Source organism: Carica papaya, chromosome 1 (assembly GCF_054855325.1).
Source record: "Carica papaya isolate Zhongbai chromosome 1, ASM5485532v1, whole genome shotgun sequence".
Taxonomy (NCBI): Eukaryota; Viridiplantae; Streptophyta; class Magnoliopsida; order Brassicales; family Caricaceae; genus Carica; species Carica papaya.
In genome coordinates, this window is record NC_142309.1 from 20,501,588 (window position 1) to 20,645,766 (window position 144,179).

Below are 144,179 nucleotides of genomic sequence, written 5' to 3' on the forward strand. Positions count from 1 at the left end.
GATTCCCGTTTGATGTGATTTTTCCACTGTTGTGATCACCGTTTCCTTCTCTATAAGTTGACATAAGCAAAACACCCAACCGCAACGTGAGTCGGAGGAGTTGCCGCACCGGAGCGCCCCACCACCAGTAAGTTTCAATTTTCTACTTTTTTTTGCCCATCGAGGGTCCTAAGTGTGTTTTCTCGTAGGAACCGATGCAAGTTTGGCTGAATTCGGCCGAAAACAGTCGAAAACAGCCAACTCGAGATGGGTCGCTGGAGCACGGCGGGGCCGCTGTGCCGAATTTCTGAAATTTACTGAGTAGGCGCTGAGACCATTTTTAGGTTTATTTGGGACATTTGTAGGTACCGTAAGCACGTTCCAGTTCCTGAAAGAAAATTCAGGGAAGCTAGGGACCGCCCGTAGGTGCAGTAACCGTTTAGTTTTCGGCGTCGAATCAGGTAAAGACCCCTCACCCTATTTCCTATCATAGATGTGAATTTTGAATAAATAATAATATGGTCTTTTGTACAAGTTAGATAAATATGCATAATTAATTACAGATTTTTAAGGGAGCCCGAAATCGGATATTGTTCTCTGTTGATTCCTGTTGATTTATTTTATAGTTTAAAGACATGATGATATCTAGTTTAGGATTTTAAATGCATGTATTACTGTCTTACTTGACCACTGTGTGATTTTGGGATTTAAGATATGATTGTATTACTGGGTGCATGTTCATTGTTTGTGTGATTGTGTCTAATTTTGTAACGGAGATTAAGGAGAAACAAGAAAGGGATGTGATCAAATAAACAAATAAGATGACAGTCTCACTAGATATCCTGAGAGATAGTGGGCGGATCAGGTTCATAGGAAACTCTACCGTAAACGTTGTCTCATACCGGACGTGGTATGGTGACTTGGTAATTTGGCGCTCATACCGGACATGGTATGGGGACGACCCGCTTCACCCTCATACCGGACGGGGTATTGAGGTTTAATGTCTTGGCACTCATTTCGAACGGGGTATGGGGACGACTTTGGAATTAAGATTGTAAGGAAAATGGTTCACGTGTAGCGGGGACACCCCTATGGATCCCCATGAATACTAGTAAGCTGGTGAAACGAGAAACAGTGATGATTAGTTATTGTTACTGAATATGAATTTATGATATATTCTATGTTACTGATTGTGCATGAAGTTATGATCGGTATGATGTTATTGTCTTTATAGGTTTTTTTCATAGATTTCCCAATAGTAAGAAAAAGGGTACATGTTTTTACTTTTAATGAATATATTGGTTTAAATTTAGTGCTCCATTGGTTGTTTTTGGTTTTCTACCAACCTTTACTTCTGTGCCGGTGATATAGTGTGATGTCCTTAGTGGGCTAGTGTAGCTCACCATTTATTTAACCATTTAAGATCAGGAGGACCTGGTTCCCGAGCCAAATCTGCAAGAAAGCTGCGAGTAGATGTTAGATAATTTATAGTTTTCTTTATTTTTCCAATTTCTCGTATTTCTTTCAGAGAATTTATTCCGTGATGTTTATTTAGTACTTTTAAGTTATCGTGTAAGGGATATTAACCTTAACTTTTATTTCGTTTCCGCACTCAAGTTATTATATGCATTTCCTTTTAAATTTCTGGGACCGTTATAACATGTATTTAACATTCTACAGTATTTTTTTTTCTTTCAAATACTTTCTTATTAGTTATAATTATTACTTATCCAAAGCCAAAATTATTTAATATTTAATTTTCATTCAAATGTGAAGATAAAAGTGAGAATAGTTTGATTTATATTAAACTTTTATAATTAATTTTTTTATAATAAATAATTAAAAATTAAAAATATAACATGAAGAAATGAGAAACTACTTATAAACTTGTTGAGTATTGATCTATTAGATATATTAGTTTGAAAAAATTAAGTAGGTTTAATATACTTTGATAAACTTAAAGTTATCGTAAAAGACAAACCAATCATTATTATTTTTATTTAAAACAACGTTTAAAAAACTTATTTAAGTATTCACATAAAATTTTTGGAAAATAACCAAAATTGAAAAAGACAACGAATAATTATGACGGAGTAAGTTTGATTGGCCAAAGTTTTTTTCCAATTTCTACCAATGTCCTTTCATTTTATTTAAACTGTTTGGTCCTTTGTATATTTCTCATTGCATGTAATTTGAAAAAAAATTGTTCTTAGGATGATTTCATTATATGTAATTAGTTTATTGAAGATTTAAACACCACATAAATCTTAAACAAATATTTAATTTATTAAAAAATGTAAATACATTTTTAACAATTAATATAAATTTTTATTTTTTATTTTTTTTTTTTTAAAACATCACCATTTAAGAATAGTAAAAAAAAAAAAACGAATATGCAATTTATCCCATTCTATATCCATATTGTTAAATTATATTTATTATTCGTACTTACTCAAATACTGAAAATGAGTAAACAATTATATTTTTATATTTGTCATAGGAGCAATTGTTATTAATAATTATTTACTTCATTGTGACAAATAATAATTTAAATTTTAGTTAATTTTTATAAAATATTTATTTTTCTAAGCATAAAAAAATAGGCAAAATATTATTCAAAAGTAATTAACCAAAAAAAACTTAATTTATATTTTTATTCGATTTATTTATAACTAAATATAATTAAATAAATATTTATATTGTTTTAAACCAGGCTTGACTGAATTAGACTAAACGGAACCTGATTGGTCCATTTAACTTGCTCAATTTAACCCGCTTATTATGGGCGTTAGGGCACAGGAAGAATCCAGAAGTTCTCCAGTGAAATTCCTAATTTACCCTTTTCATTTCTTTCACTTCCACTCTGTCGCCTGCCACATAATTTTGCCGTCCGACTGCTTACCCCACTCTTAATTTCGAACCATTTCGCGAAACACTAATCTTACCAGCGAAGAATTGGAAATCTTGGTGCTTCCCTATCGGCGGTACTGAAAGGGTATGGGTGCAGAGAGAGGAACGAGGGGGAACGTGTCAGACACGGAAGACGACGACGAGATGGACGAGGAACCTGGGGAGGTGATCGAATCAGCTCCCCCTCTCGAGGTCGGCCAAGAGAGAGAGCTCGGTAATTCTGGGATTAAAAAGAAGCTCCTGAAGCGCGGCCGTGGCTGGGAGACCCCCGAATTTGGCGACGAGGTTGCTGGTACCGACATTTAAACTCGCTTATATACACAGCACGGAACACATGCGAATACAAACGAAAGAATTCACTGCGATATATATAGTACTCATTTTTGTATGAATATGAAGCTATTTTCTGCTTTTCGAACTTCTGGGTTTACTGTGAAATTGAAGAAAAATGATTAATTGATTAACTTGGTGCAGTTCATTATGTGGGTACTTTGCTTGACGGGACTAAGTTCGGTTCCACGGGAGAGAGAGATGAGCCGTTGACTTTGAAGCTTGGTCGAGGTGAGTTTTGTTTGGGGTTTTGGAGAGGGTGCGGTTAATTAGCGTTTGGTTTTGTTTAAATGGCTTCGATAGGTTTGTCGCTAATTGATAGGTGAGGTGGTGACTGGACTGGATAATGGGATTGTTACCATGAAAAGAGGGGAATGTGCAGTGTTCACATTGCCTCCTGAGTTGGCTTATGGAGTTGATGGTGGTAACAAAGTGCCTCCCAATGCCATTGTTCAGTTCGAGGTTGAACTTGTTTCGTGGATCACTGTGGTGGATGTTTGTAAAGATGGTGGAATTATCAAGAAGATTATAGCGAAGGGAGAGACGAATGAGCAGCCTAGTAATCTGGATGAAGTTCTCGGTAAACCTCTTTTTGCGCCACGTTTAATTATTATTTTCTTTTTCCTGTTCATTTTCTGAAGTTGGCTACACTATCATTGATGGTTGTGTAACAGCGTCGATAAACATTTCCCGTGCTATCTGCAGTGAGGTACGAAGCGAGGCTTGTTGATGGCACTATTGTTGCAAAAACACCAGAGGGAGGAACCGAGTTTTATGTAAAGGATGGTACCTAGCGTGGCATGAACTATTTCTTATGATACTTATGTGGGTGGCTTTGAACTTTATAATATTTAAGATACTTGTGTATCTATGACACGTGTGTACTTTTTCAGGCCATCTATGTCCTGCTTTGCCGAAAGCAATTTTGACCATGAGAAGAGGAGAGAAAGTCAAATTATTTGTTCAACCTCAGTGTATGTGTTTGAATACTTTTTAAAACTGCTGCATTGGATATTCATTTTCTCTCATCTTTCTGTTAGTTTTAGCAAGTTTGGACAATAATTTTATGATAGAAATAATCTGTCCACTCATCTTCCCTTGTTATTAGTTCATGATAGAGTTAGTAGAGTAGAAAGGCCTTAGATGCTTTGTATATGATGTATTAGAGGGTATTTAGCTGTGCTTATTGGGTGCCAAGCACCATGTTCAACTCTACCTGGGTGTTACTACTCAATAAACATCTTCCAGCTGGAAAACAAATAAAAACCTCTTTGTAAATTTTGTTTCTATTGAGTTACGGTTCTGTTCTTTTCTCTTCTCTTTTTTTAATTCATCTGGGGGAAATGTTTGGTTACTCATTTACCTTCACATATTTATTATTTGTCAAATATATTTTTGTTGTAATGACATCTTTAATCAAACACGAATTGTTTGTTCTTTAGAATCAGCACTTAAATGCTTTAGGCACATTTACTTCATCATTCTCAAAGGTGGTTCTAACCAGTTCGTGGCAATGATTCTGCAAACAGGAGTCTTAACATACATCCCTTCTTCATGCTTCTATTTCTAGTTTGGTACTAAATTTATTCTAATATAGGAATAGACATTTTTGAAGTCATTTTATGTTTCAATTATTTCTTTTCTTTTTACCTTGTGAAATTATTTAAAAATGCAGATGCTTTTGGAAATGAGGGGAGGGACTCTAGTAACGGGATCCATGAAGTTCCCTCCAATTCTGTGCTGAATATTGATTTGGAGCTGGTGTCCTTCAAGCCTGTTATTGATGTTACTGGTGATTCCAAGGTTATTAAGAAAATTCTGAAAGAGGGGGAAGGTAGTGTGGTTGCAAATGATGGTGCAACAGTAACTAGTAAGTATCTTTTTATTTAGGTCGAAGTTTGGGGCAATGTTGTCCAAATCACTTCATATTGAATAAGTTTTAAGGATCAAGTTTGGCATAAGATATTCTGTACTATAGTCTGGGGAAAGTTATATTTGATAGATCCTGTTGACTGAGGCCAAATATGTTGATGAAATTTCTCATATTGTAAAACTCTCAACTTTGCAGTTAGCTATACTGCTAAGCTAGAAGATGGTACTCTATTTGAAAAGAAAGGAGTTGATGGAGAGCAGCCTTTACAGTTTGTTACTGATGAAGGTTAGTTCATCCTTAATTTCATTCATAAGATCATTGGAGAGGAAAGTCACTTAGTTGCATTTTTCCCACTTCTAGAACAAGTGATTGCTGGTTTAGACCGAGCTGCAGCTACAATGAAGAAGGGGGAGAAGGCAATATTAACCATAAATCCTGAATATGGTTTCGGAAGTACTGAGGTGCAGCGTGAGCGTGCTGCTGTCCCATCACATTCAAACTTAGTCTATGAAGTTGAAATGCTAAACTTTATCAAGGTAAAGATTATAGGTATCATAAGGTAGATATTTGGCACAGTGTTTGTTCCAAACCATCCACCTTTAGAATAGGTGGTTTTCTGAGTGTTAACCTAAATACTTAGTCTCTGAGTGCACTGTTCTAACTTTTCCTATAAAATTCTTCGCACATCGTCCATAAATGTTACTAGCTATTCATTTTTGTTGGAAATTCCTTAATGTTCTGTCTTAGAAATAGGAAATTAATCTTTCCTTAAAAGATGTGATACTGGTTGGGGAATTCCACTAATATGGAGAAGATAAACTCATGCTAGTAATGCTTTTTTGAAAATAAATTTTAAAATCATATTCATTTTATGTTATTTCCATTTAACAATGGGAAATTACAAATGCTGCACATGCTAAGTGATCCTGCTATTGTTTTGAAAGATAATGCCTGAAGTTGGTCTTATTATGATTATTTATTTCATGAAAAGGAGAAAACACATTGGGAGATAAATAATCAGGAGAAAATTGAGGCTGCTGGGAGAATTAAAGAAGAAGGAAACCTGCTTTTTAAAAGTGAGAAGTATCAGCGAGCAGTGAAGAAATATGATAAGGTAACTCAGTTTAGTTCAGCATTTAACTTGATTCGAACTGTGTGTACAGTTATTGACTGGAATTTAGCTTTTGTGCATCAAGATACCATCAAGTTAGGGATTGATGCGTAGTTTGGAATCAAAGCTGAATTGAGTTATGTCGTGTATCCTTAGGCTGCTGACTATGTTAGTGAAGATGGCTCATTTGGGGATGACGAATTGAAGCAAGTAAAAGCTTTACGAGTATCCTGCTGGTTGAATGGTGCAGCTTGTAGTCTCAAACTGAAGGACTTCAGAGAAGCAATTAAATTATGTTCAAGGGTGAGACACCAAAGTTTACACATTTGACAAGGCCAGTATAATCAAGTAAAAACTAAGTCAAACAAACAAAAAGGTTATAATGGTTTTGTTTTTCGGTTAATTTGGTTAATATGAGAATCCTGCTTTTTGACTCTTGATAGATCACAAAGGAACCTACTTCCTGGACCTCCAACATATATATCTGCCTATTCGGGAGTATTTCTCTTTAATAGATTGTTTATTCTTCCAACTTTTTATCTTGTAGGTGCTGGATATTGAGTTCTACAATGTGAAAGCTTTATATAGGCGGGCACAGGCGTATATGGAAACTTCAGATTTGGTTTCTGCAGAATTGGATATCAAGAAAGCTCTTGAGGCTGATCCTCAAAACAGGCAAGGGACTCGAGAGGGACTAATCAGGCTGCGTTGTGAATTGATACAGGAATGCCTTATAGTTATATCATTATTGTTCCTTTTACAGGGAGGTGAAGTCAATCCAGAGGACATTGAAACAACTTCAAGCTGAGAGCAACAAGAGAGATGCCAAGCTGTATAGAAATATGTTTGCATGTCTGACAAAAGATTCATCCCAGGAGTTGAAGGCGAGTCATCTTGTTTTTTCTTTGATTGTGGTTCTAACATTAGAAACCTTGAAAGAAAGGTCCAAGAAGTCTAGTGCTTAGAGTTAATGTCTTTAAGCTGTACCATGTTTGGAAAATTTAAGATATCTCCATCATTAGATACTAACTATGTTCTGTAAATGAGGTTTCTGATTCATGGTGATGCTTCTTGTGGTCGGGCAGAAATTGAAGATTGAGAAAGGTGAGGATGAAAAGAGAGTAGAAGAGTCCGGGACGGAGATGGAAACAGAAGACTGCTGCTAATTTGTTGAAGGGAATCTAACAATGGTGAATAGGATCTTAACTCCTGTTTAAAACATTTATATATGTTCACCAAACATGTATAGCTAATTATCTATACATTGTTACACACCCAAAGTATCTCAGCAATAAAAGGGTGAGTAGCAGTTGTGGTAGACTCAGTCAGCAAGTAGTTAAAGCCATTATTCGATTTTCAGCAAGCGGTTGAAGTCATTATCCTATTTTCTAATTTCATGATCTTGTTCCATTATCCTTAATGCCTAAAAGTAGGAATTAGCAGTTGTATTTTTATTGTATTTAAACTTTTCTTAAGCAGCAATGAAGGTGGCAATTATTGAATATAAAATCTTGTGATTTATTTTCACCCGAAGAAAATTTCTTTACTAATTTTCTTTGGTTTTTGAAAGAGAACTATCAATTAGTATTAGAGTCATGACAACAAACAAAAAAGGAATTGAAAACTTGGAAGCCAGTTTGAGAGAGTTGCAAGATAGCTTGAGTTGGATGGAGGTGGGGTTCGCCCACAAGTTCCAGCAGATTGAAGACACCCTCAAGTTGTTAGCCAACACATTACTAGTAAACTGCAAAGGCTCCAGCAGCAACACGTCGAACTGGTCTGGCTAGACGTGGCCATTCCGTGATGACAGCGCCGAAAGAACTGATGGGAGACTTATCATCCTTGGTTATCATCCTTGGCTACTTGGTACCTGAACTTCATGAGCTTAAGATTCTTTCTGAATTTCAGATGATTGAAAGCCAGCTAACTAATGCTGGTTGTAGAGCATCTTGCAGAAGTAGATTTTTTTTTCCGTTCTCAACCTGGAGATATTGCTCATCATAGGCAACTGTAGTTGGTGAATGCCCCAAGTCCATTCAGAATTGCTAGCAAGGGAGATCTTCAAGCATCAAAATCAGTTTCAACCTTGTTCTCTCCATTGTCACAATCTTCTAAGTCGTCATCGTCTGAATCTCCAACTTCAGTATTGGTTTCCCCATCAAATTCACTAGTGTCCTCTCCATCACCATCTCCTTCGGAGTTTCCATTATCTGCTCCAGTAGCATCTACTTTCAGCTTATTTCTGAGTCCATCACCCTCACCTGCAGAAATAATAGCTCCAGCCTTAGTAGCTCCTGCATATGGAATGTTTCTTGCCTCTCCACGTCCACAATCACATGTGGATCCTATTCCTTCCCCTGCTTCAACTCCAAGCAAAGTAGCCAAGAGTTCAAATTCAAAGTATCAGCTGTTTCTGATTATGGCTGTTGCTTTGGGTAGTACTTTGCTCATTTTAATCTCAGTCATTGGAGTTATCTGTTTAAAAAGTAATAAAGTGGTTACTGTAAAACCTTGGGCCACAGGTCTAAGTGGGCAGCTGCAAAAAGCATTTGTAATAGGTGTCCCGAAGCTCAAGCGATCAGAACCTGAATCAGCTTGTGAAGATTTCAGTAACATAATTGGAAGTTCCTCATATGGTACAATTTATAAAGGGACTTTATCTAGTGGGGTTGAGATAGCTATAACATTTGCTACAATCAAATCTTGTGCTGACTAGTAAAAGAATTTGGGAGCACAATTCAGACTGAAGATTGATACACTGTCGAGAATGAACCATAAGAACTTTGTGGGCCTTATTGGCTATTATGAAGAAAATGAGCCTTTCACAAGAATGATGGTTTTTGAGTATGCTCCCAATGGAACACTTTTTGAGCATTTGCATATACAAGAAGCAGAGCACTTAGATTGGGGAATGCGACTAGGAATTGCAATGGGCATGGCATACTGCCTCGAGTATATGCACCAGCTGACTCCACCTATTACCCACAAGAACCTGCAATCTTCCTCTGTATATCTGACTGAAGATTATGCAGCCAAGATATTAGACTTCAGCTTTTGGAATGACAAAGCTGCGGCAAATACAAGGTCAGCTAACATGGAGCTTTTAGAATCTCCAACAGCAGATTCTGCAAGTAATGTTTACAGCTTTGGGGTCATTTTGTTTGAAATTATAACAAGTAGGATCCCATATTCAATAGACAAAGGATCTCACGCAGACTGGGCATCAGACTACTTGAAGAAGGAGTAGCCCTTGCAAGAAATAGTTGATTCAACTCTAAAATTTTACGAAGGGGACGAGGAAAAAAAAGAGATTAGGAAAAACGAGCCAGAGAGAACAACATCAAATGTCGTCGTCTTCTTATATTCATTTCTACAATTACAAAAAAAAAAAAAAAAAAAAAAAATCGACTATCTGAACCTTAAGGATAAGGTTCGTAAAATAGGGGGAGGTAATGTTACACACCCAAAATATCTCAGCAGTAAAAGGGTGAGTAGCAGTTGTGGTAGACTCAGTCAACAAGTAGTTGAAGCCATTATCCCATTTTTAGAAATCAATTGAAGCCATTATCCTATTTTCTAGTTTCATGATCTTGTTCCATTGTCCTTATTGCTTAAAAGTAGGAATTAGCAGTTGTATTTTTCTTGTATTTAAACTTTTCCTGAGCAGCAATGAAAGTGACAATTATTGAATATAAAATTTTGTGGTTTATTCTCGCCCAAAAAATTTTTTTTGTACTAATTTTATTTGCCTTTTGACTGGGACCAATCATATATCAATTGGATACAAGGGTATTCATGAAACTTGCATACCCATAATATCAAATATAGAAGGGAACATGGACATTGGTAAAAACTTGTGTATCGGAACTGTTTCCAGCTCTTTTATCTGTTTGTTCTTTTCTCAAAATATTCATATGTAAAAGGAATTTTAGGTATTGATGCTCATGGATACAAATTCATATTTATCTCACAGATATTTAGATAGATGTATGAATTTAGAAATTATATATACCTCTATAATTCTTACGTAAAAGTAAAATAAAAATTAACTTATATAATTATTAAACGGAAAAATAAACATTAAATGTAACACCCGGTTTCGGAATTTGGTCCGAAAACCATTTGAACATTCAAAAATATATGTAAAATTTATTTTTAAATTAATTTACTTTAATTTTTGTTGAATTTATAGAAAAAATAGGTTATGAATGAAATTAGAAATAATTTTGAGAAAAATGGGTGAAATTTAGGTTCGGGAGTATTTTTGAAAGAAAAATTAGAAATAAGGGGTTAGAGTGCAAATAGAAAAAATTGTGTCACGTAAGACTGCCCACCAATCAGCAACCTTGACGAACCGTAGCACGTTGTGTGGTGAGGCGCGCTGGCATCGGTGCCACGCAGGATGCCATGCGGGCGATCTGCGTGCCCTGCGATCAGACGGTCCATGATCGCTCCCGCGTGCGTGGACGACCCAGATTTGTTCTCCCTTAAAGCACGATCAGACGATCAAGATCGAATTGCAATAAACGGTCCATATTCATTTTCTCATTTGGCGCGATCGGATGAGCGAGATCGATCGTGATGAACGACCCAGATCAAAATAGGATGGATATAAATACCTCGCATCACACGGGAACCCAAACCTTAGCTGCCAGCCCTCGTCGGAGAAGAAAAACTAGACGCCGAAGAAGAAGGTCGATCGCCGACTGCTAAAAAAAGTTAAAAAATATTTCCTACCCACTTGAAATTTGATTTTGAGCACCCTCATGACCAAATCGGAGCAAAATGGACGACGGGTGAGCTGAAAACCGCGGGCGAAGCCGTTGCGGTCAAAGTCCCAAAACCCCTCTGATGAACTCATTCCCGATTCCCATTTCACGTGATTTTTCAATCATTGTGTTCACCATATTTTTCTGTGCAGGTTGATAGAAAAAAGAATCTTAGCCGCGAAGGAGAATCGACGGAGCCGCTGCACTCGGAGGTCACCTCGTTGGTAGGTTTGATTTTTTGTGATTTTCTGACCAATTGAGGCCCCTAACATGTTTGTTTACAGGGATACGACCAAAACTGCCTAAGAATCAGCCAAAACTGACCAAAAATAGCTAAAATCGGCTAGGGAGAGGCAAACTTCCCCCGTGGGCTGCAGAGCCGGTGTCGGAGCACAGCAGCAGCACCGTGCCGGAACCCTAAAATTGGCCGGAATGAGTTTTGAACACCGATTTTAGATTTCTATGGTATTTTTAGGTACGTGACAAGTATTTTGGTTTCCGCAGAAAAAATTCAGAAAACTCGATATCTGTTAGGAAGCATAGTAGATAAGGCGGCGTCCCGAAACACCGATCCGTGTAAGGATCCTTCACCCTATTCTCCGTTACGGCAAATTTGAGCTTAATAATTAATAATTGTGTGTTTTTATGAAAATTTTGAGAACTCTAAAAATAATTACATGTCACTAGTGGAGGCAGAACCGGTTAGTTTACGATTATTTTGATTTTCTATTTATTTTTGTGTACTGCCTATATTTGTTTACTATTAAACTGTGCATAATTGAATTGATAGTTTTTAGGGTTTTCTTGGTTATTTAGTTCCTCCTACATTGTTTATCGGTATTTTGGTTATTGGTTATTTGGATATGCTAGACTATATCGTTTGTTTAAGTGATATGTGAATATAAAATGAGCTATTGGTATTGTGTGATTGATTGTTATATTGATAAAAATTTATATATGAAAGACTTATTGGGTATTCGGGAAAGGACGGACAGACTCGGTATATAGGGAACCCTATTGTGAATGTTACCTCAGTTGGACGAGGTTGAAAAATCATTTTCCAGTAAGGTTTGTGAGATATGATTCACTCTCATATCAGACGAGGTATCGAGGTGGTGGAATGTTTGACACCAACTACCAGACGTGATATAGGGACGACCGGTTAATTATTAAATTAGATATTGGGTTCACGAGTAGGAGGATATTCCTATGGATCCCTAAGGGTTCTGGTAAGTGGGTAAAATGAAAAGTGATCGTATCTTGTTATCTTATATGTGATAATAAAAAGTGTATGGATATGAGTTTTCATAGGTTATCTTTGGAAAAACTAATTACGTAAATACGAAAAAATAGTTTCTTTATAGTAAATGAATTCACATTAAATTAAGGACTTCATTAGTTATTTTTATAATTTTTACCAATATTCAATTTTTCGTATTTGTGATTAGTATGATATTCTTACTGAACTAGTGTAACTCATTCTTTTATTAACTATTTTAGATCAAGAAGACCAGGATCCAGATCCCAATCAACAAGAGGGTTGTGAATAGTTCACCACCCGGACTCCCTTCAAAACTAGTGAAGGTAGTCATAGGATGCTCAGTTATTTATTTTTCATTTATTTCCTTAATTTTTATTTATTCTTTTAGAAGAGACATTCTCGTAGTCTTATTGGGAATTCTAAAATTATTGTGTGAAGAATGTAAATCCTAACATTATTATTTCGCTTTCACATTTAATTTATGACTTTATTTCTATTTAAATTTTGTGCTTCTACATTAAAAGATTTAAAACTTCTATTAATGGACAACTAAAATTTTTTATATTTTTATTTGAAAAAATTGATTTGTAAGTTCAAATAATTTGAGTTTTTTATTATTAAGTAAAAAATATTTGTTAAAATTGTAATACCTAGGTCTGGAATTTGGCCCGAAATTAATTTTAATATTCTAAAATATATAAAAAATTTATTTTTAAAATTAATTTATTTTAATTTAATGTTGAATTATGGAAAAAAATAGGTTAGGGATGAAATTGAAAATAATTTTAGAAAAAAGGAGTAAAAATTTGTGTTCGAATGGTGTTTTTGAAAGAAAAATTAAAAACTGGGGGTCAAAGTGCAAATATAAAAAATTTGACTACGTAGGACCGCTAGGTCAGCAGCCTCGATGAATTGGAGTGCCTCGCATGGCAAGGCACATTGACTCAGTGCCACGGGGGAGGCCACATTGGCGATCCACATGCCCCGCGATTAGATGGCTCAAGAATGATACTACGTGTGTGGACGGTCCGAATTCGTTTTTCCCTTAGGCACAATCGAACGGTCGAGATCAAACGCAATGAACGGTTCAGATTCGTTTTCTCTTTAGGTGTGATCGAACGGTCAAGATCAAACGCGATAAATGACCCAAAGTAACGCGAGATGGGTATAAATATTTCGCATCATATTGAACTCGAACCCTAGCCACTAGTCTCCCACCGAAGAAGGGAGCCAACTACCAACCATCATCGCACTGGAGCCATCTTCGACCATTAAAAAAGGTAAAAAAATTTCTACCCTCTCAGAATTCAATTTCAAGTACTCTTGTGGCCATATCAGAGCAAAACGAATGACAGGTGAGTCAGAAACTGTGAGCAAAAATCTGAAACCTCTTCCGATGAGCCTCTTTCCGTTTTCTGTTTCGTGCAATTTTTACACCGTTGTGTTCACCGTTCTGTTTTCTACAGGTTGACCAAAGAAAAAATTTCAGTCGCGAAGGTGAGACAACAGAGATGCCGCACCAAAAAATCCTACCATTGGTATGTTTTCGTTTTCTGATTTTTTTTATCAACCGAGGTTCCCTAACGTATTTTTTTGTAGGAATATGTATAAAGTCAGCCGAAATCGGCCAAAACTGGTCGAAAACGGCTAGGTTAAGGCAAACTGTGGTTGTAGGCAGTGGTGCCATTACTAGAGCATGGCGGTACCGCTGTGCCAAAATCCCAAAATATGCCAGAAAAGATTTTTAACACTGATTTTGAGTTTTTCTGGATATGTTTAGGTATGTGAAGTGTGTTTTAATCTACGCAGGAAAATTCAGGAAACTCGAAGACTGCCAATAGTCGTAGTAGAAAGTTCGGTATTTCGGACACCGATTCGGATAAGAATCCCTCACCATATTCTGTGTTATGGAATTGAAACTTAATAATCAATAATATTGTATTTTGTGAAATTTAAAAAACTTTAAGAATAATTACTGGTCACTAATGGAGCCGGAACTGGTTACTTATTTATTTGTCCTGTTTAACTGATTATTTAATTTTATAGCTTTAAATACATAATAATATATTGGAATGGTTAAATAATTTAGTTGTGCTTTCTTGATGCATATATCAATTGTCTTGCATGATTTACGGTTGATTTGTGAAATTGGAATTAATATGCAAATGGAAAATTGTTTGGTTATGTGAATTAATAAATGGTTGTCTTACTGGATATCATGAGAGATGATGGACGGATCGGGAACATAGGGAATCCTACTGTGAACGCTACCTTATACCAGATAAGATATCAAAGGATGGTATTTTTGGCACTTATACCGAATGAGGTATAGGGACGACTCGATTCACCCTCATACTGGACGAAATATCGAGGGGTAGTATTTTTGGTGCTCATATCGGATGGGGTATGGAGACGGCCGATTAGTTGACAAGTTTAGATATTAGGTTCACGCGTAGTGAGACATCCCTATGGACCCTCAGGGATACCAGCAAGCAAAATTAAAAGGAAAAATTGTTGTTTTTGTTCGCTTGAATATGAGACCATAATGTTATTTGAGTTATTGTCTCTATAGGTTGATTTTGAAAATCTCACAACGGTAAGTATACAAAAAATGATTTTCCTTATGATAAATGAATTTACTTAAATTAATAGCTCAATTGCTTATTTTTATAATTTTTACCAACCTTCAGTTTCTGTATCGGTGAGTAGTGTGATATTTTTATTGGGTTAGTGTAGCTCACCCCCTCCCCTATTAACCATGTAATGCCCAATTTAATTTAATGAAAATAAAATTAATTTATAAGTTTAATATTTTAATATTTTAATTTTAATTTAGTGTAAAAATGAAGATAATTTGGTGGACGATGAAATTAGAAACAATTTTAGAAAAAAAGGTGAAAATTTGGGTTATGGGGATATTTTTGAAAGAAAAATAAGAAACTGGGGGTTAAAATACAATTTAAAAAAGTTGTGCCACGTAAGATGCTCGGTCAACAGCCTGACAGACCAGAACGCGACACATGACAACGGATGCTGACGCGGTGCCACGTGGGAGGCCACGTGGGCGATCTGCATGCCTGCGATCGGACGACCCAGATTTGTCCTCGCGCGCACAGACAGCTTGGATATGTTCCTTCCCCAAATGCGATCGGACATTCACATTTAAATACGATTAACGGTCCAGATCCACTTTCTATTTAAACACAATCGGACGTCTTAAATTAGATTGCGATGAACGACACAGATTCACTTCCTATTTAATCACGATCGGATGATTCAGATCAAACGCAATCGACGACCTAGATTAAATGAGGATGGATATAAATAACTCTCTTCACACCAAACCCTAACCCTAGCTGCTAAACCTCCCATCAGAAAAGAAGACCCAACCGCCAAGAAGGAAGCCGCTGCCACCCGTTGCCGCGCTGAAGCCCTTTCCGACCTCCAAAAGAGGTAAAAAATTTCTCATTTGCTCAGAATTCAATTTTCAACACCCCCATGAAAAAATTGGAGTAAAAGAATCGACAGATTGGCTTAAAATTGAGGGCAAAGTTCGGCGCAGCCGTTGCAGGAAATTACAAAAACTACCTCCGACGAGACCTTTTTCGATTCCTGTTCTGCGTAATTTTTCTACCATTTTGATCATCGTTTCCTTCTCTATAGGTTGATCAGAGCAAAATACCCAACTACAAAGTGAGTCGACGGAGCCGCCGCACCAGAGAGCCCTGCTGCTAGTGAGTTTCGATTTTTTAATTTTTTTGGGCCAACCGAGGCTCTTTAACGTATTTTCTTGCAGGGATTGATGCAAAACCGGTCGAATTCGATTGAAAACAACCGAAAATAGCCAACCTGAGGAGGACCACCGTTGCAGCGTTTTAATCCCCAAAGAAAAATTCAGAAAACTGGGGATTGCTAGTAGGCACAGTCAACAACTTAACTTTTTGGGTATCAAATCACTCACTATATTCTCTATTATGGAATTGAAGTCCAATTAATAATAATACAGTAAATTATGCAATTTAGAAAATATTCAGAATTAATTACGGGTTACTAATGGAGCTAGAATTGAAAATAATTCATTGCTGATTTTATTGATTTATTTTACGGTTTAAATGCATGATAGTATTTTTTTGATCGATTTTATAGTTTTTAATGCATGTATTGTTTGTTTTGTATAGTTACGGTTGAATTGGGGAACTGGAGGTTAAAGGTAGATGAAAAATTGTGTAATTAAGTTAATGGATAAAACGACAGCTTCACTGGATATCTTGGAAGATGGTGGACGGACCGGGTCCATTTGGAAATCTAGCCGTGAACGTTGTCTTATACCGGACGGGGTATCGAGACTTAGTAATTTAGCGCTCATGTTGAACGGGGTATGGGGACGGCCAGTTTCAATCTCGTATCGGACGGGGTATTGAGGTTTAGTAATTTGACGCCCATACCGAACGAGGTATGGGGACGACCTGTTAATTGAGAATATTAGAGGAAATCACGCGTAGAGCGGACATCCCTGTGGACCCCTATGGATACCAGCAGGCTGATGAAAATGGATAATTATTGTTTTGATTAATTGAACATGGAATTATAATATGTGCATGTTATCGATTGAATATGAAATCATGATAAATGTTATACTATTGTCTCTATAGGTTATTTTTGTAAATCTCGCTATGGTAAGTGGACGGTAAATGATTTTATTATTGATAAATGAATTTTCTTAATTAAGTGCTTCATTAGTTATTTTTTATTTTTCTACCAACTTTTATTTTTGTGTGGGTGAGTAGCGTGATATTTTTACTGGACTAGTGTAACTCATTTTTTATTCAATCATTTCAGATCAAGAGGACTAGGATCCGAAGCTCGATCCACAAGAGGGCTGCGAGTAGGATGCCAATTTTATTTTATTTTCCATTTGTTTCCTTAATTTTTTGTATTTCCTTCAAAAAAGTAATCCCTGTATCACTATTTGGTACTTTAAGTCGTTGTGTAAGGAATGTAAACCCTAACTAATTATTTCGCTTTCGCACTTAATTTATGATTTATTTCCTTTGAAATTCTGGGTTCGTTACAGTTGGTATCAGAGCCGCATTTCTCGAACCAATTCCTTACACAAAATCCTTAGGAAACACAAAAAATAATGAATTATCACTTAACAATTCCTTGTGAAATGTAGGTACAGATAGATGAGGAGAGGAAGACCCCCACTAAACCGAGCAGCCTAGGAGGGTTCGCTTAGAAGGGATATCGACCGGTTATCTAAGATGCTGGAGAGACTTATTGCTGCCCAGCATGCCCAGGAGAAAAGGAGGGAGCTACCTGACCTTCCCCCGCTGCCACATGTTGAGCCACCCCTGCAGCGAGAGGATCCCGAGCCACTCCGGTATGACCCTGTTCCTCTACAATATCACCTGATACCGCTACAGTATGATTCGGTGCCTCAACCACAGCACCACCCGACACCACCACAGTATGGTCTGGTGCCTCAATCACATCACTCGGCATCACCGTAGTACAATCCGGTGCCTTCACCATATCATCCAGTACCACCGCAGGGCCACCCAGTCCATCCTCAGTGCAGTCCAGTCCCTCTTCCACGAGATCCAGCTTGTCCCATGATGGACCCAGGCTACATTGAGAGGTATAAAAGACTAAATCCATCAGGCTACATTGAGAGGTATAAAAGACTAAATCCATCTACTTTTGCAGGGGTATCCTCATTTGAAGAGGTCGAGTACTGGTTAGCTGAGATAGAGAAGGCCTTCATGACACTTGGGGTGACTCCCAAATAGCAAGTCATACTTGCTACGTACTTGCTGGTGGGAGAAACAGGCTGCTGGTAGCAACTCAAGCAGGCCACCCTGCCTTTCTCAGTCACTTGGGAACAGCTCCTGACGGCCTTTCATGCAGAGTACCTTCCTGAGCATCTCCAACATCTGAAGGAGATGGAGTTTGCACACTTGGTCTAGGGGAACATGATTGTATCATAATATACTCACAAGTTCTTAGAGTTGGGCTGGTATTCCCCGAAGAGTATCAGGATGAAGGCAAGAAGGTTTGAGTGTGGACCTCCGTCCTGAGTCAGACAGCACTTGTTTGTGCTCGAGCTCAGCACTTATTCGACTGTCCTGGCCAAGGCACAGTTGGTGGAGAGGAACCTCCACGCATTCCCTTCAGCAGTAGGAAACCTTAGGTTGTTGGCTTCACACCGCAGACCAGCCCCTACTGCACCTGTTGAACAGAACAAGAGACATAGGCTGATGATTCAGGCTCCTCCTTAGGTTCCAGTAGCAGAGTGCGGTAAGATCTGTCAGCACTATGGTAAGAATCATGAAGACCGACTCTGTTATTGTCTCAAGTTGACCTGCTACATATGCGGTAGTGCCCAACATTATGTAAGGGAGTGCCTGAGGAACCAGAACTAGGCCAGATCTCCTATTTAGAACAGAGCTTAGAGCCTCACTCAGCAGGATATAGAAGCCAACCTAGACATGGTATAGGATACGTACACTATCTGTAACCATCCTGCTCATGTTTTGATTGATACTGATACATTGCATTCGTTTATTTCACATGTTTTTGCATCAAAATTAAATGTATTATCTGAAAAACTTGATTCTGTATTGTTTGTATCTACTCTTGGGAGTAGAACACTACTGGAGGAAGTTGTATACAGAGCCTATGTCATAGATATAGCAGATAGAAAATTGAGTGTGAACTTAATAGAGATTGACACAAGGGACTTTGATGTAATCTTAGGAATAAACTAGTTAGCGGCATATCACGCCACCATAGATTATTTTAGCAATAAGGTTGTATTTAACCCTCCTAATGAGGAATCATTTACAAATTTATAAAATTCTCTAGCATTTGTTTCTCTCATGGTAAATTCTCTTATTATCAAGTACTTTAACCCAACTGTTTTCTCTACTAGGCGAACCCAAGAAAGAAATTTGTATTCATGAGATTCTAGTAGTTCGAGACTTTCTAAATGTGTTTTCGGATTAACTACCTGAACTGCTAGTGGATAGAGTATTCACTATAGACCTTTAGCCAGACATCCAGCTTATTTCAGTTGCTTCTTACCGCATGAGTCGTGTTGAGATGGAGGAACTGAGGAAACAGATCACTAAATTACAAGACAGTGGATTCATCTGACATAGTGTGTCCCCTTGGGGGTGCCAGAATCATATTTGCAAGAAAAGGAGATGGGACGTTGAGGTTATGTATTGACTATAGAAATCTGAATAGGATCACGATCAAGAACAAGTACCCCCTCCCAAGGATCGATGACCTCTTTGATTAGTTGTAGGGTGCCTAGGTCTTCTTCAAGATAGACCTGCGTTCATGTTACCATCGGGTATCAGAGCAGAAGACATTCCCAAAACAATCTTTCGAACAAGGTATGGATACTATGAGTTTTTAGTCATGCCGTTTGGACTAACCACGCTCCAGCCATCTTCATGGACTTGATGAATAAGGTTTTCATACAATTCCTGGATCAGTTTGTCATTGTATTCATCGATGATATCTTGGTTTATTCAAAAAACAGAGAGGAACACACTCACCATCTAAATTAGGTTTTGTAGGTTCTTAGAGAGAAGAAGTTGTATGCGAAGTTGAGTAAATATAGATTCTAGCTTGAGCATACTACCTTCCTAGGACACATCATATCAAATAATAGAGTGTCAGTAAACTCTAAAAAAGTTGAAGCAGTGCTCAGATGGAAAAATTTGACTTCGGTTAAGAAGATCTGTAGTTTTTTGGGGATGACAGGTTATTAGTGTAGGTTTGTGGAAAGGTTTTCTAGTCTAGCTACTCCTCTGACTCGGCTCATAAAGAAGAACGTCAAGTTTGAGTGGAATGAGGATGGTTGATGAACATGGCTTTCAGAAAATTCCTAGATCAGTTTGTCATTGTGTTCGTTGATGATATCTTGATTTATTCAAAAAGAAGAGAGGAACACACTCACCATCTGACTCAGGTTTTACAGGTTCTTAAAGAAAAAAAGCTGTATGCGAAGTTGAGTAAGTGTGGGTTCTGGTTTAAGTAGACTACCTTCCTAGGACACATCATATCAAAGGATGGAGTGTCAGTAAACCCTAAAAAAGTTGATGCAGTGCTCGAATGGAAAAATTGACCCCGGGTAAGGAGATCCGTAGTTTTCTGGGAATGACAGGTTATTACCGCAAGTTTGTGAAAGAATTTTCTAGTGTAGCTGCTCCTCTGACTCGGCTCACAAAGAAGAACGTCAAGTTTGAGTGGAATGAGGACTGTGAAAGAAGTTTTTCAGAACTAAAGAGACGATTAACTACCACACCGGTGTTGGCATTGTCGAGCGGATTGAGTGGACATACAGTTTACAGTGATGCCTCCTACCTAGGGTTGGGTTGTGTTTTAATGCAGCATGGGAAGGTCATAGTCTATGGGTCTAGACAGTTGAAGAGTCACGAGAAAAACTACCCTACCTATGACTTAGAACTTGCCGCAATCATCCACGCTTTGAAGACTTGGTGCCATTATTTGTATAAGGAGACCTTTCAGATCTTTACCGATCATAAGAGCTTGAAACACATATTCACTCAAAAGAATCTCAACATGCATTAGAGAAGGTGAATTGAACTTCTCAAGGACTATGATTACGACATCTTGTATCACCCGGGTAAGAGCAATGTGGTAGCCGATGCGCTCAGCAAGAAAAGTGTAGGTACATTAGCTCATTTGATGGTTTCAGAATGCAGGCAGATAGGGGCCGCACAACAGGTACAACTTTAGGACCTGAAGAGAGTCACAAGTTTGGGCCACCTGACTGTCTAACCTGAGTTAATCCAGAGAATAAAGAAAGCTCAGTCCGCTGATTCCACCCTAGCAGCACTCAAGAAAGATGTAGAACAGGGAGTTAACTCAGAATTTCGTGTCTCTGCCGACGAGCTGCTCAGGTTTCAGGACATAGTGTGTGTTCCAGGTGACAGTGAGTTTGAAAAGGGACATGACATAGGCTCATAGTTCAAAGTTTGCCATGCATCTTGGAAGCACTAAGATGTATCAAAGTATACAACCCTAATTTTGGTGAAATGGGATGAAAAGAGATGTAATTGACTTTGTTTCTAAGTGTTTGGTATGTTAGCAAGTTAAGGTAGAGCATCAATGTCCAGGTGGGCTACTTCAGCTATCACCAATTTTGGAGTGAAAGTGGGAACATATCACCATGGATTTCATGACAGGATTGCATAGGGCACGCTTAGGACATGATGCCATTTGGGTAATTGTTTGCCAGCTAACCAAATCTTTCCACTTCTTCGCCATCAGAATGACCGATCCCTTGGACAATTTAGCAAGAATGTATATTCGGGAGATAGTCAGATTATATGGAGTGCTAGTGACAGTAGTGTCTGATAGGGACCCCAGGTTTACTTTTCGATTTTGGTCCAGTTTTCAGTAAGTCATGAGAAGAAAAGTGTCCCTTAGTACTACATTCCACCCTTAGACCGATGGACAATCAAAAAGGACGATCTGCACACTTGAGGATATGCTCCTAGCTTGTGTTCTTGACTTCAGAGGCCATTAGAATGACCATCTACCTCTGATAGAGTTCACCTATAACAACAGTTACCAAACAAGTATTGGCATGGCTCCGTATGAGGCGTTGTATGGCTGCCCATGCAGATCACTGATATGTTAAGAAGAAGTGGGTGATAGGAAACTGTTCGGCCCAGATCTCGTAGAGGAGATTACAGCTAAAATAGTTAAGATCAAGAATAACATTCAGACAGCTCAGAGTAGACAGAAGAGTTATGCAGACACCCAAACGAGGAATTTAGAATATAAAAAAGGTGTCAGGTATTCCTTAAGGTCACTCATTTCAAGAGAATCAGTAGATTTGGCAAGGAGAGAAACTAAATCCCCAGTTTATTGGGCCATTTGAAATCTTAGACAAAATTAGTACCACCACCTACAGACTGGCATTACTTCCAGAACTTTACAGACTCCATAATGTGTTTCATGTGTCCATGCTACGCAAGTACAACCCGGACTCCTCTCATGTCTTGGCCCATGAGCCTCTTCCACTCTAGGAGGATCTCTCATACGAGGAAGTAATAGTCGGTATTGTGGACCGAAAGAGCGGATTACTCCGCAACCGGGAAATTTCCTTTGTTAATGTCATATGACAGAATCACATACCGAGAGAGGCCATATGGGAGCTAGAATAAGATTTCTGAGCTCAATATCCCCAATTGTTTGATTGAGAGTGAGAGAGACAAATTTGAGGGATCAAATTTCTTTTAGGGGGGAGGGGAGAGTGTTAATGCCCAATTTAATTTAATAAAAATTAAAATAATTTAAAATTGCAATTTTTTTAATTTTTAATTTTAATTTAGTGTAAAAATGAAGAAAATTTGATGGAGCATGAAATTTGAAACAATTTTGCAAAAAAATGTAAAAATTTGGGTTCTAGGTGTATTTTTGAAAGAAAAATCGAAAACTGATGGTTAAAATACAATTTTAAAAAGTTGTGCCACGTAGTATGCCCGGTCAGCAACATCGATGAACCAGAACGCGATGCGTGGCAATGGATGCTGACGCGGCGCCAGCAGGAGGCCACACAGGCGATCCGCGTGCTCACGATTGAACGGTCCAAATCTGTCCCCACGTGCACGGACGACCCGGATGCAACCTCCCCAAACACAATCGGACGGTCAGATTTAAATGCAATCAACGGTTCAAATCTACTTTTTATTTAAACGCGATCAGACTGTCCAGATCAAATGCGATGGACGGTCTAGATTAAATAGGGACAGATATAAATAACCCTCTTCACACCAAACCCAAACCCTAACCGCCAGAACCTCCCCTCAGCTGGAGAAGAAGACCCAACCGTCGGGAAGGAAGTTGCCGCCATGCCAAAGCTTTTTCCAACAATCAAAAGAGGTAAAAAAAATTTCTTTTGCTCGGAATTCAATTTTAAACACCCCCATGGCCGAATTAGAGCAATAGGACCAGCGGATTGGCCGAAAACTGCGGGCAAAGCCCAGCGCCGCCACCGCGGGGAATTATAAAAATCACCTCTGATGAAGCCCTTCCTGATTTCCATTACGCATAATTTTTTCATCATTTTGATCACCGTTTCCTTCTCTACTGGTTGACCGGAGAAAAATACCCAACCGCAAAGTGAGCCGGTGGAGTCGTCGCACTAGAGAGCCCCGCCACCAGTGAGTTTCGGTTTTTTAATTTTTTTCTGCCAACTGAGGCCCCTTAACGTGTTTTCTCGCTAGGATTGATGCAAAACCGGCAAAATTCGGTTGAAAACAGTCGAAAACAGCCAACCCGAGGCGGACAGCATGTGCCAGAATTTTGGAATTGGCCAAAAAAGGGGTCCTGACACTGTTTTTGGATTTTTTAGGATATTTGTAGGCACTTTTAGCGTATTTTGATCCAAAAAAAAAATTCAGGGAACCCGGGGACCGCCAATAGGCGTAGTTAACAGTTTAGTTTTTCGGACATCAAATTGAGTAAGAATTCCTCACTGTATTCTCTGTTATGGAATTGAAGTTCAATTAACAATAATACGGTAAATTATGCAATGTAGGAAATATTCATAATTAATTACGAGTTACTAATGGAGCTAGAACCGGAAACCATTCATTGTTAATTCTGTTGATTTATTTTATGGTTTAAATACATGATAGTATTTGTTTGATCGATTTTATAGTTTTGAATGCATTTATTGTTTGTTTTATATGGTTACGGTTGAATTGGGGAACTGGAGGTTAAAGGTAAATGAAAAATTTTGTGATTAAGTGAATGGATGAAATGACAGTCTCACTGGATATTCTGGGAGATGGTGGACGGACCGGGTCCATTTGGGAACCCTATTATAAACATTGTCTCATACCAGACAGGGTATCGAGACTTGGTAATTTGGTGTTCACACCGAACGGGGTATGCGGACGGCCCGTTTTACCCTCATACCCGATGGGGTATTGAGATTTAGTAATTTGGCGCCCGTACGGGACGAGGTATGGGGACGACCTGTTAATTGAGAATGTTAAAGGAAATGGTTCACGCGTAGTGGAGACATCCCTATGAACCCCCATAGATACCAGCAGGCTGATGAAAAGAGACAATTGTTGTTTTGATTAATTGAACATGGAATTAATATGTGCATGTTATCGATTGAATATGAAATTATGATAAGTGTTATACTATTGTCTCTATAGGTTGTTTTTGTGAATCTTGCTATGGTAAGTGGACGTTAAATGATTTTATTATTGATAAATAAATTTTCTTAATTAAGTACTCCTTTAGTTTTTTTTTATTTTTCTACCAACCTTCATTTCTGTGTCGGTGAGTAGCGTGATATTCTTAATGAGCTAGTGTAATTAATTCCTTATTTAACCATTTCAGATCAAGAGGACCAGGATCCAGAGCCTGATCCACAAGAGGGCTGTGAGTAGGATGCCAATTTTATTTATTTTCCGTTTGTTTCCTTAATTTTTTGTATTTTCCTCGAAAGAGTAATCCCCGTAGCACTATTTGGTATTTTAAGTCATTGTGTAAGGAATGTAAACCCTAACTAATTATTTCACTTCCGCACTTAATTTATGATTTATTTCCTTTGAAATTCTGGGGTCGTTACAAACTATTTCATATCAAGAAGATCAAGATCAAGATGATCAGCAGGAGAGCTGTGAGTAGGTGTCCCTCCGGATCCTATCAAGAGCTAGTGAAGGTTAACCTCCCTACAATATTTGTTTACTATTTTCATATGTTATTATTATTTTTTTATGTACCGCAGTGAAAGGGAAATTTCTGTAGCCCTATTGGGCATGCTAATTTATGTGTAAGGAATGTAAACCATAATGTTATTATACGCTTCCGCATTTAATTTATGATTTTGTTTCTCTTTAAGTTCTGGGTCTTTACAGTTGATATCAGAGCTGTGTTTCTCAAAATTATTCCTTACACAAAGACCTAAGAAAACACCTAAAAAAATGAATTATTGCTCAACCATTCCTTATGAAATACAGGTACAGATAAATGAAGAGAGGAAGACCCCCACTAAACCAAACAGCCCGGGATGGTTCACTTCGAGAGGATGTTGACCGACTATTTGAAATGTTAAAGAGACTCATCGTTGCCTAGCAGGCCCGAGAGGAAAAGAGGGAGCTACCTGGCCCTCACCCGCTGCCATAATTTAAGCCACCCTTATAGGGGGAGGATCTTGAGCCACCCCGGTACAACCCTGCTTCTCTACAATACCATCCGACACCACCACAGTATAGTCCGGTGCCCCACTACATCACTCGACACCATTATAATACCATCTGATGCCTCCACCGTATCATCCTGTACCACCACAGGGCCATCCGATCCCTCCTCAGCACAATCCAGTTCCTCTTCTACGGGACTCAGTTCCACCCATGATGGACTCAGACTACATTGAGAGGTACAAAAGAATAAACCTATCTACTTTTGCGGGGGCATCCTTTTTTGAAGAGGTTGAGTACTGGTAAGCTGAGACAGAGAAAGCTTTCCTGACTCTTGGGGTGGTTCTAGAACAAAATACTTGCTACCTACATGCTGGTGGAGAGGCAAGTCACTGGTGGCAGCTCAAGCAGGCCACCCTGCCCGTTTCAGTCACTTTAGAACAGTTTCTGATGACCTTCAATGTAGAGTACCTCCTAGAACACCTCCGACATCTGAAAAAAATGGAATTTGCACACCTAGTCCAAGGTGATATGACTGTGTCAGAGTATTTCTGAAAGATCCTAGAGTTGGGCCGATATTCCCCTGAGAGCATGATAGATGAAGGTAGAAAGGCAAGAAAGTTCGAGTGGGGTCTCCGTCATGAGATTAGATAACAACTATATGTGTTTGAGCTCAGTACTTACTCAGCCGTTCTGGCCAAGTCACAACTAGTAGAGAGGAACCTTCGTATTTTTCCTCAAGCAGTGGAGAACCTCAGGCCCCCGATTTCACACCGTAGACCAGCACCCACTGCACCTGTTCAGCAGAACAAGAGACCTAAGCCAGTGACTCAGGCTCCTCCTCAGATTCCGGTAATAGAACACGGTAGAACTTGCCAGCACTGTGGCAAGGATCATGGGACCAACCCTGCTATTACTTCAACAATATTTGCCATATATGTGTGTGTCCAGCACTACACGAAAGAGTGCCCGAGGAATCAGAAGCAGATTAGACCTGCTATTTAGGACAGAGCTTACAACCTCACTCAGCAAGATGAAGAAGCCAACCTAGATGTGATACAAGGTACGTACACTATCTATAATCATCTTGCATATGTTTTAATTAATACTAGTGTCTCACATTCATTTGTTTCACATGCTTTTACACTAAAATTGAATGTATTACCTAAAAGACTTGATTCTGTATTATTTGTATATACTCTTGCGAGTAGGACATTACTATGGGAGGTTATATATAGAGCTTGTATCATAGATATAGTAGATAAAAAAATGAGTGTGGATCAAATAGAGATTGACACGGGAGACTTTGATGTAATCTTAGGTATAAATTAGCTAGTGGCGTATCACGGCACCGTAGATTATTCTCACAAGAAACTTGTATTCAACCCTCCTAATAAAGAGTCATTTAAAAATTAATAAAATTTTTAAACATTATTTCCTCATGGCAATTTTTCTATTAAAAAGTGCTTTAACTCAGTTGTTTTCTCTAATTAGGCAACATAAGAAAGAAATTTGCATTCGAGAGATTCTGATAGTCCAAGACTTTTCGGATGTGTTTTCTGATGAACTACTCAGACTGCCAATAGATAGAGAAGTTAAATTTACCATAGATCTTTAGTCAGACACCCAACCTGTCTTGGTTGTCCCTCACCACATGAGCCGTGTTGAGATGGAAGAGTTGAGAAAACATATCAATGAATTGTAGGATAGTGGGTTCATCCGACATAGTCTGTCCCCTTGGAGTCACATTTGCAAAGAAAGGGGATGAGACATTAAGGTTATATATTAACTACAGGGGACTGAACATGGTCACGATCAAGAATAAGTACCCCCTCCCCAAGATCGATGACCTTTTTGATCAGTTGCAGGGTGCTCAGGTCTTCTCCAAAATAGACATGCGTTCAAGTTACCATCAGGTAAAGATCAAGACAGAGGACATTTCTAAGACAGCTTTTTGAACTAAGTACGAACACTATGAGTTCCTGGTAATGTCATTTGGACTAACCAATACATCAACCATCTTTATGGACTTGATGAATAAGGTTTTCAGATAATTTCTAGATCAATTTTTCATTATATTTATCGATGATATCCTGTTATATTCAAAAAGCAGAAAGGAACATGCTCGCTATCTGATTCAGGTTTTGCAGGTTCTCAGAGAAAAGAAGTTGTATGCAAAGTTGAGTAAGTGTGGATTTTGACTCGAGTAGATTACCTTTATAGGGCACATCATATCAAGGGATGGAGTGTCAGTAAACTTTGAAAAAGTTGAGACAATGCTTGGTTGAGAGAATTTGACATCGGTCAAGGAAATTCGTAGCTTCCCAGGAATGACAAGTTATTACTTTTAGGTTTAAAGAAGGATTTTCTAGCCTACCTGCTCATTTGACTAGACTCTCAAAAAAGAACGTCAAGTTTGAGTGGAACGAGAACTGAGAAAAGAGATTTTAAGAACTAAAGAAGTGGTTGACTACTGCACATATGTTGGCATTGCCGAGTGGGACAGGTGGATACACAGTTTATAGTGATGCCTTCTACCTGGGGTTGGTTTGTGTTCTAACATAGCATGGGAAGGTCATAGCCTATGGGTCCAGGCAGTTGAAGAGTCATGAGAAAAACTATCCCACCAACGACTTGAAACTTGTTGTGATTATTCATGCCTTGAAGACTTGGCGCCATTATTTGTATAGGGAGACTTTTCATATCTATACCGACCATAAGAGCTTTAAACACATATTCACTCAAAAAGATCTCAACATGCGTCAGAAACGATGGATTGAACTCATCAAGGACTACGATTGCAACATTTTGTATCACTCGGGTAAGGGCAATGTGGTAGCCGACACACTGAGCAGAAATAGTGCAAGTATGTTACCTCACCTAATGGTTTCAAAATGCAGGGTAATAAGGGTAGCACAACATATACAACTTCAGAACCTGAAGAGAGTTACATGCTTGACCCACTTGACTATTTAACCTGAGTTGATCCAGAAAATAAAATAAGCTCAATTCGCTGATTCCACCCTAGCAGCTCTTAGGAAAGATGCAGAACATGGAGTAAATTCAGAATTTCAAGTCTTTGCTGATGGATTGCTCAAATTTCAGGACAAGATGTGTGTTCCATGTGACAGTGAGCTGAAAATGGACATCATGACAGAGGCTAATAGCTCAAAGTTTGCCGTGCATCTCGGAAGCACTAAAATGTATCAAAGTATGCAACTTTGATTTTAGTGAAATGAGATAAAAAAAGAGGTAGCCGACTTTGTTTCCAAGTGTCTAGTGTGTCAGCAGGTTAAGACAGAGCATTACTTGAAAACGACTTTTCTGCTCAGAAACGAAATGTTCCAAATGTTCCTATAAATTCTTGCTCGCATTGGACCATTTGTATCTATATGCATTAGGATCCCAATTTATGGATCTCTCGGTTCGAGAAAGAAAAATAAGAGGATCGAACCATTTCTTCTGACTTTTTTTCAAATTCGATAAATGTTGGTTGATCGTATATTTCATTATATTTCTATGATTCAGAGTATCATTTCCTATTTGATCCCTTTGAATTCCATATTCGAAGTTGCAATCGGATCTATTCATTAAAAAAATCGATTCAATACATTTCTTATGTACCCATAGGTGTTATATTGGATTTGAATCAGATTTCGGATCAATCTATATTGATTGACTGCCTCCATTATGTTGTTGCTAGCAAATATCACTTTTTTTGGTTTTGGATCTTCTAAATCATTCCCGCAGGAGATCAAACACTCAAGCGGCCTACTTCAGCCATTACCGATTCCAGAGTGGAAGTAAAAACACATCACAATAGATTTCGTGACAGGATTGCCTAGGGCACGCTTAGGACATGATGCCATTTAGGTAATTGTTGATCGGCTCACCAGTTCTTCTCATTTTTTGGTCATCAAGATGATCGACCCCTTCGACAAGTTAACAAAAATATATATCCGATAGATAGTCAGGTTACATGGAGTGACAGTAATAGTAGTTCTGAAATTTCACTCTATTTTATTATATACGCTTAGCGAAAAGAATGTTTTTTGATACACCTAGGACATGGATTCTATATGAACCAATGGATCGTAACAAGTCGTTACTACTAGCAATGACTTCCTCTTTCATTACTTCATCCTTTCTATATCCCTCTCCTTTGTTCTCAGTTACTCATCAAATGGCACTCAGTTCATATCTTTAAGTTCGATCATTGAGAAAAAATGGTCTGATTCTAATAATGGAAAAGGTGGGGCTTTAGCCTTTTCTACTATCAGAATCGGAATGTAGCCTTGAAGGGCGAGGCCACCCCTCTCGGGGTGGGGAAGGGATAGTGGGTATGCGGGCTCCCTCACTTTCCAGTTTAGTGATCATAGTGACAGTAGTATCCGACAGGGACTCCAGGTTCACTTCTCGGTTCTGGTCTAGTTTTCAGCAAGCTATGGGAACGAAACTGTCTCTTGGTACCGCATTCCACTCTCAGACCGATGGCAATCAGAAAAGACGATCTGCATACTGGAGGATATGCTCCTATTTTGTATTCTTGATTTTGGGGGGCCATTGGGATGATCATTTATCTTTAATTGAGTTCGCCTATAATAACAGTTACCACGTAAGTATCGACATGGCTCCGTACGAGGCATTATATAACTGCTCATGCAGATCACTGATCTGTTAGGAAGTGGTAGGTGATAGAAATTTGTTCGGCCCCAGATCTTGTGGAGGAGACTACAATAAAAATAGTTAAGATCAGGAAGAACATCCAGACAGCTCAGAGTAGGCAGAAGAGTTATATGGACACCCGGAGGAGGGATTTGGAATTTAAGAAAGGTGATCGAGTATTCATCAAGGTCACCCATTTAAAGAGAATCAGTAGGTTTGGTAAGAAAGAGAAACTAAATCCCCCAGTTTATTAGGCCATTTGGGATCTTAGACAGAATTGGTACCACCGCTTACAGACTCGCACTACTTCTAGAACTATTCAGAGTTCATAATATGTTGCATGTTTTCATACTATGCAAGTACAATTCGGACTCCTCTCATATTTTAGCCCACGAGTCCCTTTCACTCCATGAGAATTTATCCTATGAGGAGGTACCAGTGAGCACTGTAGATCGAAAGAGCAGAGTACTCCGTAATCGAAAAATTCTCTTCCTTAAGGTCCTATGGCAGAATCACACACATAGAGAGGCCACATGGGAGATAAAATCAGATTTTAGAGCCCAGAATCCCCAACTGTTTGATTAAGTGAGAGGGAGATAAATTTGAGGGACCAAATTTCTTTCAAAGGAGAGAGAGTTGTAATACTTGGTCCCGAAATTTAGTTCGGGATTAATTTTAACATTCTAAAATGTATAAAAAAATTTATTTTTAAAATTATTTTATTTTAATTTAATGTGCAATTATGGAAAAAATAGGTTATGGATTAAATGAAAAATAAGTTTGAGAAAAAGAGGTAAAAAGTTGGGTTCGGGAGGTGTTTTTGAAAAAAAAATAAAAAACTGAGGGTTAGAGTGCAAATAAAAAATTTGGCCACGTAGAATTGCCTAGTCAGCAACCTCGATAAATCGGAATGAGGCGCATGGCAAGGCATGCTGACTCAGTACCACGCGAGAGGCCACGCTGGCGATCTGTATGCCCCGTGATTGGACGGCCTAGGAGCAATCACGCATGCATGGACGGTCCGGATCCGTTTCACTCTTAGGCGCGATCGGATGGTCGAGATCAAATGCAATGAACAACCCAAATTCATTTTCTCCTTAGGCGTGATCGAACGATCGAGATCAAACTCGATGAACGATCCAGATTAATGCGAGATGGGTGTAAATATTTTGCATCACACTGAACCCGAATCTTAGCCGCCAACCTCCCATCAGAGAAAAAGAACCAGTCGTCGGAAAAAGGAGCCGACTGTCGACCGTCGCCACACTGGAACCACCTCTGACTGCTAAAAAAGGTAAAAATTATCTTACCTGCTCGAAATTTAATTTCAAGCACCCCTATGTCCATATCAGAACAAAACAAATGGCGGATGAGCCAGAGACTGTGGGCAAAGTCCGACGGAATCGTCGCAGGCAAAAACCCGCAACCTCCTTCGATGAGTCCTTTTCCGTTTCCTATTTCGTGCGATTTTTTCATTGTTATGTTCATTATTCTTTTTTCTAGAGGTTGACCGAAGAAAAAATTCTAGCCACGAAGGTGAATTGGCGGAGCTGCCGCACTCAGAAAACTCCACCACTGGTAGGTTTCCGTTTTTTTAACTTTTTGGGCTAATCGAGGTTCCCTAACGTATTTTTTCGCAGGGATATGTATAAAGTCGGCGAAAACCGGCCAAAACTGACCGAAAATTATCAAGCTAAGGCAAACCGTTGCTGTAGGCAATGGTACTGTTGCCAAAGCACAACGGTGATGTCGTGTCGGAATCCTGAAATTGGCTGAAAAGAATTTTTAACATCAATTTTAGATTTTTGAGGTATTTTTAGGTATGTGAAGCGTATTTTAATCTTCCCAAAAAAATTCAGAAAACCTGGGGACCACCAGTAGGCATAGTAGAAAGTTCGATATTTCAGACGCCGATTCAAGTAAGAATCCGTTACCCTATTACCTGTTTTGGAATTGAAGCTTAATAATTAATAATATGATATTTGTGAATTTTAAAAAACTTTAAGAATAATTACAGGTCACTAATGGAGCCAGAACCAGTTAGTTATTTATTTGTCCTGTTTAACTAATTATTTAATTTTACAGCTTTAAATACATGATAATATATTAGAATGGTTAAATAATTTAGTTGTACTTCTTTGATGCATATATCGGTTGTCTTGCATGATTTACGGTTGATTTGTGAAATTGAAATTAATATGCAAATAAAAAATTACTTGGTTATGTAAATTAATAAATGATTATCTTACTGGATATTCTGGGAGATGGTGAATGGATTGGGTAGATAAGGAACCCTACTATGAATGCTATCTCATACCGGATGGGGTACCGATGGATGATATTTTTGGCGCTCATACTGGATGGGGTGTGGGGACGACCTGATTTACCATCGTACCGGACAGGATATCGAGAAATGCTATTTTTGGCGCTCATACCGGATGGGATATATGAACGGCCGATTAGTTGACAAGTTTAGATATTAGGTTCACGCGTAGTGAGACATCTATATGGACCACCAGGGATACAATAAGCAAAATAAAAATAAAAAGTTGTTATTCTTACTCACTTGAATATAAGATCATAATGTTATTTGAGTTATTGTTTATATCGGTTGATTTTGAAAATCTCGCAACGGTCAATATGCAAAAAATAGTTTTTCTTATGATAAATGAATTTACTTAAATTAAGAGCTCAATTGGTTCTTTTTATGATTTTTACGAACTTTTAGTTTCTGTATCGTTGAGTAATGTGATATTCTTATTGGGTTAGTATAGCTCACCCCCTCCCCTCTTAACCATATTAGATAAAAAATATCAGAATTCAGATCCTGATAAGCAGGAAGGCTGTGAGTAGGTATCCCCCCCCAGATTCTATCAAGAGTTAGTAGAGATTTACCTTTTCTACAATATTTATTTACTATTTTTATATGTTGTTAAATTTTTTTTTTATGGATCGCTGTGAAATGAATATTTCTGTGACCTTATTGGGCATGATAATTTATGTGTAAGGAATGTAAACTCTAACGTTATTATACGCTTCCGTATTTAATTTATGACTTTGTTTCCTTTTAAATTCTAGATCTTTAAAAAAATTATTAATAATCAAAGAAAAAGAAAATTTATGCATTGTTAGTCCAATCATAGTTGATATTAATAAAACTATAAATTAAAATTTTTGATTAATTTATAAATTACAAAAAAAAATTATAGATAAATTATAAGAAAGTTTTAGATTTTGGCTCTAATTATAATTAAATTAATAATTGAATTCTTATATTTTCATATTCAAATTAGTCTAATAAATTAATCCTAAATATTGACAATTATAAATAATCTTTTAAATTGAAAAATGATAAAATTTTATGAAAAATAAAACACAAAAAAAATGAAAAGAAATTTAAGCAAAATGGAGGTAATGTTTGATTAGTCAAGTTCCTAATATTTCAAACTATCTCAATTTTTTTTTGGGGGTTAAAATTCCTCAATGGTTTCCAAATTTTATATTTTTCTCTTATAAATGAGTTTTATTTATAAGTTTCCTTCAACATATTAATAGTAATTTTAGTATTATTACTACATTAAAAAAATGAAAGAAGTTGTAATATTGAACTTTAATGTTTTTAAAATAATTGGATAAATTATTAAATCATTTCTTTAAATTTAGGTATCATTGAAATTTAATATTTGTTGGGTTAAGAGTTGATTCTTAATGTTTTCATTTTTTTTAAATATTTAATTTCATTTCATTTTTAAATTTAAATAATTAACTTATATTTACATATTTTAAAAAATAATAACATTAACTAGTTAAATAAATAAATGAATAAATAAAAAATAAATGTAATGCTATTATTAATTTATTAATTAATTAAAGTAATTCTTTTAATATGTCAAGATATTATATAATTATTTTAATTTTTATGTTAAAAAATAGATTTTTTAAAATAAATAAAAATATCAGAAACTATATTGTAAAAAATATTAAAATTAAAAAATTAAAGTGGTATGTAAAAAAATATCATAATTAGTAAATTTTTTTTAACAATTATGATATTATTTACCCAAATTCAAAAAAACAAATTAAACTATAAACACTTAGAAGTTATTTAAATATAAAATTATAAAAAAATTAAATTAATCTGGTAATTTCAAACAAGTTCTTACCCATCAAATTGTCATATGCTGGAACAAGTTCAGTGATAACATTGTCTGCCCATTAACCCTAACTTACAATCGTTCTCCCGCGCGCCGCAGCAACTCGTTTGTCTCTTCTTCTCGGCTCTCCTTCCTCTCTTGGGTACACCTGATGAGTAACTCGGCGACGGCAGCTCCTCCTCAACCGTCGAAGGTGAGCCAGCAAACAGTGGAAAAAGCCATTAACGCACTCCTCAAATGGAGAGATTCAAAATCCAAGACTCAAAAGCCTCAACTCCTAGAGCAAGACGATTTCATCAATCTAATAGTTACCCTTAAGAAAATCCCTCAGAAAGGTCGCACTAATCCCCATAAAATCCTCCTCCCTCATCCCTTTATCAATCCCATTGAAGACGCGCCCGAGTTCTGCCTCATCATCGATGATCGCTCCAAGTCTCGGGTTTCAAAAGATGTCGCCACTAAGAAAATCAAAGCCGAAAATATACCGATAAGCAAAGTCCTCAAGCTTTCGAAGTTAATGACTGATTATCGTCCCTTCGAAGCTAAAAGGAAGCTTTGCGACTCTTATGATGTTTTCTTTGCAGACAAGGGAGTGATTCCGCTTTTGCCTAGGTTATTGGGGAAGCAATTTTTCAAGAAGAAGAAGATTCCTTTGCCTGTCGATTTGAAGCATAAGAACTGGAAGGAGCAGATTGACAGGGCTTGCTCGTCTTGTCTCTTGTACTTGAGGACTGGTACTTGCTCAGTAGTCAAGGTAGGGAAGGTCTCTATGGGAGCCAAGGACGTAATGGAAAATGTCATGGCAGCCATCAATGGGATTGCGGAGATTGTGCCCAGCAAATGGGGTAATATCCGATCTTTTCATTTGAAGCTGCTTGAGAGCCTCGCCTTGCCGATTTATCAGACTGTGCCTGATTTGAGGCTGAAGATTGAGGTTCCTACTAAAGAGGAAAGCAAACAAGGGGAAACTGCTAAAGAGACCTTGAAGGATGATGATAAGATGGATGACAGTTTATCCAACAAGATGCTAAAGAAGAAAGGGAGGATACACGAGATTCGATATATGGATAGTAATATATCTGAGATACCCGATGAAGATGAATTCGGGGATGAAGGTGAAGCTACTGAAAATGATGCAATGGATAGTGCTGAAACCAAGGCTAAGAGGAGGAAGGGAGATAAAGTGAAAAATGCGAAACCGTTGAAGAAGATGGCTAAAGTGAAGAAAGGGGATGAAGATGAAGGACTGGAGCAAAAGAAGAAAGTTGAAAGGGGAAGCGATTCTGGTGGGAAGGAGAAAAAGAAGAAGGTAAGTAAGAACTTGATTGGCAACACGAGAAGTAAGAAGAGGCTGGCAACAGAATAGTTTCTTATACTTTGCTAGGTTGCTGAAACTTATGGGAGAGGGTTTTAAGAGTGACTTCACCGCTTGTTGGGCATTTGATTTATCAAATACGTTTCGTTTGTCCTATAGCGGATTTTGTTATCTGGTTTTGATTTAGGTTGTGGTTATTGCAATCTATGTTTTGATCCATTTTACTATTTCTTGAAGTATGTTAAAATTATTAGCTAATGGCATTGCAGAATATATGATATTGTTTGCAATTAGACGCTACTTTCAGCATTAAGCTTTGATGCTTCCCCCTAAATTTTATGTTAACTGTTTAGGTTTAGACGCTACTTTCAGCATTAAGCTTTGATGCTTCCCCCTTAATTTTATGTTAACTGTTTAGGTTCATAGACTGAACAACAGAAACAGAGCTTTAAATTCTCAAACTTTGTATCTGGTTCAAAATTTTGGTCAGGTCCATATACTCTTCCAAAGGAATAAAGAAAGTGACATTGGTTCCTTTTATGGTTTTCTGCCGGCAGTAGTACTATTCCTACACACTTTTAGTAGTAGTATGTAATATGGTGGTTGTCAAACTTCTCTGATAGAAGTCTTTTCATTTGTTCCTTTGTATAGTTGATCAATCTCTCTGCAGTCTGTTATTTACTCTAGCACATTATTCTCAGTTTCCTCTCCTCTGAAACATATAAATTCAAATAGGGAAAGTTTGGCGCTTTCTCTGTGATTTGATAGAGCTGATGGAAAATCCAAAGGAAAAAACTGAAGAGATTAGTACAATATATGCTTTATCTTCCTGTCAGTTTAAGAGGATTATGACTTCTACATGTTGGAAATAAGCCTTTGTTTGTCATTTTTTTATGACAATTCTCCATCCAACCAAACACTGGAAAAAATTATAACTAAAGCGAACTCTTAAAAATATTTTTTCATGACTATTTTTTTCCCCTCCATTTTCTTTCTTTGGTTAGCACTGTACTCGTAACTCTTATCATAGACTTAAGAGCTTATGCCCTTTTTTCCCTTAAGAACCCCATTTCTAGAAATAAATGCCTATGTTGAACCAGGATTTCTGTAAACTAAATTTGGTTAATTTTGAAATCCCTTTCCTTTCTGGGGCTAGACGCATCTCATAGTCTTGTGAGTGTGGCTTCTCATTGATTTGAGCGGATATAGCAATCCACCCTGAAGCATATGGTTCTTTTTTTATAGTTGACCTTTAACTTGTTTATTGCCCTTGCTTGGTTATAACCAACAGAATGTCACATTCTTGTTTAAAGTTTGCCAAACATTTTGTTTGGTTCCATACAGGGAGTTGTTGGTTCATGAATATATAAGTTGTTGCACGTATGGATACCCTTTCTTGGCATTAGTTAGATTGAATCCCGAGTCTTTGCACACATCACAGAAGACTTTGCTAGGTTAGCTCACACAAGATGCTACTAGTTGTATGTTTACTGAAGAAGCTATGTGCAGATGAAGATATAAATCACCCAGCATGTTTACCTTGGTGTAAATGAAAGAACTAACTAAAATCTCAACTGTAGCCTATGAGATGAGTTCTTGCAAGATCCGGCTCCTATGTTTATACTGGCATGGTCAGATCCACAACGCCCAACCATGGCTTTCTGCAATCTGTTCTAATCCCGTATTATACACTATGAGTGGGGATACAGGAAATTGGATATAAATTGGCTAACAAAGGTTCCCATTGCATCATTGCAAATCCATTAGAAATCTATGGAGAGAGAAAGAGAGAGTGGGAGCTTTTATTTTTTGGCTGAAGAGAACTGCTAATTAGAGATCAAGAATTAAGAATTAGAATAAGGCTAATTGCAAATTTTCTTTTGGGTTGGTCATATTCAAATAAATTTATGTGACAATTTTAGTACTTGTTTGATTTTTTGCTACTTTACAAAATCATTAGTTTCCTAGAATTTTATATAATAAATTGTTAATTTTCTTTTAATTATAATTGGTTTAACTTTAGACTTTCATGTGTATGTTTCTATAAGTCTAGGTATGTTAAATGTATTCTAGAAAACTAACAATATTATATAAAATGAATAATTTGTCAAACTATATGTTAAATTATAAAAAAATATCACAAAACTAAATTTGAATATATGAAATAGAATTGTAATTTATTCAAAATAATTGTGGGAATCAATGGAGATAGAGACAAACCCTGGGAAGGCAGATTGGAAACCACAATGCAAACACATCAATATGTACCCATGAATTTATTGGGATATGATACTCAATTTTTTCCTTTGTATACATAAGGGGTTGTTTTGTGTTTCTGAGTTTTGAATACCGGTTAATTATTTATATACTAATTCACTCGTTACACGAAAGAGTAGCAAGACAGTATGATAGAAAACATGTACAATTGATTGCTCTATTACTATATTAAATTGCACAAATAACGCCATTGAAGGAAATATGTTGATTAATTGAATGCAATTCAGTCAATGTGGGTATTTTGCTTGATGGGACGAAGTTTGAAGTGGAGAAGAATTATAGAAATACTCTACTTTTGTTCTTGAAAGCATTAATCTTATTTTAGATTTATATTCTTAAATAGGTTGGTAGTTTAGTACTATTTTAATTGTATTTCTAATAGTTCTGATTAATATTCCAGATTGGTTATGATTTGCTTTCATGTTAAGATTTGTATTAGTTAGTCCAGCATTAGATTGTATTTTATGTAATCATTATTGTGATACGTTTTGTTTAAGAACATTGTAAATATGTATGTAAGCCTTATGGATTGTAGATTAGACTATCAATGTAAAGAATAATTTTTTTCTTTCTCAATGGATGCCAAGAGTTTGTATCTTCTTGATGGATTCTAGTAAATTCCTAGTGGATTCTATGTTATTTGTCTAACTTTGAAGGTATAAGTGCTCCTTCATAAGCTTGATTGAACAAGACCAAACGAATTTATCTGTGTTTCTGTTGTGCATCAAAGTTAATTCCATCAGAGAAATAGAGGAATGCTTGTCTTTTAAGCTTGTTCAAGGTGAGTTTGCTGGGTTTTTCTTTAACTGGGAAATGGGGTGGTATATTTGTGTTTCGTTTTGTTTAAATGGTTCTTGATGGGTTTGACAGGCGAAGTGGTGACTAAACTAGGATGATGGAATTACAACCATGAAAAGTAAGGGAATGTGCAGTGTTTGCATTGAGTCCCAATTTTGCTTATGGTGCTTAAGGTGATAATAGAGTGTCTTCCGATTCCTTATTTGGTTCGAAGTTGAACTTGTCTCTTAGGTAAATGTGGTGGATACGTAAAGATGGTGAAATGACCAAGAATTATGTAGAAGGGAGGTAGGAGGGAGCAGCCTGTTGATCTGGATGAAGTTCTTGGTAGACCTCTTTTGTTTGCTTAATTATTGTTTCTTTTCTGTTCAGCATCTAAAGTTGGCTCCACTACCATTAATGTTTTCACGGCAGCATAGGTAAAAATTTTCCACGCCTTTTGCAGTTTGGTATGAAGTGAGGCTTGATAGTGGTACTCTTGTTGCAAATATGTCAGGGGTCGAGGAACTGAGTTCTAAGTAAAGGGTGGTATATACTGTGGCATGATCAATTTCTTATGATACTTAGATGAGTTTTCATTTCTTGGCATTTAGGAATTATATATCTTGTCAGGTTCTCCATGTCCCACTGCTGCTTTAAATGACTATCACCTCTCTCTTATCTTTCTTTCAATTCTGCCAATTATTGGCACCAAAGAATTATTGATTTCACTGATTTTGTCATGTTGTTGGTTCGTGATACTGTTAATAGGTTAGAAAGACCACGTATGTTTTCTATATGATGTTTATTTCGTAAGAACTATTTGTGACTCCATAGAGACAAATGAATTGCAAGAACTTGTATATGTGATCAGTTTACTTCAAATTCTAAAATATTTTGACAAAGACTTGAAATGAATTAATCACAAGTAACGAGTCTTACAATTCATCTGTGCAAGTGGAGACCGGAGAACTTAGAGAGTGTTTGGATTTGTTTATTAGGTTCAAAGCCCCATATATATATATATATATATATATTTTACAATAAATATATTTATTCAAACATGTAACAGTTTATTTTTCTAAATCAGCACTTTAGATGCATTAAACTACTTACAGCAGCTAGTGCTTAAACATTCTCAAACATGGCAATCTTGATGTACATTAATACTTTTCTTTCTAAAATTACCCTAATAGAGGAATACATATATATATATATATATACACACACACACATCTTTGAAATGATTTTTTGTAGTCAGGATATAATTTGGTAAAGTTGAAGATGATTCTATATTTGAAAAAGACAAGAGCGGTCAACCAAGTCCTACTCATGGTCCAATAATTCTAATGCATTGATTAGAGATTAGTGCTGTGACCTTTCGTCATCCGGACACGATAAGCATCTCAACAAGTGAGAATTATTTAATCCACAGCATCTTTTTTTTAATTAAATTTTTACTTAAAGATTAATTGCATTTAATTTTTTTAAATAATTAATAGTATAAATTCCTACATTTAATGATAACAGTAAAAGTATAAAATTATTCGTTTATGTTAAAATTTTATTTTTGCATTTATAATTCTTTTGATGCCATTATACTCTATAAAAAATTTATTTTAATTATTTTTCGTTAAATTTCAGACTTGGTTATATTTTCCTAATCAATGGAAACGCGTAACTGGAGAGGGGGAGACAATGGCGTGGTTACTCCTTTTTCTGCTCTTTCACGGCTGCTCCTGTCTTGTTTTCTCTCATCCCACCCTCCAGTTTCTTCCCGGCTTCACTGGACCTCTGCCTTTTCAACTCGAAACGGGGTCAGTACAGTTGACACACACACACGCGCGCGCACATACACACACAGCTTACCGTCTTAAGAATAGATCTGCAAATGTAAAAGCAATTACAAAATATACATACATACATACATACACACGCAGTTTATGATTTTAAGAATTTATCTGCAAATTTAAAACCAATTACGACCTATATCTATATATATGTATATATATGCATATGATGTGTTGTTGTTGTCAGTTATGTAGGCGTGGATGAGAATGAGATTGTGCAGCTGTTCTACTACTTCATCAAGTCCGAGAGAAATTTCAGGGAAGATCCCCTCATGCTTTGGTTAACGGGTGGCCCCGGCTGCTCCGCCATTTCTTCTCTCGCTTTCGAGATTGGTAACTCAAATTCCTCCTTAAATTTTTCTTTTTAACTGTGAATCAGCAGTGAGTTTTTCGGTGTTTAAATTTTAAATTAGGGTTATAACTTCACCTCATCAATCTTATTTGGTTTTACTGCAGTTCAAAATTTTGTTAATTACATGATCAGTAATTATCTAATTTATTAGTAATTTTACTTTATTTATTAATTAAATGTTTTAGGTCCGTTGAGTTTCAAGGCGGTGGAGTATAATGGGAGCTTGCCTACATTGTTGTTAAATCCATATTCATGGACAAAGGTATTTACATTAATAATTCTATACATACATACATATATATATATATGTTATTCACCATAAATTGGAAGTATGAATGCTGATCATCAGGTGATAGTTTAATTAGGGTTGCTGATTCTCCACTTATAATTTGGAGGGTTGTGCTCAATTTTCAGGTGGCCAGCATCATATTTGTGGATTCACCTGTTGGCACTGGATTTTCCTACTCAAAAACCCCTCCTGCTTCTCCACCAAGTGATTTCGGACAAGTTGACCGTATCAACCAGTTTCTTAAGAAGGTTTAACTCCTATATATATATATATATTTACATATGTAATATAATTAGTAACTTGTAAATTATTGACATAATATGATTAGTTCCTTCCAAATGGGTAATGCTTTGGTTGTTCTTTTTTTTAGATTCGATACTCCGAGAGATGAACTGTGCACCCTCCTTTATCATATGATAATTGATTAAAAAAAAAAATAAGCTTACCTGTAAAATCTATCTATAAACCCATGTAACAAAAATATTTATACATCTACGCATCATATCAACAACATTGCTGATTATTTTGTTATACATATTGATTAAAAATTTCTCTTTCTTGTTGGCATTTATTTGAAGTGGCTGATAATTCATCCAGAATTTCTATTGAATCCATTATATATTGGTGGGTCTTCCTACTCTGGCATTCCTCTGCCTGCTCTTGTTCAACAAATCTCAAACGGTAATGAAACTTCATTATATTCAACACTTTAATTACTAGATAGAAATTTGTTAAATTAACTTCTGCTTTCTATTATTAGCTCTAAGCAAGATTATCTTACTGGCTAATTGTTATCTTTGCAGAGAATGAACAAGGCATCAAACCTCTAAGGAATCTTCAGGTTCTTATACATTTTTTTTAATAGCTAGGAACAAGTAGGATTAATTCTTTCAGAATAATTATTGTGTTGAAAGTTGAATTGATTAGGTGTGAATAAGTAGAGGATTAATTCTTTCAGGGATATGTACTTGGAAGCCCTATGACAGACTTGACTTCTTTTCGCAAATTCAGATTCTTATTTGCTCATGGGATGGGACTTATATCCGATGAAATCTATGAGGTAAATAATTTCTTCACGGTTACACACTTCATTTAACCAAGTATTTTTATGAATCATATACTTTTACATTAATAAATTACTAATTACAAATCATTAATATTTTTGCTTAAATTTAAAATGATATATACATTTATTTTAACTTTTAATAAATAAAAAAAATATGTAGAAGAAAACAAAAGATTGAATGGGTCACTAAACAAATTTAAAATATTAAACTGAAGGTAGACTAGAATCACTGGTATTGAAATTATAGTTTATTATAGCATCTAGATTAAATAAAGAGGAAAAGAGAAAAAAAACAAAAAAAGAATTGGTTTAATTTTTATTTATACAAGTACAATCTCCATAGGCATGGAAGTCCAACTGTGAAGGAGGGAATCCCAGCAACAAAGAATGTACAAGAGCTGTTGAAGCCTATGAAATGGTAAGCAAATTCCTAAGGACACCAAGAGTTATACATGCATGAATTATTATTTTAAGGACACAAATTTTTGTTGTTTCTGCATAGATGAATTTAATAAGCAAGTTTGTTATATCTGGGTTCCAATATAATTCTTTTATACATTTTCTTTTTCCAGTGCACATCAGAGCTATATGAGAATTATATTTTGGCACCTTCTTGTGATTTTGCTTCCCCAAAGCCACAACAGAGTTTTAGTGAAAGAAGATCTCTGACTTCTCATTATTTTCATGACTCCCAATTATCAGTTCCAACACTTGGCTGCCCCGTAAATATTTCTTTCTTCTTATTTATTCATTCATTCATTTTTTTTTAATATTTGCGTGAAAAATTTAATTAGGAATATTTAACAGTTAATAGGTTATAAATATGTATATACTCATTTTCCTTAATTCCTTTTTTTTTTTTTCTCTTTTAACTTGTCTTGGGTGTATGTATAGACTTACGGATATTTGCTGGCTGATTATTGGGCTAATGACTATAGCGTTCGCCAAGCACTCCATATACACGAGGTATTTACAAAGTTGTACTATATATATATATTATATTTGGAGTTAAAAATATAAATAATTTTATAAATATAAATTAAAGTATAATGAAAAAATTTTTAATGATAAGTAATTGAGAAATTAGAGGAATAATCTATTATAATTGAATTGATTGCAGGGAAGTATAGAGAAATGGCGGCGATGCAACAAAAATATGCCTTATATTAGAGATATTCAAAACAGTATTCCTTACCATGCAAACCTCAGCGTTAAGGGCTACCGTTCTTTAATTTACAAGTAAAAAACAAAGTTACCAGATGGATCTACTTTAATTATCACATGAGTATATTATATTTATTATGTCATATATTCTTTGGTGTATATATATTTATAGATATATTTATATTATCTTGTTAATTATATTTTCTAATTGAATTATGAATTAACAACAGTGGAGATCATGACTTGACGATGCCATTCTTGGGAACTCAGGCGTGGATACGATCTCTAAATTACTCCATTGTTGATGACTGGAGGCCATGGATGCTAAGTGGTCAAGTTGCAGGGTGATTAATCCTTTAACTTCAGATTATTTGTCTACTAATTTCCAACGTTCTATAATTTTTTTTCTTAACATATATATAGTGAGCTCCCTAAGAAAGTTTAGTTTGATATATAGGTACACAAGGACTTACTCTAATAAAATGACATTCGCCACCATAAAGGTAAGAAAATTTAACAGTTGACCCATTTAATAAATATTTTTTAAAAATTATATAGCGAGCTCCATCTATTTTAAATTATTTAATGTGGAAAATTATAGTTTCTGTTTTTATACATGTTATTTATTTTATATAATACGGGTGTGTATGAAAATATGCGTGATACATAGTTTTGTTGGAAATATAACTAATTTAAGTAGAAAATGTATAACTTCAATTTATACGTGCCTATAGATACATACAGAGTATGAATATGTATGACCGTACACGTGTGTGCATATATATATATATGCAGTTGGTGCATATATTATAGAGATTGAAGCGTATATATACGCAAATTAATAAATTTAAAAAATATTTTCATATACTGCATTATGACTGCCAGTTTTTATTTATTTATTTTTTTTAGTTTTGTTTTTCATTCCTGTGAGTCGTGGCAGGGTGGAGGACACACAACTATGTTCAGACCTGAAGAGAGCTCAGTTATGTTTAAAAGGTGGATAAGTGGAGAACCTCTCTGATAACCTTTCAAAATCATGATACATCTCATTCTCAATCACAGTATTCTGTATATATATTTTGTATATGTTTATACATGTATGACAAGGCCTGAACAGTCCAATACTAACCGTCCAAACACTGGATGTGATTTTTAAAAACATGATGCGACCAACTTTTCTTAAATCTTGATGAAACATTATTCTAGTGAAGAAATTTGACTTTAAAAGAGCACATTAACTTCTCTATAATTAAGAAAGTTTCCTAACTCTAACTTAGGTGTATGAGATTTTGCCTCAAATTGGGAGAAAATCTAAGTAATTAATACTGGAATAAAAAGAATTTAAGTGGCCAAGATAAATATAGCCCTCAAGTTGACAGTCAGAATTTTACAAACACTGGTAATGTATTTGAAAGAATTTAAGCCATCAACATAATAATATGTCTTGAGCTTCCTAACAGAGTTTAATTGGATGTATAGGGACGCATGACTTACTGAGACAAATTATATTTGCCACCAAAGCGAACAAAAACAATAATAGAACAATCATTTATGCTTTATCATAAATATTTTGTCCAAACCAATAAATTAATGAGCCTGTAAACTGATACAATCCTCCTCTTTAGAGTGAACAGATAGAAAACAGATGTCTGCTTCCGGTATCAAAAGCCACACTGCTATTTGCAACAATCATGCATGAATTGAGCACAAGGGTGTTTACCTAATATCAATTGCAGCAAGATATCTTTGGCTGAACTTCATTGGGGCATCTTCTTTCTTTCCCCATCTTCACACCAAAGATGCATGGATTTAGTACAAGGGTGTCCTTACACTTTCGAGTATGTATACTGCAGGCTGAGTAATATTTCTTTTCATTATAGTTTTTATCTCTCATCTCATGGAAACCCTTTTCGCATTGCTTAGAGGGGTATTTTAGTGATAGATTCTATAAGAACCAGAAGATCCTATTTGGTCAAATATCTAAAGATAAATTCCTATATTCCTTTCATTACAGTATTCGAGTAAGTTCACTGTGAGTAAACAAAATCTGAGTTATGCATGGAATCTTCTACTTATCGTGCAAGTCCTTTTTCGGAAGTAAATCAGGTCTCCTGAATCTGAACTTGAATCTTATGCCTGCATCCAAAGAATGATTTCAGGCCATTACATTATTTAATTAAAAATAAAAAGTTAAACAAATTATCCACTCAAATTTATTAAGATGATTGTAAAAATAGAATCAAATTTAAAATTTACAAGTAAAAAAGAAAATCAGATGCTGATATAGTCACACATGAGTGCAGACCATCTAATGGCCCAGTTGGTAATCCTCAAAAGCTTCCATAAAACCATGATGTGATCACTCTTTTCTTAAAATGAAGTGGCAATAGGCTACAAGCTTTAACTAACTAATCTCTTGGAGTGTAACTGTAGGAGTTTTCACCCGATATTTTGAGCCGTATCAATGATCTCTAGAATCAATCTGTTACCTCAAACCCGTTACCCCAACCCTACAAACACAGATGCAAGAGAAATATTCCTTTCTCATGATGTGACTGAAAGCACAAAGAATGACGCCCTTACCACTTAGCTATCACTGTGGTCATGATGTGATTACTTGAATGAAAATGGTTCAGGGTACAAGTTCAAGATAATTGCACAAATTCCCAAATGATTTAATAAAAAAATATCAAAGGGACAAGAATACAGGATAATGTACAATGAAATTCTATCTATAGACTGGGAAATCAAAAATAGTGCGAGAACAAAAAAAAAAGGAAAAAAAGAAAAAGAAATAATAAACTTTACCACTGGAATTCCTCGATACAAACTTCAGCAACTCATCAATAATTATAACCTATGGCAAAAAAAGGAAATACTTCGGTTCAGATGCAAGGTCGTATAAGATGAGGTTATTTGGCCATGCAGACCAAATAGATGATGAATTATTAAGAGAAAAGATGCCATCCCTAACAGTTATTTATTTATTTATTCCTTTATTTACGAGAAAAAATGCAATCACTACCTATAATCATGCCCTAGTTCCATGCACACTAGAGATTGCAATAAGTTTTAAGGTCTTCATCTTGTAGTACATACTTTTGAAGAAGGATTTTCCAAAGATACAGCTTGAAAATGTACTCCATATAATGCTAGCATTACATAATCCTACCATGGGAATTTTTCCCGAGTCATATTGATCATATGCATGTTATTTCTTGTTCAAAGTTGGCATTAATTAGCATCAAAATGATCTTGGAAGATTGAAATCCTACAATGTAAAGTTTAGCCTTCATTTGGTATATGAAATATTTTTAGTATTTATTATATATATTTATTAAAAAAATAACTTTATTGAGGAGAGAAGTAATGTATAAAACAAGAGAGCATAAGATATTCCTCACCCCAAAAAAGGAAACAAGAAAAACAAAAACTAAAATAGAAAACCTTAAAGACAAATAGAAATCCAATCCTTGTAAGACATAGATAACGGCAACCCCTTGAAAAAACCGTGAGCATTAGCCCAAAGCCAACAGAGGATACTAACAATTACATGTATGTATGCATGAATACTTACATGCATATAACATTAGAAGAAAAGCAGGCGTGACAAGATGAAAATATATATCTTCTTCGGAAATAATGAAAAAATTCAAAATTAGTTCTATAGAAATTTTATTTAAACTAAATATCACGCATACACATATTATCAGATTTTCACGCAAAATTTACAAATATATATGAATTTAGGAAATGAAAACTAAAAAAATACTTTCATATCCTAAATGGGCTCCTTGTTTCTTAAATTTCAGTTTTCTGCTTTCTAACAACTAAACATGATTTTTACCAGTTTCTTTTTTTTTAACTCTGGAAAATTTCCCAAAAACACTCTGATTTCCCACAACCCAAGGCTTAGTTTCTTAACATATAGCAAAAATATACTAACATACACATGAATTTAGATATGTTGGGAAGTGTACTTGTATCGAAAGTAGAGTACCTGTAATCTTTATAATTAATTAGGTTTCCTTATATGGTTGCTAGGAACTTGTATACATAGATCTTAATACTCAATAAACTATATGATTATTCATTTTTTCACATGGTATCAAAATATTAGATTAAAAACCCTATTCGATCTTCGTTGTTGAACTACAAAAAAGTTATAGAGAGGTGAGGCGTCTTCATAGTTCGCCACCCTAGACCAGTCGCAGCCACCAACCACCACCAGCAGTCAAACTGGCCTTCATCGCCAGCACTAGAATCCTCCAGTAGCACGCATTTCTGTCTATCTGCACGACCACCATCTGTCTCACACTGTCTAGCTCTCTGCTGCTGCTCCTAGCCACTGCATCTGCCAATTGAACGCTTGCCCTCTGCTGTGCCAGCCTCTGCCCATCCAGTTGCCCGTGTCTATGTGCAAAGCCACCAGCAGCGCAACTTTCTCCACCTGCGCCTGAATTCCTCTAGCCAGCCACCACCAGTCTGGTAAGCTCAAAAATTTTCTGAAGAATATCGAAGGGTACGCCTCAATCTACCGGGAGCAACACAAAATTAACGGCAAATTTTAACCAATTCAGGCTGTCTATCGTTTCAATAGCAAGGATTACCTGAGTTGGTCACAATAAATTTTCAATGGTCGATAACAAAGCTAAGCCAGTATCCTAGGCATTGGACCAAAACCAAGAGATCTCACTTTTGACGCTTGAGATGAGGAAGATTCTATAATTATGGCTTGACACTGGAACTTTGTGGCACCAGAGATCAATAAGCCAGTTGTGTCTGTCCAAAGGATATTTGGAATTTAATCCTAGAGATCTATTCCAAGGAGAAAGATGCAATGCAGATGTGTGATGTGACCATTCAATCTTGGTAACTAAACAAGGTAACAAGACAATCACAAGGTATTTCAACTTTTCGAGAGGCGTATGGCAGGAGCTTGATCAGTACCATAATATCACCATAAAAAGCAAAAAGGACAAAATCACTTTAAAAAAATTGTTGAAAAGGATAGAGTTTACCAATTTATGGCAGCTCTCAATAAGAAATATGATCAAGTACAAGTCCAGATTCTAGGGAAAGAAGAGATGTCACCTCGCAATGAAGTAATATCCTTAATCAATGAAGTAATATCCTTAATTCTACATAACTTAAAGCTCCACCATGGTACATGAAAGTTCCAAGCCTCAACCTCACAATGAAGTAATATCCTTAATCCTGCATAACTTAAAGCTCCACCATGGTACATGAAGGTTCCAAGCCTCAACCTCGCAATGAAGTAATATCCTTAATCCTGCATAACTTAAAGCTCCACCATGGTACATGAAGGTTCCAAGCCTCAACCTCGCAATGAAGTAATATCCTTAGTCCTGCACAACTTAAAGCTCCACCATGGTACATGAAGGTTCCAAGCCTCAACCTCGCAATGAAGTAATATCCTTAGTCCTGCATAACTTAAAAGCTCCACCATGGTACGTGAAGGTTCCAAGCTTCAACAATTAGGAAAGGAACTAAATTACAGTGAGACTTCTGCTGCTGGTGGGGAAAAAGGGAAATCTTCTGGTGTAGCTTATGCAAGAAAACAAGGGACACCAAAGAATATGTTGGAAGCTCCATGAGAAGCTGACTGCCTCAAGCAATGACTGGGGATACAAGAAAAACCATGAACATGCACATGTAACTCAAGAGGAAAAGAACATAGAGACCTATGGTTTCAAGGCAGAAGTAGAACTACTGTGAACCCAACTTAAGCAACTTGAAAAACCTAAATGTACAGGTTTCACAGAAAACTCAAGTATGTTTCCTATTTCTCATGGTTTAAAATATCTCAGATAAATTCCTTGCATTGTCACGGACATTGAACTCAGGAGCTGTTGACCATATGAAAAACTACCCTAAATTGTTTTACACTAATGTTCCATGTCCCAGCAATAGGAAGATTGGCACTGCTGATGATTCACTAATTATAGTAGCAGAAATTGGCATAAAAAAACTTAATCCCCACCTCGCTCTTTGAAATGTTCTTCATACACCCAAATTGTGTACAAATCTTATTTTAGTAACCAAATTATTTTTTACCTTAATTGCAAAGTGGTTTTTTCTCATTCTCTTTGTGAACTTCAGGACCAAATTCGGGAAAGATAACTAGACATGCTAAGGCTAAGACGAATTATATTTCCTAGATACACCTAACATACTCAACATTGTTATCTCTACCACCATATTAGACAAGCTGTGGTTGTTTAGGACTTCCTTCATTTTCCACATTTAAGGCTATGTTTTCCTATTTATTTTCTAATTACAATAATGAAAATTTACACTGCAATATATGGGAACTTGCTAAGTACCAATGTGTAACTTTTAGTCCTAATAATAAAAAATTTCCTTTTAATTGATTCATAGTAATGCTTGAGATTCCTTTAATATTCCTAACATATCTAGGACATGGCGGTTTGTTTTCTTGATTAATGATTGTACTCAAGTTACCTAATTTTTTATATTAAAATCTAAAACTGAACTCAGTCATACTATTCTCCAGTTTTATACTATGATTAAAACCCAATTTAATGCCAAAATTAAATGTTTTATAACTGATAGCACCCAAGATTACTTTAACCACACCTTAACCACCACCTTTTAAAAATAATGAATTATTCATGAGTCTTCCTGCGTATATACTTCATAATAAAATGGAGTCACAAAACGAAAAAATAGTCATTTGCTTATTACTTCACGTGCCTTCTTATTTCAAAACCATATACTTTGAGACTATTGATGGAACTATTGACTGATAAAAGACAAGATCAGTGACTAAACAATATATCTAAACATGCAGAATTGACTATCAGAAGACCTTTACACATGTTCCAAAGATGAATATGGTACGTATCCTATTACCCTAATTGCTAACTTTAATTGGCAGTTGCAACAGTTCGATGTGAAGAGTGCAATGCTACATTGGGAACTGGAAGAGGAAATTTGTATAGAGATTCCTCCTGGGTTTGTTAAAGGAGGAGAGAAAAATAAAATATGAAAGCTCAAAAAGGCATTATATGGACTTAAATAGTCTCCCCAGCCATTGTTTGAGAGTTTTGTTAGATTAATGCTATCCATGAGCTACAAACAGAGTCAGAGAGATCATACTTTATTCATCGAGCACTCGGAGATAGGAGCCTTACTAGTGTACGTAGATGATATAATTGTTAGAGGAAATTATGAAGAGGAGAAGAAGATCCTCAAGCAATGCCTACCTAAAAAATTTGAGATTAAAGAGTTGAAAAAATTAAAATAGTTTCTCGGGATAAAAATGACCCATTCAAACTCAAAATATTTATATCTTAATAAAAATATATTCTAAATCACTTGAAGGAAATTGACAAAAATGTAAACCTATTGATACATCGATAGACCCCAATCATATATTGGACTAGCAGAGAAAGACCACAAGGTGGAGAAGGAAATGTATCAGAGGCTAGCGGAAAAATTAATATAATTGTCATATACAAGACTAAACATTGCATACACAGTAGGTACAGTGAGTCGATCTATGCATAAGCCCACAAAAGCACATTTGCAAACTGCCTATAAGATATTCTAGTATAGAAGGGCACTCTAGGAAAGGGAATTACGTTCAACAAAAATAATAGATTGCTTCTTGAAGCATATATGTACCTTGATCATTCAGGTTTATTAGTCGACATAAGATCTACATCTAGATAATGCACATTCCTTGAAGAAGTAAGAAGTAGAAGGTAGTATTTTGATCCAATATTGAGTCAAAGTTTAGGGCTATGACTAAAGGATTGTGTGAGCTCATTGAGATAGACCTATGAAACTCTATTGTCATAATAAGTTAGCAATTAACATTGCTCATAACCTTGTACACATGATAGGACAAAATATATTAAATTTAATCGATACTTTATCAAGGAGAAGGTCAATAGTAGATTGATATGAACAATATAAATATCTAGTATTTTACAACTTGCAGATGTATTGACCAAAAGCTTGAATAATTCCCACTTTCAGATTATCATTGGCAAGTTAGAAATGGATAATTTCTATTCACCAACTTGAGGGGGAGTGTTGGGAAGTGTATTTGTGTGGAAAGTGGGATAATGAATATATTAGTAATATACCCCTAGAAATCTTTGTAATTAATTGAGTTTTTCTGTATGATTGCTAAGTACTTATATATATAGATCCCTAATACTCACTAAAATATACAACAATTCATTTTTCCACAGTATATAGAATAACCACTTAAAAAAATGGCTAACTTAGGTCATCCAAAATAAAAGCATATTCAATGATGATATGTGAAAATATACATATACCTACCACTGAATAATCCAACAACTAAAATTCTGCAAAACTGGGGCGACAATGTGGATGGGGTTTAGGCATAGCTAAGGATCAGCAATAAGGAGGTAAAATATAAACATATTGGAAAGAGGAATCTTAGTCGTGTGGCTCCTTTTATTGTCAATGTATTGCAAGAAACCAAGCCAGTTTAGCAAAGTAGTTCCTAGCAAAATATTTTGCACTGATACTAACATGGTTAGAGGCAAAAGAAAAATGCAGCATATACCAAGGTTAAGGAGTTTCAGCTAATATTCCATCTGAACATAACTTAATCAAGAGCTTACAAACTAAGATGAAGATATGGCACTTACTGGAAAGGAAAGATACAAGACAACTGTCCACTCAGCCCAAGACAAAGGTGTTACCTGCAAAAAAAAAAAAAAAACATTGCGTGTGATAAAACTAATTCCTTACAAAAGAATGGAAATGACAACTTATTTATGAGAAGAAATAACCATTTGACAGTGAATTTTGAAAAAGAAAACAACTTACAGAAAAGAGAACAGCTAGTGGATGCACATACAATATCAGTATGTGAAGGAGCATTGTCAGGATAATTGAAGCAACAAGCCATGGATTACTCCAAGGAGGGATGACACTGGAAATTAAGCAGAGTGATAGAGCATTATGGCAGCATTTTTCGTTAAATCTAACCAACACCAAGCATAACAACATCTTGCAAAAGAAAAAAATATCAAAACAATGCTGCCTTCTTCATATCATATCATATTCCAATTTCTCAGAGAATTGTCAATACATACTGATCTGAAAAGATAATGAATCTATGGAGATTAATAGAACAGGTTATAAATAAAGTTGGTTAAATTTTTATCATGGGTTTTGCAATGAAAAGTCTAGCAAGTTATCTGAATTCTTGCTAAACCTTCTGCCTTGACGACCAATTTTTAGTCACTAGTAAGGGCTACTTTAGATATCCATCTAGTTTAGGAAACTCAAAACCTTTCTGAAATTCTCCTCAAATTTATACAGATCAGCATCTAAACTTCTATGGGAATGAACTTAGACTATTCCCGAGGAATAGACTTCCCTATGTTGAAAAGAAGCTACTTAACAATCTCAAGGAAAAGAAATTATTGCATTTAGAAACTGAAACCAACTCCACCATCAATATGAAAACAAAACAATTACATCAGAAACTAACTTGAAGTACCTATAACTTAATCAAATAAACAGGAAAAATTGGGTTCCATTGGCACAAAAACATTTTCTTTCATTTTCTAATTCATGCTTCTATGCATAAAAAGCATGTATGATCTGTCTTAATATGTTATTAAATTAAAGACAGAAAGTTTTGAACAAATTGTAAGGTAAAAAGAATGTATTATTGGATAAAAAGTTTTCTAGAAATTCTTAAATGCAACTTTGTATTCTTCTCATATTCATCCTACCTTTTCAATCCATTTTCTAAACAGTATTTCATTTCTAACCACCACACTTTTTATGTTTAAATATAAATAAATTTAGGGAATGAAACTAGATGTTCTTGTGAATAAAATGAAATCTTAATCTCTTTGGTCCCCTTTCCTTTTTTGGCTGCATCACCATCTCTTGCACATTAACCAACTAAATAGCAAAACCATGTTTTTTGGACAGAAAGAATATCACTACAAAAGAAGCTGCCCATATAGAGAGGATGGCAGAACATAAATCAAAAAGTCTAAAAGGTTCCTCGGTTCCTCATCAACTAAATGGGACACCTTGAAAACCAACTACTCAGGGTATGGACCAGTGATCTCTAATTCAACCAAAAGAAGAGCAACTGCACCTAAAAACACTCTTGTTCCTCTCTCCCCAAATAGCCCAAAAGATGGAGATATGAACATGACAAAGGAGGTTTTTTCTCTAGATGTGCATGCTCCAATATCTGACCAGACCCAAACTTCACCATCAACTAAACATGAAGCAACTCATTGCAAATTGAGGATACCTCAAAAAATAATTCCGCAACCTTCTAACTCCAGAGAGCAACAAAAGGAACCATCAGATGGTCAATCCTTGCAAAGGCACATAGGGCATCTGCCAACAAGTTTCCCCATTTCCCTTAAGTTGTATATAGTGAGAATTCTGCCACGTCACTTGTCAGAATTCTTTTTTTTTTCAAAAGGCATTTTGGGTTTTGCCTAGCTTTTCCAAATCTTGTTCCAGGAGAATCTGGCTACCACTTCGTTCTGGCAGCAAATATGCATATAAGTTGACTACACTAAAAATCTCCCTCCTTTAGATAAGGCCAAGCAGGACTACCCCCAGAGGAGTCAATCCAGCACTTGGATAATAGGGCCATCAGATCCAAAAACTCATCAATCTCCCCATCATAATCCACTAAATTAGCAATGAGTATTATGGGGATACTTGTAATGGAGTATCCTTAATCTGTTGGCCCATAATATTTAGCTCGTGGCTGGGTTCACAATTGAGCTGCAAGGGATTTTCTCTAAGATATAAATGATACCAGTGGGATTTTTCTAAGTTTATGCTTTTGGGGTAGTTGGTCAGTCAACCAATTATTGACATCATTAATTGTCCAGCAAAACTTTACGTAGATTGTCAACCAAAAACTACTACTATTTTCTGGACGTCCATCAGTGCTAGGATCAACACTACAGCGAAAATATGTTTTGATAAAATGAGAGTTCATTACGAATAAACCATGGTGACCAAAGGCAAGACTAGAAAGAAGAATCAAGGGCAAAAAATATGGTCAACCTTATCAAATCTATAGTCTTCCATGCCGTAAGATATGTAATCTCTTCAACAATCAGGTAAGGAACAGCATGTAATCAGTAGTAACTAATTAAGTCATATAAGCTACAAAATTCAAATCAAATCAATGAATAATAAGTTTCGGCTTTCACAGTTAGATTAAGTTACAATAATAATAAGGAAACAAGTCACACTTACAGAACAGATTGATTTTCACTAAGGTTGTTCAGAGCATTAAACATCTCAACAACAACAAGTACAGTCATTGACATAGTAGATGGATGCAGGTCCTCAAATACACTGCAAGGATAAGTTGTCTCCCTTGTTGAGCAGGTGTCAAACCTCATCTGAAATGGATCATAAGTTCCCAATAAGCTTGAAGTGCATATGGAACAGGTCTTAATAGAAAGAAAATTTCAGAGAGGGAGAGAGTGAGAGAACATCCATTTGTCTCACATCAAAGTGATTTACTAGCTACTGTGTATCATGATAATTGAATGGCTTAATTACAATATATCAATAATCCTTTCACATAATAGTTGAACAGCTTAGTTACATTTTTGGTTCCTAATTTTTTGTCTTCTTTTTGGGACTTCAAAAACTTCATGCACTGTTTAGTTGTAGAAAACTGTTTGAGTTTTTATTTTCAAAATCTATGCATATATCCAGAGACACCATAGTTTTTTAAAATGAGACAATGTTCGAAAAATGATTTTATGAAAGCACAATATGAGTTTGAAAATAAATTTGTATTCTTCTCAAACACATTCTAGATTTTAACTGTCATCTTCAAATCTTGTTTTAACCTTCAACTAGACATACTTTTACTCACAAGAAATATGAACTTAAATAATTAAGATTCAAAATAATTGTCTACAACAATTTTTCCGATCAATTTCTCCTTCCATCGCCTATTTCTATTTAAGCCTAATGGAAAGGATATGTGACTAAGATGTGGGATTCTCATAATTGAAGATTCATAGGTGGAACTGTCTTATCAGGCATGTTAAAGCACTTCATCAACAAATTTAATTTTCACCAAGATTAGCTGATGTGAGCATGGACGGTTTGGACTCTTCAAAAAACCAACTAAACCGAGGAGACCGCGGCTTGGACCATCCAAGCCTTGGAAGTCACGGTTTGAGCTGTTCTATGGTAGATCAAAGTGTTTTGAGCAACAAACAATGGCCACATAGAGAGAAGCAAAATTTGGAAGCCTCATATGATGGACTTGGAACATATGGAAGAAATAATCTAATTAAGTGGACCAAGTCCAAGAACATGGACCAATAAACTTAAAGAAGATTTTCAAATTATATTACAGAATGGATCCATGAAAGAATGTGATGTGAGCAAAGAAAGGGAAAACTCCCATAGGATTTTCTTTCCTAATCCCTCAGGAAATCTTTTTTCTTAAGATAGAGAATCGGCTAAGGAAGAAAATTAATCATAAATCATAAGTTTGTTTGAGAAAAGAGGAAAACTTCTTAAATGCCAAATCTTGCAAAAAATGAAAACATATTTAAACATATTTAAAAAAGTTTATACAAAAGAAGATCATATCTATCATATTTTAATTGTAATTCTCTTAATTTTACTAGTTTTCCTATTTTATTTTAAATTTAATTTCCTATAAAAATTTTTCATTAAATTAAGAGATTATTTTCCTTATTATTCACAAAACCTATAATATAAATAATTCATCAATTTCTACTTATAATAATTTAAATTTGAAAATAATAAAATTATAAAGTTTTAATTTTCAACTAGTGAATTTTTCGTCAATCTTCTTGTTGGGTAGGAATTGATTTAATTTATTAAGATAATTGCTTGTGCCATTTTATCAATCCCTCTTGAATTGATTTCAATTATCAAAGTTTCATCTTATGGTGTTTAATCAATTCAAGTCATCATTTTAATTATCTTGATTTTTACTCCCTTGTTGAGTGTGGGTTAAGTAAGGAAGGTTTATTTAGGGTTTCGAATTTCTAGTTGCTGATGTATATGAGGGGTTTTGGATTGCGTTATTGATCCCAGGTTTCACATTAAAAGGGGTCTTGAGCTACACTTGAAAGGCCTGAAAAGAGGGAAAACCAAATCCATCAAGTCAAGAGAGGGAATGTACGACAACACAAATTTCCTCTTAAGAAAATCCCTCCCATTGGTGAGAAATTGCTTTCCCTCTCCATATTTTTCTTAAATGACAAAGAAAACTAAGATCAAGAAATTTTGAGAATCCATCAAGAGAGAATCAAGATCATATCTTTTCAAGTTTCCTAACCAAAATCATATCTTTACAAATAAGAAAACCAACATAAAAAACATTTATCACAAGATCTTTATAGGTTCAAGGGAGATTATTGACAGATTAAGAGAAATTAAGGATGTTCCTATTTTTTCTAAGCATGGCCGGATATCATTCAATAAAAGAATGAAATTATTCTCTTTAATTCAAGAGATCTTCTTTAATTCGAGAGATTTTCGAGAGATCTTCAAAAGATCTTCTTTAATTCAAGAGATCTTTACATGATTGACCACATCTCAATAAAATTTGTAACAAATATTCTTTAGTGCGAGATAGACAATCATATCTCCATTAGTAGTTCTTATTTTATTTAATGTATAATTAGAGAGATTATTTTCCTAAATAAATATTTATAATCAATCAGAGAGATTATTTTCCATTATATTTCTCTTAACCTATAACTATAAATAGGCCCCAAGAATTAGTTGTAAATTATTCAAGATTCAAATTTGAAGTCAATAAAACACAAAGCTTCTAACTTTTCAAGTGGTGAGTTGTCTTCGACCTTTCTTGTTAGAGAATTATTGTCCACATATCAAGATAACTTGTGACGTTTTCATTCAATCTTTTTCCTTAAATTGATTTTTTCCAATTGATTTCAACTCATCAAGATTTCCTTTATGGAGTTATAATCAATTCATTTATCTCGATTACCTTAGTTCCAATTATAGGTTGATTGTGAATTAAGTAGGGACAGTTTATTTAGAAATTAAGCTTTCGGTGCTAATTTTGTATGTGTGGGTTTTGGATTACATCGTTGATACTGAGTTCCGCATCATTAGCAATGTAGATGCTTATTAACATGCTAAGTATTTTAAGACATTTGATCCAAATCATCAATTTTTGATGACATCTCCTAAATGTTATCCACAAATTTCTGTTCTAACTTCATAAAAATTAGTAATAAAATTGAAGGAAAAAAAAGGAAAAGTTGAGACTTCAGTTTTAAGGTTATAATATCAAATTAAAAAAGAGGAAATCAAGAACAAAAATGTAACTACACTAGTTTAATATAAAACTTACCAATTCACTATATGGTAGTTTAGGACCTGTATCAGAGTAAACAAACCACCATATAAAGCCAGCAACAGTGGCAAGGCCAACGTATGCTGCAAACAATATTCAAAGCAAAAAGCTATTGATCAGAATTTGCATGATACTACTAAGTGAATTATAGTAACTTCTTTCCCTGAGAGGAAAAGGTCATAATATCCTCTATGTGCCATTGAAAGATTTCCTAAAGTTAGCAATTACCCATTTAGGAATACATAATTGGGCGTTTATAGCTCCTTCCTAATTTCAATGTATTGTTTCAAAACTTGCAAGAAATGGTAACTGAATCAATTAGTATAAAAGCATGTGACTAATATGGGACTGTTTGATAGTATATTATCAATATATAATCTCACAGAAAGAAGTCTAAGATGATCAGATGAAGCTGATCAGAGGTCTGATTTGAACAGTAGCATAAGATGACACAAGAAAATAGGCAGAAGGAAATTAGGCTAGCGTGCAGTAGCATAAGATGACAAAAGAAAACAGGCAAAAGGAAATTAGGTTAGCGTGACTAACTCAAATCACAAGTCACAGAAGACCAAATATTTGTAGAAAGCATGTAAGATTTCACCACAACTCACAATACTGCAAGCACCTCAGTTTGCAATTCGAAACCTTACTTCAGAAAATCTCTTGCAAGAGAAAACAAACTATCGCATGTGTTAAGCAGTTAATACACATATGATTATCAAAACTATGTCATGGAATTTGCAAATACCTCCAACTACCAAATAACGAAAAAACAACCAACCAGAGACCACAGCTTCGCCAACCTGCAAATGAAATTAAAGGAACGGAAGATGAGAAACAGGACTGTTTTACAACTGTATAAGATACACACCTATATAATAAATCTCAGAGTACGGTGAGGGTTATATCTATGTTCCTTGTGAATAAAACATTTTTCACTATTTAAGAAAAGTATACATGTCATAGAAGTTCATATTTTGAAAAACAGGTGCTCCTTTCTCAGGCTACCTACACCCTGCAGTTCCCACTAGCAAAGTGCATGATCCCACTTTAGGAAGATTAATTTTCCATTTCAATGAAAGCCACCCGTTTCCCCCTTCCCACTCCCAATAAAAGGGGAAAAAAAAAAGGAAACCCTACAAACAAAAATGGACATAGTTCTGATCTCAAATTGCCAAACCCTATAAGTAATGAGGAAAACTACCTTACGAGGTTTAGATTTCATCACATCAGTATCTTGCTTATTAAACCCAATAGCAGTGGCAGGCAATCCATCAGTAACCAAGTTCACCCAGAGAAGCTGGACCTGCAATATTAAGTGAAAGCCCAAAAAGAGAGAAAAATTATAGTTCCTTCCAGTCATATAACAGATAATTTCACTATTTTTTTTTTATAAACAAAAGTAAGAGCAGTATTAATATCAAAAGGTGCTAAGGGAGCACCCCCCATGTACAAAATTTACATCTCGACTAACATATCTACAGTATTACCTAAATCGTCAAAACAATCAAGGTTACGCCCTAAAATATAAGAACCAAAATAGTTAAACCAGTTATTCTTGATGATGTTAAAATCATATTCGACTCCTTCAAAAACCCGTTTGTTTCTTTCCTTCCAGATGACCCAAAATATAGTAAGAGAAATGAGTCTGGTGAACTTATTGCTGCTGCTTAGACCCTCCCAAGCCATCAATTCCAAGTTAACATTTTCAGACATTACCCAAGAGACCCCCAGCAGCCCTAGGATCATGTTCTAGAGATTCTGAGTAGTGAGGCATTTCAAAAGGAGGTGATTACAAGTTTCCAAGTCTTACTTACAAAGGATGCATCTATTAACAATAGTGTGGCCTCTTTTCATCAAATTATCAAGTGTGAGTATCTTCTCCTTTGCAGCCTCCCAAGCAAAGAATGATTTCTTTGGAGGAGCACCAGATTTCCATATTATCTTGGATGGAAAAGTTCTTTGAATATTCTGTTTTTGACCGTCCAGAAAGCAATGCAGCAAATTGACAGAAAATAATCCATTATTTTTGAGGTTCCAAATTAATCTGTCATCCCTATTAGTAAGAGTAATGCTGGTCAATGTAAGAAGTAGAGATTCATAATCTTCCAGCTCTGCTCCCAATCATTACGATTTCTCGCGACCGGGACATTCCAAGAAACTTGGCAGGCCAAACCAGCAACGTCCCAAACAGATGCATGCTTGTTCTTAGCGATAGCGTAGGTATGAGGAAATCTGTCTTTGAATTTTTCAGTTCCGCACCAAATTTTGTCCCAAAAACGAATTTTTTGTCCATTTCCAATAGACCACTTAGAACAATGAAAAACAGCATCATTCAAATTAATTATGTTCTTCTACATACTAATACCATAGTTGCTGTTCTGAATGTGTGAAAGATCATGAGGATTGCCTTTAGACCATTTGCAGTTGATAACCAATTTCCATAAACTGTTGTTCTCATTCCAAAATCTCAAAATCCATTTACCAAGCAAGGCCTTGTTTAATTTAGTCAAGGATCTCAACCCCAATCCACCTTCCCTCAAAGGTTTTTTAACATCCGACCACTTAACCAGATGATATTTCTTCTTGTTTTCACTGTCACCCATAGAAAATTGCATTGGATGGCTTTCAATTTTTTGGCAACATTTATGCGAATATTAATAACAGATAGTAAATAGGCAGATTTGAGAGAGTGCTCTTTATGAGTGTTAATCTACCTCATTTAGACAGAAATTTCTTCTTCCAAGCGGCTAATATGTTGTTGCACGTTTCAATCACCGGTTCCCAGCATCTTTTGTCGTTTTTCTTGATTCCCAAAGGTACACCCAGGTAGGTAATGGGAAGGGTCAATTTTTTACAACTAAGAATATCACATAATGTATTTCCAGTATTGCAGCAACCCAGCTCAACAAATTCTGATTTGTGTAGATTAATTTTTAATCCTGACACAGCCTGGAAGCATATCAGAATGCATTTGAGAAATATTAAATGACTTGTGTTAGGTTGACAGAATATGAGCGTGACATCCACGAAGCAAAGGTGGGAAATTTCAATGTATCATTGATATTCTTGGGCTAAGCTTTTTTTGGGATCATAACAAGAAAGGTTGAATTGAGAGAGCGAACAAATTTTCCATGAGCATGAAAATCTTTGAAAAAATCAAGTATGTCCGATTTAATGACCTGCCAAAAGGTTTGTAAAAATTTAATGTCGAATCCATCCGGGCCTGGGGCCTTATCCCCATCACAATTTTTCAAACATAACCAAATCTCTTCCTTGGAGAATTCCTCCTCCAGTTGATTTTTCTGCACCTCACCAAGACTGTTGAAGAAAAGATTGTCAAGTTTGGGCCTGTAACTGGTACTCACCTTATACAGTTTCCGAAAATGTGATTTTGCGCCCTCTCTAAAAGTCTCATTACCCTTGATGCACTTGCCTTCCATATTGAGTTCTTCAACATAATTCACTCTTCTTCTATGATAAGCTAATATATGAAAGTATTTAGAGTTCTTATCTCCATTTTGCGCCACTTTTCTCTTCATTTTTATTTTCAGGAGGTAGCTTCCATTTGTAGTTTCTTGGCTAAATCAGCTTTCAGGTGACATTTCCTCTCTCTTTCCAGAATAGTCAAATTACCAATTTCTTCTTCCCTGTCCAGGACATCAATTTCGGAAATAAGATTTGTTATGCTCTCTTCTTTTCTCCCTGTATCTCTGGCCCAATTTTTAATTTCCTACTTTAGGATTGTTAGCTTGACAACAATTCTGTAGCTGATGGAACCCAACTATTTGTTGTCAAGTCTAAATGATACAGGGCCCCATTTGACACCATCCATAGTCAGAGAGATTGGGAAATGATCTAAAATAGGTCTTGAGAGTACATTTTGATTGACACCTGATAATTTCAGGAGCAGCTCGGATGATAGAAGGAATCTATCAATTCTAGAGAAAGATGGTTGGCTTCTTTGATTACTCTTAAGTCCATCTTCCACCCTTAAGAGACAAATCATTTAAATCAAGTTTGTCAAGTAAAGCCCTGAAATCATCAATATCATTATAGGAGTAGTTGTTGTCAGATATTTCAGAGCTCCTCAAAACCATGTTTAAGTCCCCGCCCACAATGTCCTTGACCCCCAATTGTTTTTGACGTTAAATAATTCCTCTTCAAGTTGAAAACGTTCCATTGAGTTGCCTCTGCAATACACTCCAGATAAATACCAAGTATTGCTATTTTTGTTAGAAAATAGACAGGAAAGAATTACTTCACCTGTAAAGACATTCTGACATTGAACTCTGTTCGTTGTCTACATAATTAGAGTACCTCCAGTGGAGTCTTTAGCAGGGAGAAAATTCGAGCCAATGTCGGCCATTTTCCACAAGCTGCGAATAGTTTTTTTAGAGATCACCTCCATTTTTGTTTCTTGAAGGTATATGATGGTAGGCTTCCATCTATTTAGGCACCCTTTGATTATAATTTTTTTTTGTGGTCGTTAAGACCTCTAACATTCCAAGAAATAATTTTATTAGTCATTTGGGTTGAATGAAAACGACCTCTGATTCCTTGGATTTTTTGCTGCAACCCTCATAATTGATTGATGTCTATAAACGTTTTAGCTCTCTGGATCCACTTTCTGCCTATTTCTTTTTGCTAGTATGCAGGAGTATAGACTCGCTTTTGCAGATTTCTGGCTTCTTCTCCAACTCAATGAATAAGTTTGTAGCTTCCATTTCATAACCAAAAAAGAAGCCCCAACATGTTAACTGATGTAAAAAATATTTTGTGTAATCCAATCAGAGAATAGTTGAGGATCGTACTTATGTTTATCTTTCAAAAGAGTATCGATAGACTCGATAACATCGGACAGAACTCTGTCAACCTGAATCTTCAAACTTGCTTGTTAGGCTTTCAGTTTCGGAATGATGCACCACCAATTTGTAGCCCGCACCAGAAAGTAGCTCTTCTTCGAGACTCATAACGGAGCTGCATGAAATTTGTTGAGAACCAGACCAGGAGTTTGAGCAAAAGACATTAGCTGCCATGTCTCGATAGGGGATTCTAGGGCTCGAATTTGCAAGACCGAATTCTCATATTTCGTTTGTGGCTCTGATATAATGATTGAATTTGGATTCGGGTTTGGGTGCGGATCCTTTTTCTTTTCTCTCCAAGCCCACTTAACTTTTTGGTGCCATTCTAGTCAGGCTAGACTTCGATTTGTTCATGTTGCTTGGGTCTGCCTCGTTAGTCCATTTCTTTTTTTCAGTCCAAGTGAATCTGGGCTCCTTAGGATGGCGGGTCTTCTTATGAGTTGAAGTGACCCTCTTTTGTATCTATTTCCCGCTTTTTCTTTTCTATTTTTGAATTTCAAAAAATCGGGTTTTTGGGATTCCGGGTCGGGCCGGGCCGGGTCGGGTACAGTTGTCATCACCTACTTAGGGTTAGCATTGGGGGATTCCAGAGCTTCTGCGTATGATTTCTTCTCTTCCAACGGAATGATGAAGCGGTAGGTGTGCTTGTAGTTCGACAGCTTAAAGATATGTGAGAGGATTCAGATTGTATCTGATGAGACCAGAAAACAAGAGAGAGATGATCTAATTGTTTCAAAAAATAAATAAGTTCTTTAGAGGTGTATCAGTGAGTTCAAAAATGACTTTCATAATGCGCCACCATCCCCTGCCTCAAAACCATCGGGGATAAAAATTCTTTTAATAGAAAATTCTCTTTCTTTCGATAATACAAGATTTCTGCTCTGTCTGTTCCAAACCAAAGCTAGGAAGAGATGACGATGTTGTCCTTTAATATTTCTGCCCCACGAATCTTTGCCTCTGTTTCAGTAGAAATCACTTAGGTTTTCAATCATCCATTCAACTTCTTTTTTGTTGAGAGTGATAGAAATTCTATTTCCTCTTCTGTTTTCGTAGATTCTCATATCGTCAAGCTTCTTTTCATCGCAAATGATGTCGAAAGATTTTCTCCCGTTAATGATGAAGCGTTTGCTATTTTCAGGGAGCATTGTGGGAAGATGGAGGTATCGGTCGACCTCCCAGCCGACCCACTCGGTCGGAGGCCTGCGAGAACGTGTTAATATGGGCTTGTAAAGTAGAAAGAGAGGAGATAGTAGATAGTAGATAGTAGAGAGTAGAAGGTTGAAAAAGATTGAGAAAGTAGAGAGGATTTTTAGAGAGAGAAATTTTTAAAGAGAGAGAAATAAGAGTCTTGATACTCCTGTTAACAGATAATTTCACTATGAATTTATGATAAAGAAAATGATGAATCATGTAAGGTAAAAACATGAGTTCACAAACAGACATAAATTATGCACACATTATTACTTACATCAAGCTCATTTCAAAAAATAAACAGAATCCTTTTAGCATAAACGACTACTTTACTGGATGAAGAGCTAATAGTTCAGACTAACTCACAGGAGCAAGAGTATCTGGTATTCCAAGCACAGCTGCCACAAAAATACAAACTACTTCACCAATATTTGAAGAGATCATGTATCTAATAAATTGCTTTGTGTTATTATATATAGCCCGTCCTTCTGCAACAGCCTGTCCAAAGTTATAACTGTTCAACATGGGGAATAGCACATAATTTTGATAAGAATTCTATTGAAGTATACATGCAAATACAGATTATGTACAACGAAAATCTATTTTCTTTGTACAAGATATGTACAAAAGAGAGGGAAGAGAGTTGGTGACAGATAGAGACTTCTTCACAGGACTTTATCCACAAACTTCTGAAAATAGAAGAAGTACAAAACAACTTAATGGAGAAAAAGTAGCATACCGCAACAATTGAAGCAAAGTTGTCGTCCGCCAAAACCATATCTGATGCACTCTGGAATTGAAGAAAAAAATGAAATGTGAATATGAAAAATAAAAACTGATGCAGTGATTTAATGAAAATTAACACAATTGCACCCTTAAAAATTTACACAAATCTCCAAAGTTGCACACCACTTATTAGGCACGCAGCATGCTCTTCATTATCAGTGATATTAGAAATTCGGACTCAAGAAGTCTAGAAGACTATCAAAATAAGAGAACGAGGTGAAATAATACAAAATGGGAAAAAGAACAAAGAGAAAGGTGGAGAGAGAGATAAGAAATGTATTGTGCTTGTGAATTTAATTGACTAACCAAGCACACTATACATGCATTTGAATAGGTAAGATCTCATGAATCAATTAGTGAATACCTTTGCTACAGCTGTTCCCGATCCCATGGCAATTCCTATATTTGCCTTCTTTAAAGCTGGTGCATCATTTACACCATCACCCGTCATTGCAACCTAAATAGATATATTGACAGGGACCAAGAATGAAATTCTGACAGCTTGCAAGTATCATTGAAGTGAAATCATTATTAAGACAATAAAGGTTCATAAATGATAATGATTTTATAGAAGAAATTACAAAAAAAACAAGGTAAGGCATCCTTGACAAGAACAAACAAAACCAGAAAACAAGAAAAGATAAATAGAAATGGCTCAACATAGAATGACCTGCCAGTTCCTTTGAATACTAGATAAAAGCATATTCCTGAAAAATCTGTGCCTTAATCCACAAAAAAGCCAAAAACACAACCCCATCAGAAAATAAGTATATAGTATCGTTCGCTTTTATTAGAGATTATGGCATTGAGCTCTAACTTAAACTCAACGCCCAGAAAACAGAGCACATGCCATAAAGTTTTGAGCTCCTTCCTCCTCACCCACTCCCTCAAATTCATGTTGGAAGATTATGTTGGAAGAATCTTCCAACATAGAGGTCACATGTCTCCAATGACTACAAGAAAGATGAGACCATAACCTCCCAAGATACCACAAGAACAAATGGTTGTTGAAAATTAAGAAATATTGCCAAAAGAGTGCATAGTCCAAAGGCAACAATCTGTTCTGGACACAGGCCAAAAAGTTTCATACATGATAAGTAATATCGATAAATCCGGTGCCTCTCTATCATTAAGGACAAAAAAAGTTAGAGTTCCACGAAAATTGAGAACCTTGCTACATTATAAAAGAAGGTATAGGATTATAACAACACAGATAATCTATAAAGGCGCTGGAACAAGGAGGAGAAAAGAGAATCTCCCAACCAAGGATCCTCCCAGAATAGGAAACAGGATCCGTCCCCCATGCTTGAACAAAGTAAAGTACAAAACAAGGATACATCTACAAGATGAATTTCTCAGGGATCCAGTGAGTCCTAACTCCATCTTCTGTATGCCACCATTCCAGTGAAGGACACTTTTGCTCTTTATGACCTAGTGCATAAAGCCAAAAGTTCCAAGAGAAATGCAACAATCATTCACCTACTTTAGAAATAATTTTTTAGACCAGATTCCAAAGACCCTAACCCTCTTCCCCATTTGGCTTATAACAAAATGTCCCATGTAAACAAATGATCTTTATCATCTCCAGTTGTACCAAGCCCAGAAAAATCCCTTAAAAATTTTCTCAATTTTATCTTCTACTCCTAGGATTCTAAACAAGGAGATAAGTGGTACATACTCAATAAGCAAGCCTGGACAGCAGAAGAATACTCAAACCTTCATCATATCAAAACCTATCACCTGTGCACTCATTCTGACCCATCATCTAAATGGCAGTAAGTACCCTATTAAGCACCAGCTACCTTTTTTTCTACACTGAAAAGAGTTTTTTCCAGAAGAACACAGAAAAGCCAGTTGATAACAAAAGAATACCGATAAAAGAATTCAACCCACTCTAAAGACCTTTTCCATCAAGAAATTTTCAAAAAAGGCTCACTTAATCTTTCAAATACTTGTTTAACGTGCCACTTAAGCACCACACGTTCAAAATTACATTTCAAACTATTAGACCTGTTGTCTATAAGAGTCACATCAGGCATCTGTCACCTGCTATAAAGGCACTTTAATTAACTGAAACAGTACCATCAGAGACCTGGTTCTAGGGGAGGGTTTCCTGGCAGTCAAGAACCTCATTCAAGGCATTCCAGTGACAGACACACATTAAACAGACATTTTAAGCATAATATGTCAGCTAGAAGAACCTCACCAGCCGAGCAAAACCGCTTAGTAATTATCCATGCAAGAAAAGAATAGATATTTCTTTTTTTCAAATATGGATTTTCCTTAATGCATGCAAAACCATTTTTTTATATCTATACTTGAAAATATACGTTCCATAGTATTAATATAGTTTTACTGAATGAATCTATTATTCCCAAGGCAACATGGGGAAACCCCATGTACCTAGAAAGGTGCAGAAATTAAAGGCTAAAGAAAATGTCTAGAGCTACCACTTCATTCTGGTTCTGCAAGGCCTCAACCAGCATCATTTTGTGAGATGGTTCCACCCTGACCAAGTTGAGAAATCATGTAAGTCAACCAATATAATGCATAAGCAACAATTCTAGAACTTGGAGAGTAAAAGAGATAACCTAAGTATACCTTGTGAAGAGCGCCATCTGTTGCAACGCTATTGTTCGTTGCAATGCTGGAAGTTCTTCGAATTCAGATGCAGTGTAGGAATGACCAGAAAAATCAACTAGGTGATCAAAAGCACCTATCTTACGACAAAGTGATTCAGCTGTGGACTGAAGTTGTTTCATATCAGAAAAGAAAGCTTTAAATGACAGCCAATTGTTACTCAAACAGAACAGAAGGTAATTGTATCAAATTATACTTACCTTATTATCCCCAGTAACAACTATAACACGTATCCCAGCAGTCATGCATGAAAGCATAGCATTTCTCACTTCCTCTCTCGGTGGATCAAGCATTCCAACCTTTCAAAGTAACAAAGGAAAAAAAACTGATATCAGACCAGGAAGGACAAATAAGGGCTAAAAATAATGCTTAAAATGACAAGGTGTAACTGTTAAATGTTATAAATTGAATAAACTGACTATATCAAGATTCCAGAATTAATTACATCTAAATATCACATGAGAAAAAAAATCCTGATTCTTAATCAAATTTTTAACATACATATAAGAAAATTTTTTAACAGAAGATAAACTTTAGCCCTGATCCCACTTTATATTTGTGGACCGTTTGGAAGAAAGAACCTAAGAGCCTCTGAAAAGTTTCTTCCTACTGAAAAGGGTCAGGAACTCTGGTTGGAAATCTATTTTTTGGGGCTAATAGTAATAAGGCCAAAGAAGGGGACCTTTCAGACCTTATAAAGATGTTGAATTGTATATAATTAATTAGCTTCTACTATGTTCTCTACATGACAGGCAAACCCCGGAAAAACATAGGAAATACTCAATTTAATCCCCAAAGTATGACAAATGTTAGATTTCAGCTCTAAATATTTTTTTGGTTACAAAACAATCCCCAAACTTTTTTCTTGTCTTTAAAGTAGTGACTCCATTAATTTTGCACCAAAAAGGAAAAAACAACTTGTTTGGAGAGCCCAAAAAAAGCTAATGTCTTATGACTTGGAGGAAAAAAAAAAAGAAAAAAGAAAAAACAGAATCAGTTGAAATTATAGAAAAAAGATACGATCCTAATTATTCATTTCCTTCAATATCCATCACTAAGCCCTGATGACTTAAAAATAACATCTCTAGTCATTCAAAAAGGAATTGAAGCTTCCTTCTTCTCCATCACATTCTTCAAGCAAAAATAAACCTAAAAAACAAAAGAAAGTGATGGACTATGGTAAAGACCCTTGGCCACCTCTGCTGCATCGCTGTTCTCCATCACCACCTGCCCTGCATGACTCGTATAGTCACCACTAAGCACATGACCTTGTGTTCTAATAATTCTAGGATTCCAAAAAGGCGTCAAATCTCCTTGTTCTCCATCACATCCTTCATTATAAATAAATTTTTAAAAAAATGAAGAAATTGATGGAATAAGATAACTCTCAGCTACCTCCATGGTGTCTTTGGTCTCCATCACCATCTGTTCCGCTGCACTCACATGGTCACTAGCAAGCACCTGACCCTCTATTTTCACAATCATCTCTAATTTTCAGAAAACAAAGAATTGCAGAGAAGATAAGGAGAAAACCCAGTAATTTCAATCCTCAAATTTTCTCATCATGCCCTCCATGACTTGCATGTGGTTCTGATAAAGGGATGAAGGTGATGTTTCTACTCTCAAGGATTCATGCCCTAATTCAGTCTAATTTTTTGCCCTTAAAAGCTATACTCTTTGAAATCTACCCTTAGCCATAAGCAATTATTTTTGGGTTCGAAATAATGCACAAGCTGGTTCCGGTTTTTCCATCCATTTTAAATGGACTCAGTACTTTTGAGACAAAGAAGAAAGTTCGGGGCTGTTTTGTAGTGACAAAAAGAACATTTAGGACTGAAGTATAAAATCGGAGACTAAATTAAATATTTGCTCAAAAATATACAAAACAAAGCCCCTAGCAGGTTTGGGAATTAACCGATAACTCCTTCAAGAGAGGGATAATGCGTACACGAACGGATTTATAAAGATTTATTAGGATCTTAAAATATAAAGTATCAAATTTATAACATTTAAAATAGAAGAATATCATCCTACCAAGAGAAAGAAAAGCAAAAACACAAAAAAGAAAAAATAAAGGGGAAATATCAATAAAGAATAGTCTCCCAATTCTTTTGCATGATTGACAAAGGCAATGTCCAAAACAATATTTGTCGGATAAAAATGCAAGTTAAAGATCCCACCACTACATTCCAACCACAAAATCTACAGCCAGTAAAAAGGGCACACCTCCATAAAGTTTTATGCTCCTTCGTAAAACCCCTCAAATAGGCTAAGCAGAAAATCTGAAATTTTGGAGAACAAACCAGCACTCCCCAAACAAACATTCCAATGCCACAAACTATCTGACAATGGAAAAAAATTGGAAAACAATTGGCTATTGTTTGTTCAAAGCCTAAGAACATATCACACATACTACGGAAATATCTCTATCTACTTGCCCCACATGCAACAAATTAATGATAATAATCCTATCAACAGAGTCCAAGTAGACATCAACTTCTGAAGAAACTTTCAACTCCATAGCAAACACCAAAACGCCTGCAACTGATGTTGCCTGTGCAGATCCAGAAGGCGAAAAGAGTAAACAGGAGAAAGAATACCAATCCAAGATAAACAAGGACCTCGCTGAATAACAAAGGAGGCAATAGAATGATGTTGATGTGAAGCAAACCTATAAAGGTGAGGAAATAAAGTAGAAAAAGAAACTTTCTCAAACACAAACCTCCTAAAGTAGGAGATAACCATCCCCCGCCCTCAATGGAAGCGAAGGAAGAAAAGAAGAGTAAATTGAGACAAGAATTTCCATGGGTTTTTGTGAGTCATGTCAACCCCATCTCTGCTATCCTACTCATTCTGATGAAGACGTACATGATTCTAATCACCCTCTGGTACAAAGCCAGATGCTCTAGAGGAAAATCCCACAAGAAATTCATTCACGATGACCTAAGAGGGTGCTACCAGGTATAATGGATTTATACACGAGGAAGATAAAATACCTATGATGATCCTTGAATCATCACCATCACCTGACCCAGAACTGAAGTTCTTGCAGCCGTATTGCAAACACCAAATTTGTTGATTTCGATGGCAATTTCACAACTATATAGTAAAAACCAGAGCAGCTTTGTGCACAAAATCTAGCATTTCATACACACAATAAATAAGCTAACCAGTAGTTTTTGAAAAGAAAGCATACCAACCCAATAAATGTAAGGTCTTTCTCCTCATCAGAGGAAAGAGTCTGTTGACCCCTAGGCATCTGCTTCAAGGCTAGAGCTAGGCATCTCAATGTTTGCTTTCCTGCAAGACTGACCAATAACACGGTGTTACATAAAAAAAATGAAGACCTGACATTGACATCAAGTCCAACTCGTAACATGCTGTAACATAGCAATGCAAAAAACTGTAAAATTAAGACAGACATCAAATTACAGAACTAGACAGGGCAAAAAATGACATAATGCAAATAGCAGGATAGGTGGGCTTACCAGACTGTGCAACCCACATACAGGAAAAATAAAACAAATGGGGAGAATCTGAACTGTAAAATACAGGGCAGATCAAATGAAAATACAGGGAACCACCAGAAATGCTTTCAAAAGATCACAAGTATAAGATAAAGCACCAAAATTAATTGACTCGAAAAACACTAAGTGGGTAAAATAGATGACAATTCTCAACCATAAAAGGTTGATAGTCAAGCAGACTTCAAGGAAAAAATTGTTCTGCAGTCATCTAGATTAATCAAGGCAGAGTGAAGAAAAACATAAACCAGAAGAAAACGTTTTAACATCAATTTGGAATTCAACACTTTCTCTTAGTATAGAGAGTATAAAAATAAATAAACTTAAATGAGATCCTCATATTCATGAAAATACATACATATAGATATATATGCTGTCTAACCTGCGGAACCTTGACTCCACCTCAGAGCGGACTGTATCAGTCAGTGGAACAGTGGAACCATCATTATTGCAGAGGATATTAGTGCATCTAGTTATGATGCTCTCAGGAGCACCTTTTGAAAACATAATATCCGTCTGCTTATGACTACAAAGGACACTCATCATTTTGCGATCACGAGAAAATTCCAACGTAAAAACCTGCAAAGCATTAATTTCAAGCTGGGTAGACAGACAACTAGCTAGAAGTTACTGTCAAAGATGCAAGTATTATTTGCAATTAGACTCTGGTTTACACAGCTGGAAGCTTTACATATAACTAGCAGTCCCTCCGTGAAGAGAAGGAACAAATGACAAAGCAGAATCCTTTAGTAAGAAAAGAAGCAGAAATATTACTCATTTCACTTCAAAATCAATAAATTCTTCTCATTGCCATAGTTAATGGCACTTCAAGGAACAAATGACAAAGCAGAATCCTTTTGGTAAGAAAAGAAGCAGAAATATTACTCATTTCACTTCAAAATCAACAAATTCATTTCACTACCACAGTTAATGGTACTTCAGGAGAATCAATTTTTTAATATCATCATGGTATGAGGTGTAATTTGTTACTTCCATAACCCAGTTGGATAGTAATGCTGCTATCATTGTTTCGATATCACCGAAGGAATTCCATATTGATAGAAAGTAAGGATGTCTAAAATAATTGATTTTAATATACTTTCTGCATATGTAAGTTAAGATTAATTACTTAGAAGATTTCAAAAAATTCTGCGCTCCCTGAGCCAGATGAATATGATGAAGTCAAGAAGGAACAATTTTAGAGACTGGTCCATCTACAGCTCACTTGGGAGATTTCCACAGTGCAGCCATGTCATCATGCTACTAGTTCATTTTATTCGAGTCCTTAGAAATAACTGAAGCTTTTAATGTATCAAATTTCAAAGCAGTTCAGTAAATTCACTATTTGCAGGGCAGAGTCTCTGATATGGGTTACAAATTTTGATCTATTTAGATTTTTAAGACATATCCTTAAAAATGGTTTAGTTTAAAGTGTCAAAAACCTTTCAGTTCGCCATTTCTTACTCCTATTTCTGTAGGGAAAATAAAAACCATTCAGTAAAACATAGATCAGCTTCTGAAAGCCAACCTTTCTAAATTGATTCTCCCAGTAGTGATTACAGTAAGATGCCCGCTCGTGCTTGCTAAGCATGTTTAGAGCAGAAGGCATAGAATCAAAACCAGGTAGCCCAACCTGAAAAGAAAGTGATAGCCAAGTAAGTCGACACCTTAAGACAAACTATTGTTTATAAAAAGCATGCAAAAAAGACATAAAGGAGAGAACCAGGAAGTAAACTAATCAGTCACCTGCTAATGAGTAACTAATTTTATTCTTAAAAAGAATAAATAAGTCTGGTTGAAGTTATAAGAAGAAGAAAAAGTATGTCTTCAACTTGAATTCATTTTAGAACAACTGAGGGACTTAGCTGTTCATCTAAAAGAGTACTTCAATGTTGAAGGACAGAATCGAAATATTGACAGGGATGCAAGGAAATAGTATCTAAAGTATATTTCGATAGGAATAGTATTTTCCAGCCTCGGACTCAGTTTTGGTAGGGATGAGAAGAAAACCCACAGGTCTTTTAGGTTAATGAGGCAAGTAGAGAATACATTATGGCTCTCTGAAGAAACCGTGATGGGCCAATACGTGAGGTGGCCCTAGATACTTTTTTTGTGATGGGCTCAATGCTTGGAGGCATTGAAAGGCACTTTATTTGCTGCATAAGCTTGGTGGAAAATTTTGGGGAGCCAAAAAGCAGGAGATACAGGCCGATTGTCTTTCTCCCAAGGGCTGATCATAGCACTCTTAATGAGAGTAGAAGTGTTGCAGTATGCCAGCGGTATGCCAGCAAATTAATCTTGAGGGAGATGAAAGTGGAGATCCATCCATGAGGCCAGAAGTATCTTAGGTAGGGGAAACTAGTAACAGACAGCTGGTTTCTGTACATTAACATTTCAAAATTCTGAATATTTTTGAAACTGAGTCAAAACAATTTTGAGAAAACAATTTATAAAATCCTTCAAAAGCAATAGCTTTTCATAATATTTTTATGCAAGGCATCGTGGTGCTATCTCATCATATAAGTAATCAAGGTGCATAAGTGCAGTGCAGAATTTATGCTAGAAGGAAGAAATAAACATAACCTTTTCCGCAAGAACACGGAGGGCAACTTCAGTTGATTCCCCGATTTTTTCATACATACACTTGTCTGGATTATACTGTAAAACAGACTCATTGCAAAGGGCTGAACATATTGCTAAGTGAAGAAGGCAAGGCGACTGAGCAGGGAATTCGAGCTGCAAAATAATCATATATTGTGGACAGCATGCAAAATGGAAAACCTAAAACATGCATATGCTACCCACTACATGCATAAAGCAACATGTCAATTAATTACAAAAACAGTGTGCACATTGCTAGGCTAGCTCTTAATGACAAGTAAGCACCATCATGATACAAATTGGAAATCATGTTAAAGCTTACCTGCATCCCACTGCTGTCAAAAATGGTGCCTTCTGGTGCATATGTTGTCCCACCAACACTATATTCACCAATCACAGGACCACGTTCTATAGAATGAACAACACATATCTAAAGAAACAGAGAAAAAGATGTCAAATGCCATTTGTAAAGTTATCATAAAGGTTGTAAATTGATCACTGAGGATATTTAAATTATTTTAACTTCAGATATTTAAATGATATTAACCTCCAGTAACTGAAATTTAAACTAATAGGTTGCAATATTGACTTGGATCTAATAATAATCATTTTTGTCATGAGATACATGGAAGAGCTGCAGTCCACACAGGTAAGTAAACTTTCTTAGGTAATCCAATCTACCAAGCACAAAGCATTTCGAACTTAAATGAGCAACCTATGATTTAACTCTTCAAATTTTAAAACTAAACATCCCATACTTTTAGCACCAAAGCAAAAAAAAGATCGACGGAAACATAACTGTGTGGAGTTAATGTTGCACAACCCACCATGCTTACGGAAACTTCCCTCATAAACTTGTAAAAATGATGTAAAAAGTAATACAATGATGTAATGTCATACAATACAGTATCTGAGATGACAACCTTTGAAACAGACATCATATTAGTTGTCAGAGTTCCTGTCTTGTCACTGCAAATCACTGTAGTACAACCTAAAGTCTCCACTGATGGCAAAGAACGTACAATAGCATTCAGCCGTGCCATTCGCTTCGTTCCTAGAGCCAAACATCTACAATGAGGAAGCATTAGAACATTAAGTATGAATGTATCAAGATCAGTACCATTTCCGCAGTTAACGCTACATTGTACCATCATAAATTTTGAAAAAAAGAAAAAAAATCACTTATATAAACAGACTTCAGCACACATATTTAGGTCCAAAAGACTTTGAGATTATGATTATGATGTATTTGACACAGTTCCCCATATCATAATCTTTTTCTACCAAGAACATCAAAGAGACACGGTTCCCCACAAGCTAATAGAATAGAGATATATAGGCACCTGCACTCTATGTTAGAGAGCATCCACTCTTTCAAAAAATAATCACAAGCATCTACTGCACACCATGATCATTCATATACAGCACAGTAACTCAAAGCACTTACGTGGTTACAACAGCTGGAAGCCCTTCAGGAATTGCTGCAACGGCAAGAGCAACTGCAATCTAGGACAGGGAAAACCAAGTGGTTTTCGAGTTACAACAACAGAAAACAAATAAGTGGTTGTATATTGAGCAATCAACTTAGTTCCAGTTCATAAACAATGCCTTCAAACTCACAGCACAAATGCAACATAACATAGAAGTTATGATTTAGAAGTTAACAAAGTCAATCATGGAAGATCGTGTTTCAAGAATAAGAACTCAACAAGATGCCAAAAAGAAAAACTCTCAAAGAAGACAAACTTTTGTTACACAAAAAGTAATTACAGAAACCTCAAACAGATCTAATTCTTAAAGCTGAGATATAATTCCTCCAGGGTTATTTACCTTGAAGTAGTGAATTGCACCTTGCAAAAAACCGCCATGAGAAGGGTCACGGAAATGACCGATATTTACCACCCATACCAGAACACAAATCCCCGCAATAACCTGAAAACATACCAAAAGATTCCATTAGAGTATTTCTAATATAATCTCTTCCTATATATAGTTCTTATTCTTAGTTTTGTATTTGTATCATAAGTCTTGTTATAAATATTACACACTATTTCTTCAGCATATAGTAAAAGCAATACCACAGTAATATTTCTTTTTAGCTTTTCTTCTACATGGTATCAAGGCAATATGTCAAAGTAATAGTAGTTGTCAATCAATTCATGGATGTGCCTTGAATTAGTCATCAGGCAGCAATTGTGCCTGGTAGATCAATATTATGAGCTCTAATAAACCAATGAAGCAGCTAGTACTTTGATTAGTATTTTAAATAGTTCCAATAACATACCAAAAGAAGGAAGATTCAGTTATCTGTTTAATTTTTTATCAGTTTTATTTTTGAAGTTAAATGTTCACTTGTTGAGGAATAGGATGATTTCTTTTAAAGCCCAATTCTATTCGTCCAACACAATCCTAGGATGAAAACCATAAAAAAGATTATAGTCTAGAGTCCTTCTCACCTATTCATTTTCCGAATAAATGAAAACGTAAATTTTAGCTCCAGTCCTCTAATGTCTTTTTTTCCTTGTCAGTATCAGTTCATAATAAATCAACACTATGGGCTTTAATCAAATAAAACAGCATGTAGTACTTTCACTAGTATTTTGAACAGTTACAAGGACAAATCAACCGATAGACGATTATCTGTTTAATTTTTTTTTTATCATTTTACGTCCAAGTTTTGTTTTACATTAAACTGTTCAATTATGTCACTTTCTTTATAATTTTCTAGAAGAAGTTATCGGGTTTGTCTAGGCAGCTATTTCTACCTTACATAACCCACTGTTATGTAGCCCATATAAGTATTAGGGGCAGAAATAATTTTACTAAGTTCTCGAGTACTTCTCTATCTCGAGGAGATCATTGGATTCTTAACAAGCATAAGTCATTCTAGTCAACATATGGCAGAAAAAGAAGGAAGTTGCTGCAATCATATTCTACAAATCCTCTTTCTAGCTTCTCAATTTCTAAATCAAAACAAAAATCTAAAATATGGAACCACAGCCTGCTTTTATGGCTGATCTAAGATCTGTCAGCAATAACTTGAGACATTTATCAAATGGTATCAGGAGGACCAGGCACAGTAATATCTTGAGTGGGAGCAAGACTGCGGAAAGCAACGAGAACTAATAACAAAGTTGAAAGAATTTTCCATAATTTTTCAAACACAACAAGAGAAAGCAATGTTAACAGGGGAAGATGGGACTGGCAACTAGAAACTAGATAGTGAAATCATCAGGCTGGTGCAAGTCTTGTGGTAGCCAATATCCAACAATCACTTATCACACTGGGATGCACATTCCAACAATGTTGGTGGATATTGATCGACACTTCAATCTCCAATAATTATCAGCTGCATTTACTAAAAACTTTGGTACCAGTACCAATTATGAAATTCTGCAAGAGTTCAAAGGAAACATGAAAATTATTGCAGCACTAAAAGGCAGGTTGGTTGCAGAAATTATTCTAGCCCTGCAGAAGGAAAAAGAAACTATTGTGAGAGGTTGCAGCCTTCCTAGTACCCTGACATCTGATATATTTGGGAAATCTCAACACCCAAAGGTTCGTTACAACTGTCATTCAATCAGCTGCTCACAGAAAACTCTAGATTTGGATAACATGTCTATCCTGCAGATGATTTTTGGAGGTTTTATTTGCCAAGTGTATTTTTGAGACAGAGAGTGACATGATGAGCTTTAATGAAATAAAATAGTAGCAAGTACTTTCAATAGTAATTTAACAGTTATAAGGATAGATCCACAAGCGGAAGATTCAATTATCTGTTTAGTTTTCTAATTAATTTATTTTCAGTTTTATTTTTAAACTTAAACGTTTGATTATTTTTCTTTCTTCTTAATCTTTCTACTTGGATTTGGGTTGGCAATTGTTTCTACTTTATGGTCCTGTAACTTACTGTTACGTAACCTCATATTAATGGAAGCATAAAATGGTCAGCAGAGAATAATTTCAGAAAGCTTTTTACTACTGTTCTAACTCAAAGAGATCCTTAGGTTCTTGCTTAACAAGCTCAAATCATTTTAGTAAACATGAGGCAGAAAGGAATCATATTCTATAATCTCCTTCCTAATTTCTCGATTTCCAAACCCATAACAAGATCCAAAAGCAGGGATTATAAGAATCAAGCTAGTTTTTTAAGCTCATTTAGGTCATTAGGAATTTTAAGAATCGTCTTTACCCTGCTTCTTGAAATCAAAGCAAGAGTAAGGATGACAAACTAACAGGAATATTTTAGAGGAAAAAAGTGAGAGATAGAGAGAGAGTGAGTGAGTTTCTGCTTCTGTCGGCTGCCAGCCGGCTATTGGGCCGCCATGACGCCCCAGAGTGGCAGAAAGTTTCTCTCAATTGATAACAAAATGTTCGACCTAGTGAGCGAGGGGAAAAGGCTCGACAGGATATAGATTTATGAGAATAGACAGGGTTTCCAAATATCGATATTGCTTCAAAAACAATAGGTAGTGTGGTTCCTTAATGCCTCGGAAAACTTTTACTGGAAGAAGGGGGAAGGCCTGTGGGCTAAACACTACTTAGGGAGACACCGGGAGCTGTGGATTTTTTTTTACAGTAATAGGAGGGGTATTTGGTCTTTTCATAACTGTGGGGAAAAAATGCGAGGATATTCATTCCAGATGGTTTTCAAGGCAGAGGATGGTGGCTATTCATGGTGGTGGCTTTTGAATTGGCAGAATGTAAGGTTATTAACCCTAAGAGCAAAGAGAAGACGGAGGAGAAAGAGAAAGGGGATAGACAAATGGAACAAAGACAGGTCAAACCGTGGAACGCTTCTTTTAAATGTCCCCATTGCAAAAAAGACATTCAGCTTCGGTGGAGGTTGGTGGGGGTTGATCTTATGCAGCGGCGCTGAATTCCAGAGGGAGATCCGTGAATTGGGTAGCACAGACCAGATTCGTGAGGGATGCAGTCGAATCAGGCATAAAGTTTGACTGGGAATACAAGGAAACTGCACTGGAGGACGGAGCTCGAGGGGAGTGAAAAAGTTAGGCCCAACCTGAGCCAACCTTCAAGGGCCCAGTGGGCAGCGAAGATACACCCCAGAAGAGAAAGGAAAATAGATCATGGAATCTGAAAAATTAGAGAATGACAAAGACAAACCCAACACCGGAATGTTTAGGCCTAAAGGGAGAAGCCCGACTAAAAAATATGGATGGAGGCCTGTTGGGAGTTTCCCGACCCGTGGGGAGACTTTGAGTGTAAAAACGGGTTGCAATATAAACCCTAAAGGAGGGGAGATAGAAGAAGAAGAGGAAGAGGAATCACACAAAGTGGTCGATGGGGAAGGGAAATTTGTGTATTTTGAGGAAAGGAAGGAGGAGGATTTGGAGATGGCGGGTTTGCTTGACGAAGGAGGCGAAGAGTTGTTCTACGATCTCAGTGACAGTGAATTTGGGGAGGAGAGGAAGAATAGCGAAGTGGTAGAAGAGAAAGCTGATGCAGCTTATTTTGGAGGCCTAGCAATGGTTGTGTATGAGGAAGAGGTACAGACGATCATTTTGGGTGTGGACCATGTTGGCAATCGGTGCCTCAGCCTGAGTTTGCAAGGAGATGAACGGGAGACAGTGGATGATGGCAGAACTTCGATCTGGGTTCTATAGAATGTTCAAAAATTCAGTAAAATTATGGGAGTCTCATTGGAAGGCGTGAAAGAACAGGTATACTCCTTTTTCTCTGAAATCCATCGTAGACGTGCTGCTAATAGAAAATGGGGGAAAACAGGGCTAAAGAGTAAGAAGAAAACTTGTGATGGAACTCCCGGAGAGTTGAAGAGATTGGAATCCCTCATAAATTATAATGGCAGGAGGAAGGAGGACAGGGATTTGGGGGTGAGAGAAAGCTTACATTTTATATGATTGGAAAAACAGTTTCCTGGAATGTGAGAGGTATCAACGATTTGAATAAATGTACTGTCATCGAGGGTTATCTGGGGAGATGGAAGTCTGACTTGGTCTACTTGCAGGAATCTAAATTGGATAGATGTGATGAGGGGATTCTAAGGAGCCTATGGAAGAGAAAGAATGTGGGATGGCATGTTATCCCGGTGAAGGGGTCTGCTGGTGGGTTAATTCTGATGTGGAATGAAGAGAGGGTCCAAAGTCTGGATGTTTTGAGTGGTGAGGCTACCTTATCTTGCCTTGCACAAGAACTGCAAGGGAGGGGTATAGTGGGTATATACTGGTGTTTATTATCGTGGTAATAAAGAGGAGAGGGAGGTTTTGTGGAGGGAGCTCAGAGAGTGTAAACGGAAATGGGGCATAAATTGGGTGGTAGGAGGGGATTTTAACATGGTAATAAGAAGGGAGGAAAGAAATGGTGTTTCCTTCTCAGTATCTGGCGCTCAGGAGTTCAGAGAGGTTATAGAAGGTCTGGAGTTGGCTGATTTGCCACTGGTTGGTGATCCGTGGAAATGGACAAACCAAAGAAGCAGTCCCTCATGCTCCCGGATATACTTTTCATTTCACCTAGTTTCCACTTGCAGTTTGTAGGTGTTTGCCAAAAACTGCTTCAACGGCCTATATCAGATCATTTCCTGATCTGCCTCAAAGTGGATGGTATTCAGTGGGGCGATTCCTTTCAGGTTAGACAATTATTGGTTGGAGGATGAAAGATTTCGGCTCTTTGTGGAAGAGAAATGGAAAAATCATTATGTTCAAGGGACGGCTAGTTTCAGACGGGCTTACAAACTGAAATATCTGAAAAATGAAATAAAGGTCTGGGCAAAGGAGGAAATGAAGAAGAAAGGTGAAGAGCTGAACAAAATGATGAGTGAGCTGGGGGAACTTGGTCTGAAGGAAGGGAGGGTCGGGTTAACAAATGAGGAGAGGATTAGGAGGGATGACTTAAAGCTAAAAATAGCTAGCTCATTACAGACTGAGGAGAAGGAGTGGAAACAAAAATTGAAGGAGAAGTAGTTGAAGGAGGGAGACCGAAATACTAAATATTTCCAAGCTCTGGCTAGCCACCATTGGAGGAGCAACTTTGTGGATGAATTGTGGGTGGATGAGGTGAGACATCGGGGTAACGACAGCTTGAGGGAAGCTGCCCGATCTTATTTCTCCGGGCTTTATGAGGAAGAGTTGAAGGTGAGACCGAGATTGGATGGTTTGGATTTTGGGAGAATTTCCAAAGCTGGCAGCCAGATGATTGAAGCAGAATTCTCCTGAGAAAGAAGTGCATGAATGTTTGAGAAGTTGCAATGGAGATAAAGCGTCGCAGCTGAATGGTTTTAATATGAAGTTTCTCCAAGTATTTTGGCATGTCATCAAGGACATTGTCATTGAGGTATTTAGAGAGATGCACGAGAATGGTAAATTTGTTAGATCTTTGAATTCAACTTTTCTTGTACTCATTGCCAAGAAGAAGGGAACTAAAAATGTATGAGATTTTCGCCTTATAAGCATAGTTGGCGGCATTTACAAGCTCATTGCTAAGGTATTAGCTAGTAGACTCTCTAATGTTCAGGGGGAGGTAATTGGGAAGTGTCAACATGCATTTATAGGTGGTAGACAAATCCAAGATGCAATTTTGATGGCTAATGAAATTGTGGACGACCTGGTGGCCCAGAAAAAAAAAATAATTGTTGTGTAAACTTGATATGGAGAAGACATATGATCATGTATGTTGGGATTATGTAAATTATTTGCTGGGGAGAATGAGTTTTTGACAAAAATGGAGAGTGTGGAACCACACTTGCATAACTTCCACATCATTTGCTGTTTTAATCAACGGAGGCCCATCAAAGTTTTCACAGCTTCTAGAGGCCTTAGACAGAGGAATCCTCTCTCCCCACTCCTTTTAATTGTTGTGATAGAAGTTCTAAATGGTCTGATGAATAGGGCTAAAGAACTCCAGCTCTTGAGAGGGGTTTATGTGGGCAGCAGTAGGAATTCCATTGAGGTCTCTCACCTCTTTTCTGCTGATGACACTTTATTGTTCTGACTACCAGAAAAACAATATCTGCTTCACGTAAGATGCATTCTCCGATGTTTTGAGGGTATCTCTGGACTTCACATCAACCTTAATAAAACTGAAATGGTCAGAATTGGGGGTAAAAGAGATGAACATGATCTGGCCTGGGTTATGAGGTGTCAACCAGCCAATCTTCCTATCAAATATCTTGGTGTTCCTTTCGGGGAAAATTCAAAGATCAAGAAACTTGGAAACCTGTGGTTGAGATATTTGAAAAAATGTTAACAGGTTGGAAAAGAAATTGTGTCAAAGGGTGGGAGGCACACTTTAATCAAAAGCACCTTTGCAAACCTCCCTATATATTTCCTTTCCACTTTGACAATCCCTGCCAAGTTGCAAGAAGATTGGAAGTCATACATTACCGTTTTCTTTGGGGAGATGAGGAAGGGAGAAGAAGATATTATGTGATGAAATGAGATGAACTTAAAAGGTCTTATAAAAAGGGCGGCCTGGGTATTAGATCATTGGTGGAAATGAATGAGGCACTTCAACGGAAATGGTTGGGGAGATTTTTGAAGGAAGATGGAAGGCTTTGGAGGAGAATTATTGAGGTGGGATGGGGTGGCTTGGAGATGTGCGATGAAGCCAGACAGATTAGTAGGGGCCATGGGGTAGGTTTGTGGAAGAAAATATTAATGGGATGACCTAGATTTAAAGAATGTACTACATGGAGGTTGGGTAGAGGTGATAAAATAAGATTTTGGTTGGATGAATGGATGGAGGGGGACTGTCTGGGCAGTCGGTTTCCACGTATCTTCGTAATAGCTCAATCCAGGAATCTGATTATTGAGAAGGCGTATGCAGGAGCTAATGGGAGTACTATCTGGATCATTAATATTAACAAAAACTTAAATGATTGGGAAGTGAGAGAATATGAAGAATTGTTACGGCTTCTTTCTAAAACACAAATCACTATGGAGCTGGATCAACTCCTGTGGAAGCTAAATCGAAAGGGGGATTTATCTGTTAAATCCTTCTATAGGCATATTGTTTGAGAGGATCCTGATGATACATATATGTTTCCTGAAAATTAGATCTGGAAAGCGAAGGTGCGACCTAAAATTGTTTTCTTTTTCATGTGGGAGGCCAATAGAGAACGCATTTTGACTATTGACAAATTGATTACTAGAAGTCATATGCTGGTTAATTGGTATTAGTTGTGTAAGCATGCTGCGGAATCATGCAATCACATCCTCTCTTGGCGCTCGGTTGTCTATGACTTGTGGTGTATGATTTATGGTTTAATCAGAATCAACTGGGTGATGCTGATTCTATAAAAGAAGAGATTTGGGAGTGGAGTGTGTTTGATACCAAGAATAAATACATAAAATTAATATCATTGAGTATTTTTTGGGTCAATTTGAAGAAAAGGAATCTAAGAGCTTTTGAAAGTAAAGAGGTTGGGACTTATAGGTTGAGAGATAAATGGTACAATTATTTTGGATCTTTTATGTTGGGGCATGACATTATTAGGGATGAAGATTTTAGGAATATCACTGACATCCCAACACACTTGTAAATTTTTTATAAATGAACGGTACCTCCTTGGTACTTTGTTACTTTACACTTTTTATTTCAAAAAACAAAGTAAGAATGACAAATTCAATACTTTTCTTAATATGTAAGACTGGAGAACCAAGGCAGAATATGAAACCACCTTTGCCAAGAACGTACCAAACTCGTCCAGCTTCCTTTTCAAGGGTGTCACTTCCTGCAACAGTTGTAGATTCAAAAATAAGAATGCATAACTGCCACTAACACGTGCAAGACCACAATTCAATTGAAATTTTCCCCCATTCCATCACGACTTTTTTAAATTCACACGTAACATAGATACAGGGATCCCCTCCAAACCAATAACAGAAAATTTTCATGGACAAGACCCTGCATCACTATATATACACTATTCCTGGGAGACCACAATCACATAGAAATTGGGTTAAATCCACATACATTTGGAATAAAACTTTTTAAACAAGTTTTTTTATCCCAATAAAGCAACTTTTTAGGCCAATTTCTAGAAGATAATTTAATAATAAAATAGAATTCAGGATAAGGATTGAAAACAATTTGATCCAAGAGCAGGGGAACAAGAGATTCAGAAATGAGAATCAACAGCACTTACATCATCTGCTCGCAACATAGAATCACGTATACTTCCCATGGCAGTGTTAGAACCAACTCCAATAACAACAGCTCTTGCCCTACCTGCAACCACCACAGTTCCCTGGCAATCAAAAATTGATGAAACGTGTTCAGTGTTGCAGAACATGATGAGATTGAAGAAACTCCATAAATGAAAAGGTTAAAGGCTATCTGGTTTTGTGACTGAAAAATCAATTATCGTTAGCCTAAGCTAAACACTTATCCACTTTAGAATAATTAGTGAGATAGCTATTTATTTTAACATCAATGAAGCACTAAATTCTAATTTCTTCAAGGCTCAAGTAAGCTGTACAACTATAGAATATATGATGCCACAAAGTTTTAGACCTCTTACCGAGAAAAGAATATTTGTCTTGTCTTGGTACACAGCATTTGTTGCTACAGTACACTCGAGCTCTTTTTCCACAGAACAACTCTCACCTGCATTATCAGAAACAAACAAAATATTAAGTGAAAAGCAACAACGTAAATGATAAAATGGCACTCACTCACCAAATAGATCAGAAAATATGAACATTTCAATGCAAGCATCCCAAAGTAACATACATGAATAAATATATTAGTGAGACATATCCATACATATGTTAAAAAAAAGATAAAAAATTAGGCAATGTAAAACATGCATCTTTGCAGACCTAGACTCTTCAATTGCATTCTGATATACCACCTATGAAGAAACATGATAAATATTCTTATATGCCAAGCATGCGTTCAGTCAGTTTACAAAGTTCAACATAGAGAAGGGATACCTGTCAGAATTGCCTGATCGACACGTAACTGATTGCTCAACATCTCAATCATTCTCATGTCGGCGGGAATTTTGCAACCCACTATAAGAGTAAAATAAGCAAGAAGAGAAACTTAAATCATTCGAAGGAAAAAAAAAAGGAATAGCAATCTAGCGGAAATATGTTCCATTGCATTCTGTTTAATAATGATAGAAGTGTGTGACCTTTCTGTATTTGCAATAGTAGCACATGGAATACTTACCACTAACTTCTACAATATCACCAGGTACCAGCTCTGTTGCTGACAGTATGGAGAAGCAACCTGCACATGTAAATTAAAGCACCCTGCTGCTGACACTTTTCCTTGGGAAGATATATTCAATTCTAATTAGTGAATGTGTATGCATCTGTGAGATCCTTGGGAAGACAGGGATGTAAGAGTAAATTGAGGGAGAAAGAATATGATGCCAGGGTCTAGCCTACTTGACATCTTGTGTTCCCCTTATAGATCCCAGGTTAGCAGGTTACTCCTGCTTTATTTGTGGTTTTGATAAAATAAGAAAATTAAGAAGGGTAGAAGAAAGTACAAAAAGAGTGAGGATAAGCCATCCTAGTACAAGAAAAAAAATAGAAAAGAAAAAAAAGCAAAACAGAAAACAACAAAAGAGAATTGAAAGCCCCACCATATAATAGCATCCCTATTCCTTTCAAATTTAGACGAAGGCATATTCACAAGAAATCTTTGTGCCTTGGCACACAAACTAGATACAAGCTGAGGCCTTATTCGGGAGGAGTAGCAAAAGAACTACGAAGAATGACAAACTTAAGACTCCAACCAGGAATGACAAGTCTCATAGAACAAAATACAATGGTAAACTTTTGATCCTCAAGACAGTAAGCAGCTATAAAGACAATTCCTCTAACCGGTGGAATAAGACAATCACACAATCAAAGCGGAAGATGCCAACAGTGTTATGACAGAACCAATTGCCATCACATAACAAACACAATGCTCTCTAATTTACCAAATAAAGTGCACTCAACCAAAACAGTAAATGCATAAAAATTATGCTAACAACTAGACCATATCTATTAGCTTCACAATTAATATAGAGAAAAGGATGGAACTGAATTTCTCCAAGTTATTACTGAATATTAGAGAGTACAATATAATCATTATTAGAATACTGCTATGTTTAAATAGAAAGCCAATTTTTTTATATCAATAAGTATCTTAGTGAGATACAATTGTTTTCAATAAATGACAATAGACTTCCTGCAAGTGCTTTATTATCTCTTCCTCGCTCAGAGGTTTTGAGAAGAAAAAGGTAGGTGTCTAGCTCTAGAGAGAAGCCCATTTGTTGGGGCATAGGGGTTGCAGTCGGAAAAATTTTGTTATGATCTTCAGAGGCCCTTGTCCCCAGCCGTGGTAAAGGATCGACTTTCTTTGTATCTCTTTGGGCCAAAGGCGCATGAGCATCACTGAGGTATCTCTCGTTAATTTTGCAAAGAAGTTGGGTATCAGTCCTCTATAAATTCTTGTCTCTCTCTTTCCCTCCTTTCTTTCCTTTAATTTGGAGGATTCCTTATTCACCTCTGATTTATTTTCTTTTCTCTTTATTTTTTTTCTTTCCTTTGGCTTGGAGGACTCTTTGTCCTCCACTAATGCATCTTCTTTTCTCTTTCTTTTTTTTTTGGCTAGAATGTTTCGCCTCTTTCTGAAAATGCTTCTTATTTTATGAAGAAAATAATGGACTTCAAAATTCTTGTTTTCCGGTGTTCTAGCCTAATTTTCTCACAGTTCATTCAGGTCAATTTTCACTCAATTTTTATTACATTTCTTAATTCTTAAAATCTCTTTAATCTATAGAATTGGATTATCAAAACCAATTCCATTCTTATTCAAGGCTTGCTAGCTAGCAAAGTTGCAATTAAAGATCTCCTTTCGAGAAGTTAAAAGTAGCGAAATTGGTTCAAAGAATAAAGTTATAATAAATTTACATGTCAAGAATATTTTACCAAAGTGAAAAAGATAGAGTAGGAATTAAGTCAAACAGGTCATTATCGATTACTTTTATTTCCTCTCCAATAGTTTGTTATAGATTATACAGAAACAACTTGAACCATGTTGTTTAAGTAAAGAAAGGATAGTAACAAGTTGAATAAGTCACAATATCATCAAAACACGAACAACTTTAACAATTACCATTTCGCAGAATAGTTGCGACATCTGCTTGGTAAGCACGAAGCTCCTACATTATAAAGAAAAAATAAATGTCAAAACCAACTGAATTCAATGTTTATTTAAAGGAAGAGGAAAAGAACAATTTTATTTAGGGAAAATGATGAAGTTAATGGACTAGTATATTCCAATCCCTTCCCCGTTCAGCTTCCTATTGCCCATAACTGGAATGAGATCATAAGAAATGATAGAGACCTATCAAAGAAACCATCAAGACATACTTGCAAATTATCAGAGGACATGTCAAATATCTTGTGAAAAAAGAAAAACCATCAAAAACATATTTACATGTGATCAAACAAATCTAGAAGGCCAAATCGGCAAAAACACCCCAAAGAAATAAATAAATTCAATATTGCCCCCAATTTGCATGCATTAAAGAGAAAGAAAATCATTGTATTAAAAAGGAAGTAAATTATGGTGTTAAAGAGTAAAAAAAAATCATGATATTAAAGAGAAGTAAATCAAGGTATTACAGAAAAAGTAAATCAGGATGTTAGAGATGAAGCAAATCAAGTTAAAGAGTAAAATTACACAATTTATAATTAAATATAATTAATTGTCTACTTTCTTTTCTATTCTGTAAAATCTATATATTTACCGCTATAATATCCAATAAAATACACATCAATTACAGAACTATTTTTAACATGGTATCAGAGTTTTAGGTTAAGAAATCCAAAACTCTCTTACAAATTTTATTCAGCCTTCACTGCAGAAATAAAAATTTAAAAAAAAAAACTAAAAGAGACCAACTTTCATAGCCGGCCACCACCGTCCTGCCGCTAGCCACCTCCACCACTACCAAGCCTTCATAATTGCCCCTAGAACCACAGCATCCACAAACCCATAACAAAGATCCTCTCAAAAGCATTCTAGCATTCTTTCTCACCTCCTCTCCATACAGATTCGAGCTCATGAAACACTCTAGTGAAGAGGGAGCGACCTACACCAACCTAAAAGTATCAAACAGCCTAGCCCACAACGTGAATCCATGTTAAAGTGAAGGATGAGGTGATCATGAACCTCACACTTCGAATTCATGAAACACTCTAGCGAAGAGAGAGTGACTCACACCAACCAAGAAGTATCAAACAACCTAATCCACAACGTCCAACCACGTTATAGTGAAGGAAGAGGTGGTCATAAGCCTCACCCTTCCATAAGCACATAACATAAATATCTGGTGAGAAAGCATGATTAGGCTAACAAGCTTATAACAATTCGTTAGTGTTAAGCATGGTGAATACAACAGTTCAAGCAAAAACCTTAACCTTGAAGGAGCTACCAATTTTCAAAACACATCGGTAAAGAAGTATCATAGTGCAAGGGCTATGGGTAATCTAGTTAAAAAAAAAAATGATTTACAAGTGTACAATTTGAAGAGCCTAAGATCCAAGTCCTGCTATCAGGCTAGTGACAAAACAGTTGTTCTCCAATAGGCTTATCAAGGCTAACATGTCAATTGTCTCCACCAAACATTAAGATATTAAAAATGGCAAATTCCAGCCCTCCAAATGGTTAATAAAATTAGAAATATGGAGATGTTATAAAGACAAGAAAATTAGTTGGTTAAAGGACTATCAGTAATCCAGAGATTCTCCCAAAATAAAATAAGTGATCCATCTCCAACTTTAAGACATGTAAAAAAGATAAACAGACCATGAAGACAGGAGCCTTCCAAGGGCTTTTATGAGTAGTGAATTTCTAGCAACAGAATTCATCCATTCCTGTGAATACCATACATGCTCTTAATCATGCTGTGACATAGAGAAAAAGGTTCTTGCGGAAAACACCAAAATCATTTAACTAATAGTAAACTGTTTGAAACCAAATTACCAATGCCCAAGCCAAAAAAAAAAAGAAAATATACTCTATCTCACCAAGTGATCTCCTAACAACTCCCCTATCCCAAACTATAGAAACTTCCCCATAGTCCCTCTCTAATTCTCAGTCACCCTAAAAGCTAAACAAGGAAAGACAATAAAGCAAAATACTAGAGAGACAACCCAAAATTAAAATTACTCTACCATCCAAAGAGAACAAAGCACCCCACTCAAGCCTTCTAGAAACTCTATTAACAACCTCATCCCAAAACCAACTGTGATCTAGCCACTTCAATACCCAAAAACTTGCTATCTCCAATTAGATGTTTGCCAAATCTGAAATTTAATGTTAGAAGACTCCGGAGCTTACTTCGATAGCCTTTTCAGCATTTGTTTCTGTAATGACCCCTACAGCTGCATTTGCAGCCAATATCAGCAGGATAACCTGCAAAAGCAACAAAATCAAATAGGGATATGTTAAGATATACAAAGACCAGGATAGAGAATGCCAAATTTGCTATCATAAATTTCTCAAGCATAATCCCACAACATATTTCTCAAGTAGTGCCTATTGCAGCACTAAGTAAGCATGCAGACCAAAGTCTAATAGTGCCAAGTAATTTCTATAAAAAAAAAAGGTCCGAATAGTGCCAAGATCAGCTTGGTTTATCCTATTGTATGTCATTTGAAGCCGCCCATTACAAATGGATCTCTGGTGAGATTTTAACAGTCTCCATCAATAAGAATTGAATAATGCTTTGTTTATTGCTCCTGCCCTTAATTTCATAAACAGACTAAATTTAGGTCCAAGTCCAGGCCAACTTATACAATTCTTTAAGGAAAAGGTAAGCTATATATGATATTTTATGCAAATCAACAGACCTGGAAAAACAGAATCTTCAGAAAGATCACTCATCAAGTCAGTTTTCTACTCTATCCCTAGGCAAATCTGCATCTAAATTAATTTTATTTTCCTTCAATAGGACAATTCCTTCAGCAAGATACAATTTAACCGCTACATTACAGAGTCAAATTTCCTAAAAGTTCATACAGATTTCCGTGTAAAAGAAAAGCAAGGAGAAGGTTATCATATCTTACAAAAGGCTCAAGAAATGCTGTTAATCCAGTCTCTCCATTAACCAAAGCCAAAATGAATGAAATAATGGCGGCAGCAATCAATATCTTAACAAGCAAATCATCAAATTGTTTCATAACCAATTTCCAGAACGGAGTCCCTGCATTCAGTAACAAATCAAATCCATAAGGTAAAGCACATTTAAGAAATTAATTTCTATTTAGCAGCATCATTGCAGAACATAGGTCAAAAACATGAAAAAAAGAGACAGCATCACAGTCCTTAGAGGATCTGAGAGACCTTATATATACTTTGACTGAGTTGTAAATTCTATCTTTTTGTACATGGTGACACCCCTTTGGTGCCTTGATTACACAGGGATAATTTTAGAAATGACATTAAGACACAAACCCCACTTAACTCTTGCCTTAAAATAGATCTTTCATCTGAACAAATAATCCTTAACCTCTCCCCCAGCTCCAACTTAAAGAACATCTCTGATGATTTTCTCAATTATCGTCACTACTCCAATTGGGAATCTAGAAAGAGGGAGATAATAGAGATACATACTCAATATACATGCCTATACGAGTAACCTTTAAAGAGAAAAAGATTTCTTTCCAGATCTCAAACCTCATTGTAACCGAGATTAATGTAAAAATCTAAAATAACCTCAAATGCCTCGAGCAAAGTAATTATCCATTGTAATATTCCACCCAATACCTATTTGGTTGGCCATCCACCTAAATAAGTAATCAGCCACAGTGACGTTCCCAACCCCACCACCTCTGCCAAGCTATAAGCATTTGTCATCCACATTAATCCCTCCCCTTGAAGGCCAATCTTATTAAAACTAATGTGAAGTCCTAAAATAACCTCAAATACATAAAGCAAAGTTCTTCTCAAAAAAATACCTAAAGCAAAGTGATCACAACATGGAAAACCTCCTCATCCACTCGGAGAAATAAGATGGTACTATTTACAGATTGAAAGTGAGAGAGCTCAACCTCCTCGCTCCCAACCATTGCAACATTCCCTGTAAATGCCTTTCTAAACATATCACTAAGGACATCAACCACCAATGGTAAAAAGGAAGAATGATAAAGGGACTCCCTGTAGAACCCCATGCAACTCCTATAAACGAAGAGCTAAGTTAAACATTAACGGTGACAAAGAATGTTCCCAACCTAATCTAACTTCCACAATGATCCATAAAATATTTTTCAAAATATTTTTTTTCCTGAAAACACCAACTTTTTTGAAATAAAAATTATGGTATGTATCATTAATTATAAACAGCAATGGGATGCCAACCCATGTACGGAGACATTTACATATCAACCAGGATATTGAAAAACTCTCCTAAATCCTCCATAGAATACAAAAGATGATCCATAACCAAAAAACACAGGGTCTAGAACCATATAACTCAAATCCTATCGAGATCCTCTTCCACCCCTTTAAAAGCTCTCTTATTTTTTTCTTTCTACAACACCCAAAAGATTGTTTAGGACCACTAATACCCTTCTATCTACATATTCATCCCTTACAATACCAGCCATACCCCACCTAATTCCCGAAAGCCCATATGCCATGGTCTATAAATTATACACAAGAGAACACCATAGTAAAATGCGGCCAGCAAGTCTCCTTCACTCTCTTACATAGAAAGAAACAGTTCACCATAATCTTTTCTCTTCTCATCAACTTAATGGTAAGAATACATTCACAACATGCTTCCAAGCAAAGAAAGCAAGTCCGCAAAGAGCATTCACTTTCCAGATTTGCCGAAAAAAGGAAAATTATTCTCAGTGAGATCCTTCTTGGCCAAATAGTCATAGGAGGACCAACCCGTGAATGTTGCTACTAAGTTGAGGGTCCAAATCGGTTGGTCATAATTCTTATACAAAGATGCAGAAGACAGTGAGATCAACAGAGTTTCATCTTCATTTATTTCCTAATCATTGAGATGTTTCAATACCTCTATTTACCACTCTCTTCCTCCCCCAAAGTCTTTCGATGACTCATCAACTGAAATATCCTTACATCGTGCAATATCAAAGATCTGCAGAAACCTGCCTCTAACCGCTCCCTCTCCAAGCCAAGAGTCCATCCAAAAGCTAGTCCTCTCCACCCAATACGTTCTCGAAATTCATCCCTTCATATAAATTTTTTTTACACACTGCCATCCCATGCAGTCTTGTCAAAACCTTTGGAATATCATCCTCTATCCACCGTACCAAACTTTGCCTCTATAACCCTCGCCATAACATGTTGCTTTCTTTCATAAATTGCCAAATCCACTTGCCCTTAAGTGTCTGGTTCTTTTCAACTACAGATCTCATACTCAAACTGCCTCGATTCAATAATCTGTTTATCAATTCTCATGCCACCAAATGATATTTCCTTCTCTCCACAGAATCGGCTTATAGAAATCTACACTGAATTGCTTTCAATTCTTACCAACACTCAAGGGAATTATTAAAAGGGATATATAGTGAACGAGAAGGACGGACAGTATATTTTAAATGAGTTTAAGACACCCACCTTTGGACAGTAAAATTTCTCTTCCACCCGCCAGTCTCCTCTCAAATCTTGGCACAACAGGGTCCCACGTCTTCGCGACTTTGTAGTTTGCTTCCAAAGGCATGCCAAGTACTTAACCGATAATTCCACCACTTTATACTCCAAGACTTTTGCCAATCTAATAGTATTACTCCCATCTCCCTATCTCACCAATTCTTTGTTAGGTTGATGTTGAGGTCAAAAACCACTTGAAAGTATACCAGGATACACCTAAGATTAAGTAGTGTACCTTCTTTCAGCTCACAGAACACTAAGGTGTCATCTATAAAGAATAAGCGGCTTACTTCCTCATTAACTCACCTTCTCCCACCCTAAATCCTCTGAACAGACTCATCTCCCTAGCTTTCAACAACAATTTGTTAAAAGATTCCATAGATACACTAAATAGTAGGGGAGATAACACGTCTCCTTATTTAAGACCTCTAGGTGCTTTAAAGAAAGAAGATGGACCTCCATTCACCATGACCATGAAAGATGTTGTAATGATGCAGCAATCTGTTAGAAGCTCATTCTCGCTAGCATATAATCAATAAATTCCCAATTAACATCATTATAGACTTTCTCCATATCAAACTTGCATAGAGCCCCATCTCTATCCTAAAATATTGGATCATCCACAGCCCCATTAGCCACCAAAACCGCATTCATAATTTGTCATGCTTCTGCAAAAATATGTTGACATTTTCCTACCTCTTTACCCAACACATTTATCATTTTTCTAACTAACATATTCCATATGTGCTTGATAAACTTCCAACGAAGTTGATAGGTTAGAAGTCTTTAATGTTAACCACCTCCTCTGCCTAAGCAATTAATATCAAGAAAGAGAAGTTTAGGGATTTCACAAAAGTTCCCACATCATGCAGTTCTTTGAAAAGCTCTAAAATGTCCTCTTTCATTGCATGATAGAATTTCTGCAAAAAACTCATGTTAAAACCATTGAGTCCAAGAACTTCATCCTTAACATAATGCGAAAGTCCCTCATAGATTTCTCTTCAGTGAATTCACTTTCTAGCGAAGCACGACTCATCTCATCCAGAGAGCTAAAATTGAGACCATCCAGCTTAGGCCTCCAACTAAACTCCTTGCAGTACAAGCTACAGAAAAAATCTCTAACCCCTTGGCTCAACCTTTCGTTGCCCTTCACTGTCTTGTCATCAATCTCGAACTCCTCCAGATATTTGGTCCTCCTATGATGGTTAATCATACAATGGAAGAAATTTGGTATTTTTGTTCCTCTCCTTTAGCCACCTGACTCTCAATTTTTGTTTCTTAGATATCTCTTCCATTTATAATATTTTTGCCAACTTGAATTTCAAATATTCTCTTCGAGCAATAGACAAAACATCATCGCCCTCCGTGTCATCTATTGTCTCAATATCTTAAAACAAAGTGTGCATGCACATGCCTTCCTTCTGCTCCTCTTTGCACCATTTCTTGATTGCAGTCTTCAGATTCTTTAACTTTTGTGTTATTTTGAAGCTAGTCTTACCATTCACCACAAAATCTTTCCACCATTCATCAATCTTTTCACAAAAACTCTTAGCTTCTAACCACTTATCCTTGAATCAAAAGTACAAGAGTCCCACTTAATCCCATAAGATACAAGGCATATAGGAAAGTGATTAGATATGACCTTTTGCAATAAATTTTGGCAAATACTTTAAACTTGAAGTTGACAAGAAACCAAGACTAAGAACCAATCAATACAAGAGCATGCTGCATTGAGCCTCTGATTAGACCATGTCCACTTACCTCACATAAGAGGTAAACCCAATAAGTTAAGTCTATCAAGAGTCTCCTTAAATTCATCAATACAAGCCTTCGAAAAATGATCTTCAGATATTTCATGTCTGTTTAAAACCATATTGAAATCCCCTCCCATATCTCATGGAAAATCTAATTTATATTTACAATCTTCCAACTCCTTCCACAACAAGCCTCTCTCTCTCCCTTCTCCTCTATTATAGATACCAGTGAATATCCATTTCCATCCACTACTCCAATCTTCGAACAAACATGATATTAAGCACTCTCTCACCATGACCTCCACATATATGAGATAATCCTCCTATAATATTAGAATCCCTCCATATGCTCCTCTTATTGGTAATTCTATACAACCTATTTCTTTCATCTTTCATAAGCTCCGAACAATCTTGTCATGGATGCTTCCATTTTAGATTCATGCAAACATATTACATCTAGTTTTTATCTATTCATGCAACCTCTAATTATCTGTCTCTTCTTGTGGTCGTTTATACCCCTAAAATTTCAGGAAATGAGAAAACCAAACATAAATTAAGTGTCTGTTAGTATCTCCCCCCTATTCTTTCCTATTTTCCTTGAGTTGTCATATTTGATGCTAACTACAACCTTCTCAACTCCTTGGATCCCTCCACCCCCTATTTGTTTTTTCTTTTAATTATTTGTCTCTCTCTTTCCACTTTCTCCTTCCTTCAACTCTCTATCTCCTTGAACAGCTACGTAACCTGTTCCTTTAAACCCTCATAAATACCCCCAATATACAATTGATCCATTGAATATTTTGTATACCCATCTAGAATTTTCTTTTTCAATTAGGGCCCCCTTTTTCTCTCCACTCTCCTCCTCAATCTTAATCTCTCCTCTCTGGATCACCATCTTTTCTCCTTCGTTTGGACCACCTTCTGCAACTTCGTCCTCCACTAGAACCACTATAAGAGTCGAGCAGACTCCTCCTCCCTCTCGGCCCCGTTGCATCCTTCCTCAAAAACACCCACTTCTTTCACCTTCTCGATGCTCAGGATAGCCTCCACCCTGTCACCACTTGTCTCTCTTCTATGTTCTTCTATTAGCCCTAAGAATCTGAAACCATTGTCTTCTCCACCATCATGAGCCTGAAAATGCAGTCTTTTCTTCTTCTGGTTGCAGTTTTAGCTACTTTTTCTGGATCACGGGTCTCCATACCCATTTTGGTCCATGACCCGACTTCTTGCCTGTCTCCCTAGCTCAAGCTACACAGCCCATTTCCCTTTTTCAACCTATGAATACTGTTTCGTCTTTAGCCTGCCATAACTCAATAAGCTGGGGCCTTCTCATGAGGCCCAGTCTGGTTTGCAGTTTTATAAAAACAACTGCCATTTTTTGCATTTTGAAGATGGTCTCAACGACGCTCCCCCCCCCCCCCCCCGCCTCCGAATAACATGGTTTTCAATTTCAAATTTCATTCGACCCCCTTTTTGACGGGTCTCATCTTCCTTACCCGACTCACCGAATCCGAGTTCCTTCTCACAATTTTTACAAACTCATCTCTTTATTCGCTTCCAAGGTCACCCTCAGCTCGGTGCGGCAACTGGGATAGCATAGATAAATCGGAACACCTTCACCACCTTCTTCCCTCTCTTCGCAGACTTCTGCACAAATGATTCAGCTTTGAACTTTCCTGGCACCTCACACTTCTTCCTGCTACTGTAGCCACAACAACCATCATCCTCCACCATCTACCTGCCCCTTTCCTTATGGTAAGAAGATACATCTCATAGTCTCCCCCTTTTTCTCTGTGAGGACTAGAAATCTCCCCCTTCTACTCGTACTCCAGGCCACCTGCAAATTATGTTTGTTCCTCTTCTTGTTCTGACCTTAAAACCTCTCTCCCCCAGTCCAATAAAATTTTTGTAATATCCCCAGCAACCAAGTCACTTCATCTTCCCATAAGGAAATAGACACTCTAACCTTAAGCCTTCTAATTTCCTCCCCTTGCATATAACATCAAAAATTTTATTTTTAACAGCCAGGAACTTCCGACCAATGGGGTCATTTCAATCATCTTTCAGTGCAGTGACGCTGATCGTGCACGTTTGCCCAGCCTACATCTAGACAAACGCCTCAATTGGTCGCCTCTCCCAGTCGCCTCTCACACCAATGCTATATAACTGAGCGAGAAATGGATGGTGGATGGTAGAATGAAGGCAAATAGTTGAAATTGCAAAGATTTGGCAATTAGTAGAATTTTACATTATTGAGATGCTTTCTATTATATCCTTTAGCAATGAGGGAGACAGTTGAAATTGCTCTCTTGGTCGCCTGAAAACACCTACTCTATTATATGCTTCCTCAAAGTCCAACTTAAAGACCAAAGCTTCATGTTTGCATCTCTTAATATGATCCCTCTCATCTACAAGAGTAGCATCAAGAATTTTTCTCCCTATCATAACAACATTTTTGAGTTGTTGAGATTTATCATCAAGAACTTGACCCAATCTTTGACAAAACCTTAGTGATTATCTTATACACACTAGTCAACTAACTAATGGGTTTACAATTAATTACCTTAATAAGGTCTCTCTTGTGCAAAGAGTGATAAAGATACGTTTGTTTCCCATTAAGATATAACTCTTGAAAAGCCTTATGGGGTTCCCTTAACAACATCACAGCAACTTCGGAAAAATACCATAGAGAAACTATTCAGGCGTAGAGCTTCATCATTAGCTAAACCCAAATAGCACTTCTGACTTCTTCCTCCCCAAACAAGCTCTCTAACAAAATACCTTCAAATTCAAAGCCTCTAGGGGACCACATTATAAACACTCTTAAAGAACGTTTCCACAATCAAAAACCAGTCTCTTACAGCTGACTTTTCCCCATCAATATTTTCTTTTGCAGCCAAGAACATCTAACTCAAATAGCATAACTCTCTCATTTTATAGTTGAGAATTTGAACTTCAAACCCTATCATCCACCCGTCTCAAAACATATATATTTTTTACTTTTGCCAGTAGCGGAATTTTAAGTCCTTATGCATGATTATGGCAGACAATTAGAAAGTACATGTATACCATTTTCTTTTAATTTATTAACTGCATAAAGCAAATCCTAGAGGCTGTTATGCAAAATCTGCTAATCAACAAAGCAATTAAACGAGAGGAAAAAAAAATGGAAAAAAAAATCAAGAGGAGAAGAGGAGTGTGACATGAACTTACTTTTTTCTTCAGGCAGCACTGCAGACCATAAGCATAAAACAAAAGAGAAAAGAAATTAGGATAGGAAAAAAAAACAAGGTAAGCAAAAGGAACCCCAACTACATACTGGATGTTATAAGGAATGAATATGTCATGAGACTTTCCTATTTAAATTTTGATGCTCACCTATGGTATATCAACAGATAATAACAAGATTTACTAATTTATGAGGAGAAATTTTTATTAAAAAATAAGAAAATCATATTAAGAAATGAAGATAACACAAATAGAAGAGGATAAGATATCCTCAAACAAAAAGAAACAAATCAGACGTGAGTGCAATTGAATATGGAGGTTCTAATTGATAGAAAAAGAACAGTGAGACATCTTCTTTTTAATTAAAACTGTGATACATATCATGATTAGCAATTTTTATTAACAGGACAATTAAGACCACCAATTTCAAATATCCAATTGTACAAAATCACAACATGATAACCAAGCAAGGAAATCTATATCAAAATCAAATTAGTGACAAAAATCAAAGCAGCAGCAAGGTTGCGGTAGCATGGATTAGTATACCATAATAGCTGCATTTTCTTCCATCAATTTTTGGGGAGAAAAAGAACCCTTGGTGCATCACTAATATAATACTGCTTTTTTATCGCAAAAAAAGGAAAAAAGATTATAATAAAATTTTCATTGGATAACAAATAGCAAGCAGAAACACAACTTCCTGTCTCTTTATGAGGAACCTTTTAGAGATACCTATCTCTTTGTCAGGAACTTTGTATCGATAAGAACCACGGTAATCTAAAATAATTTACCTTGTACTAGAACCCGAGTTGTCAATATACAATGACATAATTCCAAGATGCTTTTTGGAAAATGGTTTTGGAGGTTCATGATAGAGGAGGATAGCTTTACTGCAGGATGAGTTTATTCTTGGAAAAGCTATTCGTGCTTGCCCAGATGAGTTTTCAGTTGCATCCAAACGAGAGTTATGTGTGAGAGGAAGATGAAATTTTGAAGGAATCAATGGTGTGCTAGGGGATGCTCTAGACCACATTTTCTGGTAGTGTTCTCTTTATGCAAGAGAAAGGATGCGTTGATGAGTTGATATTTGTTTTTTCTTGTCTAAGCAAGTGGTGTGGGAGGTCGACCTTGTTAGAAGTCTTAATATCTTAAAGATTGATCAATATGTTGGGCTCCTCAATCACTTTTTCCTCCCCAATGTTTCTCCCAATGTGCCCACTCTAGTTTGAAAAGTTGGGACCAATTATTTATTTTCTACAAAGTCTTTTTACACTCACCTTGCCCATCCCTCCTTCGTTCAAAGTGCTTTCCCTTGGAAGCTCATGTGGAAGTTAAATGTGACCCAAAGAATAAATTTTTTGCTTGGAGGTTGTGAAAAGGATAATCCTCACTAATGATAATTCGAGGAAGATGTTGGCTAACGGATGCTACCTTTGCAAAAGGGCGATTAAGTTTCCAGACCATCTCCTATTCTAGCGCCCTTTGATTTTGCGACTATGGTCTATAGCACTCGAGTTCCTTAGTTGAGTCGAGTGATGGTTGGAAGGGTAATTGGTGATGTTTGGGATTAAGAAATATGAGATAATAGGAGAACAAATAAGCTTATCTCTCTCATCCCTGTGCTTTCTTGTTAATTATTTGGAAAGATGGCAACATAAGAGCTCTCAAGGATATAGTTTTTCCTTCCCATAGAGTTAGGGACCTTTGGTTCCAAACCCTGTAATTTGGCTTAAGGGTCACTTTTTAACTACAATGAGCACCTTGAGGGCCTTATTGATATTACGACTAAGATGTAAATTCCTTTTTAGTATTTGGTCAACTGCTTTTATGTCTTGTTTATTTATTTTTCATCTTTTTTTCTCTTAAAGAAAATAGAGTTTTTTTATTAGAGGAAATAGAATGATATAATATTATCAATTTGTAATAAATTGTTTGAAGAGACTAGCGTGAAAAATCTTAAGTTATTGGCTATTACTCCAATGAGGCAGCCAGTGCTTTTCTAAACTAACTTTTATATATATGGGATGTAAACAAGCTGAAGTTATTCCGCTTACCATTTTCCGGATTGTGTGGAAATAGAGGAACAAAAGGGCTTTCGAGGGGATAAAGAATGTAGACAGTTTTGATTTACTTAAGAATAGATGGATCCAGATCCTTGATTTTTTGTTGACGGGTCAATCTGTTAATTCATCTATGGACTTAGAGAACTTTCTAAATAGACTTATAGATCTGTAAATTTTTTGTAAGTGGGCAGCGCCAATTGGTACCTATATTAATATGCATACACATGTTTTATTTCAGAAAAAGAAAAAACATGCAGACAAATGCCAAAGTCCCACTGAGCCCCCCAAATGGTTTGTCACTATTGGCAAGCCCAAGACCAACAACTACCAGAAGTTCATACTATTTTAGTTATCAAATTGCAGATAGTATATTGACAATAGGTTAAATTAAAAATCAGGGGACTGGCTATTCCTAACAGATGCTTTTTGTGTAAGCAGGGCGAAGAATCTTGTAACCACATTTTGTTGTGGTGCCCAGTGGCTTTTAACATTTGGAGCCTTATTTATAATCTTGTTGGGATTTATTGGGTGATGGCGAGATCTATTATGGAGAATTGTGGGCTTGGGAGGGTTTGTGCTCAGGAAATAGATCTTTTAAACTTATTCCATTGACCATTTTTTTGGTGCTTTGGAAAGAAAGGAATTCTAGAACCTTTGAGGGAAAAGAAACCGATTTGTATAAATTGAGGGATAGGTGGACGCATCATTTTGGATACATTTTGTTAGGACATGATATGATTAGTGATTTGGACTTTGGAAGTGTCATAGGTTCACTAACTACATTGTAAAGTTTTTGTAAATGGGTGGTACCCCCATTTTTCTACCTTGTTGATATATATCTTTACACTTTTTATTTCGAAAAAAATTGCAGATAGTATAAAATGCTAAAAGTTCTCTAACAGACATGTAGAATTAGACTGTCTGAGATAAGCATGCCATGTCATATCTGACAAGTACATTGTTTTAAATGAAAATGCAAGTTTTACAAAGAGAAAGCATACCATTTTTACCATAAAGCCCGGTATGCCGTGCAACCTGTAGATAACAAAAGAAGCAACACCTTTCATTGAAGCTCAAACTAAGATTTAAGAACATGGCCCAATTTATACTGACTTACAGATACCCACAAATAGCTTTACTCTCCTAGAGAAAGGTAACTTCCATTGACACAATAAAAATTCTAATCCCATTTAGGAGAACAAGAAATGCATACCTGAGAATCAGAAAGACCCTTTGTAGGGTCTACCCCAAAGAAATCCAATACCTGTTAAAAAATGGACACTGATCAGTTTCAGAAAATGTTTTCACATCACTAACCCCAACTCAAGTATATGTATACATAATATTACATACATACACAGGTAAGAAAAGAACCTCCTTACAGTTGTTTCTATTTTATAACTTCTCCTTCTTGTGGAGAAAGAGCTTCTTGAAAAAGAAAGAGAACTTTTTTTGTCGAAAAGTAGAAGAGACGACTACACTAGAAGAATCAACTCATTTATCACAGAGGCAATAAGCAATCTTTTAGGTCTGACTAATTCCCTAAGAAATCAAAATTTAAGCTATGATGATTGAGGAAGAGTGCCACATGTAAAGCTGGAAAAAAAAAAGCTATTTCAAGGTGCTTAGCTCAGTTCAAAATAGATATAGCTAGCATTTATGTTGCTAAGACTCTTTAATTTTAATATACCTGTGGCGGATACAACATTAGTTTGGGCATGTGATCTATACCTGATCGTTGACATGCATGTCAGATACTTGATGATCCAGAATCAGAGGTTATTAACATGGTAATATCAAGAAAATGATTAAGACTCCTCATTTATGGGTTGAAAAAACACAGAAATGAAAAGACAGGCTCTTGAATGTCTAAACTTTTTGAAATTTTCTTTTATATTAAGTACTCAAATCACTTATATTACTAATTTATCTCAATTCTCTTCTTTTCTATTTCCATCAGAGATGTAAATCTGCATCTTTTTTGTGCAAAAAGCTGTATTATGCTACATGCACGACATCATCTTAGCTTCTCATTTAGTTTTTTAATTCCCATATCAAGCTAATTTAAGTACACAATTCCATTTTTCGGACTCTCATTTACAGAACCTCTATATTTGACTATAAAAGTTGTCAAGACATACAACTTGGTTCCATACCCGTGCCAGACACATGCAATCTTGTAGGAACAACATATGTTACAAAAGAATATGAGATCCAGTTTCTTACAATTCTATCAACTTTAAACTGTTAAGAGTGATTTTTTAAGAATATGTTTATAAATTATTTAATTTAAACAAATTTAGAAAAAGTAACAGACTATTTTCAAACTTCAAACATGCATTACCAACTCCAATTTATTTCAAATAGTTTATAAACTTATACCAGTATTCAACAGGAGAATAAGACACTCCAGCTTTGACCCAGTGATTATTTAAAAAAAAAAAAAACAATACAGACTAAATTATCGAAACGAACTTAAAATTAGGAAATTGAAATCCCAAAAAGGAATAGGAATAAAAAATGTGAACACCGAAAATTACTTCTGAAACACTGTCGACATTATCATTCTGCATATTATTAGACGGGAATCCGGCCTGATGAGAGGACTTAAACCACACGATTATACGAAATAGTAAGATCATATTTAGTGAAATCAAGCAATTAAAATTAAAAAAATAAAATAACAACAACACAACAAAAACCACTAGTTTGAAGAAAAAAAATTTATCCGCACAAGTTCCAAACCAAATTCCGGAAAGAAGATAAAAAACCGAAATTGAAATCAAAAATTACGAGAAGATTTGGAGCAGCATGTAAATGCAGAGAGAGGTGCGAATTACCTCGTCGACCGATCTAGCATATGCATTTTCCATTCGCGAAATTTAAGGTTTTGGATCAGGCAATAAATTATACGCAAATCGCGAGATGATAGTGAATGATTCCTTCTACAAGAGAAAACTACCGAAAGCTTCCATTAGAAACCAGCTGAGTTTTACCCAAAGTTTACTTGGAAGATCTGAAAGTCCAAACACGCTCTGCTATAAGTTGTTCCGTTGGGCGTGTCGCATTTTAACGTTGTCTTCGCCGTCAGGTTTGGGCTGTAGGATGAGCTGGGCTTTTAGACTGGGCCTTTTGAGGAATTTATGTATTTTAATTTCATTCTTTTTACCTATTTACAGTTTTGACCCTTATTTTTTACATTTAAAAAGAAACTAAAATCAATGTCGCTTTTTTTTTTTTCTTTTCTTTTCAAATTTTACCTATTACGACAGTGTTGCTTGATAATTCCATCTAAAATCCATTGTAAGTGCAAGGATTATCACAGCTCATACATGGGTGTGTTTCATTATATTTGAAGTTTTAAACGTGATGATTTATTATGATAGTTTGTAAGTTTATAGTTATATTTTTTTAAAAGTACATCAAAATTGTTTGTACCTTATAAAATTTTATTTTAAAACTGTTTAAATATTTAGTTTTTTAAATAAAATGTGTATTACTGGTACTATCATATAATTTTTTTTACTGTAGAATTTATACATATTTATTAAATAAAAAATTATATTCTACAGTCATATCAGCGACTATATAGTAAAAAAATAAATATTTAATATCAATTTATAAAAATTTTAAAAATATATTTTATTAGAAATAATATGAATACATAAATTTATTAAAAAAACTTTACATTATGTATAGAAATTTTAAAATATTCTAATTTTTTTAATATCGTCTTGTTAATTTTACTTATTTTCATAAGTTAAAAATTAATTTAGTTTTAAATGGATTATAAAGTCAAATGTTATAATTTTAAAATTTTTAAATATTACTAGTTATTACTGATCTTCTTGTAAACTAATTTCAAATTTTCGGGTTATGTTTTCGTAAAATCCTTGCATATAATTCACAAACTTAAGAAAATTCAAACTAACAATTATTACAAAACAATTCTCAAGTTAATAGTATAAATTTTAAATTTATAAACTCCAAATTTTTATCATTTTTTCGTAAAGAAAAATAATTTCAAAATTTTATAATTCAATGTTATAGTATCTTAAAATTCTTAAATATTATAGGTCATTACTATATTTCAAGTAGGTTAACTCTCATAAATTTTAAAAGTTGTGGTATTTTTTTTTTTTTTAATATCATTGTGTAGACCTATGTTAACTTATAAAGATTAAAAAAAAAATTTCTAAACGGTGCTCAATTTCAATGTCATTATCATTTGAACATGTAAAGAAAGTTAATAATTATTTATGATTTTATATAAGATTTACGTTATATTTGTTAACATCGTTGAGTAGAAATTATAAAGTTATTTGTATTCAACAGAAAAATGATCATGGAAGAACTACCTAATTTAATGGTACAACATTTTAAAAATATAAGCAGCATGAGCTATTATTTAATATCATTTAGTAAAATTATAATATTTTAATATTATCACCTAATATTTTCAAGTTATATATATGCAAATAAATGTATTTAATAAATCATGAAAATAGCATTATTGTCAATACATTCTCTTCATTATGTTTCAAATTGTAATATATAATAAAATATATAACTCAGTGAGCAAAATCTCCCATCGCGATAAACATGTAAAGAATACATGTGCTGAGCTACTAAGGAAGTAATAACTACTAATGAGACTAGAGCAAGTTATAATTGAAAATTAATCGAATTATTAATTATGTCATAAAGACACTTATGCCCTCAATTGTCGAGTGAGAGGATTATATGATTCTAAAAGATCTTTTAGACTATGCTAAATTCCAAAATTAATTCTATATATATGACCCGTAAGGAGAAAAACAAATACAATAACTAAATGGTGATGAGTAATACTAGTCAGACGTAAACTTTGCATTTATGGATGGAATCTCCCAATAAGCGGTAGAATGATAGTTCATAATTATTGTCAGATACAAAATAAATGATTATTTGAATTATTATTTTTAGCATAAGGATTCTACTTACTTGTAAAAAGTTGGTCTAATAATTGGGAATGTGGAAATACATATAAGAAATTATTCCACCAAATATATTCCCTCTGAGATATAAGAATAACAATATAAATTAAATGCCTTATCCAAACCAAGGAGCTTACTCCTAACAATCCTAAAAAATGATGGTTGAGACGAGATTTGACATGTTCGAACCACGAAACACTTGGTTTCCGCTCATACAAAGTTATATACGAGTTACCCACACCACCTTTTTTATTTCATTAATTGACTTTCATTTGATTAAGATTAAATTCCATAAAACCTCCACATTCTTTCAAATATCATAAATTGTAATGCCCAAATTAATTTTTATGTAATTTAAATTAATTTGTAAATATAATTTTTTAAATTTTTTAATTTTAATTTAGTGTAAAAAAGGAAGAAAATTTGAAGCATGATGAAATTAAAAATAATTTTGGAAAAAAATAGGTAAAAAATTAGGTTCTAATGGTATTTTTGAAAGAAAAATTAGAATTTGAAGGTCAAAATACAATTTAGAAAAGTTATACAATGTAGGATGCCCGATCAGCAGCTTCGATAAAGCTGAACACGCCGCGTGCCAACGGACGCTAACGTGTTGCCACGCGGGTGATCCGCGTGTTCATGATCGGACGGCCCAGATCCACTCCCGCGTGCACGGATGACCCAGATGCGTGCACTCCGCAAACGCAATTGGACGGTCAGATTTAAATGCGATCAATAGTCCAGATTTACTTCTTATTTAATCGTGACTGGATGGTCCAGATCAAACGCGATTGACGGTCAAGATTAAAAGGGGACGGGTATAAATAACCTTTTTCATACCAAACTTTAACCCTAGCCACTAGACACCCTCGGCGGAGAATAAGACCCAGCAGTCGGGGAGGAGAGCCGTCGCCACCCGCCGCCGCGCCGGAGCCACTTCCAACCGCCAAAAAAGGTAAAAAATTTCTCATTTGCTCGAAATTCAATTTTAAACACCCCCATGGCCAAATCAGAGCTAAAAGACTAGAGTATTGGCCAGAAATCGCGGGCAAAGCTTGGCACCGCCGCTACAGAAAATTTTAAAAACTGCCTACGATGAGGCCCTTCCTAATTCTCGTTCTGCGAAATTTTTCCACCGTTGTAATCATTGTTTCATTCTCTACAGGTTGACCGAAGCAAAAGACCCCACCGTAAAAGTGAGTCGGCGGAGCCACTGCACCGGAGAGCCCCGCCGCTGGTGAGTTTCGGTTTTTTATTTTTTATTTACCAACTGAGGCCCCTTACGCTGTCGTCGAAGCACGACGAAGCCACTGTGCTGGAATTTTGAAATTAGCTAAAAAGGAGTTCTGACACTGTTTTTAGATTTTTTACGATATTTGTAGGTATTTATAGCGCGTTTTAATCTCTGAATAAAAATTTAGGGAATCTAGGTACCGCTGGTAGGCGCAGTCAACAAATTTCACTTTTCGGGCATCAAATTGAGTAAGAATCTCTCACTCTATTCTTTGTTATAGAATTGAAGTCAAATTAATAATAAATACTGTATTTTGTACAATTTAGAAAATATCCATAATTAATTATGAGTTACTAATGGAGTCAGAATCGAAAATTATCTACTGTTATTTCTGTTGATTATTTTTACGGTTTGAATGCATGATAGTATCTTATTGATCGATTTCATAGCTTTAAATGCATATATTGATTATTTTATGTATTTACGGTTGAATTGAGAAATAGTAGAGATTAAAGGAAAATAGAAAATTACGTGATTAAGTGAATGGATGAAATGACAGCCTTACTGGATATTATGGGAGATGGTGGACAGACTGGGTATAAAGAAAATCCTACCGTGAATGGATGAAATTGAGGTTTAGTAATTTGGCACTCATACTGAACGGGGTATGGGGACAGCCTGTTAATTTGAAAAGTTAAAGGAAATAGCTCACGCGTTGTGGAGACATCCTTATGAACCCCTATGGATACTAGTAGGCTGATAAAATAATAAAATTGTTGTTTAAATCGATTACATATGAAATCATGATATGTGTTATATTATTGTCTCTATAAGTTGTATTGTAAATTTCACTACAGTAAGTAAATGGTAAAAGATTTTGTTTATGATAAATGAATTTGTTTAATTAAGAGCTCTATTAGTTATTTTTTATTTTTCTACCAACCTTTATTTCTGCGTCGATGAGTAGCGTGATATTCTTACTAGACTAGTGTAGTTCATTCCTTATTTAATATTTCATATCAAGAGGATCAAGATCCATAATCCGATCTACAAGAGGGTTGCGAGTAGAATACCAACTTTATTTATTTTCTTTATTTCTTTAATTTTTTGTATTTCCTTCAAAATAGTAATTTTCATAGTACTATTTGGTACTTTAAGTTATTGTTAAGGAATGTAAACCCTAACTAATTATTTCGTTTCTGCACTTAATTTATGATTTATTTTCTTTGAAATTTCGGGGTCGTTACAGTTGGTATCATAGCCGCGTGCCTTGGACTCATTCCTTACACAAAATCCTTAGGAAACACTAAAAATAATAAATTATCACTCAACCATTCTTTCTGAAATGCAGGTACAGATAGATGAGAAGAGGAAGACCCCCACTAAACCAAGCAGCCTGGGAGGGTTCGCTTAAAGAGGATGTCGACCGGTTATTTGAGATGTTGGAGAGACTCATTGCTGTCCAGTAGGCCCGGGAGGAAAGAAGGGAGCTATCTGACCCTCCCCCGCTGCCACGGGTTGAGCCACCCCTGCAACGAGAGGATCCCGAACCACCTCGTTATGACCCTGCTCCACCACAGTACTACCCGTCACCACCACAGTATGATCTGGTGCCTCAGCCACAATACCACTCGGTACCACCACAGTATGGTCCGGTACCCCAATCGCATCACCCGGCACCACCACAGTACAATCTCGTGCCTCCATTATATCATCCAGTACCACCATAGGGTGACCCATTCCATCTTCAGCGCAGTACAGTCCCTCTTCCACGGGACTCAGCTCCTCCCATGATGGACCAAGACTACATCAAGAGGTATAAAAGACTAAATCTATTTACTTTTGTAAGATGATCTTCATTTGAAGAGGTTGAGTACTAGTTAGCTGAGACAAAGAAGGCGTTTATGACGCTTGGGGTGACTCTCGAACAAAAAGTCACCCTTACTACCTACATGCTTGTGGGAGAAGCAGGCCGTTGGTGGCAACTCAAGTAGGCCACCCTACCTTTTCTAGTCACTTGGGAAAAGTTCTTGACGGTCTTCTATGCAAAGTATCTTCTAGAGCATCTCCGACATCTGAAGGAGATGGAGTTTACACACTTGGTCCACGAAGACATGACTGTATCAGAATATGCTTGCAAGTTTCTAGAGTTGGGCCGGTATTCCCTGGAAAGCATGATGGATGAAGGCAGAAAGACTAGAAAGTTCGAGTGGGGTCTCCGTTCTGAGATCAGACAACAGTTGTTTGTGCTTGAGCTCAGCACTTATTCGGTTATCCTAGCCAAGGCACAATTGGTGAAGAGGAACCTTCGCACCTTTCTTCCAGTAGTAGGGAACCTCAAGCCCTCGGCTCCAGACCATAGATCAGCACCTACTACACATGTTCAACAGAACAAAAGACCTAGCCCGATGACTCAAGCTACTCCTCAAGTTCTAGCAGCAGGGTGCGGTAAAACCTGTCAGCACTGTGGTAAAGATCTTAGGGACCAACCCTGCTATCGTCTCAACAACACCTGCCGTATATGTAGTCGTGTCCAATATTATGCAAGGGAGTGCCCGAGAAACCAGAATTAGGCCAGACCTCCTATATAGAGAAAGGCTTACAACCTCACTCAGCAAGATGTAGAAGCTTATTCGAACGTGGTACAGGATATGTGTACTATATGTAACTATCATGCTCATATTTTGATTGATACTGGTGTATCGCATTCATTTATTTCACATATTTTTGCATCAAAATTAAATGTATTATCTGAAAATTTTGATTATGTATTGTTTGTGTCTACTCTTGGGTATATGATACTACTGGGAAAAGTTGTATATAGAGTCTGTTTTATAGATATAGCAGATAAAAAATTGATACAGAGGACTTTGATGTGATCTTAAGAATAAACTGGTTAGCGGCATATCACGCCAACATAGATTGTTTTAACAAGAAGATTGTATTCAACCCTCCTAATAAGGAGTCATTTACAAATTAATAAAATTCTTTAACATTTGTTTCTCTCATGGCAAATTCTCTTATTATCAAGTACTTTAACCCGACTATTTTTTCTAACTAGGCAAATCCAATAAAAAAATTTGTATTCAAGAGATTCCAGTAGTCCGAGAGTTTCCAGATGTGTTTCCCCGATGAACTACCTGAACTGTTGGTTGACAAAGAAATCGAATTCACCATAGACCTTCAACTAAGCACCCAGCCTATTTCGATTGCTCCTTACCGCATGAGTCATGTTGAGATGGAGGAACTGAGGAAACAGATCACTAAAATGGAGGACAGTGGATTCATCCAACATAATGTGTCCCATTGGGATACCGGAGTTACATTTACAAGAAAGAAAGATCGGACGTTGAATTATGTATAGATTACAGAGGCCTGAACATGGTCACGATCAAGAACAAGTACTCCCTCCCCAAGATCGATGACCTTTTTAATTAGTTGTAGGGTGCCCAGATCTTCTCCAAGATAGACCTGCATTCAGGTTACCATCATGTAAGAATCAGAGCAGAAGGCATTCCCAAAACAGCCTTTCGAACCAGGTAAAAATACTATAAGTTTTTGTCATGCCATTTGGACTAACCAATGCTCCAGCCATCTTCATAGACTTGATGAACAGGATTTTCAGAAAACTTCTGGATCAGTTCATCATTGTGTTCATCGATGATATCTTGGTTTATTCAAAAAGTAGAGAGAAACACATTCACCATCTGACTCATTACAAGTTCTCAGAGAGAAGAAGTTGTGTACAAAGTTGATTAAATGTAGATTCTATCTTGAGCAGATTACCTTCCTATGACACATCATATCAAAAGATGGAGTGTCAGTAAACTCTGAAAAAGTTGAAGTAGTGCTCGGCTGAGAATGATTGACATTGGTTAAGGAGATTCGTAGCTTTCTAGGGATGACAGGTTATTACCGCAGATTTGTGAAAGGGTTTTCTAGCTTAACTGCTCCTCTGACTCGGTTCATAAAGAAGAACTTTAAGTTTGAATGGAATGAAAACTGTAAAAAAAAATTTTCAGAACTAAAGAGACAGTTGACTACTGCACCTGTGTTAGTCTTGCTGAGCAGATCGGGTGGATACACAGTATATAATGATGTCTCCTACCTAGGGTTAGGTTATATTTTGATGCAGCATGGGAAGGTAAATAGCCTATGAATTCAGGCAGTTGAAGAATCATGAGAAAAACTACCTCATCCATGACTTAGAACTGGTCGTAGCCATCCACGCCTTAAAGAGTTAGCGTCATTACTTGTATAGGGAGACCTTTCAGATCTATATCGATCATAAGAACTTGAAATACATATTCACTCAAAATGATCTCAACATGCGTAAGAGAATGCAGATAGAATTCCTCAAGAACTATGATTGCAATATCTTGTATCACCCGAGTAAGGGCAATGTGATAACTGACGCACTCAACAGGAAAAGTGCAGGTACAAATGCTCATTTGATAGTTTCAAATTACAGGCAGATAAGGGCTGCACAACAAGTACGACTTCAAGACATGAAGAGAGTCATATGTTTTGGCTACCTGACTGTTCAACCTGAGTTAATACAGAGAATGAAAGAAGCTCAGTCCGCCGATTCTACCCTAACAGCCCTCAAGAAAGATGCAGAACAGGGAGTTAATTCAGAATTTCGAGTCTTTGCCGATGGGTTGCTCAGATTACAGAATAGGGTGTGTGTTTTAAGTGACAGTGAGTTGAAAAGGGACATCAAGACAAAGGCTCATAGCTCAAAATTTGTCATGCATCCCTAAAGTACTAAGATATATCAAAGTATACAACCCCAATTTTGGTGGAACGGGATAAAAAAAGATGTAGCTGACTTTATTTTTAAGTGTTTGGTATGTCAACAGGTTAAGGCAAATCATCAACGCCCAAGTGGGCTACTTCAGCCATTACCAATTCCAGAGTGTAAGTGGGAACATATCGCCATAGATTTCATGACAGAATTACTTAAACCACGCTCAAGACATGATGTTATCTAGATAATTGTTGACTGGCTTACCAAGTGTTCCCACTTTTTGGCCATCAGAATGACTGACCCCTTGGACAAGCTGGCAAGAATATATATCTGAGAGATAATCAGATTACATAGAGTGTCAGTGATAGCAGTGTGCGATAGGGACCCCAGATTCACTTCTTAGTTATCGTATAGCTTTCAGTAAACCATGGGAACGAATCTGTCTCTTAGTACTGCATTCTACTCTCAGACTAATGGACAATCAGAAAGGACAATCCGTACACTTGAACATATACTTTGAGTTTGTGTTCTTAAATTTGGGGGGCCATTGGGATGACCATCTACCCCTGATAGAGTTCGCTTACAACAACAGCTACTAAGCGAGTATTCGCATAGCTCCATATGAGGCGTTGTATGGCCGCCCATGCAAATCGCCGATATGTTGGGAAAAAGTAGGTAACAAGAAACTATTCGACCTAGATCTTATAGATGAGACTACAGTAAAAATAGTTAAGATCAGTAATAACATTCAAACGACTCAGAGCAGGCAAAAGAGTTATGCGGACACCAGGATGAGGGATTTGGAATTTGAGAAAGGCGATCGGGTATTTTTTAAGGTCACTCATTTCAAGGGAATCAGTAAGTTTGGCAAGAGGAAGAAACTAAATCTCTGATTTATTGGACCATTTAAAATCTTAGATAGAATTGGTACCACCGCCTACAGACTGACACTGCCTCCAAAACTTTTCAGGATCCACAATGTGTTTCATGTGTCCATGCTATGCAAGTACAACTCAGACCTCTCTGACGTCTTGGCCCACGAGCCCCTTTCACTCTAAGAGAATCTGTCATATGAGAAAGTGTCGGTTGGTATTGTAGACTGAAAGAGTAGATTACTCCGCAATCGAAAAATTTCCTTTGTTAAGGTCCTACGGCAGAATCACACCCCGAAAGAAGCCATATGGGAGCTAGAATCAGACTTCAAAATCTAATATCCCCCAACTATTTGATTGAGAGTGAGAGAGACAAATTCAATTGACCAAATTTCTTTTAAGGGGAGAGTTGTAATGCCCAAATTAATTTTTATATAATTTAAATTAATTTGTAAATATAATTTTTTTAAATTTGTAATTTTAATTTAGTGTAAAAATGAAGAAAATTTTAAGGAGAATGAAATTGAAAATAATTTTTGGAAAAAATGGTGAAAATTTGGGTTCTGTTGGTATTTTGAAAAAAAATCAGAAATTAGAGATCAAAATGCAATTTAAAAAAAAATCGTGCCACGTAGGATGTTCGGTCAGTAGCTCCGACAAACTAGAACGCACTGCGTGGCAATGGACACTAATGCGATGCCACACGGGAGGCCACGCGGGTGATCCACGTGCCCGCGATCGGACGGCCCAGATCCGCCCCCGCGCGCACGGACGGCCTAGATACGTGCACTCCCCAGACGAGATCGAATGATTAGATTTAAACGCGATCAAAGGTCCAGATCTACTTCCTATTTAATCGCGATCAGACGATACAGATCAAACGCGATGGATGGTCCAGATTAAAAGAAAATAAGTATAAATAACCCTCTGTACACCAAACTCTAACCCTAGCCGCCAGACACCCTCATTGGATAAGAAGACCAAGCCATCGGGAAGGAGAGCTGCCGTCACTCGCCGCTGCACCGAAGCCACTTCCGACCATCAAAATAGGTTAAAAAAATTTTTTTTGCTCGAAATTCAATTTTAAATACCCCCATAATCAAATCGGAGCCAAAAGACCGGTGGATTGATCGAAAAATCGCGGGCAAAGCCCGGCGATGCTGCTACAGGAAATTTCAAAAATACCCCCATAACAATAAATACGGTGTTTTATGCAATTTAGAAAATATCCATAATTAATTACAGATTACTAATGGAATTAGAATCAGAAATTATCTACTGTTATTTTTGTTGATTGTTTTTATTGTTTGAATGCATGATAGTATCTGATTGATCGATTTCATAGCTTTGAATGGATGTATTGGTTGTTTTATGTATTTACGGTTGAATTAGGAAATAATGGAGATTAAATGAAAACAAAAAATTGCGTGATTAAGTGAATGGATGAAACGACAGCCTTACTGGATATCCTAGGAGATGGTGAATGGACATGGTACATAAAAATTCCTACCGTGAACGTTGTCTCATACCGGATGGGGTATCGAGGTTTGGTAATTTGGTGCTCTTATCAGATAGGGTATGAGGACGACCTGTTTTACCTTCATATCAGACGGAGTATTGAGGTTTACTTATTTGGCGCTCATACCGGATAGGGTATGAGGACGACCTGTTAATTTGAAAAGTTAAAGGAAATGGTTCACGCATTGTGAGGATATCCCTATAAACCCCTATGGATACTAGTAGACTGATAAAATGATAGAATTATTGTTCACATTGATTACATATGAAATCATGATCTGTGTTATGTTATTATTTCTATAAGTTATTTTGTAAATTTTACTACGGTAAGTAGATGGTAAAAGATTTTGTTTATGATAAATGAATTTGTTTAATTAATAGTTCAATTAGTTATTTTTTATTTTTCTACCAACCTTTATTTATGTGTCGGTGAGTAGCGTTATATTCTTATTGGGCTAGTATACCTCATTCCTTATTTAACTATCTCAGATCAAGAGGATCATGATTTATAGCCCGATCCACAATAGGGTTGCGAGTAGGATGCCAGCTTTATTTATTTTTCGTTTATTTTCTTAATTTTTGTATTTTCTTCAAAAGAGTAATTTCCGTAACACTATTTGGTACTTTAAGTTATTGTGTAAAGAATGTAAATCTTAATTAATTATTTTGTTTCCGCACTTAATTTATAATTTATTTCAGTTGAAATTTTGAGGTCATTACATAAATAATTTTTGTCAGTTGAACATTTTTAAAACTTGACCATAGTTTTTTATATTATTGTGAAAATTTTGTTGTCATACACATATATTCTATATTTTTTAAAACGAACGAATTAGAATTCGAAATTTTCTACAACATTTAGATGATAAAATATTTTTAAGGACGAAGGAATTATAATAATTTTTTTCTATTTCTAATCATTTTTCGATGTCTAGTAATGGATTCATCAAAATTATTTTTTATTAGCATAGTTTTTTTTTTCTCGTTATCTTTGTTTTATTTGGTGTTTATTCTCATCAACCAATAAAATACATATGATTTGATATATAATAAATTGTTCATCGTTTTTTGACAAAAAAAATGAACTGATTCAATAATCAATATTATATTTTTTATTAATTACCGAAGAGTTAAATCATTATGGATCATCAAAATATATAGACTTATTTTTTTCATTTGAATAGAAGATATAATATTTAATATTATATAATTTTAAATCATAAACATATATGAAAAAATTACAATACAATCAAGTAAATTTTTGCAAATTCATGTTAATTTGACATAAAATTGGTCTAAACAAACCAATGAATTCAATAATACAATTACAAAATCATAGCCTTTTTATTCTATTAAATATATTTTATAAATTTATATATTTAAAATAAAATCTATGTCAAATAAACTTTCAAATTCAATATCATAATTATGGTTCATGTCCTGTGTGTTATTTTTCATAATAAACGATTTACATGGATTCAAATGAAAAATATACCCATATTGATTTTCAAATTAAATATATTAATCTTTAAATATTCATATATCATGAATAGTATACTACATATGATCTTACATATCAATTTTTATAAAATTAGAAGTTCTATAACATATCTAAATTAATTAAAATTAAATTAACTCTTATCAATTATATTATTAAATATTCAACATAGTACCGAACAAATTAAACTTTTATTAATCATGTAAGTATATTTGATATCAAAATTTTAATTTTGTTTTATATTTAAATATTATTTAAAATAAAAAATGCATGTGATATTTATCAGTATTGCTTATATATTATTTTCACGTAAATTTGTTATTATGTTTGATGTATTATATAATCAAAATATACATTTTTATTTATAAAAAATATTAAAAAAAACCTTTGTCAGTGTGGGTAACATATAGTTTCTGATAGGAAACCGGTTTGGAAAGGTTCCACCGGTTCGTCCGGTTCAAAATCCGTCTCTCCCCTTAAACCCTCAAAAACCTAGCCTCTTCCATCTTTCCTCGCTTCCGCCTATGTTCCTCTTTCTCTCTTTCCCACGCTTCACTCACTATTCACATCAATATACGACGTAAAACCTCCCAGAGTTTAGCCGCCGAATGATGATTGAGTACCGTTGTAGCTCAATCCATTGGAAGCCGTCACCGGTAGTTGCCCTAGCCACCAGTGCCGACGACTCTCAGGTCGCTGCCGCTCGAGAGGACGGCTCGTTGGAGATTTGGCTCGTCTCTCCCGGCGCCGTAGGCTGGCACTGTCAACTTGTACGCGACTGATGCCACTTCATTCGTATCTTTTTGTTTCATCGCACAATTTGCTTTAGGCTTTGCATTGAATGACAATTTGAACTGATTTTGTTTGTGTATAAAACGTTTTGTGAATAGACTATTCATGGAGATCCTAATTCGAGAGTTTCATCGCTTGTGTGGTGCCGTGCTGGCTCGAAAGGGTTGCCATGTGGTCGGTTGTTTTCTTCCAGCATCGACGGGTCAGTTTCAGAGTGGGATCTCTTCCACTTGAAGCAGAAGGTTAGCTTTTCTCTATTCCTGTAAACGCTATGTTAGAAGCCGCACGTACTTACCCTGGATAGTTGAGCGAAGTAATGAGATTTTGTTTGGTATGGCTGTGAACTAACACCACGTGGTTAGCGTAATGATTGCATGCTGCATTACCATACTGATCGATGCCTTGTGGATTTAATGGATGTTGACCATTAGCTTATTGGTAGTTACATTGATATATTAATTTCTTTTTAATGATAGGAATTGAATGCTCAATGAGAATCTATGCCAACAGAAGCTATCATGACCAGAAATTCTGTTCCTAACAAATTGGAGCTTTAGATAGGGGTGTATTGCCTCTTTAACTACCATCTTAACATGACTGAACTGTTTTACTCTATGTTACTAATAAATTATTGGATGATACTGTCACTTATTGTTGTTTGAATTCAATCGAACTTTCTATTTATGAATTATAAAGATAATTGTCCTGGTTTATGTTCATCTGCAGATTGTGCTAGAGTCAATTGGCGTTTCAATCTGGCAGATGGCTGTCGCACCCACTAATGATCAACTGGTTTATGCAGAACCTAAGGTTCAACATATTGGCAACGGATTTTTAAATGGTAACTCTGATGATAAAGAAGACGGTGAAACCAGTGGGAGTGAGAGTGATTCTGACGTAGAAGATCTTCACAAGCAGTCAGTTATTTTGGATAGGCATGTTGCCATTGCTTGTGATGATGGTTGTGTAAGGATTTATACTATCCCTGATTCCAATGAGTTGATATACCAAAGATCATTGCCTAGGGTCAGTGGTGAGATATCGACACCTCTGTTACTGTTGTTGCTATGTCATTGCATGCACTTCTATTTAGAGATCCTTGGTGTCATTTTTTTGTAGGGCGTGTTCTAAGTGTGACTTGGAGTTCTGATGCGAATATGATCTACTCAGGAAGTAGTGATGGGTAAGTGGATACTCAAGGTGTAATAGTTTCTGCATTCTGATGCATGTAATTGAATGATTTCTTATGGAATGGCCTCGTTACAGGTTGATAAGATGTTGGGATGCAAAACTGGGTCACGAAATTTATAGAATTACAGTTGGACTTGGAGGTTTGGGTGGTGGACCTGAACTCTATGTGTGGTCATTGCTTTCATTGAGGTATAACTGGGGCATAGTTTATTTGTTTGTATGTTTACATTTGGCATATACAGATATTCATGGATTGCACATGCAGTGGTAATTATACTTTCACGTTGACGATTGTATTGTTGTTGAGGATAGGTGTGGGACTCTTGTTAGTGGAGACAGTACCGGCAGCGTTCAGTTTTGGGACAGCAAGCATGGAACTCTTCTGCAGGCACATTCTAATCACAAGGGTGATGTGAATGCTCTTGCAGCTGCTCCTAGTCACAACAGAGTTTTCTCTGCTGGTTCTGATGGACAGGTATGTTATATTACTCCTATAACTGAAGTTTGTAAGTACCTGGTGAAATCCTTCATCTTTATAGCCCTAGCAATATATATTAAATGACTTGACATCTTGTTCACGAACACTTATATATCTAGTAGTTGATTGATTCCATTGTGGTCAGAGCTAGAGTTTGTGGCTACTATGGAATTGAGAAAAGATAGTTTCTTTTCCTTCTCCACCTTTCTATTATTGTTCTTATTATTTCTCTTGATGCACTGTGAGTTCTTGATCTATTTGATTTTCTGGTAAAATGGTAATAGCTTATTAATTTTGTTGATTGCACTTGTAGGTTATTCTTTATAAGCTCTCTAGCGAGATGGTTGGTTCTGGCGATGACAATTCTTCTGCTGAGGTGACAAAAAAATGGGTATATATTGGTTATGTAAGATCTCACACGCATGATATCAGGGCCTTGACGGTGGCAGTGCCAATTATCCGTGAAGGTCTGTGCATGTTTTGTGTTCTGTGCTTTCACATGCACATGCATTTCTTGTCACACACTTACAGTACATAAAATAATGTATACCTGTATGATGTCTACACTTAGTCGAAAAGGTCTTTGCTGACTTGGATTTTGAACTACAATTTTTTATCAGCAGATCCTCTGCCAGAGGAAGAGTTGCCAGATAAAAAGTCAAAAAGAAGTCGTAGCGAGCGCTGTAAGGAGAAGCCCATTGACTTTACGTATCATAAGTGGGCTCACCTAGGAGTTCCAATGCTTATCTCAGGTGGTGATGACACGAAGCTTTTTGCCTATTCTGCTCAGGAGTTCACTAGGTTCTCTCCGCATGATATCTGTCCTGCACCTCAGAGAGTTCCTATAGAACTGGTGCATAATACAATATTTTGTCAGACTTCTTTGCTTCTGGTCCAAGCTTCTTGCTGGATAGATATTCTCCGTGTTAGCGTTAAAAATAATTCTGCAGGCCGGGCAGCAACTGATTTGTTGGCTCGGGTTAAGAGTAAGGCTTCTCGGAGGATCATTTGCAGTACAATTTCTAAGTCTGGAGCATTTTTTGCCTATTCCGACCAAATTAGACCCAGCTTATTTGAATTGAAGAGAAATGAATTTGGGGAGAGTAAGTGGACTGTTACTAGGAGGCAGCTTCCTCCAAAACTACCATTTGCACATTCTATGGTTTTTAGTTCTGATTGTTCGCGTTTGATGATAGCAGGACATGATAGAAGAATATATGTAAGCCCCTTCCCATGATTTATTGAGTTTATCTACTTGTGCATTCTTCCCCCTACTAACACATACTTCTTCTCCAGTTGATGTTATCATATGGTTTTAACATCATCTTTGGTGGTACAGGTTGTTGATGTGGGAAGTTCAGAACTCGTCCATACCTTCATACCTTGCAGGGACGAGCATGAAGAGGAATTACAACCTAGTGAACCTCCGATAACAAAAATGTTCACAAGTTCTGATGGGCAGTGGTTAGCTGCTATCAACTGCTTTGGAGATGTCTATGTGTTCAATCTTGAGATACAAAGGTGTGAATTTACAAGTGTGTTACTCTGCTCTCTTGGTATATTCGATCTTTCTCTGCTGCTTAAGATTCTGGCAAACCTAAGTTGGTGATTTGTGGAAGCATCAATTTGAAATTCTTTGATGTTCCTGCCTCCATGGCATCTATAATGGTTTGTAGAATGCGTCAATTTGAAGTACTCTGTGGTTAGAAAAAGTTGCATGCAAATGTGGAATGAAATCTGTAACTGAGGAAGCTGTTGGGGGTGGCATTGAAAAGCTTCTTTGAACTTCCATAAACTGAAACCTTTTACCAGACCATACTTTAGAAATTCCTCCACCGGACTGTACCTTGCTCAATTTTATTTTATAGCTTGAATTTTCTTGTACCAATTCCTGTTGGTTTTGTGAAACAGGCAACACTGGTTCATATCAAGATTGGGTGGTGCCTCTGTTACAACTGGTGGTTTCCATCCCTGGAATAACAATGTTCTTATAATTTCAACCTCCTCAAACCATGTCTTTGTGCTTGATGTTGAAGCTAAACAATTGGGGGAATGGTCGATGCAGCATTCTTATGTTCTGCCAAAGAGATACCAAGAATTTCCTGGGGAGGTTATTGGGATCACATTCTCGCCTTCCCCAAGTTCATCTGCTATAATTTATAGCGCCAGGTGTGGCTCACTACTACTTTTTTCACTTTAATGTTTTTACTCTATAGCTTTGAAGCATTAGATGCTTGTAACATGACGGGAGTAACTTGAACTTACGAAAGTGAGAAAGTTGGCAGCAAGCTGGCTGGAATAACTGAATCACTTGCTCTATGCATTTACGTTTTCCCTCCATCCCTTCCCTTAAAAGTTAAAAGAGCAAATAGAAACAATTTTGTTCACTTTGTTTGTGACTTGAGATTAGAATGTGCTTCGGAGAAGTCCTAACAATTGATTGTTATGTGTTGTTTACATGCACCAAGCCTGGCAACAACCTTTTGTCATTGCTTATTGTGATGATGCATCTGATGTTGGATATGTTCTTTATAACGCAGGGCAAAGTGCTTGATTGACTTTGGAATGCCAGTTGAACGGGATGATGAAAATGACTTGGTAAATGGCTGCGTAACCAAGAAATTGCAAAATGCCCTCCTTAAAGGGGGTCTAAGGTGTGGGAATGGGACTCGAAAACGGGCTCTGGAGGACTGTCAGACAGAATTGAAACTAAGTGGTAGAAGGAATTTTGAAGTTTTGCCTTCCAAAAACCCTGTTTTATTTATTGGACACCTTTCAAAAAATTCCGTCTTGGTCATAGACAAACCATGGATGGAAGTGGTTAAATCTTTGGATACTCAACCTGTTCACAGAAATATTTTTGGGTCATAAAATTTTGTTCTCGAAAAAGGGAGAAATTTCAAATACGTCGTTTGATCCCTCCTTTCTGATGTCATGCCAGTCTATCATGATCATATGTTGCAAGTAATTGGGATGCATCATGTCAGAAGGACTAGGTTTCGAAGTGGGGATCTCAAGCATGTTGTGTATTGTATGGGTCAAATGATTTTGTTAACATGATAAATTAGTGTTTCCTCTTCAATCTTTTATTCTAATTTAAATTTTTGTGTTTACTGGTTACTCAACCCTATTTTTCTTCGATTAGGGGATGAACAATGAAATTTAGATAGGGAAGTTTAAAGACCAGATTCATTGATTAAATATCAAAGTAGGAATTCTTGTGTAAATTGAAATTCTACTGGTTACCCTACTAAGTCTACTGTTTTGGAAGAGTATTCGCCTGCCTTGTTTCTTGTCTTATCAATTTGTCTTTCCAAGCAATGCCATCAGCTTGTACAGCCGCAGTTCGTATTTTTCCTGAGGTTAACCTGAGAGTTACCCGAGATTAAGGTTAATTTTTGCAACAAATGAATTTTTTTTTTTTTTGGGTAACATTTATTGGGAAATTAATGTATTTTTTATTTGTGATGATTGAAAATTTTCCCATAATAAAGAAAAAAAAAAAAAATTGGCGTTGTAGATAATTTCAGAGAAGACTAAGAGATTGAATTTTCAAAATTTATTAATTTTGAATAGAACTTGATAGTGTAATGCTTCAGTTTTATTTGGAATTCTGTTTGTAAAATGATAAAAAACTAACATAATAGAAAACATATTTGAAAAAAAAAAAAAAAAAGGAATTTCCCAACTTCTAAAATAGATACAGGACGAAGTGGTTTGAATATGAAAAATATGGTGTAATTTTCTGTGAGTACATAAGTAGTAGCTAAATGAATAAACGAGTCATCAACTGACCAAACGGGTTCTACAAGATCTTCACATTGACAAATCAATTGCTTGCTCACAGTTATTTTCTTAATAGATTCCCCAAAGCAAGTAAATAAAACTTCCAAAAAATTGTTGAAAACAAAAGAGGAAGCCAAACAAATCTTTGAAAACCCTATTAAGAGCTTCTTTTCTGCCAAACAAATTTTAAACTGCCATGGAACTTCAGACCTTCGGGGAAATGGATTTTGATTTGTTTCTGTGAGTTGTTCTTGAATTGAGTGGGAGCTGTCAACGAGATAGCGCCATTTATTTTCTGGATTTGGCCCAGATATGTTCTCCAAAGAATTGGTATAAGGACAATTGTTTACTGTATATATTGTGTATTAGATCATATACATACACATGGACTACTGCATGCCACAGCTGATAGTTGCCAAATAAAGCAATTATTTGGTAACTACCTAATCGTCTTTTTAAAATTGTGGGTTCAAATTCTCGATTATGTACTTTTTCTTATTAATAAGAATTATTTCAAATTTTGAATTATGTGCTTCTTGTCACAAGACAATTGATTAAAAAAAAATAACAATTATTATCATGCACATCTTTTAAAAAGTAAATTTTTATTATAATTTTATAGAGAATATTTTCTTTTTTTTTTTTTTTTCTCTTATAAGAATTTTGAAAATTATTGAACTTGTTAAGTAGTTCAAGTAGAAAGTTTAAGACCTCTCTCTCTCTCTGTTGTCAAGGAAGTTTAAGACTTCTATAGATAGCATCGAAAAAATTTAATGTAATTGATCAGATCATACATATATTTTTCCAACGCAATATAAATTGTCGAAAGGATTTAAAAAATTCATTAAAACATAAAATTTAAGATTTTTTTTTTATTTTATAGAAAATAGATCTTTATTTGAAGAATGCATGATCATAAAGATAAATTTACACCAATTAATTTGGAATTCAATTCAAATTTTTTCTTGAAGGGTATCGTAAGGAACATAAATATAACAATATTGATTTATATATGTAGAAAAAATAATAATAACAGAAAACAATTAAAAAAAAAATAAAGTAGGACACAACTAAAACCAGAAAATGATAAGAACACAAAATATCTTTGCATGAGGGTTGTATGATTCATAACCTCTAAAACTGATCTTACACAAATGTGGGGGAAGAGACAATGACACCAAATGATTTAAAAGCAAAACAAACAAATGAGTAATGAATTTTTTTGAAAAATTGAAAACAAACTAATTTAAATTAGGTTTTATTGGCAATTTGCTCCCACAAACACTTCTTACTTCCAAAAATTCTTTTTAAACTTTTTACTTGTTTTATATGTTAATGATCTTCTGAAAATGGCAAAAGGGTCTTTTCAAAGTTTCATACTTGATTGCAGTTCGCTTTTTAAAATATATCTAAAGTAGGATACAAAAAAGAAGACTAATTTTTTTTCTAGATTTTTTAATGCCTTTTGTTTGATTATTCTAAAAAAAAAATGGTACGAAAATAAGATTTTAAATACATTATATCGAATTTTTTGTTAATACAACTTTAAAATCATATAGATAAAAAGTTCAATCACATGGTTATTTATTATTTAATAAAAAATAAAAAATAATAATTTAATAAATTATGTTACAATAATTTAAAATATATAATTTTTTTTTATTGTGTGATAAGTTAGTTCTTCTATTTAAATCTGTATTTTTACATAAAATATATATATGCATCTTTGACTTTTAAATATTAGTACGTGAAAATTTAAAATTAAATTAATTAAAATTTAAAAATTATAAAATAATCTTACGAATACAGCTTAAATATAAAATACCCAATAAAATATATAGTGAATTAATCAATATACAATAATGCATACAATTTGAAGGGACGGATTAATCTTTTAATAAGTGCTCTTCTTCAAAGGTTAACTAAATTGTATTTATGATTAGTAAGAAGTAGAAATTGGTAGGGTAGAGGAAGGTGGTGTGGTGCCTTTTCCTCCAAGAGATAAAAAGTCCTTTTCCAAGATATGGGAGCTAAATAAATCTGGGAATGGAACACCTTGAGTGAAGATCCTGAAGGCAACCCACCAATTCAGATTCAATAATTGTGCCAGCCCTGATGTTATATATATACATATGGATCATATTTGTTGTAGCCATCAAAAGATAGTGAGATGCTGGCTTTTGGGGCCTCTTGGGTACAAAATCAACCTTATTTTTTGATGCCTTCCATCTGAAAATATTATATGTTTTTGGGTCTAGAGATTACAAAATTTACCAACCATATATAGCTTGCTTTGAGCTAGCCTTGGCCATTACACTAGTGAAAAAGAAAATTGGGGACTATTTTATTGGCATTTGGGATTTTTCTTTTTCTTTTTTTAATTATGTGATATATATTAGATTTGAATTTGAACCGTTTAAGTATAGAAAAGAGATGGTACACTAATCAACTAAAATTGAATCAAATTATAAATAAATAAAATTTGATTATATTTTGTAAATAAGACTGTAAGTGAGAAAAATAGGTGTAGTCGTCAATTTTTTTTTTTTTTTTTTCTATATAAATATTAACATTAAATATATGAACTTTCTGGTTCAAATATTAATTTTTAAATATTCGGGATTGAGTCTTGGGAGGGATTTTTTTTTATACTTGAGAGAGAGTGAATGGGGAAAACTGGGTTAGAAGAACAAAAATGAAAGTCATTTTTGGGGGAGGGAAAAAAAGAAACGAGAGATTATTTTCTCGAAAGGACCACCAAAATTTTTCTTGCTTTATTATTTTCCACACACGATCCCTTTTGTATGATTAAATTGTCTTTGGTGATAAACCTTTTTGTAAAGAAAATGAAATGTTTGAAACTTCAAAAAAAAAAAAAAAGGAGCAGCAACATACTCTTTCTTATTCCTCATCTTTTTGACAATCAAAAGCAGAAATTTTATAGGTGGGCAGATTTCTTTTCTCCTTAATTCCCCTTACAACATTATTATGTTTTATTGGGTAACCACAAACTAATTTTGGGGAAAGAACAGAAAATCATGAAGCCAGCCAGCATGTATGGGATTGTGTTAACAAGCTATGATTCGTGTTAGTAAACATAATAAATAAATTCATTTCGTTCATTTTTCTTTGTTACTTGAATAAGATTTTCTCTTTATAAAAGAATTTAAACCTAAAAAATTATTAATTCAAATAATGCTGTCCGAATAGATTATAAATAAAAACTAAAAATTGATGCAAGACACTTAGAAAGAAAGAGGTTAAAACTGGCAATGGGGAGGGGAGGTACAGATCCCCATTTTCTTCCACCCTCATTCATCATTTTTCACAAAGTCAAGAAAAAAGAAATTAAAAAGAAGAAAGAAAATTTTTATTTATTAATTTGTAGTACCTTTTTTTTTTTTTTTTTTTTTTCCCACTCTCAGGTTGTTTCCCACTGCATTGACAGGAACGCATTAAAAGCAGAAGAATTAATAGAAGAAACAAATATGAAAAAGTAAAGAACATTATGAACCCTTTTTAGATCCACTGCTGCTTTTTTTTTTTTTTTTTTTTGTTTCTCTACAGAAATTTTCATGGAAACAGACAAAAGATCAATTCACCCTTTTTCATTATTTCCACTTTCTTCTCTGCATACTTCCTGCCAATAAGATAAAATCTCCTTGCTCAGTCCATGGGACATAAAAATTACCATTCTATTTTTCTCTTCAAACAAATAAGAACAAATTTAAACCAAAAGAAAAAAAAAAAAAAAAAAAAAAAGAGGATGAACGAACCTTTTTCTTGATCTGTTGTTGGTTTCCCGCCAATAGAGGAATTAAAGAACCCTCCTTGGTTGTGAAATGCCGATTTTCCCTGGAAACAATTGGTTATTTTGATTATACATAAGCATGTGTGTGTGTGTGTATATCTACATCTACATCTATATATTGAGAAAAGAGTCGTGGGTTAGTGGGGAATACCTCAAAATATGTTGCAGAGAAGCCATGTGAGAAATCCACGACATGCTCATCCGTTGAAGCTTTGTTCTTGGAGAGACTGAACTTCTTTTGTATGTATAAACATCGGGAATACATTAGAGCACACACACACACACACACACACACACACACACACACATATATGTATATATGTATATTTATAGATGAAAGTAATATGCATGTGTGATTGGAATTACTTGCCTTAGAAAAGCCAATTACAGGGGAGCTAGCAGTGTCGTCAAGACAAGAATGTCTCTGGTAATTTCTCCCATATTCTTGATTAGTCTTCTTCTTCTTCTTCTTCTTCTCACTACTCTTCTTGGCTAATCCTTCAGTTGCAGAAGGAAGAACATTAGAGCAAAAAAACCCATTTCCATAAGAGCAATCTTCGTCATCTTCACAGTAATGTCTAGGAGCAGAAGATGCATCAGACACCATTGACAAATCCTCATCACCATCATCTTCGTGGATTCTACTACCTCCATTGTTACCTCCATAATAATCACCATAACCATAGCAGTGATCTTTTGAAAAAGAAGAAGAAGAAGAATGGTTTAAATACAGAGTCCAACCAGACTCATCACCATCACTGCCGTGTTGAGAAGCTGGAATATCCATTAATGTCTTTCTTCGTAACAAGCAAGATTCCAGATGGGTTCTCCTCTGAAGAAATAGCTCCTTTCTTCTTCTCAAAATATATAAGCACTTTTTTCTGTGAGAAAATAAGAAAAGAAAAGAAAAGAAAAGAAAAGAAAAGAAAAGGAACGAGAGTGAAATCCTACACACTAATTTTGTCCTTTGCAAAAGAGCCATGGACCTCTCCATTTTTATCTGTTTGTGCAACAAATCAAAATTGCCAGTTGGCTTTGAGCATTATTTATTTATTTATTTATTAATTTACACGAGAGGCAGTTAAAGGTTTGATGTACAAAACAAATATTATTAAATTATTGACAATTCATCTTAAACAGTTTATTTTACTGCTTTCCTTCCTTGGACGTATATTTTTTTAATTATAAACAACTTTCAAAGACTTTTCTACTAAATTTATATTATTTTCTTTTGAGAAGACATATATATACATCTTTTTTATTTTTAATTATTTGGTTCTCTCTCTCTCTCTCTCTATCTCTATCTCTATACATAGATATATATATATATATATGTATATATGAGGTAGTGGAAGTGGGTGTTTGATGATTACAAGTGATACCTCATATCCTCTTCTGTTGTGTACATGTTGGAGTCTACAATGGCGACACGTTTTTTCTTATGATTGCAATATATGGCTACCAGATATCACTTTGATAACACAAGTCATATTCATGCTTATCTCCTAACAAAATTTAACTCTCTCTCTCTCTCTCTCTCTCTCTCTCTGTATACATACATACATATATATATATATATTAATTTTTTCAATAATTAGAATATTAAAATTTTAATTTATTGTGATTATTTTAATTAAGATAACTCAATTACTTTTCATTTTTACCTAAAAACATAATTAGATTTATTAAAATTTCATATCATAGTGTTATCATTAAATTATTTAGTTTTAGTAAATCAAATATTATAATTATTTATTTAGATATATATTTATTTTTACTAACAAATTAAATTAAAACAAGGTGTTAGAACCAAAATTGAATGGAAAAAAGCTGGTACGTGCCTAACAGGAATACAAGAATTTAAAGGGTATTGATTGGATAACCTTTCTTCCCACCTTGGATAAATTATTTAAAGTTGGAGGAATATAATTCGTATAACATTGCACCAACCAGGACTAAAAGTTTTTGGACGTGAACATTTCAAAAATTAAAGTCGAGTGAAAAAAGTTTTGATCGCCATCATTTTAATTTTAATAAAAGTATAAGAAATTGTATTTATGTTTATATAGATCAAACAAACTATGGAAAGTGAAAGATTTAGAGTATATATGTATGTATATATATATATATATAAAGTGTTAGATGAGTGCACACAACAAATTGGAATACAGTTGTTGATAATATAAATTGTAAAACTAAATAATATATGATATGTATGTGTGTGTCCTCATCATTCATGTTTTTATCATTAAGACTGTTGTTGAATACCCTTCAACAGGGGAACTAGAGACGCTCGTGCATGTCTTTGTTGGTATTTATAATTGGGTTGGGACTCACTAACTTATATTTTACATATACATATATATATATATATATATTAACCTCTTTATACATTATATCTTCTACCCAACATAATGCTTTTTCTCTTCCTATTTTTAAATTAATCATTCTCCAATAATTTTTTTTTTGGATGATTAATATTTTCATTCTTTTCTATAAAAAAATAAATAATTAAAATTAAAATCAAACTCTAAAAATTTTGTAAACACAAAGAATACAACCTTTATAAATTGATAATTGATAATTTAGATTAAAGTACTTAATCTTTAAATTGTGTTGTTCTTTGAAAATTAAGCTAACCTTATCATGTTTATGTTCTCTCTATCAAAACAAGGAATGAATTGAATAGAGAATACCAAACATATCAAAATCTACATACATAATTACACTTATACGCATGTGGGGTATGTGTGTGTATAATATATAATTCTCATTTCTCAAGGATTAGTTTCACTCAACACATATATATATATATATATATGTATATATATATATGTGCTCTATCTCTTTACCCTTTTGGGTTTTGGCATTAAGCGATCAATAATTGTGGCTAGGCAAGTATTTTACTAGCAAGAAAATTAAACAAAAAGTGTAAATATTATTAGAATAGTACAGGAGGTAGGCAATAATGGAGGAGTTAGGAGAAAAATAGAAAGACACACAAATGAGTGTACCAAGGAGATGTTAAGTGTAACTACATACTGTAATATATAAATATACATACATATGTATATGTAGTATATATATATAAACATAATGCTCATTTTGCTTATATGCGACAAACACAATTCCCATTTTAAGGTTGAAAATCCACCTTAGTACACTCAACATAGCTGTTCTTGGGCCCCTACTAAATAATGTTCTTGCTCTATCTCAATTTCTCAGGGGTACCAACTGATACCCAAAATAAATAATTAATTAAAATATCTTTTTTTTTAGATTTTAGTTCTAATTTTAATTGGGTTTAGAATTTTAAAACACAGTCTTCGTGTAATATTCTCTTTAGATCTAAGGCCTGACATTTGCTATAGTAGTTGACGACTAGTATTCTAGGGATAAAGATCAATCATTTATGTTAATTGAATTTGAACCATTTTGTGTTTGTAGATACATATATGTCGTATACGTATACATATACTGTTAGAACTAAAGAAGAACAAATTTAGAGGAGGTGAGAGGATAGATATTGATATGATTTTTCTATCTAATAGGATTCATTACTTGTCCATTTTTAAATAATATGCAATAAATACTATTTAATGTATAGGTGCGTGGGTGTGTGTGTGTGTGTGTGTGTGTGTATATATATATATACGTATGTAATGTATAAGAGATATGATGATGATGATGATGATGAAAAATGAATTAAAGGGAGTAGTTTTTTAAGGAGTGAATTTTCAGTTGCAGCATGCACATGCAATGAAGGGAGAGTTGCAATGGAAGAGCTGCAAACTAGGCCATCAATAATTAATGAGGTGTGGCATTTAAGAAAGGGAAAAGGCAGGAATCAAGGATTACACCACTCCTTAAACTCTATCAAATATATTTTATGGAATTCTTTTCTAATTCTATATAATTTAATTAATTATAAGATACTATATATATGATAATAATTTTTTTTTTTTTTTTTATAATTTTAGAATGACCATACAATATAAATACTTGTGTAATTCCACATAAATCCTAAATTTATCAAATATATATTTTATTCGAAATAAATTCAGAGCATATCTGTATTTTCGTGTAAATTTTGTTTATATAAATATTAAACATTATATTTTATGTGGGGGGTGAAAATAAAAATTGGTCCCAGAGAGACACTAAACTGATACGCACATGGGCTCTTGGTGGCTTGTGGCCCTTCGCCAGTAGTCCATCAACGACTCCGTCGATTGGGTTTTTCCTCTTCTTCCGCGATTTTCGTACCTTCTACTTCTTCTATTTCGGATTTCCTCATTATTGTTTTTTAAAACTAAAAAAATTGGTTGGCATAAAATATTTGATCTTTTTTTTTTTTTTTTTCAACTCTGGAAAATAATGTGATGATATACGTATATGTGTATATATATATATATATATATATATATATGGTTACCGGAGTATGGGCTTCAAACCTCGAGTTTACCAATATGGTCTGGTCCCTCCCCCCAACAAATGTTAACACCTCTTAACACATTACCATTTTTGTTTGCTGTGTACATAAAATTTATATGTTTATAAATATTGAGAATTATTCAAATTTTATCATACAAAAATAAATATATTATTATAATTTACCCATTAGTTTAATTAGTAAAACTGTATAAATAAATAAATAAATAAACAACTTGATTGAAAAATTTCAGATGTTTTGAACTTAAATATTGAAATTAACTCTTAATTTTAATTATTGCAGCAAATTTGTGATTTATATAAATTAACGACAAAAAAATTTGTAAAATATTATATTTTTTAAATTTAAAATTTGATAAACTTGGGTATAAAAAATGATCCTCAGTCAACAGGATTGAACCAAAAAGTCAATTCTATCTCATTCTTGGGTCTCTCTTTCTTAATTAATTTAGCCTCGAATTTTTTAAAAATAAAATAAAATTGAGAGAGAGCACATGAGATGCCTATTTCAATTATTAATTTATATGTACATATACAACACACACACACACGTTCATATTTAATTTAATTTAATTTTTTTTGGATACAACTCAATATGTCACATTAATTTGACTGCACGAATGATTGTGAAATATAGATGAAGCTTATTTAATCTTATTAAATTCTATCCTCACTACACAATTTCCATAAAGATCTTCCCAAATCAGCCAACCCCACATGTGTATGTGCATATGCATATATATATACATTCGTACAAATGAATGATATTTGATCTGGGATTTTTGCAAGAAACATAAACCTACATGATTAGGTAATGTTCATTTGAATAAGGCTACTGACTTTGATAATTTAACGTCTTTCTCATCATAAATAGCAATTATACTTTCTACGTATGTTTTGTTTCGTTCAAATTATTCGACATGAAGTTAAGGGTAGCTTCTTTTCCTATTCCATGAGTGTATATGTATATGTATATGTATGTATATACATATATATATATATATATACAGTAAAAACTATGATAATAGAACTTCACGGCATTAATTCATTACTTAATTATGTGTTTTTATTTTTAATTAATTTCATATAATAAAATGAATTTTTTTGATTTATTTTAAAGAAAAATTTATGCTCAAATTTTAAAAATTCAATTATTTTATAAAAATAAATTCATTTAAGAAAATCTAAAGTGCAGCAAAAATAGATTCTTAATATGGAGTGAGGTTTCTTATTCTTTTTTCTTTATTTATTAGAATAATTTTTTTAAAAAAAGTTTATTATTTTTTTAATTTGAATTTTTAGTAATTTTGATGATTCATTGTGTGTGTGTGTATGAGTTAGAGGTGTAAAAAATTATTAAAAAAAAAAAAGAAAAAGAATCAAGCTTTTTTTTTTTTAATTGGATAATTGATTATTTGAAAATTTTAAGATGACAAGAAAAATAAATAAACAAATTATTATTTATATTTTTCATGAAAACATTTATTTTCGTTTATGTATGTAGTCATGCAAAGAAGGTCCATTATAGTATATATATGTATATGCGTGTTTATATATAAATAATAATACACATACGTGCGTGAAATCTAACGATCTTAATGATTGCCCACACGTGGTAAAATTGTGGGCGACGATGGGCCCAAGTTAGTTTTAGAAATATAAACTTCCATGTCGATGGAGCTAATTACTAACATTTTTTGTACATGCTGTGATAATAATGAGGATAATTTCAGGGTTTAAAAATATATTTTTAGAAAATTGCATTTAAATATCGAAGTATTTTAATTAACTTAATTATAAATTTTTTATTTTTAATTAACTTTATTTCAGTCTTTAAATAAAGTATTGATTAAAACAATAGGTACGTTTTATAAAAGAATTAATAAAAGATATATATTTGTTACAGAATTTTATAAATAAACTTACTATAATTTGAAGTAAATATTAGATAATTTTAAAAAAATAAAAAAAATAATTGTGCTTATTTTTATTTTATTAAAATTACTTCTAAGAACCCAATAAACCCATTGTTTTTATCTTACAAAACAAGAAAATTAAAGTAAAAATATCTACTTAATCAGAAAGAATTTATTTGTAAAGTAAATTAAGGATTCAATTTTTTACAAGTTACATTGTAAATGATAATGAAAATTAAAGTAAAATCCTGTTTACTTAACCAGCCCAACTCAAAACTCCAAATATATAATTTAAAAGCTCACAAGTATATACATCATGTGTGTCTATTAATATACTTAATATATTAAAGTATATAATATACATATATATTAATTTAAAAACTTTATCAAAATCCTATATTATTATATATTTTACAAAAATAAAATTTTATCAAGTGCAAGCTTAATTTTGCTATATTCAAAGTCATTGAGCTTCTTGAGTTATGATCTACCTGGAGTCGAGTTCCAACCTTAAATAAAGCTGACTCGAGCTATGAATCGAATTTAAACTTAATAACATTTAAAATATATCAAACTCAAATATTTAAATATTCGACTACCAAACTACTTGTTTAAAAATGGATTAGCCTCTCAAGAAGCTCTTGTCGTGACAAAAGAAAAAATTATCACATGAGACTCACCATTGTAAGGATTCCCAAACTTTTTTCATTTATGACTCTTGAAATTCTTTCATTAAATAAGATCTTCAAAAGCAAAGAGAGTATATACCAGAAAGTTTGATTTGTATCAACAACCTTCCAAGTCCCTCCACCTGAGATATACAAGCCCAGCATGATAATGCGTGTAAGCTCCTGCCACGACCAAGACATGAAAAAGCTGGTGACTGTGTCCGGCAATGTCAAACCTACCCGGCTTCCATCTTTCGGGAATCCTAGTAGCATAAATTAATGCTCCAAGCCCGTACAATGTTCCCATCAAAACTTCATATCCTGTAGTTTGTACTGCCTCAGGCTGATTCTTGAACAAAATCAACTTATGCATTATAGGTGCAATGCCTGACATCCCCATTCCAAAGAAAAGGGAAGCTCGGAATTTCCTGAACTGAGGTCTCTGAAACATTGGAAGGAGAGAGAATATACCGGTAGCAACTCCTAGTACTGTTATGATGCCCAAGTAAAGGTTGCAGAAGAAGGGGCTGCACATAAAGGAGTAGTATACAGGAGGGTAAAATGAGGTTGCAATGAGAGCAGCAATACCTGCGTAGTCCAGTCTCAGCATTATGTAGGAAAGGCGCTCGGAGTAGCAGGCGAGAAGGTGACATGTGCTGCTAGCTAGCAAGCAGAACATGGCTCCGCCTAAGAAGGCAAAGAAGGGCCATCGTGTAATCGGTTGATGCATCAGGGGAACGATTGTGTTTACCAAATCATCATTCATACCATGCTGCATTCAGTGAATACAAGTTTAAGGAATTTGGTCTTCAAGGAAAAGAAAAACACACATATTGCAATTCAGCATTGAATTCAAAAATGATAAAAAGATTTTGTAGAATTTATTTATGAATTCACAATTAATTCAGTTGGAAGAATTTTCTCTAAAGTGATTAAAAAAAAAATGAATTCATACAGAATTCTATAAGAAAATGGAAAAAAAGAAGTAAACCCTATCAATTTTCATCCTCTTCTAGTTGCTAGAACAAAGTTTGAAAATAAATTTTACAAAATCTTTGGCAGGTTACTAAATAGCCTAAAAAAATAAAGCATGTAAATGAAGTGCACCAAACTGCAAATATATTCCCATAGGCAGACAAATTAAATTGAAGTCACATTTTTATCACTTTTAACTTGTCAACAGGAACATTTATCATGGTTCAAGACCGCATATCTTTTTAACATATTCTATTAACTGATTAGCCATCAAACCGGAAATTCTTTCTGGACATGTAAAATTGAAAAAAGCAACAAAGTTCTTCAGCTTCAAAACAAAGTTATTCAGACATCGTACTTTCTTAAAAATGATTATGAACATTATCAGTCACATGACTGACTCTTCTATTACCTAAGTGCTAGTTGTGTTCAAAAGATACATAGCACATTTTAAAAGAAAACCTAGCAGAATCCAGTATCAACCAATGCAGAAGCCTTCTGCATTAATTATTACATTAAACTACAAACTTTAGCTGTTGAATGAATACTAACGTTAGAGTAAGGAGATAAAGTTTGCATATTGATTATTGTTTTTAAATTTCTATACAAGGTATTTTGTGTTAGAATAGAATAAAGTTAAATGCTGTCCTATCAGTTTATCCTTTTAAAATGATTAGTTACCCAACTTAACTATTTCATAAAAGTCTCAAAAATAGAAATTACTTTTGTGAGAATTTAAAATTAATTACCACCTGGGCTTGACTCAACCTGAAACAGAGCAAAGTAATTTTGTCAAGGTTTCAGGTTTTTCCTTCCTAGTATGAACAGACATAAGCATATTATAAGTTTCAAGAAAACAATTATAGATAGGAGCTTAATAATGTAGAATAGTATGTTACCAGTGCATTATCGTCTCTTTGATAGATACGAGGAAACTGCCCCGGGAAGCAATTAACAAGGCCTTCAAAGACATTCCAACCTTTGAGGGATTTTAGAAAATCCATTGAGGACAAAGATGTTTTCAGGTCACCTCCAAATTTAAGAAGATCAGGCATGTTGGGCAAGGAAGGCAAGCAATTTAAGAGTTCAGCTTGAATCTTGTGCAAATCAGCTCGTCGAAGCATATCAGACAAACGTTGCAGGGAATTTAGATCCACAACCTCTGGAACCCTTGTTGCTGTATATATGGTAAGAAAGAGGAAAAGGAAGAACCCAATCAAATGCCTGAAAGAAAATTCAGAAGTTTAAGAGCAATAATTAGACCAACATTGTTTTGCTCTATTTTTCTTTCTTGAAATACATATTATCAAAACTATGCAACAACTTGCAATCCAAATAGTATACAAGACAATAGTATTAAAAAAAGTAATGACTGCAAAAAGAGGGCATAAAAGAGCAAAGAAAGAATTATCAAGCTCACATTTTGTCGATGAAAATTTAAAACAAAAAGATTTTCTTTTTTCTAAAATTAGAATGCTCAAGACAGCGGGACTAGTCTGATTTACTTGGTTGCCTTGACTTCTTGGATATGCTAGAATGCAAAAATTTATATAATGCTAGTGGGACATGCATTGGATGTACGAAAACTAAGTCGTTGGCGAAGAAGAACAGCTAGAAAATAAAATATACTGATTTATTCACAGTGCCTTCCTCAGAAACCAAATACCACAGTGCAGTTCAGAAGAAAGAATATCCAAACAAAATCATGTTAACAAGAATATTTTTCATTTTAGTAGGTTAATAATATTTACCAAGGAAACCAGCAGTAGTCATAGCACAATTCAATGCAAACATGCAATATAAGCATCAGAATATTGAAAGATCAGATGCTTACGAAAAAGAATCTTACGTCCAAACATTAAGGGTTTCATTGTGAATGGAGAAAATACTGAGTAAGACCTGCTTCAGGGGCCACTCTGCTCGGTAGTGATTGAGAATGAACTCATTGTCTCTTAGATATGCAGGCAACGAATGGTACTCAACAAGCTGGTATTTCACTTTCCTCCACAGGGTCTTCCCTTTCCCTTCCTTTATATGAACCGTGTTTCCATCTTCACAGTCAAATAGATTATCAAATCTTTCGGAGGATGCAATCCAATTCTTGTAGCGGTCATTGATCATCATTCTTTTACCTGAATCCAATGCAAACAAGGTACACTGTCACGCAATCAAGCATAAGTAAGTCCAAGCAATTCAAGAAGATGATCCTTCATACTGAACATTAGAATTTGCTTTATAAATGGTAAGTAGGTCACATCACATTTTGATTAGCAAATATACATCACAAACACTGAACAATTTCTCAAACTCTTCCAACTATAGAAATGTATTAATTAGCCCTCCTTACTTGGGCTATGTTTGGAATAGGCCAAGTTTGTTTTTGTAATTCATTTGAAGAGGCATACTTATTTTAACTATCAAATAGTGAAGATCTTTACAAAATCAGAACAACTAGGCTCGTAGTCAATTTCAAATAGAATTAACATCATAATGTACTAATTTAACCAATTTTAATTGAATTCAAAATGTACTTTTGAATTTGGTTGTGAGTTCATTTTATGATTATGTGAGGAATCTCCATTTCTCATGGTTAAAGTTTGGATTCCTAAACGAATTACACAAACATAGTTCATTATTTTGAACATTGCCTTAAGCACAACCTTGTTGCATTCTTCATTTTCTACTTCTGTGTGGATCATCTGTCCATGCTTGAAAAGAAAGATGATCAATCACATCAAATTATCAAAAGGGCACGTAAAACCACACATAAACGCTACAGGGATCATCAATTTTCATTGAATTCAGAAACTAATTCTTTCACATTTCCATAAATGTATTCCTATTGTACCAGTAACCTCTCTTGATCTCCAGAAGAAAACCCATGAAACTATAAGACATGGAAGAATATGCAAATAGTGAAGAAGCTCATCAATCTCATTAAGAAGCTCCTTTCACCAATCACGACCAATGGCAATTCATATATAATGTTAAGGAAAGGCTACAAAATTTAAACAAGGCAAATAATCAGCTAAATATGCAAATAAACACACCTGAAATTGCAAACCCCACCACACAAGAGCAAAACCCAGATGAGACTTCCGATCTATCTGATCAGTTTTGTCGAAATATCTTCCTGCCCAGGAAAAATATTCTGAGAAAATTGAGGGATTACACGAATTTTCTTTATCCAGCTATCTAAAACAGAGAAAATTTGCTACTAAAACTAACGAGAGGAAGATGGCAATCTTTTTGTATATTTTACCCGATCGATGAACACATAAATTGATAACAACGAGGCGATGAGACAGAGGTTGAAGGGGATGGGTCGTTCGTGATTATATTAACGACGAAAGAGTATTCATCGCTCGGGGCCATTTTTGGGTCTGACAAATGGCGATTGCAGGATCAGACAACTCGACTTAGCTTGGTGGGGGTTTGGGTGCGCAACGATCTCTGTGCCTGTTCTTCAGAGTGAAAAATAGAAATTTGAAATAAAATCCGAGTGAGGAAAAATAATTCAAAAAAATTTTGAGCGGTCAAAAAAGTCAAAAGAAAAGAATTCAAAATGTGAGGACATTTTTATTAATAAAATTAAGAATAAATTATTAATTTAATATTAATTTTTTTTTTACTAAATCCAATAACAATAAAAAATAGAATTATTATTATTATTTTTTATATTAAATATATTTAGTGTAACTAATAATATTTTAACTACATTTTTACTAATGTGTATATAATTAATTTCTTTAATATTATTATTTATTTATACTAAAAAATATTGTACTTAAATGGGTCAGTAATATCATATTTTACAATTGAATTTATTTTTAGTTTATTTTATTGGACTATATAATTTAATTTATTTTGATCCCTAATTCATAATAGACATTATAATTCGGTTTGACCAGAAAAAAATTGACACTTATTAGTTGCTTAGGCATAATGATAATTGTAAAATATTAAACCTCACGTGTTATTTTGACTTAAACCAATCATCCATCTACAATAATTTTTTTTTTAAAAAAGGATAAAATAATTATTTTAAGAATTGATTAGAAAATACTCAAAATATATAAATGAATTGAAACACCTTATAAATTTATTATTATTTTCTAATAAACAATAATTTTGTTCGTCACACTTACGAAACTCTTAGATTCGAATAAATTATAATTATTCGTTGTAAGTTTAATCGATTAATTAAAGTTTAAGAAAATAAAATTTAAAAATAAATAAATCTTAATTATAAAATCTTTCAACTTCTATTTTTTGAAGTTCTTAGGTGGTGAGAAAAAAATCACTCTTAATAAATGTTACCATTTCTTAATGCATAAGAAAAAGAAATTTAAAGAAATAAAATCCGATATGACATGAAGAGATTTCCTACTAATTTCTTTATCATGTACACCCAAATTCAAATTAATTAACCAATGCACTAGTTCTCAATCAGGAAACACGCGTGCATTTATGTGTATGTGTATATGTATATATATGTGTGTGTGTGTGTGTATAGGTTCAATGTTAGTGAGCTTCTCATCTTCTCATACATAATTCAAAACAACTCTGTCTCTCTCTCTCTCTATATATATATATATGTCTGTTTGTTTATATATATATGTATCTCTTCGTTTACATTAAACTGATTGCTTCGGGGATTTCTCTGGTTTTCTTAAACTTGACAGTGAAAGCACTGGACGTTGAAGCAGAAGATCATGAGTAACTATCCACCACCAGGGTATTCTTCCAATCCCGCAGGTATTTTCTTTACGACGTCGTTTTCGATTCTTAAAATGTGCTGTACTTTTTTCTTAATTTGTTGATTTGTGTATAAGGTTATCCTCCGCCAGGTGTTAATCCTTCAATGGGCTATCCTCCTCCAGGTTAATTAATTTTTATTGTCCCAGATTTTTTAAGTATTTTATTTTTATTTTTTTAAAATCTTATCGGTTTTTTTGTCTAATAATTAGTTCTCTTTTGCCATGTTCGAAAGTTAATTTCAATTTTTGCTGTCTATGTAGTAATGATAATTTATTAAAAAATAACTGAAATTAATGAATAATGATGACAGGTTATCCGCCACAAGGACAGGGATGTCCTACTCCGGGACAAGGCTATCCTCAGCCTCCACTACCTCAAGTTATTAGTATTCAGCAACAGCCACCTCCACAAACATCAAAGCGTACTGGCTGTGTAGAGGGATGGTGGGTTTTCTCTTACTTATTTTTAAATAAGGATTTTATTTTCAGTAATTACCTTTTTTAGTTTTATTATTATTATTTTTTTTCTAATTTTTTAAAAATCTGATTTGTAGTCTTGCTGGAATTTGCTGTGTCTGCTGCCTGGAGTGGTGTTGCGGTTAAAAGAAGATTTGCTTTGTGTATTTTCTTTTAAATAATCGATATATTTATATTGAATTGAATATTTTCTTCTGATATTTGAGGTGATGGTAATGAGAATACATGTGGGTAATCAGAATGTTAGATGAATTTCAGCTTTTTCCTAATTTTACATTTTGTTTCCTTTTAATTAATAATAACAGATTACTTTTTTTTTTTTTTTTTTTTTTTTTTTTTTTTTTTCTAAATTCATATATTTTAACAATTAATATTGTTTGCGTACTAATAAGAAAATAATAAATTTTTGACTGGAAAAAACAAAAATGAGGAATAGAGTTGAATTCAAACTTTTCTATATTTATGTAAAGGAATTCAAGTGTTGGGAATTTGTGGATATAGAATAAAAATTAAATACTTTATTTTATTTAATTGATTAATTAATGTTTTAAATTTAATGAAATTAAATATTTGTCTTAAATGTGATTAAATATAATGTCATATGGAGTTCCATGTACCGTATCAATTTGCCATGTCGGTGTAAATTTTTAAGTCAAATTCTATATTTTATGTAGCGACCGGGAAATTGAAGAAGAAGAAAAAAAAAAAAAAGGAGAGGCCACGTCAGCAGACCCAGTCAGCAGTCCCGGCCAACCGGGACCTGCCACGTGGCAAGACCACGTCGATCCGGGACGGACCACGTTGGCGATCCGCGTATGCACGATCGGACGGCCCAGATCAAGCGTGCGATCGGACGGCCCAGATTCAATCGCACGGACGACCCAGATTCAATCAAAAACGGACGGCCCAGATTAAATCAAAATAGACAGCTGAGATCAAAAGGCAAAAGGGTATAAATAAGACCCCCACACCAGACCACAAAACCCTAGCCGCCTGCCCTCGCCGGAGAAGACGAACCAGAAGCCGGCCGCCGCCACCCGCCGCCGCACCGGAGAGATTTTCGACCGCCGATCGAGGTAAATTTCATACCCCGACTCGTTTTTCCACGCTGATTTCTCCTGTGGCCAAATCGGAGCCAAAATCCCGGCCAAACGGCCGAAAAACACGGCCGAAACCCAGCGGCGCCGCCGCGCCCCTCCTCGGTTTTTGCCTCCGATGAGGCCCTTCCCGGCCTCCGTTTAATGCAATTTTTATATCACCGTAATCACCATTCTTTTCTCTACAGGTTGATCGGAGCCGAATCACCAAAACACGAACTTCACCGAAGAGCTGCCGCACCCAAGAGCACCGCCGCCGGTAAGCTTCGATTTTTCGTAATTTTTTGGCCCCCCGAGGGCCCTAGAGTTGTTTAATCGCAAGGATCGATACAAGTGTGGCCGAATTCGACCGAAAACGGCCAAACCGAGGCGAATGGCCGCCGCAAGCGGCGGCGCCGTCGCCGGAGCACGGCGGAGCCGCCGTGCCGAAATTGTGATATTGGCCAAAAAGGGGCCCTGGGCCTAATTTGGGATTTTTTGGAACACGTGCAGGTACCAGTAGTGCGTTTCAGTTCCCCGGAAAAAATTCAGGGAAAATTAGGGACAGCCTGTAGGCGCACTGTGAAGCCGTGTTCGGACCCCGAAACGAGTAAGGACCCCTCACCCTATTTCCTATCACGGTATTAAAGTTCAATAAATGATAAAACGGTATTTCATGAATCAACGAATGTGTGAAATTGCTTAAGGTCGCTAATGGAGCCCGAGTCTAGTGTGGTTGTCGGTTAATTGTTATTTGCCATGTTTTACAGTTTAAAAGCAGTATGAGGTTTGATGTTTTCATTTTATAGTTTCGTGTGCATATTTTACTGTTTTACCGATTATGGATTGAATGACTGGGATATTGATGCTGTATGTTTGTCTGTTTGGCATAAATTACTGTTTTGCTTGTTTGTATGTGGATTGATGATGCTGACTGAGGGAAAAGAGAATGATAGATTATGTAAATGGGTAATTGTATAATGTGGTCAGCCTGACTAGATATCCTGGGAGATGGTGGACGGACCGGGTCCGTAGGGAACCCTACCGGGATTGTGGTCTCCCATACCGGACGGGGTATGGAGATCTTATGTGTTTTGGCGCCCATACCGGACGGGGTATGGGGACGGCCCTGGAATATGATTTCAAGTGTTAAAAGTTAACGGGTAGCGGGACCCCTATGGATCCCCATGGATACTAGTGGGCTGGTAAAAGAGGAAAAATATGTTGTGTAACGATTGAATTACAAAAGACTTGATAAGTATTATGTTATACAGTTCATATATGATTTCATGATGATGATAATGTTATTGCTTTCGTATACTGTTTTATGGATTCCATCGAGGTAAGTGGATGGTGAAGGATTTATTATTGATAAAAGAATTTGTTGTAAATTATGCTCCATTGGTCTTTTTGTGTTTTCTACCCACCTTTACTTCCGTGACGGTGAGATATCGTGATGTCTTTACTGGGCTAGTGTAGCTCATTCCTTATTTAATCATTTCAGATCAAGAGGACATCGTTCCTGAGCCGGTTCCGCAGGAGGACGACGAAGGAGACGCCTAAAAACTTCATAGTCATATTCGTAACTTTTACTTTCAAGTTTCTCCTTTAGGTAGTTTGATCTTTTATATTGTGTGAGCACGTTTTTGGTTTTAGTGTAAGCGATATTATTCAAATTTTGACTTCGTTTCCGCATTTGATATTTTTAATATACATTTCATTTTAAATTTCCGGGGCTGTTACATTTTAAGGGATAAACAATTTCATGAGAAATAGTTTATTTTTTAAAAGAACTAAAAGATAGCACAGCTGAACTAAATACCAGTGAAGTGTACATCTACGTGGCGCAGACAGAGCAATTTAAGATTCTCAACATGTAAATATTATGATGTTCCACTAACATAGTAATTTAATCACCAATAATTTTTAATTTTTATTTAAGGTTCACCGATCCACATTTAATTGAGAACAAAAATTCTTATAAATAAGTATATTAAGATGTGAAAATGATTAATTTATAATTTTTAATTCAGTAAAGATAATAATTTAATTTATTAATATATTAATAAAACTATAATAATTAAATTAAGCTTAATTTTATCTAGTAATGATGTAGCTAAATGAGAAGATTATTTTGTTAAAATTTTTTAATTGAGATAATCACAATAAAATAAAAATTTTAATTAGAATTTCATTAGAAAGAAAAAGGCCAAAAAAGACATGTCGAGGAAAGAGCAAAATGCACCGCTTACGGCGGAAACAGGGAGAAAACCAGAGTAGCGGGGAAAGGCAGGTACGTTTTACAACATAAGACACCAAGTTTAGCCAAGGCCGCTTAAAAACCCGACACGTACAGGTGACCGCTCATACGCAAATGACGGCAACCAAGAGGAAAAAAAAAAAACTCGCAAAACGTTCGCCCATTCCCTCCAATCACATTCTAACTCATCCGTTTGCATGCACCCAGGAAACGATCATCCGACACGTGGACAACCCACCAAAACCAACCGAGCCAACCGACCCAGTAGGACATAATGGCAAAAGAGTAAAATCAGGTTGCACCAAACCGAAACCTGATAGGTGTATTCACGCATGGCGGCCACCCCAACCACACGCGTTATAACGGGAGGTTAATTGTGATTGGTCAGAGAGCGGGTTTGGCACATGGCTGACTAAGAGTTTTGAGGTTTTGCCCAAAACGCAAAACCGATGGCTTTAAAACACAGACTTATTTCCCAATGCGATATGTGTAGTAGCATGCAAGGTCCCACGCATGGTTCAAAGTTCTAGATGTCCCTTTCTCCAAGCCCCTTAAACACGTACCCAACCGTATGTTCTCCACGTGTCACTTCCTGCTTCCTCTTTGCTTTATGTTGCCTTTCTCTCATTGGACTATCTTTGCTCTTATACCCCACCTCACCTCCTACTCCTCTCCCACCATGTCATTCACCGCACCAGCTTCCTCTTCCTTCAAACTTCAACCCTTTCAAACCTTTATCCCTTCTCCCTCATTTAACCCTTCTTGCTGCATAACCAGAGTTATTCACCATGATCAAGACATTGAGCCCTTACTCAACAACAGCGAAAACGGCTGAGATTATGTCTCGGTACAGACCCATAGCTCCGAAGCCGGAAGTTCCAATGGATCCGATCAGTGACGGCGCCGGCTCATCCATGTCGCAGAAGATAAGGCAATCTCCTTATCTTAGAAACCTCTGGCCTCAGCTGCAAGCTCGACCAACTCGAACCAGAAAGAGAGGCAGGGCTCCACTGTCACCTCCCAGTTTGAAAAGAGCGAGGACTCACCATGTCCTTGGCCTCTCTGTTCCCAGTCATGTTACTTCCCCTGCCAAAGCTCTCTCCTCGCAAGCTTTCACTCATCTTCCTGCGCCAAATCTCGCACCAGTGACTTGCAACTTGGAGAATCCTGCAACACAATCTCCAAGCTTGGTGACTCTTCCTCTTCTTCCATGTTCACCTTCGGTTCCTGTTATCCTCAACCAGGCAACCACGGGACAACCCAGTTGCATGGAGACAATAGATTTGAACAAAGTGGCTGAAATCCCAGAAGAGAAAGATCTGCTGCAGCAATTGCAGACACCTCCCACCACCATCAGTAATGTCATGAAACCGCAGCCGATTCGACCAGTTGGATCTAGAATCAGCGTGGGTTGCATAAATGAGGACCCAAACTTGTTCTCCACAGTGCAAATTCCGAGGAAAGCAGAGGAGGTTGAAGATGAGATGGAGTCTGAAGCCTTACCAGCAGTTATATCTGACTCGAACAACAAAGTGAGGCTGGCCAATTCTGCTTACAGGAAAATGGTGGGTCAACCGGAGTGTTCATGGCTGGAGGCCATGGTGACAAGTGGTGAGCGGGGCAGCAGCTCATGCAAGAGAATCTGTGGGGAAGTGGGGCTTCATTTCTGTGATTCCAGGGTGCCAGTTTCTTCAAATGGATTCTCCTGTTGGGTGAGGATAGACTGGGGAAGTGATGGGAAGAACAACTCCATTCATGCATTCTGTGATGTAGTCAGGTTATCCTGTCTCTCCAAGGATTATCTCTTTACATGGAGGTTCCACACCAGGGAGGCTGCTCGTTTCCGTAGCAATGTCTGAAATTTGAGGTCTAAAGTACATAGTTCGCCTTTGTCTACCATATGTATGTATGTATATAAACATGAGAAATCAAGTAATATAGTAGCCAAATATTGTATTTCGAAATGTTTAAATCCTTTACCATCTAAAGAAATCCTCCTTGCTGGATGCTGGGTGTGTGGGCACGGTTAAGTGCAGCTCATTGAGGAGAGTAGAAACCAGAAAAGAAAATAAGAGACGGAGAAAACAGAAGTAAACTGAGAGAAACGAGGGTTAGGAAGTATACCCCAAGCATTGACAAATGTGATTTTACAACTAAGGGTAGTAAAAACAAGGTTCTCTCCCATACTGGAGAATCTAATGGTTGAAATGTTAATGCTTACAATTAATACTGTAAACTCTATGGTAACATTACCTCAGATTTTGTAATACAGCTCTAACCAGGCTAATCTTAATGAATTACTTTTGTTTATCATCCTCAGGCGTCGCAGGGCCTTTATATTTGAAGTTATCTGCATATGACTTGGCCTGAAAAGAACAGATAAGGCAGTTGCCAGTTGGTGATTTCATGTAATGAGAATATAACAAGAGATAGCAACGGAAGCGGCAACGCCTCAAGATTGAACATTTTGCTGAAGGTCTTAAAAGGTTGCAGCATTCGATTTAAATCTCAAAGATATGCTAATAATAAAAAAAAAATTTCTGCTAGAAATTGAACTGAGAGTTAAACCAAATGGTTCACACCCGAAAAGAGGGGAAAGCAGAGATTTTTCTTTTCACACCCCAAAAAGGGTACGTTCCTACCCTTACGGTTGTAATCTGAAGCGATCATAGATGGTAGTCTGCCAGGAAAAAATGTACCTTCAGCAGAGGGGTGTACCGTTTCTTGATCAGCACAAAGCTATACCAGTCAGCAAGTGAGAGAATCTATCATTTTTATTCTACCAAACTAATAGAAAATATAATGATATCGAACTTTTAAAAAAAGTAAGTGGAATTATTCTAAAAACTTTGTAAATCGGGATATTTTTAATGAGTCTCCATTACCTCGAAAAAAACATTATTTCGGACCACGTCTTTCTGGGAAACCTATTTCCGCACCATAATTGGAGAATACAATATACAATAGATGGATGACCTTATGAAACTTGAAAAAAGTGGTCGCTAAACACAGAAGTGACCCAATTTATGCAATGTAAATCCTTAACAAGGATGGTATAGTCAAGAACCAGCCCAGTAGTAGAAAAGAAAAATAAAATAAAATTTTACCTTTCTTAGATAACTAATTCTGCTAGCATTTTTCTAGAATTCTACTATTTCTTTCTATCATATTCGAAAAGACATAGAACAGCTATAGTGTACCTAGAGAATATTACCAGGGAATGTAACCGTTACTGACCATCTATTACTGGTTGCAGCTAACCTATAAATGTAAGCTTGAAATCTAATGAAAGGTATCAGAAAATATCTAATCAGTTTATCCTATATCGAAGCTTATCCGTCTTCCCTCTTTCCCTTCTTTCCACCTCTTTTTCCCTCTATTCTTCTCAACTTCTATTTTCTGTTTCCTTTCTCTATTTTCCTCTCTTCTCAAGTCCACAACCAGGTTCCTGATGAATAGTATCCAAGCAAACTATCTGACAAAACCATTATCCTCCCTTGCTAAGCTGGTGAAAAACAGAAGGGAAGCTGCAATGCCGATTCACAGCCTGTTGCACAGATCGAAGAATCTGTCCAATGGCTGGATCAGCATATCCAACACTTCATGACGAAAATGTCTACAATCGTTGGTGCAAACTTAGTTGAAAGTAATATGCA

At 35.5% G+C, this 144,179-nt stretch overlaps 9 protein-coding genes, 2 long non-coding RNA genes and 1 pseudogene across 32 annotated transcripts in view; 8 read left to right on the forward strand and 4 right to left on the reverse strand.

Moving 5' to 3' along the window:
- Nucleotides 1-2,847: 2,847 nt before the first annotated feature.
- On the forward strand, nucleotides 2,848-7,616 carry LOC110808454 (70 kDa peptidyl-prolyl isomerase-like). Of its 5 annotated transcripts, none has more exons than XM_022033954.2 (13): nucleotides 2,850-3,181; nucleotides 3,364-3,450; nucleotides 3,542-3,799; nucleotides 3,925-4,005; nucleotides 4,113-4,193; nucleotides 4,895-5,089; nucleotides 5,288-5,377; nucleotides 5,453-5,628; nucleotides 6,084-6,206; nucleotides 6,360-6,506; nucleotides 6,751-6,878; nucleotides 6,967-7,087; nucleotides 7,289-7,616. In XM_022033954.2, exons 1-13 carry the CDS (start codon nucleotides 2,977-2,979, stop codon nucleotides 7,367-7,369), a joined length of 1,773 nt encoding a protein of 590 aa, XP_021889646.2. In that variant the 5' UTR covers nucleotides 2,850-2,976; the 3' UTR covers nucleotides 7,370-7,616. The 5 variants fall into 5 exon arrangements, with proteins under 5 accessions (XP_088077491.1, XP_021889646.2, XP_021889648.2 ...); XM_022033956.2 differs by having other exon boundaries at nucleotides 3,135-3,274; nucleotides 3,523-3,799; XM_022033955.2 differs by having other exon boundaries at nucleotides 3,135-3,274.
- Nucleotides 7,617-7,838: 222 nt separating this feature from the next.
- Nucleotides 7,839-9,611, forward strand: LOC148270428 (putative inactive receptor-like protein kinase At3g56050 pseudogene; annotated as a pseudogene).
- Nucleotides 9,612-34,284: 24,673 nt separating this feature from the next.
- On the forward strand, nucleotides 34,285-35,875 carry LOC110808417 (putative ribosome biogenesis protein C8F11.04). The gene has a single exon (XM_022033908.2). The coding sequence runs from the start codon at nucleotides 34,412-34,414 to the stop codon at nucleotides 35,624-35,626; it is 1,215 nt and encodes a 404-aa protein (XP_021889600.2). The 5' UTR covers nucleotides 34,285-34,411; the 3' UTR covers nucleotides 35,627-35,875.
- Nucleotides 35,876-40,281: 4,406 nt separating this feature from the next.
- On the forward strand, nucleotides 40,282-44,577 carry LOC110808416 (serine carboxypeptidase-like 2). The gene is made up of 14 exons (XM_022033907.2): nucleotides 40,282-40,446; nucleotides 40,667-40,812; nucleotides 41,017-41,093; nucleotides 41,246-41,368; nucleotides 41,699-41,801; nucleotides 41,924-41,961; nucleotides 42,079-42,180; nucleotides 42,530-42,604; nucleotides 42,759-42,908; nucleotides 43,081-43,152; nucleotides 43,307-43,425; nucleotides 43,581-43,694; nucleotides 43,808-43,853; nucleotides 44,291-44,577. Exons 1-14 carry the CDS (start codon nucleotides 40,328-40,330, stop codon nucleotides 44,369-44,371), a joined length of 1,365 nt encoding a protein of 454 aa, XP_021889599.2. The 5' UTR covers nucleotides 40,282-40,327; the 3' UTR covers nucleotides 44,372-44,577.
- A 307-nt stretch (nucleotides 44,578-44,884) lies between these two features.
- On the reverse strand, nucleotides 44,885-102,085 carry ECA3 (endoplasmic reticulum-type calcium-transporting ATPase 3). Of its 8 annotated transcripts, XR_015819892.1 has the most exons (35): nucleotides 101,874-102,084; nucleotides 100,247-100,297; nucleotides 100,035-100,068; nucleotides 96,956-96,973; nucleotides 89,432-89,568; nucleotides 88,704-88,778; nucleotides 86,472-86,517; nucleotides 84,528-84,587; nucleotides 84,287-84,367; nucleotides 83,872-83,957; nucleotides 83,497-83,598; nucleotides 83,029-83,082; nucleotides 75,204-75,305; nucleotides 74,821-74,879; nucleotides 74,297-74,441; nucleotides 73,696-73,803; nucleotides 73,356-73,508; nucleotides 72,301-72,405; nucleotides 71,155-71,351; nucleotides 70,445-70,556; nucleotides 67,449-67,547; nucleotides 67,210-67,355; nucleotides 67,059-67,116; nucleotides 64,973-65,065; nucleotides 64,562-64,612; nucleotides 64,189-64,320; nucleotides 58,971-59,072; nucleotides 58,515-58,569; nucleotides 57,764-57,849; nucleotides 54,634-54,782; nucleotides 52,207-52,312; nucleotides 52,026-52,079; nucleotides 50,529-50,600; nucleotides 46,159-46,207; nucleotides 44,885-45,486 (listed from the first exon to the last, which is right to left on the reverse strand). XR_015819892.1 is itself a non-coding variant. In XM_088221367.1 (34 exons), the coding sequence occupies exons 1-34, from the start codon at nucleotides 101,904-101,906 to the stop codon at nucleotides 45,419-45,421; spliced, it is 3,006 nt and encodes a 1,001-aa protein (XP_088077493.1). In that variant the 5' UTR covers nucleotides 101,907-102,084; the 3' UTR covers nucleotides 44,885-45,418. The 8 variants fall into 8 exon arrangements, 5 of the variants coding, with proteins under 5 accessions (XP_088077493.1, XP_088077494.1, XP_088077496.1 ...); XM_088221367.1 differs by lacking the exon at nucleotides 50,529-50,600; XM_088221368.1 differs by lacking the exons at nucleotides 46,159-46,207; nucleotides 50,529-50,600.
- Nucleotides 102,086-114,374: 12,289 nt separating this feature from the next.
- LOC110808440 (transducin family protein / WD-40 repeat family protein) lies at nucleotides 114,375-119,424 on the forward strand. Of its 3 annotated transcripts, none has more exons than XM_022033935.2 (11): nucleotides 114,375-114,651; nucleotides 114,772-114,915; nucleotides 115,400-115,706; nucleotides 115,793-115,856; nucleotides 115,940-116,053; nucleotides 116,177-116,339; nucleotides 116,656-116,809; nucleotides 116,963-117,561; nucleotides 117,682-117,863; nucleotides 118,254-118,511; nucleotides 118,883-119,424. In XM_022033935.2, exons 1-11 carry the CDS (start codon nucleotides 114,490-114,492, stop codon nucleotides 119,211-119,213), a joined length of 2,478 nt encoding a protein of 825 aa, XP_021889627.1. In that variant the 5' UTR covers nucleotides 114,375-114,489; the 3' UTR covers nucleotides 119,214-119,424. The 3 variants fall into 3 exon arrangements, with proteins under 3 accessions (XP_021889627.1, XP_021889628.1, XP_021889629.1); XM_022033936.2 differs by having other exon boundaries at nucleotides 114,376-114,651; nucleotides 116,966-117,561; XM_022033937.2 differs by having other exon boundaries at nucleotides 114,511-114,651; nucleotides 115,476-115,706.
- Nucleotides 119,425-123,388: 3,964 nt separating this feature from the next.
- On the reverse strand, nucleotides 123,389-124,726 carry LOC148270429 (protein SOB FIVE-LIKE 5-like). The gene is made up of 3 exons (XM_088221372.1): nucleotides 124,091-124,726; nucleotides 123,905-123,983; nucleotides 123,389-123,768 (listed from the first exon to the last, which is right to left on the reverse strand). Exons 1-3 carry the CDS (start codon nucleotides 124,724-124,726, stop codon nucleotides 123,740-123,742), a joined length of 744 nt encoding a protein of 247 aa, XP_088077498.1. The 3' UTR covers nucleotides 123,389-123,739.
- LOC148270430 (uncharacterized) lies at nucleotides 124,061-124,876 on the forward strand. The gene is made up of 2 exons (XR_015819909.1): nucleotides 124,061-124,179; nucleotides 124,315-124,876. It is a non-coding gene; the product is annotated as an uncharacterized LOC148270430 (long non-coding RNA).
- A 5,876-nt stretch (nucleotides 124,877-130,752) lies between these two features.
- On the reverse strand, nucleotides 130,753-135,441 carry LOC110808442 (heptahelical transmembrane protein 4-like). Of its 6 annotated transcripts, XM_088221377.1 has the most exons (6): nucleotides 135,213-135,441; nucleotides 135,001-135,083; nucleotides 133,800-134,082; nucleotides 132,850-133,174; nucleotides 131,564-131,747; nucleotides 131,191-131,417 (listed from the first exon to the last, which is right to left on the reverse strand). In XM_088221377.1, the coding sequence occupies exons 3-6, from the start codon at nucleotides 134,072-134,074 to the stop codon at nucleotides 131,341-131,343; spliced, it is 861 nt and encodes a 286-aa protein (XP_088077503.1). In that variant the 5' UTR covers nucleotides 134,075-134,082; nucleotides 135,001-135,083; nucleotides 135,213-135,441; the 3' UTR covers nucleotides 131,191-131,340. The 6 variants fall into 6 exon arrangements, with proteins under 6 accessions (XP_021889633.1, XP_088077501.1, XP_088077502.1 ...); XM_088221373.1 differs by having other exon boundaries at nucleotides 130,770-131,747; XM_088221375.1 differs by lacking the exons at nucleotides 135,001-135,083; nucleotides 135,213-135,441 and having other exon boundaries at nucleotides 130,763-131,747; nucleotides 133,850-134,066.
- Nucleotides 135,442-136,441: 1,000 nt separating this feature from the next.
- On the forward strand, nucleotides 136,442-137,385 carry LOC110808460 (uncharacterized). Of its 4 annotated transcripts, none has more exons than XR_002538626.2 (5): nucleotides 136,482-136,518; nucleotides 136,636-136,708; nucleotides 136,786-136,833; nucleotides 137,022-137,154; nucleotides 137,265-137,385. It is a non-coding gene; the product is annotated as an uncharacterized LOC110808460 (long non-coding RNA). The 4 variants fall into 4 exon arrangements; XR_015819918.1 differs by having other exon boundaries at nucleotides 136,801-136,833; XR_015819922.1 differs by lacking the exon at nucleotides 136,786-136,833.
- A 3,044-nt stretch (nucleotides 137,386-140,429) lies between these two features.
- LOC110808411 (NADH dehydrogenase [ubiquinone] iron-sulfur protein 4, mitochondrial-like) overlaps nucleotides 140,430-144,179 on the reverse strand; it is an 8,130-nt gene continuing 4,380 nt past the window's right edge. Inside the window, exon 4 of the mRNA XM_022033902.2 lies at nucleotides 140,430-142,889. Within this exon, the coding sequence (XP_021889594.1) occupies nucleotides 142,821-142,889 (69 nt within the window). The 3' untranslated portion in view covers nucleotides 140,430-142,820. The remainder of the gene's footprint in view (nucleotides 142,890-144,179) is intronic.
- Nucleotides 141,312-142,487, forward strand: LOC110808410 (uncharacterized). The gene has a single exon (XM_022033901.2). The coding sequence runs from the start codon at nucleotides 141,312-141,314 to the stop codon at nucleotides 142,380-142,382; it is 1,071 nt and encodes a 356-aa protein (XP_021889593.1). The 3' UTR covers nucleotides 142,383-142,487.

Bases quoted from the DNA above. Each gene is read 5' to 3' on its own strand.
- LOC110808454 (XM_022033954.2), top strand. From the start codon at position 2,977: ATGGGTGCAGAGAGAGGAACGAGGGGGAACGTGTCAGACACGGAAGAC. The intron at 3,800-3,924 runs GTAAACCTCTTT...TGCTATCTGCAG, and splicing joins TAATCTGGATGAAGTTCTCG to TGAGGTACGAAGCGAGGCTT. The intron at 6,879-6,966 runs GCAAGGGACTCG...TTCCTTTTACAG, and splicing joins GAGGCTGATCCTCAAAACAG to GGAGGTGAAGTCAATCCAGA.
- LOC110808417 (XM_022033908.2), top strand. From the start codon at position 34,412: ATGAGTAACTCGGCGACGGCAGCTCCTCCTCAACCGTCGAAGGTGAGC.
- LOC110808416 (XM_022033907.2), top strand. From the start codon at position 40,328: ATGGCGTGGTTACTCCTTTTTCTGCTCTTTCACGGCTGCTCCTGTCTT. The intron at 40,813-41,016 runs GTAACTCAAATT...TAAATGTTTTAG, and splicing joins TTCTCTCGCTTTCGAGATTG to GTCCGTTGAGTTTCAAGGCG. The intron at 41,802-41,923 runs GTAATGAAACTT...TTATCTTTGCAG, and splicing joins TGTTCAACAAATCTCAAACG to AGAATGAACAAGGCATCAAA.
- ECA3 (XM_088221367.1), bottom strand. From the start codon at position 101,906: ATGGAAAATGCATATGCTAGATCGGTCGACGAG. The intron at 100,069-100,246 runs GTATGCATTTCT...TGTTATCTACAG, and splicing joins AGGGTCTTTCTGATTCTCAG to GTTGCACGGCATACCGGGCT. The intron at 83,083-83,496 runs GTAAGTGCTGTT...CAACTGTTGCAG, and splicing joins CTATGTTGCGAGCAGATGAT to GAAGTGACACCCTTGAAAAG.
- LOC110808440 (XM_022033935.2), top strand. From the start codon at position 114,490: ATGATGATTGAGTACCGTTGTAGCTCAATCCATTGGAAGCCGTCACCG. The intron at 116,340-116,655 runs GTATGTTATATT...TTGCACTTGTAG, and splicing joins CTGCTGGTTCTGATGGACAG to GTTATTCTTTATAAGCTCTC. The intron at 118,512-118,882 runs GTGTGGCTCACT...TTTATAACGCAG, and splicing joins GCTATAATTTATAGCGCCAG to GGCAAAGTGCTTGATTGACT.
- LOC148270429 (XM_088221372.1), bottom strand. From the start codon at position 124,726: ATGGATATTCCAGCTTCTCAACACGGCAGTGATGGTGATGAGTCTGGT. The intron at 123,984-124,090 runs GTATTCCCCACT...AATTGTTTCCAG, and splicing joins TCTCTGCAACATATTTTGAG to GGAAAATCGGCATTTCACAA. The intron at 123,769-123,904 runs GTTCGTTCATCC...TCTTATTGGCAG, and splicing joins AACAACAGATCAAGAAAAAG to GAAGTATGCAGAGAAGAAAG.
- LOC110808442 (XM_088221373.1), bottom strand. From the start codon at position 134,074: ATGATGATCAATGACCGCTACAAGAATTGGATTGCATCCTCCGAAAGA. The intron at 133,175-133,799 runs GTAAGATTCTTT...ATTTTCTTTCAG, and splicing joins GAAACCCTTAATGTTTGGAC to GCATTTGATTGGGTTCTTCC. The intron at 131,748-132,849 runs GTAACATACTAT...CACTGAATGCAG, and splicing joins AAAGAGACGATAATGCACTG to CATGGTATGAATGATGATTT.
- LOC110808410 (XM_022033901.2), top strand. From the start codon at position 141,312: ATGATCAAGACATTGAGCCCTTACTCAACAACAGCGAAAACGGCTGAG.